Raw genomic sequence first — 144,179 nt, forward strand, 5'->3', positions numbered from 1 at the left:
TCCAAGAAACACCATCTACAAATCGAAGAAACGTGGCCTTTTGACTACATGCAATATGTTTTTAAGTACCTTCCCTTTACGGTGCATACGCGTCACTGCCACGAAGATCCTATTTTTCATGTTAAAACGTGCTACGAAACCATTATTCGACAAAACCAGCTCACGTGTTGCCAGTTGATCGAGCAAGAACTGGATGGAAAATTAAGTCAACACGCGAACGCCTACACGCTCCTGTATCGATATCTCGTATGTCTTTTTTCAGAGGAGGATCGACGCGTTCCCGAAATTTATCAAGGTCATGTCGTTCTCAATCCTTTCCATTTACTGTTGAAAACCCTCCCAAACCTTCTTCGATCGAACGGTATTCAGATGAAACCGAATGAGGAAGGCATGTGGCATGTCACGTTTGCTCGAGCTCCTTATGTAGAAACATATGCGGCGACGTTAGATCCAGCCGTCTTTCCCGATATTAAAGGAGAACCCACGAAAGCGTTGGAAAAAGGTCATTTCTTTTAAAGAGAAAGAGAGAGAAAATCAAAATAAAAGAAAGGGAGACATATAATCAAAATAGAAATGAAACGCGCTCATGAAGAATCCGAAAAGGAAATGGACCATGGAGAGGGGGATAAGGAGGAAGAAGAACCTACCCATAAACGAATTAAACAGTCGGACGTGTCTCTATTATTAGAGCTTCAAAATAAACACACAGATCCCGGTCAGCAAATGAATCAAGAATTGGAAACGGCTCGCGAAAAATATCTCGTTTCTTATCTACGGAAAGTCATTGAAAAACTGCCCATGAGTAAACATGTTCTAGATTCAACGACCGAAATTCCAGAAGGCTACGAAGGATTTTTAAAAATGTACAGTATCGCTAAAACATGCGTCCATTCGGAAATTCAGTTAAAAAAATTGATGGCGTTTAATTCCATCTTTGACATGTTGAATGGCGTGATCGGGAAAGTCATTCACGATAAATATATCGCTCCATATTTAACGAAACTAGTCACCGATCATGATTTGAATCGGGCTTTTGCCGTATTCCAAGAAACTCTGCAAGCAGACGATACGAACGTATCCACGGAACTCCATTGCGTTTCGTTTTTGATTCAAGACGAATTGTCAAAGAAGGAACCTCTCAAAGTCCCCAATCCTTTGTATAATCGTTTCACACAGCAAATGTATGCCGTCAGTAAATACGTGACAAGTATATTAATGGCGATCGCAGCGAATCATGCAACTGCATCTACGCCTGACTTTGAAATGATCGGAACACCTAGAAAAGGAGAAAAATAACCAATGAAAAAAAAAAGCTTAGGAATACGAAAGTCCATTAGTAACAAAACATGACAATGTCAGTTGGAAAAATTTTCTAAAAGTTTAAAAAAAAAAAAAAAAAAAAAAAAAAAAAAAAAAACTTTTTGTTAATTTTTATCATGTCTTTAGACATAATAAAAATTAACTCTACCCCCTTTTTTCTTTTTGTTGTGAATGATGTCTCACCCTTTCTAAAACTAGATTTCTAAACAAAAGAATGAGTAATATCGTTCTTGGAAATTTATTTTAGAAACATGTTGACACCTGATTCAATCCAAAATAGGGGTGAGGGGTGGTAAAGTTAATTTTTATCATGTCTAAAGACATGATAAAAATTAACAAAAAGTTTTTTTTTTTTTTTTTTTTTTTCAGCCAGTTCAATGTGGACAAGAAGTTACCCTTTTTTAACCAGAATAAACTTTCACTTAACTATTTAAATTGTCAGTCAGTGCTGTGGCCTGGATCCAAGCTTATACTCTATCATAGGAAAAACCTTCTTATTTGGGTCCATATTCTTAAAAGAATTTCTTTTTTGGAATGTCTATTCTCCATTCGATAAACCACGCAACCAACACCAGAAACACGATCCATCGAAACTGAAATATATAGAAGAGTTTAGGAAAGAAATGAAATCCATGGAATATAGTTTCGGCCGCTTCATGGTATCGTAAACGCCGATCAAGGTTGACGAGCTGTTTAACCGGTTCAGGAGCGATTAATAATTGTCTGTCTTGATTCACCTGAATCACGGAATGAGCCCAATCCACCTCATTTAAAGAATCCACGTTGAATTTTTCTGCCGAGGGGTAATTGGGTTAAACATGTTCCGTTACATATCGTAAATGCGCGTCTAAGAGTTGAGCTGTAAAAATAATATTTTTGGGATACGTCAATAACAATTGACTTCTTAGAAATTCTTCCTGATAAGGAATCCAAGCTGATGAACGATCAAGAATCGTTTCCATCATGATATTATTTCATCTACTCTGTTTTTTTCTTCTTTACCTATTCCAATGTTTCATGTACCGAAATTTACTCGTCTATTATTCGGGACAATCGATCCCTTTTCATTTCAATCTTCTTCAATGGTATCGACAAGTCCATCAATGGTCGGTTTATTACTTTACGTGTAACCGAAAAGAGAATAAAGACTAGATTCAAAAATACATCACGATGGATACAAAGGCTATCATGGTAATTATCTTATTAGGAATTGTATTTGTCTCGTTACTCAATTTCGGCTACCTGGCAACAGCTATTTACAGTGATGCGACACCCAAAACAGGAGCCGAACATTTTAATCAACGCAACTGGATGTTTTACGGAAATATAATGCTACATATTATTGCTCTGATGCTAGGTGGAGGCATTTTTATGAAAAAGTAATGATTTAATTAAAAAAAATATGACAAGACCTACCCAAGATGAATCCAAAATCTTTCAGAGAAATACTTTCATAGATAACGATGAGTCACTCGTATTCATAAACACGTTCAAGGTGATGGACGGGCGTAACTTCAATCCAAGAAGAAATATACCAACAACTGCTTTTATTGACATCTTGCCCACTCAAGAAGGAAGAACAAGAATGATCAGAGTCAGCTAGAAAAATTTCTCAAGAGCTAAAAAAAAAAAAAAAAAAAAACTTTTTGTTAATTTTTATCATGTCTTCTAGACATGATAAAAATTCACTCTACCCTCCTTTTCGTTTTGAATGATGTCAACATGTTTCTAAAAATAGATCTCTAAGAATGAATCATACTTTTCTTGGAAATCTATTTTTAGACACATATTGACATCATTCAAAACGAAAAGGAGGGTAAAGTTAATTTTTATCATGTCTAGAAGACATGATAAAAAGTAACAAAAAGTTTTTTTTTTTTTTTTTTTTTTTTTACTACTAGAGAATATTTTTCTCAGCTCTCAGAAATTTTCCCAGCCAACTCAATTGACCAGACATCACGATTTTCTTACAATAATGAACTTTCACTTATTTATTTAAACCATCCCAGTTTCACTTCAAATCAGTCTGTGCTATGACCTGAATACAAGCTTCTGTTCAGGTATGTTAATAATATATTTTTTGTTTCTTTGGCTTTTCGCGTTTAGTTTATGTGATTCGTCTTTCGCTATAGAGATCCAATATTTTATAATGGCAATTTTGATTTAAGATGGTCACCATTTTCGCCATTTTCCGTAGCGCTTGATCTGCTCGAGTGTCCATGTTGCGTCTATCTTCATAAGACATATCTAAATACAGCTCATTGGCGTTCGGTTCAATATTTAGGTGATACACTTCATGATTGCGTTCTTTGTCCATGAGAAACTTGAACACATCAAATTCATTTGGCCGGCGATCGGATTTGAACGGTTTCAGGACTCTCGGACTGTAAAGTCGTTTCCCCTTCGGATCAAAGACGAAACCCGGACAAGGTCCACCTTTTTGAGAACGAACTTCCACCTCGTCCGGTTCGACATCTTCTTCGACCTGTCGGCCATTGTCGGAACGATACTGTAATTTAAACCGTCGCCAATTGTGAATAAACGCGTCGAGAGTATCCTCCGATTCTGGAAAATATTGTCGGTAAAGCGTTTCGGCTTGAGTTTGTTCTTCGGGTAATAAATTGGCATACTCCACATATTCAGTGAACAATTTCCGGAAAATAGGATCTTTCTCACTTAAATAAGTGGCCATTTCATCCAACGTCATTTCGTATAACTGTTCGACAAAATTCATGATGGAAGTGCTTTTTTCTTCTTATTATTATTATTGAATTTTCAAAGCGGATATTATATCTTCCATTCTCTCACATTGATAGCGGTATTTTAAATATTTGAAAGATGTGATGGCCATGAGCGCTAGAAAAATGACGAGCGTTAAGACCGTGAAATGAAATTTAAAGTGAGTTTCTTCCTCATGCACAATCAACACGCAAATGGAATAGAGTAATCCGCCCGCTAAAGCAAAGATACCGAACGGTTCTAGCTTCGAAATATTCATGGGGATCCTAAAAGCGACTGGGCAACTCTCAAGTTAGTAAATACTTTATTCCAAAATTCTTCGTGAATAGCGAGCGAATTTTCTAAAGAGGCCTGGAACGTTTCGTACTGAGGCAAAGTTTGAGCAAACGATAAAATACAGTCTTTGGGGTTATTTATCAGCGTATGAACTAACCATTCGCGTAACCGGTTCCACGTCTCGGGCCAACATTGAATTTCTTGGTTGAACCGATCGGCAATTGAGGGACCGAACGTTTCATTCAAAAACCAAGAAATGCAAGCTACAGTTTGTTTCATAATCGTTTCTGAATTCATGGTTCCTTATTTTTAAATATTTTTTTTTTCATTTATTTCAGAAAAAGAAAAAGAAGAGCAAAGAATGAATCATTTAGACGAATTGTTTCAGTACCTTCTCCAACACAAGAAAACAATTGTGTTTGGGAACCTGAGTCGATTACCCTATGTGATCAACGATTACATTTCCAAACATTTATCCTACCTCACCATTTTTGTCATTTGTCCCTTTTATACGTATTCGTCTTCCCCTCATGTGCGTGTGATTAAACCGGAAGAATTGAGCACGAACACGTGCGATTTATTATTCTACATTGAACCTTTTCCGCATGCCGTTTTACACCACGACATTAAAACGGCTCAACACCTCGTCATTTTAACGAGCCACATGATTTTTATCGATCGATACCATACGTGTTCCTATTTATCCTATTTTCATTTCCCGGGAAGTTTAGAAAGGTATATGGAAAAAACCAAACAGCTGATGGATTTGGAACAGACGTTCCTTTACAAAACGGATCTACCCGAAGTTAGAGTCCAAGAAAGCTCTTTCGATCGGTCCTAGTCCTACCCTGGATCGATGGATCAGTCCCGAGAATCCCGATCCGACTCCCTTAGAAAACATGTCATGGATTTTAATCGATCTCACGTCCTTCCGGAATACGTCGTCACTGTTATTTCATTTTTGGACAGCTTTTGATTACATGCTGAATCATATCGATCGCATTGAAGGCTGGCAATTGTGTTTTAAAACGTCCGCGGAAGCTCGTGCTTATAAGAAACTCGTTCAGAAATGGATCGATTATCTCTGTTGTAGGGAATTCTAGCACGGGAACGTGTTACAATTGAATGAAATTCTCTCCCTCACGCCTTTTTATCGAGCAGGGACGGTCGATCTTCCCATTATTTTAGAAAAGAAACGATTCGGACCTTTGGAATATATTCTTTGCACATCGGTTCAAGATGCGTATCGAGCTTCTATGCGATATAACTTAGATCCTGTCGTCGGATCCGTGTTTCGATTGAAATAAAGTCAGAATGAATGATCCTAACGAGGATGATGTTTCGAAGGAAATTCCACCTCTTGGAACACCCGAAGTTATTGATTATGACGATATTCTACCTTCACAAATTCAAAACCAAGTCGACCTTCCCGACGATTTCGAACTTCAATTTCCTCTCCACACGTATGCCAAATCCGATGTAACCACTAGCCCTTACATTATTCGACCGTCCGTTTCTCCTTCTTCTCGAAGTTCGAGTCCAAGTTCAAGAAGAAGTCCAAGAAAACGCAGTCCGAGTCCAAGAAGGAGCAGAAGTCCAAGTCTAAGCAGGAGCAGAAGTCCAAGTCCAAGAAGAAGAAAAAGTCAGAGAAATCGTAGTCGTAGTTTAGAAATACGTCATTCTAGAAGAAAAAGTCCTGTAAGAAGAAGTCGTTCGGCTTCCTTTTCATCGTATGCATCTTCTTCTCCCTCTCCTTCCAATATCAATCGTAGAGGAACACAAAGACCCATTCGTAGAAGACCTATGAGAAAACGTCGAGGATACGTTCTTGGATCTCGAACCGTTCGTGTGGGTCCTAATCGATTGCTTCATAAATATGGTAACCATTCCATTACGTTTGTGACCGAAGGTGGGGCCCACATACGAAATAAGAAAATTCCCAATAAAGCTTGTCGATATCTATTAAGTCATTGCTCACGACGGCATCCAACAGCTCGAGATCGATTGCCACGACAAGCTCGTATTGTTTTGAGAAAGAAAAGAGCTTAAACACAACGAGTTGAAAAAGAAACAATATCCAAGCAATTCAACAAAATAATAAAGTTCACTTACCAAAATGTGTATATAATAGACTTTAACTGAAGCTCTTTCGAGGCTAGTATCCAAAGCACAAACTGATCTGAAACCGAAACTCGAGTAATTTAAATAGTTAAGTGGAAATCCTTTTTCTGGTTTTATCGATCGAACCAACTGGGAAAAATTTCCAGAGCTGTATTAAAAAAAAAAAAAAACTTTTTGTTAATTTTAATCATGTCTTCAGACATGATTAAATTGATTGATTTTTATCATGTCTAAAGACATGATAAAAATTAACAAAAAGTTTTTTTTTTTTTTTTTTTAAAGTTAAATTTTAATTTTTTCTTACTACCCAACTTTTGCTTCTCCTTTCTACCTCCCCCCTTTCGTTTCACAGTATATAAACAGCTGGAGCTGAGACGATTTTCTCATTTCATACTGAAGACAAGATGGATCAGGAAAACACTGTAACCTTGGAGCCTTTGACATTACCCTTGAAGGATCGTCTCAAGTACGTGTTGGATGAAGTCGTGCTGGAAGAATTTAGTCAATCTAATTTGTTTACAACTAAAACCACCGTTCAGTTGAGAGTTTTAAAAAGAATAGCTAATATGATGATGTTTCCGTGGACCTTGATTCAAGATTTGAAACCTCTTGTACCCGTCCATCGATACTGTTTAAATACCATTTGGCGTTTATGGATGGATGTGCAACAGCAGTTGGTACAAAATAAAACCATCTCCACGCCAGATGAATGGAATATGATCGAGAAAGTTTTATCTAAAGACTATTCTAGATCGACCGATCTAATAAGACTTTCCAACATCTTATTCAAACGACAGGAAATACCTAAGATAGAAGTGTATAAATTATTTGCCGTAGACGGATTGCTGGGCGAGGATCTGCAAAAGTATGTTTTTAATCTACAGTACGGAGGAGATGAAAAAACACCTTTAAACTCTAGATTTTAAAGCAATTCATGCTCGAATCGTCCGTTGTTTATATCACGAAGTTTCCAAACGATCGGAATCTCTTCTCTACGTGGATGTGGTTCGACGTACTATAGAAGAAATAATAAACACTACACCTTCTACCAGTGATGAAGTAAGCGAATGGGGTGCATTGTATTTAAAGTATCTTGGAGAGGATCTATTTTTAAATATATTTTACGAAATTAAAGTCTGGAAAACGAAAGAATTGGAACAATACCAGGCGAAAAAGAATCAACAAGAAAATAATTCTCAAAAGAGAAAGAATGTGAGAGAGGATCCTAGAATCAAGAAGAAAAACAGAAATAATATGTCGGACCTTACTTTAGCTTCGAGTGATTATTTCGACCCTTCGATTGTCGATTTGCAACCTGTTCGTTATCCTTCTCCCAAGAGTCCACCTCCATCGGAAAAGGGGGAAGAAGATCCTATTTCTCCCGAGAGTCCACCTCCATCGGAAAGGGGAGGAGAAGATCCTGTAGAAGCTTCCTTCGAAAGACTAGAGTGTGAAGACGAAAATGTAGAAACTACAAGTAGTGAACAAGGCAAAATGAACCCCTAGAAACTCGGAACATTTTTTCCATGGCTCTTTAATGGAATATAAAGAGTGGACACTCCAAGAATACATTGAAGGCATGTGGGAGACTATATATATATTTTTTGGAATAGATTTAAATACTTTAGATGCACAAATATTAGACGAAATGAACTTGTTTTTGTCCTTTACAAGAAGAACTACTAACCATGATAAAATGTTTTTCGAATAGCATCCTTTCCAAAATATTTTTTCATCAGGTTCCATCCTCAACTGTAAAAACTGATTTTGACAAGATTTTATAGATAAGATAGTTCATTAAAAAAAATTTTTGAGAACTGGTTTTTATCGCTATTCCATACGCAACTGTAAAAACTAAAATTTATAGGATTTTATAGTTGAGACAATTTATTTTTTAATTAAAAAAATTTTTTTTTCGAACTGGTTTTTGTATATGTTCCATACGCAACTGTAAATACTGAATTGAATCTCATTTTATACTTGTTACTATATAAAAAAAGAATACTTTTATTTTTGTTGTTAAAAAAGCAACAACATCGAACTTTTTTTCGATATATAGGAACAAAGCCCTCCTTCAAGATGAAATGGGATTCGTTTCAAAATAGAAATGAATATACTGTCACTTCTTACGATCTCGATCACGCTATTCGGTATGCTCAAGAAGCGACTCAACTCTATATTTACGAACAAGCTCTTCAAAGTCGGTACGCTTTTATTTTTAAACATACCACCTTCCAAATAAGAAAAGCCGACTACAAACGGGATTACTACATACCTAAAACCCTCGATCCGGAACAATGTCACGTCGTCGAAAAATTTGTTTTTACGCAAACGGGATGTGACATGATTGCCTGCTTCCCTTTTCAAGAAAATTTAGAATCGTGTTCCCCGGAAGATGAACCGCGATGGATTCGACTCGGAACGGGTTTCAGTTTAGCTTGCCAACCCGCCTGCGATCGTTTATATTCCAACACGCAGCAGAGTATGGACACGGAATATCGAAATGGAAAATGTGTAGCCGTAAATCTTGCCAAGAAATTATTAGCTCTCTTGCCCGAACAAGTTTTCTTTCAATCAAATCATCCTTCTCTTCCTCGTCATCATGCCGGCCTCAATCTCGTCGAGGGTCATTTACGACTCAACCAGCCTTATTGTGAAGCCTACGGTCTTGTTTTCAACGGGTCTGATTGTGTGACGACGACGGGGCAAGATATTGGCGAATTGTTCTTGGGAAGCAGTATCTATCGATCTATTTCCACTCTGCAAAAAAATCATACGTTACCACCATATCCTCCTCATCTTCCCGACTTTGTACAAAACTGGCCCAAGAAACATGTGAAACGGTCCTTGGTTCATGAATTGGCGATTGATGTAGGGATCGATATCGGATTAGAAGCCGCGCAAAAAATCCTTAAAAAACGGATGCCTAAGCTCTTAACCAAATTGAGTATGCAGTCTCTTCCCATTCAATCGGCCATCCTTCAAGCCGTCGTTCGGACCCAATTAAGTACGCTCGCAACACTTTCCAGAATCGCCGCGACAGGATTCTCGGTTACTTCCAATGTGCTGACGGGTATAAGTATTCTGTCCGCCGTACTCGATATATTGGATCCATTTCATTTCAATAAAGTGCTGACCGCTCAAACTCTTTACGATATTGACTGGCGATTAGACGTTCAGTTTTATCAATCGGAAACGGACCATGTTCTAGAAATCACACCCGATCTTCTATGGGACGTGTTAGAAGAAGATGCGAGCGATCGATACCTCTTCTTTGCCGAGAAAGTGCAAGAATATTTAGATGCTATCCATAAAGTGCCCATGACCGATCGACCCCAAACGCGAATGTCATTTCTCCAAAAATCACGAACAGACGAAAGAACCCCGAAAAATTGGATTTATTTCACGATAATTGTTTATTTGTTAACAGGATTCACCTTCCTATTTCAACCCTACATGCATTACTTATGCGTGACCATCTTTTTCCTATTTGTGTTTTATTTTTATCGTCATTCTAAATGAAAGCTGAAGATTTTTGGAGGGGAAAAAAACGAATGACTTGAAGGGGGAGTAACTAACCAGTGAATAAACTAAAAAATCAGTTAGTACTTACAAATTATAAGAAGATGTTTCTTCTTTCACAGCACAGAGTGATCCGAAGTGAAACTTGGAGTTTAAATAGATAAGCAAGAATCCCTTCCAGAAACAATTTTGACATGTCTGGTTTTGTGGATCAAGTCGGCTGGGGAAAAACTTTAAGAGCTGAAAAAAATTTCTAGATGAAAAAAAAAAACTTTTGGTTTATTTTTATCATGTCTTTAGACATGATAAAAATTAACTACCTCCCCCTTTTGTCTGGGAATGTTGTCTCACACTTTCTAAAAATAGACCATCACTCCTTTCTAAAGAATAGAATTCCAAGAATGAGTCCTGGTTTGTTTTTTCGAATGGGTGAGACATCCTTCCCAGACAAACAGAGGGGACAGTTAATTTTTACCATGTCTATAAGACATAATAAAAATTAACAAAAAGGTTTTTTTTTTTTTTTTTTTTTTTTTCTTTAGCTGTGAGAAATTTTTTCCCAGCCGACTCGATGGACAAGATACCATTTTTTAAGAATGGACTCTCGTTTACCTATTTAAGCTTTCCAAGTTTCGTTTCAGATGACTCCGTGCTGCGGATACTGTTCTCCTGAAGATCTTTCAATAATACCACTTTCTCGGATAAAATTCATCACCATTCGCTTTTTTAGCATAACTTAGATAGATATAGAGAAATTCCTCGTTTTTATGATCTTTCGGGTAATACTCATTTCCATTTTCGTCTCGTGCATATCGGATGTAATTCGTCTCTGGCTTTTCCCGAATTCTATCCTGTATATAATATTCTTTTCCAATGCTGGATTTAGGATAAATCTCTCCTCCCCTCGCATTGACAGCATACGTTTTCACATTTACATCCAATGAATTTAACGGGTATTCTCCTCCATTGTTTAATTTAGGATAAAACTCGTCTCCGGAATTGGATTTGGCGTACCGACGAGGAAGCGCTATATATTCATGACCCCGATATTCCACAGCGTAATATTCATTTCCATGCTCGTCTTTGGCAAAAATAGGTCGATTGTCATTATCGAAATAATACAGCTCCTGTTTAGGTTTTTTAGGATCTTTCGGATATCGTTCTTTTCCAAATTCATCTATGGTGTAAACCGAAACCATGTTTTTTTCCTTTACCGATCTTGATATTTACATGAGTCACCTCCGATTATCCAGTTATCTTTTGATACATCTTTCGAATCCAGTCTTCAATCGATTGGCCCGTCGTTTTGAGATGTTCGGAATTATGAACGGTCAAATAAGCCATGTAAGCGGCTAGACCAAACGTGAGGACTAATAAAAATAAAAAGATGAGCCGGTTTGTTAAGAGGGTGACTGCGACTAGGATGATGCTGATATAAACCGTAGAGTAAAACAATATGCCTTGACCTAAATAACGATCCATTTTTTTCTACTTTATTCCATTTGAATCAACGAGTCGGCCGAGACCGGATAGTCATCGGTCGTGACGGGCTTTTCGGTCATTTCACCCGTGTACAACAACGTCATGTCAGGATTGGGGAGGGCTTTTAATTTTCGGTCTTCCCAGTAAGCTGAACGAGGATGCGTGACGAGAATTCTAAAAAACAATTTCATGTCGCGCTCGGTCCAAATTTCATAGACTGAGGTAAAGAGGGGGATACCTTCGGGATGCTGCGTCGCATCAAAAACAGCTTCTCATCCATCTATTTTATATCGCGCTCCATTTTCCGGTATAATACGACTCAGCTCTTGAACTTCAAGTCGAAGGGTTAATCCAGCCGGTAAAATCCCTTCATAGGCTTCTTCTTTGGGTACGCATACGTGATACCCGTACGGAGTGGCTCGAATTCCTTCTGTGGAGGAAGAAGGACAAAAGACAAAAGGTTGACGCCAATTACAAGTGGCGTATAATACGGAATCGGGAATAAATCGTCCCGATCGTATGCGATGGCCTTCACGACACGTTTCGGGAACGCTATAAGTCGAAGCCTGTTTCACGAATCGCTGCGACCAAAATTTCAAACCTTGCCGTCGAACGCGTTTCTTTCGAATTTTTCCCTTTTCGAAAAGACACATGTGAGGAGAAGTGGGTAAATAAATAGCCGTTTTCAATTGTTTGAGGAATGGGTACGACGTGCAGTCGGGATGAGAACAAATATTATAGCCGGGAATATAAACTTCTTCGTTGGTTTCGTCACAAGAGGCACGAGGTTCATGATTAAGAGTCGTCCAGGGCCGAATCCAATTCGCAACGATCGATAAATGATCGAATTTAAACACATCGAGATGCCGATACTGAAACGCGCCGGGGATGCGCGGTCGACATTCATTTCCGTCAAAAAATGTTTGAGGAGGACACGTTTGAATTTCCCTCCGAGCGCAATCAAAATATCGATCGCTCGTATCACCTATCGCGAGTTTTGACGATGACGACTTATCCTCACAAGCCCATTCAACCGTATATTGATCCGACACTCGATAGCCTGATTCTAGAACCGTACGTTTTCGGGTTGGATCACACGTGTAAGCTACAGCTCGATCCAAGGATGTTGAAAATTGATAGGACGGAAGATGTTTCGTATACTCGTGAGCGGGAACGCAAGTTTCTTTCGAGCTCGGTTGAACATTTTCACAGAAAAGAGGCGGTTGACATGTTTGGGACGTTTCGTCGTACACCATCGGTAAATGGAATAAGGCATCGCCGATCCATGTATCCCAGGAAAGAGGACAGGATATAGTGTCTCGAACCATTCCGTTTTCACAAATCGCGTAACCCGGAGAGTACAGAAAAGATCCTTTTTGGACGATGGGGAGAGGTCGTTGCGTATTATCCGGAAATCCGTCGCAGAGATCAGACACGCATCGCCGATAATGTGTCGAATATTTTTCTCCGGGCGAACATCGAATCATTTTCGGTCGATGGCCACGACACTCGATATACGTCACCTCGTCAATCGGAACCGTCTTCACAGTAAGATACGAAATGTTTTCGCGAAGTGCAAGCGTCGTAGTAGAAAAATGTTTTGGGCGGACAGGCGATTCGAATCGGTTGTTCGTTCTGGCATTCGTAATAAAAACGTCGATTGGTTGGATCAGGTAAAACCGATCCGTCATGCTGATCGATGCAGGGATTGACAGGAATGCAGGTAGGAGAATGTTCTTCTTGACACATGAGCACGTCTAGAACACGACCGTGCCGACATCGATAATACTCGTAATAATACATCATGGACTTTTCGCGGGGTACAAAACTCTGCGATCGTAATAAAAACAGGTAGAGGTTTTTCCCCGTTGCGGGGAGCTGAGTATCATCGGGCTGTCCAAAACATTCATCTTTTTTCCAAATCTGTCCTTCCGCGAAATAATATTCGAGTGGGAGAGGAAACGTCCATGTTTTTCCCGTGGAGGTGTGAAACGAAACCTCGTTGTCGTTTGAGGTCTCGATCTGATATTGGAAACGCGTCGTTGTCGTCCGAGGAGAAGAAGGAACTTTCGGGGACGGGACCGAAAAATTATAGAAATACAAGTAGCAGTAGTATAAACCCAAAACGAATAAAAGTATGGCGAGCATCCAGCCTTTATTCATAAACGAGATGTGCCAATTATGGAAAGAGCAAAAAATTCCGAAAAAGGACGCAGCAGCGTGTTGTTCCCAACCGAATTATCGACATTTTTTAAAACAAGATCGCGCGTTGGATGAAATGCCGGCTCTGTATCGTGAATGTTTATCCTGTCAACAAAAAAGAAAGATCTTGGCGCGATAAAAAAGTAAGTCAGAATGGATTCGTATCGTCTAACCCGACGTTATTTTCGTCAATTGCAACGGCTTCACTTCCTCTCGCAAATGCGGCAACGCGATTGGTATCATCATATCGTCATCCAATACGTGATGGATCCCCGAAAAGGACGCCATTTCACACTTTTTCATCCGGCTATGGATACCCATACAGAAGAGTCGCTGGTTTTCTTTGGAAAACGTCGCTTGTTTCTTACGTTTATGTTGAAACGGATCGTTCACCAAGGTTTGAATGCCGAACAACGGTTACAACCGAACGCGTTATTACCTCTCAAATCGCTCGACGATCCCGTCTATGAAACACAACGCAAGGCTATTCAAAATATTTGGGAGGTCGATGCTCATTGGTATACTACGGAGAATAAAAACGATATTGCCGTGAAGAATACGGCTCCTTTCATCAAAACCGAACCTTAAGCTCTGTAATTTAAAATATCCATCGGATGGGTGAGATGATTCGGATACGACACGATATGAGGCCATTTTAGCATGTATTTATAATGTAAAAGATCGTGCCGCTTCAGCGTATCGAGCCGGATAGCTGAAATATAGGTTTTTTCTTCTTTGGTTTTCTCGTACAAATAACAAATACCTTGATCGACGAACACGTAAACGTCTTGAGGAAACAGTTGCAGAAGCGACTTGTCCTTGGAAAAGTGTCGAATCACAGTATAATGAGAACTCGTAGGGATTGGAACCGGTTCTAATTTATAAAGGAGGAAAGAAAGAAAATTGATACACCCGAGCGCGATCATTCTATGCATTGTATTTCTAGTGACTCTCTTGAATCTTTTTTATAAACCCGATCTCCGGATGCCTTCTATTCCTCCCTCATCATCATTAGCCTTACCAGAAATTTCAACCGAGACGTATTGCCCTTTCCAAATCTTTCAGTGTCCCGATAGCCATTGCAATTGTTCTCAGCTCTGTGAAACAAATCCCACGTTTTACGAAAAACTCACTCTTTCTGATAAAACATGGAATCATCTCGAACCGGGTACTTATTGTATTCCCCAAGGAATCCGGACCGCTTGTCTTTCTTCCTCAGAAATTCCCATTTTTTCGGCCTCGGGATGGCTCTGTGCTCCTCATTCCGCTTTCACCCATCCCTGTCAACATCCAGAAGCCCGTGATCCTTCTCTCAATGTTTTAATAGATCGTCGAACCCAACAGCCCGCTCAAGAAGTAGCCGATTATTACGAAACGTTAGAAGATGGATCGTTCCGATACCAGTGTCAATGCTATTCTTTAGATCGACGAGGTAATCGAATGATTCAAACATCTCCGTGGGTCTGTTCTGTCGATTACTGCGTTCGAGATTTGTGGAACGTGCCCGGACTAGGATGGGACGCCGAACGACACGTCTGTGAATGTGGACCCTACGTGCATCGAGTTATGGGCGATCTATCTTCCCCCTGTGTTTTGGAATATACACACATAGACGAAAAGCATAGGTTAACGGGAAAACGAGAATGTATGACCGACCAATCTGTTGAATTCCGACCGATTTATTGTCCAGAGAATCAGTCGGTTTTACGGTTCACAAAACGGGTCTTGCGAGGCAACACAGCGTACGATTATGTCATTGTACATGGAACAAGTGTTCCTAAAATTTCGAGAGGTCAAGAATGACATCTCATTTCAAACGAATCGAGAAAAATTTTCAAATGGACCAAGAATTGAGTGGGTTTGAAAAGGAAGACGAAAGCCCCAAAGAGGAAGGATGGTCGAAGAGACAAACGTTCGCCATTCATTTACTACTGGTAACGGCGGGTCCTACGATTCTTTTCGCTTTACTGGGCAACGTATTGAAGATTCATTATTATGTCGTCTGTTTAATTCTATTATTTTACTTTGGAGCTCTGGCCTACTTGATACGATACCGATTTCAGTGGCTATTGCAAGCTTTTAAAGAAAGTCAGAAATATATTCGTTGAATATGGGACTTGAAGAGTGGATTATATAAAAAAACTTTGAAAAAAAAATGAAGAGGGAGAAGAGGAATAAAAAGGAAGAAGCAATAATTTAACCATGGCGATGGATCCTGTACTTATTCATCTATCTCCCAAAAATTCTGAAGGTAAAGAGTTAGATTTGGAAATATGGATAAACCCCGATGATACGGATGACAAGATTATAGAAATACATCGTCATGATCGCAAAGACAAAACGAAAGAATTTGAACCCTGTTGTCAAAATCCTTTTTTAATTCCCGCTATCCTCCAACGTAGAGAAAATGAAAAGAATAAAACGATAGATAAAACATTAGAATTGACCAAAGAAGCCATCCACATGTTGAAAGAAGTCTTTTCGGGAAATGGAGAATTCAGTACAATGGAATTTGATGCATCGTCCACTGAGGTAAGAGCTGATTTTAGACAGCCGACCAAAAAACCTGAAGTTGAGAAAGCAACAAGTTGTCAAGGTCGTAAACATAAGAAAAGAGTTAATAAAAAGAAATAGTACATTTAAAAAGACCTCCCCATCCTTCTATGAATTTCTTGAACAATGAACTGTTTTCACGAGACTCAATCCACATCTTTGCTGGATCTAAAGAGAATCTTGAGAGAAGACATGGCTTAAACTGTTTCCAGGAGAGTTGAAGTGCAGGCTTTTTCAACAGCACAGAGGGATCTGAAGCAACAGTTGAAATGCTGAAATATATAGAACAGAAATTCCATTCTCAAAAAAAAACTGGGATGTCTTGTCAATCGAATCGGGTAAAAAAAATTCTTGGCTGAAAAAAAAAAAAAAAAAAAAAAAAAAAAACTTTTTGTTAATTTTTATCATGTCTTTAGACATGATAAAAATTAACTCTACCCTCCTTTTTGTTTTGAATGATGTATCACCTTTCCTAAAAATAGATTTCTAAGAATGATCATGTTTTTCTTGGAAGTCTATTGTTTACAAACATGTCTAGACAACATGTTGACATCATTCAAAACGAAAAGGAGGCTAGAGTTAATTTTTATCATGTCTAAAAGACATGATAAAAATTAACAAAATTTTTTTTTTTTTTTTTACTGAAGAATTTTTTCTCCTAGTTCTTAAAAATATTTTTCAACGATATCTCGATACCTCTACCTATTTTATTCCCCCTCTCTTAGTATATAAATGGTTGAAAAAGAAATCGGAGTTCATTCTGTTTCGTAAAAAGATAGCGAACACATGGCAACGGATAACTTAGTCATTTTATGTGAAGAAGATCCCTTTGAGGATATTCCAGATACGGAACCTACTTTTTATGGACCATTTTCACCCGTTTTTAGAGTACCGAAAAAGTCTTCTCCTTCTCCAACTCATTCTTTGGAAATACTGTCTTCTCCTCCCTCGTTATCCACTCATCAGTGCTCTAGAAAGAAGAAGTCCTCACAGACCAAGCTCCACCAAAAAATTGTTGGTGTGTTGGCTGTCACCTCTGATGGATATACTCTTACGAACTGCGTCCGGTTTATAGCCAGAGACCTGAAAACACATACGAAGGAATTTATTCAGCGATTGAATGCGGATCTGGAACGACTTCATATTGAAAACCTTTACGTGGCGAATGAACCCACTCGAGAAAAAATTCATCAAAAGGTACATCTCAAGTTTTTATGGACTGTTATTTACAAACCTCAACATCGTCAGTCACAGCAATGTCCATCTTGTCGATCGAAATCTTGTCATCGATTTATGGCCATGCTAGCGCTCCAACAATTAGTGAAATTTGCTGTTCATAAATGTATTCATTGAGTGGATAGGTAATCAAGGAATTTTTCTATCTTTTTCCTTTTTTCAGATGATCCAGAGAAACAAATACTCTACTTCATATGGTTTAGTGGTAAAGATCTCATCAGGACAGGTGGTGATGATTCATCGAAAAATGCCATACTGTTTTCAAAATTATTTAATTCAGCTTTTAAAAAATAAACGTATCGAACCACCCTTCGATTTGGAAAAAATATCGGTGCTTCAAGATGAATTTGAAAACCATATTTATCCGACTCTCCATCCCAATTTACAAGACGATTATGATCGGTACAAGGCTAAATTAGCTTATGAAGATGAATGGGATTTCCCGCATGGACAAATGGATAAAAGACGCTTCAAGAAAGACGACGAACCTCGATTCAAATGGTTCAGAGTCGCGTATCAGGAATTTGAAGAAGAGTCCGGCTACCGATTCGCCTACCAACCCTCGGACGTGGCTCAGTATCCCTTAATCAAACTAGAATTTACGGGATTAGATCAATGCATTTATACACAATATTTTTTTATAGTCGAACATCCTAAACATTTACGCCGTAATACCTACTTTGATAATTATTCTCCTTTCCAATCTCAAGCTGCTTATAGAATGGCTCTCGAACGCAATATCGGGAGTATTGATGATCGGATGGTCTATCGGGGTTACTTAATTAAAATCGAAGAGGCTCTAAAGTATCTAACACGTCAACAGGAAATGAAAAAGGACGGGAAGGATCAAGTGTTGCTATATTTTTTAGAAGGAGATAAATGGAATCCACCCGATTCTATTTGTTATTTAGAAAAGTAAAAAAATGGAATAAGATCCCTTAACCACCCCGCATTTCCCATTTGAAGAATCCATCCTATCTATTCTTTTTTTAAATGTCTACGGATGTCATCCGACGCATTCTCTCCACCAAAAAAAAAAACGAATTCCTCCCACCTATCCTAAAAAGAAGAAGAAGAAGAAGAGGAAATTTCCCATGAGTCTTTTCGAGAACACTCCTTCCCCTCTTTCTTCCTATATATAAAAGAAACCGAGAGAAAAGTTGTCTTTTCTTTTTTTTTCCATCTCGTCCTCAGGAGAGAGAGAGAGAGAGAGAGAGAAAACCAAATGCCATGGAGTGGTTACGGCGAGAGTCTTTTTCCCTCGCGATTCGTTTCCGTTTCGCCAAGACAATTCCCCTCACGTTTTACTTGGGGTTGGACACGCTCTATTTTCGAGGATCGGAACTCGTGACTTGCCTTTCCCAGCAAGGGACTTGGATGAGTCCGAAAGGTCAACGCACTATTCAGCAATGGATCTATCGAGCCCCTTTTCGCCCTTACCGATCCTTAACGACGGATCTCTGGATCGATACGTCGGACCGCCCCAGCCGGATTCTCCGCTATACCCCTTTTATCACCTTCGATTCCCTGGAAAGACTGCTCAACGATTTGGGTCCAGACGCTCTCCTCTTTTCGACCTGGCTTCAGAGTGTGATGAGAGAACCTCTTCAAATCCAAGAAGATTCTCAGACCGGGGAAACTTATTTTAGTCCCGTGGAGAACAAGGTGATGGACTTTCAGTTTCAAAATTTATCGGAACTGTTTCAATGTGCTTTATGTTTTTATTCTTCTTAAAGAGTGGGGGGGGGGGAAGATAAACTAAAAATTGTAGAATAATCATAAAAAATAATTTTGTTTTTCTTTAAAAAAATATTGAGATAGTCCAATCTTGGGGAGGAGGTGGAAAATTCAAAACTATTATCTAAAACAGATATGGCGGTCAGTCCATTTCGATCCACGGAGGAGGATATGTGTGAGATTCTCTGATCCATAGAGAGTTTCAGAAAAAAAACTGCGAAAGTTTCCCCCCTATCTCCAAAAAATGGGTATCCAGGTTGAATGCACAGTACAGACTGATGGGAAGCCGAAACTCGAGTTTCGTAAATAGAAAAAAATAAGATCTCCTTCTAGAAACAATTTTAGATGTCTTGTTTGGATGAGTGAGTCGACTGGGAAAAATTTCTCAGCGCTGTGGAAAAAAATTTTGAGTTAAAAAAAAAAAAAAAACTTTTGGTTAATTTTTATCATGTCTTATAGACATGATAAAGATTAACTCTCTCTTCTTTTTGTCTGGGAATGATGTCTCACCGTTTCGAAAAATAGAACATATCCCATTCTTGAAATTCTATTATTTTAGAAAAGATGATGAGTGATGGTTTATTTTTCGAAACGGTGAGACATCATTCCCAGACAAAAAGAAGAGAGAGTTAATTTTTATCATGTCTATAAGACATGATAAAAATTAACAAAAAGTTTTTTTTTTTTTTTTTTCAATTCAGAAATTTTTCTCTGAGCTTTGCCAATTTTTTTCCCAGCCAGCTCCATCCATAAAACAACACCTCTCAAAATCTTTTCTCACTTATCTATTTAAACCAATCGAATTTTTGTTTCCAATGAGTCCACGCATCTTGGCCTTTCTTCCACTCTGCTCTGAGAAAGATAAGGTAATTGTTTTGGGTGGACCGTCCTGTTGACGCTTCCGATTTATATAGAGAGCTATATATAGATAGGGTCCCTCCTAACTCCCTCTATTATGACTATTAGTCTTTTTCTTTTTTTTTCCAAGAAATATACAAAGAATGATCCACTGTTTTTTTCCGTTAATGAAAAAAAATATGCTTCTACCTTCCGACTTCTTTTTAGTACCTCTTTAGGTGTCTCCTCCTTCTGGATCTTTTCCTTCTCCTCTCTTCCTCGCGAGCAGAGAATTGGAAATGCTGTTCAGGATGCAACGCTCGTAAAGGCTCCATTTTCTTCCTGGAGAGGGCGTCTACGGCAAACACCGTCTTGTCATGAAATTGGAGTTGGTAGTAAAGAGGTCCGTGAATAATGTACACGGAGCGAGCTCGCAGTCGATAGGAAATCATACGATACCCGTCGGCTTCTGATTCCATTTTCCATCCATAAAGACGGATGGAAGTTTCTCCGGTTTGAAGAATATGAACCCACTCGGGTGAAACGTAAAACAGTTTTAAAAAGGTTCCAGCATCGACGGCGATCACATTTTCCCATCGCAGATAAGCGTGTAAGCGAAAGGTTCCTGCCTCCATCATCGATTGGAAAGCAAAGTGCTTGAAAACTTCGATGGACGAAAAATAATGCAGGATTTTTCCATCGTAACAGGATAAATAGCACATGGTTTCTTGGACGATTTGTTCCATACGCTCCGGGTCCCGAAACCATTCTTCGAAACGGGAGAGAGGTTCCCATTGATGAGCTCGTTCGAGATGACAGACGGGCGTGATTTCCACCAGGGTAGGTAGAACTGCAACAGCATCGGTCGACATTTTAGTTTTGCTCGGTTGAGAAAGAAGAACGAGAATGAACCCTGTAGGTAGAAAAACTCGGATCTATATAAATACTAGTGGAAAAAAGGCGGGGGGAAGGGAAGTTCTTCCTTCCTCCCAAAGAAAGAAAATTGGGTGGAAAGAAAAAAATCATTTCACTCTCAGGAAAAGAAAAAGAATTTTTTTCTTGTCAACATGTTGTCTAGACATGTTTCTAAAAATAGATTTCCAACAAAGGTTCATTCTTTTCTTAGAAATCTATTTTTAGAAAAGAATTGACATATCCTTCAAAACAAATTTCTTTTTTTTTCCTCCCTCCAGCCAACTGGATGGGCAAGCGTTTCGGGTCAGATCAGTCCGTGCTGACATTATGTTTTTTAAATACAATGGAATTAGTATAGGAATGTACTAGAAACTGACCCAAGGTTGAAAAGAAAATATCAAAATCAATACTCACTTCTTGACGATTTCTTTTTCCAAAAACCTGTCGAAGAATTCTTGATGGGTTATTCACTTTCTAGACCTGTCTGAAGGGAATCCAATCTAAGGTGAGCGCGCATTTACCTGACGCGAAACTCGGAATATCTGCATAAATAACAAAACGTCCATTCTTAAAAACTTATCGTCTAGTCCATTGAGAGTTGGTTGGGGGGGAGAAAAAAATTTCTAAGTTAAAAAAAAAACTTTTTGTTAATTTTTATCATGTCTTATAGACATGATAAAAATTAACTGTCCCCTCTTTTTGTCAAGGAAGGATGTCTCACCGTTTCGAAAACGAAACCAAAACTCATCCTTCTCATGGCAATTATTCCAAGAATGAGTCACGGTTTGTTTTTCGAAATGGTGAGACATCCTTCCCAGACAAAAAGAAGAGAGAGTTAATTGTTATCATGTCTAGAAGACATGATAAAAATTAACAAGAATTTTTTTTTTTTTATCACTCAGAAATTTTTTCCAAAGCTCTGAGAATTTTTTCCCAGCCGACTCGATGATCCAAACAAGACAGATCCAAATTGTTTCTAGAAGGAACTCTCCCTTCTCTATTTAAACCACTCGTGTTTCCAACTTCAGTTTAGTCTGTGCTGTGAATTCGACCTGGATACACACTTCTCACCTCCTGGAAAGAATTTCTGTGAAGGTATGCGAACATTTTTCTCAACTCTTAGAAAATTTTACCAGCTGACTTGATCGACGACAGACATCTCGAACATTCTGTTATCTGCGGAAGTCGTTTCATTTTCGTGCAGTCCATGCTGTGGACTCACCTGAATATCCATTGCTCCCTCCCCTTCTGGAAAGGGTCGTAGCTTTTTTAGATCCTCGTCGCTCTTTTTACGTTTCGTTGGATATCTAGGACGAACTTTTTTACCTTATTCCTTTCAAACTCTAATATTGAGGTTGGAGAGCCGTCATGGAAAATCAGCCATGATCCTGACGAATCTAAATCGACTCCTTGAAAGCAGAGCTATGTCATGTTTTTTTGATGACAGATTTCCAAGCTCCGAGTGATGAGAAATTTAGAAATTTTGAAGTGTTAACGGAAAGGAGGAGACAGAAACCTGGACAATGGAAATGAAGCTGAGAGCAAATGCTAAGAGCTCAGAAAAAAAAAGGCTTTTTCCAGGAGGGAGGAGAAGCGCGTAACTAGGTTGAGTGCACAGCACACACGGATCTGAAGTTGGAAACGCTAGGGGTTTAAATAGAGAAGCGAGAGTTTCTTCTAGAAACAATTTTGGATGTCTTGTTGTTTGGATCATCGAGTCGACAGGGAAAAAAAATTCTCAGAGCTCTGGAAAATATTTTCTGAGTGATGGAAAAAAAAACTTTTGGTTAATTTTTATCATGTCTTCTAGACATGATAAAAATTAACTGTCCCTCCTTTTTGTCAAGGAAGGTTGTCTCACCATTTCTAAAAATAGATCATGACTCATTCTTGGAATAATTGCCTTGAGAAATGGTGAGTGATGGTCTATTTTTAAAAAGGGTGAGATATCCTTCCCAGACAAAAAAGAAAAGAGAGTTAATTACCAAAAGTTTTTTTTTTTTTTTTTAAATCTCATCTAGAGAATTTTTTCTAGCCGACTCGATCGACAAGACATGACATGACCATTGTTTTTTTTAATAATGGACTTTCACCTATCCCTTTCAACCCTCCGAGTTTGGCTTTGGATCCGTGTCCTTGCTTCCACATTCAGAGCTCTTTTCTTCAACATTTCGATGCAGGGGAAGAATCAATTCTTTCACGACGTTTAGATATTCTTTCAGAATGCTAGAAAACTCATTCAAAGAAGAAGTATCTAAGGGTGGAGTTGCCGGTTGAGGAAAATTCACGAGTCTTGGAACCGGATTATGCGAATCCGTCTGTATACCAAACTGTAAAGGAGAACCACCCGCTTTAGGAGAGCAGATAATAGTAAGATCCATCTTTTTCCAATTTTTGATTTGAATATACTTGTTTCTTCTTACTCGGAACATTTTCCTTTTTCTTCCTCCTCATCCAGGAACTGAATTCCAGGTGGAACGGAAGCATTTGTAATAAACTGTTGTTTCTTGGTTCCACACGCCTGATATTTTCCCGTGACCATCGGCCGTCGATTTTTCGAGATGCGATAGTGGACGTCGACCGTATCGGTCTTGGCTCGGCATTTCACACACCAAATGGAATACGAAACAGGTTCCGCGTCAGAATGCTCCATTGCAGTAACACACTCTTTATTATTTTCTTCTCTTTCGATAGAGAGAGATCTTAACCAGAAGTGTAGATATAAAATTTAGGATACGTTTCGGATCCGTCGGCTCTTTTCGCATACCCCACTTCTTCACAGAGGTATTCCGTTTGCTGATCCGCTCTTCGAGGATAAAATTCATTTCCCCAAGCATCGCGAGCATAACGAATTCGATCGCCAGCCGTTAAACAATATTCGACTCCATCCGCCTTTTTAGGATACATTTCATGCCCCGATTCGTCTTTGGGATAAGGGAATAAAACAGACGTATAAAGCGAATACTCGTCCCCATTTTGAAATTTCGGGTAGTATTCTCGTCCAAAAGACGTTCGGGCATACTGTCGAGGAGCTAAAATGTATTGGTTTCCGTTTAAATCTACCGCGTAATACTCATGACCGTTTTCGTCTCGAGCCAAGATAGGATTTCCCTCAGGATCCGTAACGTATAATTCGTAATGAGGATGTTGGGGGTCGGTCGGGTATCGTTCTTTCCCCGATGCGTCTACTCGATAAACAGACATGCTTAGTTCTCGTTGCCTGCTCCTTCCTTCCTCCCACTCGAGACCCGTTGAGATGAGGGTATGAGGTTGATATCTATAAAATGGGTTGACCCTTTCACACTATTCCATTGTTTAAAGACGGGTGGGTTAGGAAAAAAAATAATAATAAAAGCAAATATCTGAACGGTTCAACACAACGGATGAATGGAAAAAGGAATAGTTCTCTCTCTCCACTCACAGGATGGTTTCTTCTTCTTGAACGGCTCACACTCAACTGAAGCGAAACTCGGAACTCGAAATGTTTAAATATATCATAGAGTCCATTCCAGAAAGAATCCGGAGATGTCTTGTCCATCCAAGTCGGCTAGAAAAAAAATTCTCAGAGCTCTGAAAAAAATTTCTGAGTTTAAAAAAAAAAAAAAAAAAAAAAAAAAAAAACTTTTGGTTAATTTTTATCATGTCTTAAGGATGTCTTACCCATTCGAAAATTCGAAAAAACAAACCATGACTCATTCTTGGAACGGTTCCCATTAGAAAGGGTGAGTGATGGTCTATTTTTAGAAAGGGTGAGACATCCTTCCCAGACAAAAAGGGGGTTCATTAATTTTTATCATGTCTAGAAGACATGATAAAAATTAACCAGTTTTTTTTTTCAGAGTAACAGAAATTTTTTCCAGCCGACTCGATCGACAAGACGTCCCCATTTTTTTATTTAAGAATGGATTCTTGTTTATTTGTGTAAGCATTCCGAGTTTCGTTTTAGATGAGTCTATGTTGTTGAAGAGGAAACATGGGTACATTCATTTTTTTTTCCTATCTGATTTCTAAGATGAATTCAGTGAGTTCACCTTGACCTTTTCAAATTTTGTTTGTTTACTTTTAGCCCAGAGGTCGACGGATAAATCATTCTGATTTTTTATATATTTTTTTGTGTCCCTCTCTCTCTCTAAGAAACCTATCTCGTTCCAAGTCTTCTCAAAGTGCTATTGGTTCGTTTCGAGACGAGGTCATTTCACACACACCCCCCTCCTCCTCAAAAGGTATATATATATAAAAATTAAAGGAAGTGATTTTCATACACACACTTCACCTTTTTGAGTGGTGTCACGATGAGCCTATCCAGTAGAGAACGTCTTAGGGAAAGAATGCGTGAACAGAAACGACGCTGGCGAAGCAATTCAGCTAATCGAGAGCGAGAACGAATACTTCAAAGGGAACGTTATGCTGTTCTTAAAAAGAACTCCCGACCGCGAAAGAAACATCTTCCTCCCAAGCAGTGGGAAAGCTATACGAATTTGCAGTATAAGGATATGTGGTCCGAAGAAGCCTATAAAAAATGTATTCGACAATGTAATAAAGAGCAATACAATTTCCTGATCTACGTTCTCGTCCGTTTGTACACCTATTACGCGTTACCTGAATCGAAACGTCCCCCTCCTCTGGATATTATTGTGCAAGGATCTGCCGGAACGGGTAAATCTTTCCTGATCCAAGCTTTATACCAAACTCTGATTCGAACGCCTCTTTTTAGCGAAGCGTGCTCGGTTCTCAAACTCGCACTCAGTGCTCAAGGAGCGGTCTACATTACGGGAGATACTTTGCATCATGCCCTGCGTCTTCAAATGAACGGGACTTTTGTTCGACCTCTGACCCAAGAGGCTTTAGACTATTACAGACCCCTGTATGCTCCTTTACGGATGGTGATTTTGGATGACGTTTCCACGATCGGATCCAATTTATTTTCGCGCCTCGACCAGCAACTTCGACAATTGTGTCATGTGCCGGATAAACCGTTTGGGAATGTGCATATGATTAAATTCGGATATTTGCAGCAGCTCCAACCGATTCGCGACACGCCCATTTTTTATTCTGAAGGGTGGTGGACGCCTCAATCCACGCTCTACTATGAACTAGTCGAATGTATGCGATTCTCTCTGGATTACGAGGAGAGACTCGATCGTTTAACGAGAAATCACTTTTTAGAACCGGACGATGTGGCATTTTTCCAGTCCCGCGTTCGCAGTTTCGACGAAATTCCTCGCGAAGCTATTATTCTCTGTTTTTCGAGCAAGGATGCAGAGAAATATAATATGAAACGTCTCCAATCCCGAGGGACGTACTGTTCGTGTCTGGCTCGAGACGTGATTTATTCCGAGAGCGAAAAATTGCGGAAGAGGATGATGAAACGGAGTCGACATTTACATCGATCTCAGATGGCGAATCTCGAATCCGTCCTCCATTTACAAAGAGGAGCGCGATATCAATTGACTAAAACGCTCGACAGATCCAAAGGATGGATGAATGGAGCGATTGGAACACTACACCAAATAGACCAGGACGAAGACAGAGTTGTGACACGTGTCTGGCTGCAATTTTCGAATAGTCTAGCTCCTATCGATCGCGTCTCCATTCGTATTGACACCTGTTCGACGAAAAGACTCGCATTTTATCGCGAACAGTTTCCTTTGATGTTAGCCGAAGCGATCACGGCTCATAAAGCCCAAGGAGCCACCTTTCCGTCGATCGCAATTTACATGCACGGACCTTTTAATCGATTTAAGCAATATGTCGCTTTTTCTCGAGTGACTCAACCCCAGGGATTGTATATTCTGGACCAGTTTCGTCCCCGCATGAAATTGGCGAGCAAGCAAAAATACGAGGAGGAACTGGAGCGATTGCAAAACATGTCCCGGATTCCGTATGATATATCGGCTCGAAAAGAGAACCGAGATCCGTACGAGTTTCTCATGAACCTTCTTCAATGTGGGAATCGTCTTTCCTTCCATCTTTCCAATAGAAACATCTCCCAAGAAAAAGAAGTCGTCAAACTAGAAGAAAAACCTTCTTTCCATGTAAAACCTGTTATAAAATGTCACTCTTAAATCTTTTTTTAAAAATTCAATTAAAAAAAATATTCTCCATCAAAACCCCCTCCATTCTTTCAAGCTTCACAAAACGCTCAACAATGTCCACACAATGGGAAGAGAAAAATCTATCTCAACGGTCCACACAACATGTTGACTCCTCAAAATATGTCTCTCCCAAGTGACAGGATGCTTCTTCTTCAACGGCTGACACTCATCTAAAGCCAAACTGGGAATGCTTAAATAGATAAGCGAGAGTTTATTCTTAAAAAAATGGCGCTGTCTTGTCAATGGAGAATCGAGTCGGCTGGGAAAAAATTTTGAGAGCCTGGAAAAATTTTTCTAACTCTAAAAAAAAAAAAAAAAAAAAAAAAAAAAACTTTTGGTTAATATTTTTATCATGTCTTAAGACATGATAAAAATTAACTCTACCCTCCTTTTGTATGGGAATGTTGTCTCTCCGTTTCTAAAAATAGACCAGAACCCATTCTTGGATTTTTATTCTTTTTAGAAAGGATGAGTGATGGTCTATTTTTAGAAACGGTGAGACAACATTTCCAGACAAAAGGGGAAGGTAGTTAATTTTTATCTAAAAATTAACCAAAAGTTTTTTTTTTTTTTTTATAGAGTTAGAAAATTTTTTTCCTGGCTCTCAAAATATTTTCCCAGCCGACTCGATTCTCCAATTGACGACACAGCGCCATTTTTTTAAGAATGGACTCTCGTTTATCTATTTAAGCATTTCGAGTGTCACTTCAGATGAATGTCAGCCGTTTAGGAAGAAAAACGCAGATTCCCATTTTCTCATTTCCTTCAGAGAGAGAGAGAGACCTAGATTTTCGAGACTCGATGACTTTTCAAGCATTTTTTGTTTAAGCTATTCGACTTCATATTTGTCTGACGTTCAAGAGTATGATCTCTCGTGGATGGATCTCTTCCACCTCATTCTCTTTCCAGTCGATTTAGAAGGGGAAGGGGAGATTTTTTTTTCCTCATGGAGGATGTCTCCTGAATACTGTTCAAAAAGTCTATGGAGAAATTATATGGTCAGAGTCACGGATTTCCAGGGCAATCTGCTTCTCAGCTAAAAAAAAGGATCTCTCTTTCCCAGTCTGTCTTCGATTGCCTCGTTAACTGTGAAACCCATCGCTTTTCCGATTTTATGGTTCTCCCAGTATAATCAGACAGTCGGTCACAAATGTATTCGAACACCGGTACCCTATCAGAAAATGACAAGATGGCGTTTTTTTCTCTTTCTCTCTGTGTGTCGTGTTATTTCATCCTAGGGTTTTCTTCTCCCCCCCATCTTGGAAAAAACTGGAAAAAATTGGTTACGATCTCTTTTTGAATGGGGAGATGCCATTTTGAGCAAAAGATGACGACCCTATCTTGGAGAATGAACATGACCGCTCTACACATCCTTTCTCTCTCTCTCTCTCTCTTTGAATTGGGAAGCCATTTTGGGAAAAAGCAGACGATCCTATCTTGGAGAATGGAAATGAACGCCTCTCCCTCTCTCTTTGAAATGGAAAGCCATTTTGGGACCCTCTATTCTTGGGGAGGGAGAAAACTGAAGTCTGCACTTCGCTGTCTCTGAATGCGGAAAGCCATTTTGGGAAAAGCAGACCCTCTTCTTCTGATCTTGGAGAACTGGAAATGAACGCTCTACACGATCTTTCTTTGAATTCAGACGGTATTTTGGGACCTTCTAACGTTGGAAAACTGAAATGGACGCTCTACGCTTTTTCTCTCTCTCTCTTTGAGATGAGTAGCCATTTTGGAGGATTCTCCACCACCATCCTAACCTTGGAAAACTGAAATGAACGCTCTACACCTTCTCTCTCTCTCTCTTTCTCTCTTTCTCTGAAATGGGTAGTCATTTGAAAACTCCCTAACTTTAGAAAAAAACTGAAATGAACGCTCTACACTTTCTCTCTTTGGACATGGGTAGTTCTTTGGGGACCCTCTCCTCTTGGTAGGAAAAAAAAGAACTGAAGTGAAGGCTCTACACAATCTCTCTTGGAATGGGATCCATAATTCGGCAAACGTGGATCACCTCATGCTGGAAAACTGAAGTGAACCACCAAGATTGGACTCTATATAATATTTTTTTTTAATTGACATCATGACCCTCCTCCAATTTGTTATTAAAAAAAATTTTTTTTTGTTTTGGTTTTTATCCCATTTCCGATGTGATTTCAGAAATGCAATTCCATAACAGTTCAATTTCATTCGAGGTTAAATGATCTAAACAGTCTTTGACCCACCCATCCGTATGATTATTTTCTTCTCCTTCCTGTTGCACCAAATTTTGTAAGTCCATATAATTATTCCATACGGGAAGGGCTGGATCCTCACAAGGCTGTCTTGAAACACTTGGAGTCTCTTTGGGATGAGTGGAGGGATCTAGGATCTCTGGACCCGGCTGCGATTCTACCTCCATGATTTCTGGACCCGTTTGAACTTGTTTACCCGGCTGAAATTCTGCCTCTACGATTTCTGGACCTGTTGGAACTTGTGAACCCGGCTGTGATTCTGCCTCCATGATTTCTGGACCCGTTGGAACTTGTGGACCCGGCTGACATTCTACCTCTACGATGTCGGGACTTTTTGAAGCTTGTGAACCCGTCTGACATTCTACCTCTACGATGTTGGGACAGGTTGGAGGAGAAGAAGAAGAAGAAGAAGAAGAGGATACTGGAAGAGGTTCTGTCTGTGAGGAGTCCAAAAGAGGTTGCCTGTTTGAACAAGTCGGGGAAGAAGAAGAAGAAGAAGCTTCTGGATTCTGAAGCGGATCTTGCACGCCAGGTAGGTTCCGGTAAGTCGACCGTTTTTTAAGAGGTAATTTTTTTTCTTCCTCCTCATCTTCAATTGTGATGACTTCAATTTCATTCCGTTGCCGGGTCGATTTTGTTTCGGGCCATGACGGTTTGGTCCAGCTCCTCTTATCATCTAAGGAAGGGATGGGTAAAGGTGGCGGAGGGTTTTCTTCTTTTTCTTGAAACATCATCGGCGATTGGAAAGAAATCTCCTCTTTCAATTGTTTCCAAAGCGAGTACGAGCACCGATCGACGAGAAAGAGACTCTTCTGGGTTGTGACGATGAGATATTGCGTTTTCGGGGGAACGACATAGTTTTGAAAAGGTCTTAGAATATATTTCTTATATTTTATCCTGTCGCTGACTTTAAAACTTCTTTCCTTCAGATTGGGGGACAATGATTCGTAATAGGCGAGAGGAGCGGCTGTGGTTTGAACAATATTAACTTCGTCCTCAGCCGTCGTTCTCACTCCAAACGTAAAATATCGTTTCTTGAGAAAAATATTCTTCCACCGAAAACTCGTGCGCGGATCCGTATATCGGCGGTCTGTTTGAATGGGCCGTCTCAAAGCTCGATCCATCCGATTCCAAGAGAAGGGAGATTCCTCTTTCGTTTGTTGCGATTCGAATAAATTTCTGTATATATTCTGAACGAGCAGGTTGGAGGATTCGACATCTTGGTTGAAAGAAACGATCGCTTGATGAGGTGGTAAATGCGGAATAAATGTCGCACAATGACACGCCAAAAAAATTTTCAAGTTGGAGATTTGCTTTAGCGTCTTGAAATCCTCCCCGTTCGAAATCCGTTGAGTTGGAAAAACGTCTAACAGCGACATGGCTCCCAATGGAAAAGAAATGATCTCGCCCAGTACTCTCGTCTTTTTATATATATATAGACACACACAGACACACATAGAGGCTCTATGACGTCCGTTTTATTTGTTTTTTTTTGTTTCTCTCTCTCTCTCTTCTTTCCAAGAAATCTTATCTCCATGACCTCTTTTTCTTTTCTTAAAAGATGAATGTGTGTGGGAATGAGGAAGTGAAAGTAATAATTTAATAAACAAAAAAATTATCCAACCATGACCTTCTTTTTTTTTTCAAAGTCACCCTTTCCAATCCAAGGACGTCCAGAGATAGAGGAAGCAGGGGGAGAGTAGGAGGGAAGGGAAGGTCACACTCTCTTTCTCTTTATAAATAAAAGGGGAGAGCCCCAAAGTCGTATTTTGTCCAAGTGGATCATGAGGAGGCATCCCCAGCTCACTACGTGTATTCCTTTCAAATATAAATATGTTGATCTTTCCTTTTATATCATCCAAGGAGTCGTTTACCTGAAAGCCTCCGATTTTTCAAAATGTGCGGGTTATCATACCGTGGGGAGTTATCAAAAGATGCGGGACGAATTTTTATCCGACGAAAACGTGTTGTTGGCTCGTGACATTCCACCTTTGGATGCACAAATTTTGTTAATGAAACGAGCCAAATATTTTTACACGTCCCACTTTCTAACCGTCTCGCAAATGAATAGGATTATGGATCGTCTTGAGAAGACAAAAGGGATTCTCGTTCATTTTAGTGAATGGTTGCACAAATGTTTGCACGAACCTCTCTCGATCGAGAAGACTGGGAAGAATACCTATTATATTCTTCTCGAGGACTCTCCTCCTTCGTCTCATCTTAAGGAGGCCACGACTTTTGAAAAAATCCTCGAGCAAGAAAAAATAGAATGGTGGAACAACTACCCCATCCCTCTCCCCGAGCATCAAGAGGAGCCTGTTCAGAAGAAAAAGAAAAAACCTTTCCAAAAGCCTATCCTCATCCTCCTCGATAATGATGGGGATGAGGAGAAGCCTGTTCAGATTCCTCTCCGTTTGTCAAAACCCGTCGAGGATGAAAAACCTCTCCCTTCCTCAAAACCCCTTGAGGAAGAGAGACCCCTCGAGAAGGAGAAATCTCTCCCATTGTCAAACCTCCTCGAAGATGAAAAACCTCTCCCTTTCTCAAGACCCCTCGAGAAGGAGGGACCTCTTCCTTTATCAAACCCCCTCGAAGATGAAAAACCTCTCCATTTATCAAGACCCTTCGAAAATGAGGGACCTCTCGATTTGTCAAAACCCCTCGAGGATAAGGGAACCAAAACTTCTCTCTCTTTCGAAGAGGAGGGACCTCTCAATTTGTCAAGACCCCTCAAGAATAAGGGAACCGAAAATCCTCTCCCTTTCTCAAGACTTCTCGAGGAGGAGGAGGAGGAGAGACCGCTTCATGTCTCAAGACAGGACCCCCCTCTATCTCTTGAGGATCCGAGGGAAACGATTCCTATTGAAAAACCATCTATCGACGATCCCCAGAAAAGGTCTTCGGAGGAGATTAGACTTCCATGTAGAAAACGAATCTGCCACAATCATCATCATCATCATCATCATAAAAATAATAATAATAATAATATACCCCCTTCTCAACAACAGAATCCTACAACATTTGCAGATAAATGCATTCAAACCAATCCCTTTATAGTAACCCTTTTGATTGGAGAACCCGTGCATTAGCCTCGAAAAAACAATGAGATTGTAGACTGTTTCTATGACCAGAATGTTAAGCCAATAGATAGGTCTAGCTCAGAATTTTTCTTTTTAAAAGAAAATAAATAAATAATCCAAAGACTATTCGTAAATATAAATGGTAAAGTCTCGAGTCGGCTGGAAAAAAATTTTCAGAGCTGAGAAAAATTCTCCAACTCAAAAAAAAAAAAAAAAAAAAAAAAAAAAAAAAAAAAAAAACTTTTTGTTAATTTTTATCATGTCTTAGATATGATAAAAATTAACAACCCCCTTCCCTTTTCGTCTGGGAATGTTGTCTCACTCTTTTGAAAAACAAATCGTGATTCATTCATGAAATGATTGCCATTAGCGAAAGGATGAGTCATGGTCTATTTTTAGAAAGGGTGAGACATCCTTCCCAGACAAAAAGGGAGGGTCATTAATTTTTATCATGTCTAAGACATGTCTAAGACATGATAAAAATTAAGCAAAAGTTTTTTTTTTTTATTATTATTAGAGAATTTTATCTCAGCTCTGAGAAATTTTTTTTTCTCCCAGCCGATTCGAGACTTTACCATTTTATTTAAGAATGATTTCTCCCTGATCTATTATTTCAAAATTCCAAGTTTCGCTTCAGAACCATCTGCGCTGTTGAAGAAATAACATGATATATGTATTTTTTTTTAATGAGTTCTGTCAAGATTGAATTGTGCAGGATCGACCTTGCGAATTTCTTCTCTGTGTCTTTAAATAATAATGATACCGAACCGCTTTTTGTAGAGCGCAATGGAAAAAAACCTTTTGTATGGTTAGGACAATTCATGTGTTCGATCCCATTGTATTTGAGAATCTCTTGCGTCGATCCCGAAATGCAATAAATGGATCTTTGCAACCATTTCTCTATAAACCGCCGTTTCATTTCTCCTCGCACCCAAATCATGGAAAAAGGTTCCGTCAACATCGTTAACACCCATGGAAAATAACTGTACGGAATTTCTCCTTCGTACCACGACAAGCCGTGATAATAATCACTCGCCCACACAGCGGTTCGTTTTTCTTTCTCGGTGAGCATTTGCCATGGAAACGGGGGTTTAAAAACAAATACCCCTCGAGAAGTACCGTCCAATGTGACGTAAGCCAATTCTTTCACAATAAAAGCTCCTTGAGAATCGTAGAAACGTTCAAAGTCGAGCACGAGTTCCATGTTTTTTATTTCTTTTTCTTTCCAAGGTGACCTTTATTATTATTATGATGGATGTGTACTGAGATACGCACGATATTATTCAAAAAACAAATATATATATACGAATGTGACCTTTCCCAGAATTCATACGACCTGTCACGTGCAACCTTCTCTCTCTATATATATATATAAAAGAGGAGACGGCGAGAGAACGCTATCCATTTTTTCCTTCAGGACACACAGCGAGAGAGAGAGAGAGAGAGAGAATTTTGTTTTCTTTTTTTCCTCAATTGAAGAAGATGGACATTTTGAGTGCCAAACCTCTCAAAGATTCCTACATTTTTCTGGACATGGAATACTTTCACTGTTATGATCCAAAGACGGGAGATATATGTTTCATCTTGAAAGAACTGGGCTACATCACTTGCGATTTAACCTTATGCGGATCCATGATTTTTCTCCCTCCTGTCCATTACGATGACTTATCGTCCCGCAATCAAGCTGTGGTCAACGAGACTACAAATAACCGACACGGCCTGCAATGGACCGAGGGTCGTCTTTCCTACGAGCATCTTCCTACGATCCTGAAAATACTGACCGAAAATGTGGAGGTGATCTACGTCAATGGATACGATAAGGCCGAATTTTTCAGCAAGCTCTGCCAGCGATCCGTTTACGAGTTTTACATCCCAGGGAAAACCGAGTGGCGGAACAAGTCGAAATGCACGCGACACCAATATTTCCAAAAGATGATTCATTGTGCCGAGAACAAGGTGAGAAATTTTCGATACCATTTGATGGAGGGTAGTTACGTTTTCCGGAAATTACATTGTTACCCCTCCGAAAGCAAAGCTGTCGAAGACGAAGAGGAGGCGGAAGAATCTCCCCAGGAGAACTCGTGCGACGATGAGGAGGAGGAGGAGGAGGATGAACTTTCTAATAATAATAATAATAAATGTCTAAGTTGGGATGCTTTAGAGACCCAAGAATATTGGTCTCAACCCTTATCTCAGCTAGACCTGAAAGAGGATCCTCAAGTGTACTCCTTGTGGTCCTCTTCTAAAATTTGGTCTTGGAGAGAACCCTTGAATCTTCATGAATGAAATGGTATGTAAATCACTAGAGAAAAAAATAGAAAAAAAAGTTCCTTTTTTTGTAATATGTTGATTTCTTTCCAATCCCATTTCTTTTCCATAACTCCACCCCAATCGACGAGAAGAAGAAGAAGAATTTTCCAAGTTACACAAGACGAATCTTCCAAGTTACACAAGACGAAACTTCCAAGTTACACAAGACGTAGAAAGATTTCACAAGGATTTATAAATCACACGCTCCCACATGATATATGTATAGAGAGAAAAAGACCCTCTGTTCTCTAGCCAATACGTCAAGACTTCCCTAAACTAAGAGAGATCATGAGTACCGAGGAAACCTTAGCAGAGCAAGTGGAAAGACTTTCAAAGAGATTAGAAGAGTTAAGACGGGATAGATTTACAGTTCCGCCGACTAAAGAGGAAACTATCATCGATTTCAACAAACCGCTGTACTTTCATCCTCTACCCCAAAGAATGAGACGAGTGGACTCGCCGTTGAACAGTTCCAATGAGAAACAAAATGTCACTTATTTGAATAGTCAATTTCAACACATGAATATTTCATAAGTATTTTTTTGTTTTTTTCTCTAAAGCGTAGGGAGATCGGATCAGTAGTTTTTCCCTTTTCATCGTCGAAAAAGATTGGGAGGAAAAATCTTTCTCAGCTCTCTCAGAAAATTTTTCAGCCTTAAAAAAAAAAAAAAAAAAAAAAAAAACTTTTTGTTAATTTTTATCATGACTTAGACATGATAAAAATTAACTCTACCCCCCTTTTGTCTGGGAATGTTGTCTCACACTTTCTAAAAATAGACCATCACTCCTCCTTTCCTAAAGAATAGAATTCCAAGAATGGGATCTGGTCTATTTTTAGAAACGGTGAGACCCTATTCCCAGACAAAAGGCGGGTAGAGTTAATTTTTATCATGTCTAAAGTTCAGGGTCCATCCATCTTCTTATGTGAAACGGTGACCCTGACGAGATCGAGATAAACAAGTCCTGTGAGTAGTTTTGTAATCTTGACGCGATCCAAGAAAGACTTTTTATTTTTTTTTTTTTTGAAATAGGCGGGGGGTGGGGAGAGAAAATGTTCTCACGACCCTGAGATATCTTTTCATAAATATATTTTTTATCAAAGTGTTTCTTTCATTCCGATCCTTTTAAGAGGTTGGAATGACCCTGACATTTAGATGGGGTCGCGATCCCGACAGATGTCGCGCGAGTATAAAAATGTGTGTCCTCCGCGAGATTTCTTCAGAGAACAGAAGAAGACGTGAACTGAGCTGGTAAGTCCCTTTGGTCCTATGAATATGGTTATCTATAAAATCGATTTGATTCTTAATTTTTTTTAATAATCATAATAATCATAACTTCATTTAAAAAGACCTTTGAAACTTTGAAACTTCTTAACCCTTTGAAAAGAAAAATGTCTCTTTCAAGACGACGACTCTAAAACGTTTTATTGTTTTTTTTTCCCCTTTCTAGATCTTCCCTGTTATACATATATACCTTTTCGACTCTTTTTTTTGCTCCTGTTTGTGGAAGACATCACCGTATTCATCGCCATGCGTGTTCAGAAAACTTTATCGTGCTCGATCTAGAGGGTTTCCAGTCCTACAACCACAAGAAGGGTGAATTTACCTACGTTTTAAAAGAATTGGGCTATGCGACAAAAGATTTTTTGACCGTGGGATCGTTGACGTTTGCTCCTCCTCACCCCTTCCACCAACTGAGTGAAAAAAACCAAAAGACGAATGCCTGGATGACGAGAAACCGGCACGGACTTCGTTGGAACGAGGGTCATATTCCCTACAACCATTTAGGACGCATTCTCCAATCGCTCACAGCTTCTCCACGATTTATGTGGTGGGATGCCAGAAAGCTAAATTCTTTGCTAAAGCCTTGGATTATCAAAAACCCGTGACGGAAATTTATGTGCCAGATGGAATCATTTGGAAGTATCGGGAAAATGTGCCCGACATCATCAAAGGAGGAAATATTTAAATTGTGCCGAAAACAAAGTGCGCAACTATCGATGGCATATTACGGAAGGAGATTTTCATATAAATCACGTCTATCCAGACGGAACGGAGAAAGAGGAGAGGATTCAGGAGGAAGCAGACAATCCTCTGCAAGCTTTTGATAAGGCCTACGATCAGTTAGAGAAGGATCCGTCCCCAAAAGCGTACGATAACCTCATCCAGAAATGGGATAATCTGTCCTGTTTCCAAGTGATGGAACATCCGGATGAGCATACGCCTTTCCACTTGATGGGCTCTTCTACTTCTTCTTTGTCGTCAACTTCCTCCAATAACTCGAGGAAGACGGAGGGTTGGGGAGACATACCTGAAAATATTCCCCATTACGATCCAGCAGCCTGTTGGGACGAACCTTCCAAATAATCTCATGAGACCCCCAAAATATCTTCAGAGGATCCAAAGACAAAATCCACTGAGTGTTGGGACGATGAACGGACGACTCATGCTCCAAAATCCACTAAGACTATGTCCACTGAGTGTTGGGACAATGAACAGACGACTCATGCTCCAAAATCTACTGAGACTATGTCCACTGAATGTTGGGACAATGAACGGACGACCCATGCTCCAAAATCGACTGAGACTATGTCCACTGAGTGTTGGGACGATGAAACCGAAAAGACGACAGAGAATTGGGATGACCGTTCTCAAAAGTATTTGAATTGATATATACATAAACTCAGGAGAAAAAAAATAAAGAAAAGATTTTTTAGAAATAAGTAGGGAAAGGTTCTCCGCTTTCCCTACATTTATGGAAATAGACAGAGAAGAGAGAGAGAGAGAGACGAATCAGGAGACCAAAAAAAATGGGTCTTGGAAGGAATGAGTGCAAATGCAGTCGATTCCTTCCGAGACCCATTTTTTTGGGTCCCTCTCTCATCCAATCTTGGAAAAGAACTTTGTCCTATTTTTCTAGGTCCATTCAAGAAGAAATGAATCTATCCATATATTTTCTTAAAAGAAAAAAAACAAAAAGCTCCTTTACCTCTTGACGGTCCAAAGTCGAGAATCTTGGAAAAAGTCATCCACTCTCCATCCAGTCAAGCTTCTCTGTAGAAAATGTAGTAGGTGCATCTGCATTCTTGAACACCCGGCAGTTATTATTGGACGCGAAACGTCGAATGCTGAAATAGTTAACAGTGAGCCCATTCTTAAAGAAACGGGGATGTTTTATTCATCCAGTCGAGTGCGGAAAAATTTCTGAGAGCCGGAGAAAAATTTCTCTGGCTAGAAAAAAAAAAAAAAAAAAAAAAAAATACCCCCCTTTTAGTCTGAAAATTGATGTCTTCAATTTTTGAAAAATTGAAGACATCAATTTTCAAATTTTCAGACTAAAAAGGGGGGTAATTTATTTTTCAGAAACTTTTCCCAGCCGACTCGATGTGAATAAAACTTTACTGTTTGTTAAGAATGTTATTTAATGGATCGATTTCAACCTATCGAGTTTCGCTTGAGTTCCGGCCGTGCTGTGGGCCCACCTGGATACAAGTTTTCCCCTTTTGGAATAGAATTTCCGTCAAGGTAGGCTACTTTTCCTCTTTTTGCATTTTCATGTCATTTCATTTGTATTACAATATACTGAATACGGGCGTTCGAACTGATTTCTAGGCTATTTCTATACAAATGAAGCTCGATCCAAGAAAGAAATGATGTCTTTTTTTTTATTTTGTGGACTGCCAATTTGTATTAGAATATACTGAAAACGGGTGTTTGAGTCGGTTTTCAGTATATTTCAATACAAATAGAGCTCGATCCAAGAAAGAAATGATGTCTTTTTTTTATTTTGTGGACTGCCAATTTGTATTGGAATATACTGAAAACGGGCGTTCACGTCGGTTTCAGTATATTACAATACAAGTGGAGCTCGATCCAAAAAAAAAAAATGATGTCTTTTTTTTATTTTGTGGACTGCCAATTTTGTATTCGAATATACTGAAAACGGGCGTCCACGTCGGTTTTCAGTATATTACAATACAAGTGGAGCTCGATCCAAGAAAAAAATGATGTCTTTTTTTATTTTGTGGACAGCCAATTTTGTATTAGAATAAACTGAAAACGGGCGTTCACGTTGGTTTTCAGTATATTTCAATACAAATGGAGCTCCATCCAAGAAAAAAATTATGTCTTTTTTTTATGTTGTGGACTGCCCTATTTGTATTGGAATATACTGAAAACGGGTGTTCACGTCGGTTTTCAGTATATTCCAATACAAGTGGAGCTCGATCCAAGAAAAAAATGATGTCTTTTTTTTATTTTGTGGACTGCCAATTTTGTATTGGAATATACTGAAAACGGGCGTTCACGTCGGTTTTCAGTATATTCCAATACAAGTGGAGCTCGATCCAAGAAAAAAATGATGTCTTTTTTTATTTTGTGGACTGCCAATTTTGTATTGGAATATACTGAAAACGGGCGTTCACATCGGTTTTCAGTACATTACAATACAAATGGAGCTCGATCCAAGAAATAAATGATGTCTTTTTTTATGTTGTGGACAGCCAATTTTGTATTGGAGTATACTGAAAACGGGCGATGACGTTGGTTTTCAGTATATTTCAATACAAATGGAGCTCCATCCAAGAAAAAAATGATGTCTTTTTTTATGTTGTGGACAGCCAATTTTGTATTGGAGTATACTGAAAACGGGCGTTCGAGTCGGTTTTCTGTATATTCTAATACAAATGGAGCTCCATCGAAGAAAAAAATGATGTCTTTTTTTTATGTTGTGGACTGCCCTATTTTGTATTGGAATATACTGAAAACGGGCGTTCGAGTCGATTTTCAGTATATTCCAATACAAATGGAGCTCTATCCAAGAAAAAAATGATGTCTTTTTTTATGTTGTGGACAATCAATTTTGTATTGGAATATACTGAAAACGGGCGTTCGAGTCCTTTTTCCGACTATTTCTACACACATTCCACTATATTAAAATGACGTTATGGTTGAGTCCAAACAGAGTCGTCCCCGGACAGAGTCGTCTCCGGACAAAGTCGTCCCCTCTTTTCTTTGAATTCTATTCTTTAAAAGGATGAGTCATGGTCTATTTTTAGAAAGTGGGAGACAACATTCCCAGACAAAAGGGGGGGTGAGTTAATTTTTATCATGTCTAGAAGACATGATAAAAATTAACAAAAAGTTTTTTTTTTTTTTTTTTTTTTTTTTTTTTTTACACATCTCAGAATGTTTTTCTGAGCTCTGAGAAATTTTTCCTAGCCGATCCCATTTCGTTTTTCGACTTTCACTTTTCCTATCCACTGTCGTTGGAATTGTGTTCACTGGAGGCTATTTCTTTTTTTGCAATCTCGCTTTTAGTTTTCTCTGAGATTCTTTAGAAATGGCTATACAAATTTCACCATCTATATAGAAATGATGTCCAAACAAAGTCGTCCCCGGACCATCTTGATGACCGAATATGTATAGAAATAGTCTGAAAATGGGCTTGAGGGCCGGTTTCTGGACGATTCGTCTACAAATTCGGCCGCATCCAGAAAAACAAAAATACATAGTTTCTTTTTGGGTGGACAGGAGATGATAAATTTCTTTTCTCTCTCTCCCAATATTGGAGGAGAGAGTGGCCCAAAAAATGGGTCTCGGAAGGAATCGAATGCATTTTGAAATGCACTCATTCCTTCCAAGACCCATTTTTTTGGTCTCCTGATTCAACTCTCCAGTCTATGGAATAGGGAAAGCGGAGAACGTTTCCCCTTCTTTAAGCGACTGGAGACCATAGCGCATCATCATCATCACCAACATCCTCTTTCTGATACTTTTCAACGAAGACTTGATGTCTCTGGATGATTTTGGGGAGATGATGGATCCCGAATTGAGTGATGAAAAAGAGAGGACTCTTTTTCCTTTCTTGTTCGTCTTGCACAGTCTCTCGGAGGGTGATATACGTTTCCCCGTCCTCCTCAATTTTCGTCAGAGGTCTCATGAATATTTTACACATCCAAGGGAAGAGCGACTTGTTATGCAGGGATTTCGAAGCGACGAAGGCCGCTTCATTCGAAGTGAGGACAATCTGGTTCGGTTGACCCCATTCTTTGGAGTAGTTGTCCAAATCGCCTTGTCGAAGAAAATGGTGTCGATTAGGAAAAAAGACTTGCAGAACACTCGTCGTATGCGAGACGTTCGTAGGCAAGAGAGTCAAGATATCTTTGGCATTCCAGTACAGGAATCCTAGATCCACATACGCACGTAATAGTCATCGTTATATTCCAGTTTGAGCAGCATGGCTTTTGTATTTTTTTTCCGTTCTCAAGGCGAAACACTCGTCTGATATGAACAAGAGCTCGCTGGCGATCCGTTTATATAGACTCCTCAGAGAGAGAGAGGGAGAGGGGAGGAGGAACAAGGTTGATGAATTCTAAAATATAAAAAAATGATAAAACATGAGTGTTTGTGAAGGTCATAGAGAGATTATTATAAAGTTGTTTTATTTTTTATTTCCTCAAAAGAAAAAACCAAAAGGGTCCCATTCCATACGAGATAACCTTTGAGAAGGTGACGGGGTCATGTGTCTACAAAGTTTATAAACTCTAGAATAAAAAAAAAAGCTTTCATCACGTAGCTCTCGAGAAGAAAATGACAGGGGTCTCTAGGAGAAGGTCATAGGTAGTATACAAAGGATGGTTGTTTTTTTTCTTTCGTTCCTCTCAATCCCATGACCTTTGAAAAGGTGACGGGTGTCCTTTAGGAAAAAAAATAGAAGGTCATAGAGAGAGAGAGGTAGACAAAGTTGATTTTTTTTTTCTAGAAGTCAACCGTCACGTCGCCCATCACGTGGTCTTCTCGTATATATAGAGAGGCGAGTGGAAGACAGACTCTATTTCCCAGAGAGAGAGAGACTGCTGTGCGTATCCGTATTTCTACTCAAGATGATGATCCGCGTCTTATATAATGAGTTTGTGAGCATTCGCTGTTATGTGGATGACGGAAGATTGTTTTGGAACGCTACGGACATTTTGCCTCTGATTCATACTTCCAGCAAAAGAACCTGGGACATTCTCTCCGTGTTTTTCGACGAAAACCACGTCTTCAGGAAAATAAAAGATCTTGAGAGTCTCGGCAGTTCTCAAGAGGGATATGTCCTCTCCAGCGAAGAAATGTTAGATCTGGCCGAAAAGAATCCTAAAAATAATCAGCTTCTGGCCTGGGTGTATAGCATTTTAACTCAGCCGCTGGTTCGAGTTGTACCCAATCAACCCGTTTACCGACTGCTCTATCCGGGGGAGAGATTTCCCTTCATCACCCTCTTTAATCTGGGAGTGCGCTACATACCGCCTCATCCAGGCATGACGGACTCTTCTACTTACCCTAAACAATATGCCAGCGCTTATTGCCAGACAGACCCCCGTCAAGAAAAGGTCGCTGAGATTCAAACGGATCCTCTGGTGGTCTATTTAAATGTGACTAAAGTTATCACCTTCTAAAAAAAAACCACCACCACCACCCCAAAAAAAATTTGCTCCTCCTCCAAATTTTTTTTTATCTTCTCGAAAGAAAAAAAAAGAAACTTTTCCATCTAGCCTCTTTCTTTCAATCCCTCTTAAGAGAGAGAGAGTTCTGAGGAGGTAAAAGAAAGAGAGTTCTGAGGAGGCAAAAGAAATGGGTCTGGAAGGAAACGGGTGCATTGCGAGAAAAAGAGGGTCCTCTTTTCTTTTCTCGAAATGCACTCTTTTCCTTCCAGACCCATTTTTTTTATCACTTCTTCAAACCAATCTTGGAAAGGGGGGGGACACAATAAATTGTGCGTAAAGTCCATTTCGATCAAGACTGGATTTTTTTGAAAAGAAAACATAATGTTATATATAGATAGCTAAATCTTTATCATTATATTCTTTGAGAATTTCTTAGCCATTTGTCAAAGAAGGGGACTATAATTGAAGAATTTATGAATTTGGGAACATGTCACCCATGGCAAATCTAAAATCTTGGAAGTGGATACTGGAAAGCCCCGCTCTGATTATAATTCTGAGTTCTAGCATGGGACATTTTTTAGATCAATAAGCTAAACTATTTTTCTAGTCTCATATTCTCTTGTGACTAGGGTTCCATATTTGGGTAGAGAGAGACACTGTTCTGAACAGAAACGTGGAATGCTTTTATAGAAAAGTGAAGAGTTGAAAGTGAAAGTCGAAAAACGAAATGGGATCGGCAAGGAAAAATTTCTCAGAGCTCAGAAAAAAATTCTGAAATGTAAAAAAAAAAAAAAAAAAAAAAAAAAAAAAAAACTTTTTAATTTTTATCATGTCTTCTAGACATGATAAAAATTAACTCACCCCCCTTTTGTCTGGGAATGGTGTCTCCCACTTTCTAAAAATAGACCATGACTCATCCTTTTAAAGAATAGAATTCCAAGAAAAGACTGGGTTCTGGTCTATTTTTAGAAACGGTGAGACAACATACCCAGACAAAAGAGGGGTGAGTTAATTTTTATCATGTCTAGAAGACATGACAAAATTAACAAAAAGGTTTTTTTTTTTTTTTTTTTTTGTCTGTGTTTCAGAATTTTTTTCTGGGCTCTCAGAAATTTTTCCCAGCCGATCACAAACACTCATGTTTTATCATTTTTTTATATTTTAGAATTCATCAACCTTGTTCCTCCTCCCCTCTCCCTCTCTCTCTCTCTGTGGAGTCTACATAAACGGATCGCCAGCGAGCTCTTGTTCATATCAGACGAGTGTTTCGCCTTGAGAACGGAAAAAAGAAACACAAAAGCCATGCTGCTCAAACTGGAATATAACGATGACTATTACGTGCACGCGTATGTGGATCTAGGATTCCTGTACTGGAATGCCAAAAATATCTTGACTCTCTTGCCTACGAACGTCTCGCATACGACGAGTGTTCCCCAAGTCTTTTTTCCTAATCGACACCATTTTCTTCGACTAGGCGATTTGGACAACTACTCCAAAGAATGGGGTCAACCGAACCAGATTGTCCTCACTTCGAATGAAGCGGCCTTCGTCGCTTCGAAATCCCTGCATAACAAGTCGCTCTTCCCTTGGATGTGTAAAATATTCATGAGACCTCTGACGAAAATTGAGGAGGACGGGGAAACGTATATCACCCTCCGAGAGACTGTGCAAGACGAACAAGAAAGGAAAAAGAGTCCTCTCTTTTTCATCACTCAATTCGGGATCCATCATCTCCCCAAAATCATCCAGAGACATCAAGCCTTCGTTGAAAAGTATCAGAAAGAGGATGATGGTGATAATGATGATGATGATGATGATGCGCTATGGTCTCCAGTCGCTTAAAGAAGGGGAAACGTTCTCCGCTTTCCCTATTCCATAGACTGGAGAGTTGAATCAGGAGACCAAAAAATGGGTCTTGGAAGGAATGAGTGCATTTCAAAATGCATTCGATTCCTTCCGAGACCCATTTTTTGGGCCACTCTCTCCTCCAATATTGGGAGAGAGAAAAGAAATTTATCATCTCCTGTGCACCCAAAAAGAAACTATGTATTTTTGGTTTTCTGGATGCGGCCGAATTTGTAGAGGAATCGTCCAGAAACCGGCCCTCGAGCCCATTTTCAGACTATTTCTATACATATTCGGTCATCAAGATGGTCCGGGTACGACTTTGTTTAGACATCATTTCTATATAGCTGGTGAAATTTGTATAGTTATTTCTAAAGAATCTCAGAGAAAACTAAAAGCGAGATTGCAAAAAAAGAAATAGCCTCCAGTGAACACAATTCCAACGACAGTGGATAGGAAAAGTGAAGAGTTGAAAGTGAAAGTCGAAAAACGAAATGGGATCGGCTAGGAAAAATTTCTCAGAGCTCAGAAAAACATTCTGAGATGTGTAAAAAAAAAAAAAAAAAAAAAAAAAACTTTTTGTTAATTTTTATCATGTCTTCTAGACATGATAAAAATTAACTCACCCCCCCTTTTGTCTGGGAATGTTGTCTCCCACTTTCTAAAAATAGACCATGACTCATCCTTTTAAAGAATAGAATTCAAAGAAAAGAGGGGACGACTTTGTCCGGAGACGACTCTGTCCGGGGACGACTCTGTTTGGACTCAATCATAACGTCATTTTAATATAGTGGAATGTGTGTAGATATAGTCGGAAAAAGGACTCGAACGCCCGTTTTCAGTATATTCCAATATAAAATTGATTGTCCACAACATAAAAAAAGACATAATTTTTTTCTTGGATAGAGCTCCATTTGTATTGGAATATACTGAAAACCGACTCGAACGCCCGTTTTCAGTATATTCCAATACAAAATAGGGCAGTCCACAACATAAAAAAAAGACATCATTTTTTTCTTGGATGGAGCTCCATTTGTATTAGAATATACTGAAAACCGACTCGAACGCCCGTTTTCAGTATACTCCAATACAAAATTGGCTGTCCACAACATAAAAAAAGACATAATTTTTTTCTTGGATGGAGCTCCATTTGTATTGAAATATACTAAAAACCACCGTGAACACCCGTTTTCAGTATATTCCAATACAAAATTGGCAGTCCACAAAATAAAAAAAAGACATCATTTTTTTCTTGGATCGAGCTCCACTTGTATTGTAATATACTGAAAACCGACGTGAACGCCCGTTTTCAGTATATTCCAATACAAATTTGGCAGTCCACAAAATAAAAAAAAGACATCACATTTTTTCCTGGATCGAGCTCCACTTGTATTGGAACATACTGAAAACCGACGTGAACGTCCGTTTTCAGTATATTCGAATACAAAATTGGCAGTCCACAAAATAAAAAAAAGACATCATTTTTTTTCTTGGATCGAGCTCCATTTGTATTGAAATATACTGAAAACCGACTCAAACACCCGTTTTCAGTATATTCCAATACAAATTGGCAGTCCACAAAATAAAAAAAAAAGACATCATTTCTTTCTTGGATCGAGCTCCATTTGTATAGAAATAGCCTAGAAATCAGTTCGAACGCCCGTATTCAGTATATTGTAATACAAATGAAATGACATGAAAAATGCAAAAAGAGGAAAAGTAGCCTACCTTGACGGAAATTCTATTCCAAAAGAGGAAAACTTGTATCCAGGTGGGCCGACACCACGGCCGGAACTCAAGCGAAACTCGATAGGTTGAAATCGATCCGTTAAATAACATTCTTAAAAAACAGTAAAGTTTTATTCTATTCCAAAAGGGGAAAACTTGTATCCAGGTGGGCCCACAGCACGGCCGGAACTCAAGCGAAACTCGATAGGTTGAAATCGATCCATTAAATAACATTCTTAACAAACAGTAAAGTTTTATTCACATCGAGTCGGCTGGGAAAAGTTTCTGAAAAATAAATTACCCCCCTTTTTAGTCTGAAAATTTGAAAATTGATGTCTTCAATTTTTCAAAAATTGAAGACATCAATTTTCAGACTAAAAGGGGGGTTTTTTTTTTTTTTTTTTTTTTTTTTTTTTTTCCAGCCAGAGAAATTTTTCTCCGGCTCTCAGAAATTTTTCCGCACTCGACTGGATGAATAAAACATCCCCGTTTCTTTAAGAATGGGCTCACTGTTAACTATTTCAGCATTCGACGTTTCGCGTTCAATAATAACTGCCGGGTGTTCAAGAATGCAGATGCACCTACTAGATTTTCTACAGAGAAGCTTGACTGGATGGAGAGTGGATGACTTTTTCCAAGATTCTCGACTTTGGACTGTCAAGAGGTAAAGGATCTTTTTGTTTTTTTTCTTTTAAGAAAATTTATGGCTAGATTCATTTCTTTTTGAATGGACCTAGAAAAATAGGACAAAGTTCTTTTCCAAGATTGGATGAGAGAGGGACCCAAAAAAAATGGGTCTCGGAAGGAATCGAATGCATTTGCAATCATTCCTTCCAAGAGCCATTTTTTTTGGTCTCTTGATTCGTCTCTCTCTCTCTCTCTCTTCTCAGTCCATTTCCATAAATATAGGGAAAGCGGAGAACCTTTCCCTACTTATTTCTAAAAAATCTTTTCTTTATTTTTTTTCTCCTGAGTTTATGTATATATCAATTCAAATACTTTTGAGAACGGTCATCCCAATTCTCTGTCGTCTTTTCGGTTTCATCGTCCCAACACTCAGTGGACATAGTCTCAGTCGATTTTGGAGCATGTGTCGTCCGTTCATTGTCCCAGCATTCAGTGGACATAGTCTCAGTAGATTTTGGAGCATGAGTCGTCCGTTCATCGTCCCAACACTCAGTGGATTTTGTCTTTGGATCCTCTGAAGATATTTTGGGGGTCTCATGAGATTGTTTGGAAGGTTCGTCCCAACAGGCTGCTGGATCGTAATGGGGAATATTTTCAGGTATGTCTCCCCAACCCTCCGTCTTCCTCGAGTTATTGGAGGAAGTTGACGGCAAAGAAGAAGTAGAAGAGCCCATCAAGTGGAAAGGCGTATGCTCATCCGGATGTTCCATCACTTGGAAACAGGACAGATTATCCCATTTCTGGATGAGGTTATCGTACGCTTTTGGGGACGGATCCTTCTCTAACTGATCGTAGGCCTTATCAAAAGCTTGCAGAGGATTGTCTGCTTCCTCCTGAATCCTCTCCTATTTCTCCGTTCCGTCTGGATAGACGTGATTGATATGAAAATCTCCTTCCGTAATATGCCATCGATAGTTGCGCACTTTGTTTTGGGCACAATGGAAATATTTCCTCCTTTGATGACGTCGGGCACATTTTTCCCGATACTTCCAAATGATTCCATCTGGCACATAAATTTCCGTCACGGGGTTTTGATAATCCAAGGCTTTAGCAAAGAATTTAGCTTTCTGGCATCCCACCACATAAATCGTGGAGAAGCTGTGAGTGAGCGATTGGAGAATGCGTCCTAAATGGTTGTAGGGAATATGACCCTCGTTCCAACGAAGTCCGTGTCGGTTTCTCGTCAGCCAGGCATTCGTTTTTTGGTTTTTTTCACTCAGTTGGTGGAAGGGGTGAGGAGGAGGAAACGTCAACGATCCCACGGTCAAAAAATCTTTTGTCGCATAGCCCAATTCTTTTAAAACGTAGGTAAATTCACCCTTCTTGTGGTTGTAGGACTGGAAACCCTCTAGATCGAGCACGATAAAGTTTTCTGAACACGCCATGGCGATGAATACGGTGATGTCTTCCACAAACAGGAGCAAAAAAAAGAGTCGAAAAGGTATATATGTATAACAGGGAAGATCTAGAAAGGGGAAAAAAAAACAATAAAATGTTTTAGAGTCGTCGTCTTGAAAGAGACATTTTTCTTTTCAAAGGGTTAAGAAGTTTCAAAGTTTCAAAGGTGTTTTTAAATGAAGTTATGATTATTATGATTATTAAAAAAAATTAAGAATCAAATCGATTTTATAGATAACCATATTCATAGGACCAAAGGGACTTACCAGCTCAGTTCACGTCTTCTTCTGTTCTCTGAAGAAATCTCGCGGCGGACACACATTTTTATACTCGCGCGACATCTGTCGGGATCGCGACCCCATCTAAATGTCAGGGTCATTCCAACCTCTTAAAAGGATCGGAATGAAAGAAACACTTTGATAAAAAATATATTTATGAAAAGATATCTGAGGGTCGTGAGAACATTTTCTCTCCCCACCCCCCGCCTATTTCAAAAAAAAAATAAAAAGTCTTTCTTGGATCGCGTCAAGATTACAAAACAACTCACAGGACTTGTTTATCTCGATCTCGTCAGGGTCACCGTTTCACATAAGAAGTTGGATGGACCCTGAACTTTAGACATGATAAAAATTAACTCTACCCGCTTTTTGTCTGGGAATAGGGTCTCACCGTTTCTAAAAATAGACCAGATCCCATTCTTGGAATTCTATTCTTTAGGAAAGGAGGAGTGATGGTTTATTTTTAGAAAGTGTGAGACAACATTCCCAGACAAAAGGGGGGTAGAGTTAATTTTTATCATGTCTAAGACATGATAAAAATTAACAAAAAGTTTTTTTTTTTTTTTTTTATTTTTAAGGCTGAAAAATTTTTCTGAGAGAGCTGAGAAAGATTTTTCCTCGCAATCTTTTTCGACGATGAAAAGGGAAAAACTACTGATCCGATCTCCCTACGCTTTAGGGAAAAAACAAAAAAATACTTATGAAATATTCATGTGTTGAAATTGACTATTCAAATAAGTGACATTTTGTTTCTCATTGGAACTGTTCAACGGCGAGTCCACTCGTCTCATTCTTTGGGGTAGAGGATGAAAGTACAGCGGTTTGTTGAAATCGATGATAGTTTCCTCTTTAGTCGGCGGAACTGTAAATCTATCCCGTCTTAACTCTTCTAATCTCTTTGAAAGTCTTTCCACTTGCTCTGCTAAGGTTTCCTCGGTACTCATGATCTCTCTTAGTTTAGGGAAGTCTTGACGTATTGGCTAGAGAACAGAGGGTCTTTTTCTCTCTATACATATATCATGTAGGAGCGTGTGATTTATAAATCCTTGTGAAATCTTTCTACGTCTTGTGTAACTTGGAAGATTCGTCTTGTGTAACTTGGAAGATTCGTCTTGTGTAACTTGGAAAATTCTTCTTCTTCTCGTCGATTGGGGTGGAGTTATGGAAAAGAAATGGGATTGGAAAGAAATCAACATATTACAAAAAAAAGGAACTTTTTTTTCTATTTTTTTCTCTAGGGATTTACATACCATTTCATTCATGAACATTCAAGGGTTCTCTCCAAGACCAAATTTTAGAAGAGGACCACAAGGAGTACACTTGAGGATCCTCTTTCAGGTCTAGGTGAGATAAGGGTTGAGACCAATATTCTTGGGTCTCTAAAGCATCCCAACTTAGACATTTATTATTATTATTATTAGAAAGTTCATCCTCCTCCTCCTCCTCCTCATCGTCGCACGAGTTCTCCTGGGGAGATTCTTCCGCCTCCTCTTCGTCTTCGACAGCTTTGCTTTCGGAGGGGTAACAATGTAATTTCCGGAAAACGTAACTACCCTCCATCAAATGGTATCGAAAATTTCTCACCTTGTTCTCGGCACAATGAATCATCTTTTGGAAATATTGGTGTCGCGTGCATTTCGACTTGTTCCGCCACTCGGTTTTCCCTGGGATGTAAAACTCGTAAACGGATCGCTGGCAGAGCTTGCTGAAAAATTCGGCTTTATCGTATCCATTGACGTAGATCACCTCCACATTTTCGGTCAGTATTTTCAGGATCGTAGGAAGATGCTCGTAGGAAAGACGACCCTCGGTCCATTGCAGGCCGTGTCGGTTATTTGTAGTCTGGTTGACCACAGCTTGATTGCGGGACGATAAGTCATCGTAATGGACAGGAGGGAGAAAAATCATGGATCCGCATAAGGTTAAATCGCAAGTGATGTAGCCCAGTTCTTTCAAGATGAAACATATATCTCCCGTCTTTGGATCATAACAGTGAAAGTATTCCATGTCCAGAACAATGTAGGAATCTTTGAGAGGTTTGGCACTCAAAATGTCCATCTTCTTCAATTGAGGAAAAAAAGAAAACAAAATTCTCTCTCTCTCTCGCTGTGTGTCCTGAAGGAAAAAATGGATAGCGTTCTCTCGCCGTCTCCTCTTTTATATATATATGGAGAGAGAGAAGGTTGCACGTGACAGGTCGTATGAATTCTGGGAAAGGTCACATTCGTATATATATATTTGTTTTTTGAATAATATCGTGCGTATCTCAATACACATCCATCATAATAATAATAAAGGTCACCTTGGAAAGAAAAAGAAATAAAAAACATGGAACTCGTGCTCGACTTTGAAGGTTTCTACGATTCTCAAGGAGCCTTTATTGTGAAAGAATTGGCTTACGTCACATTGGACGGTACTTCTCGAGGGGTATTTGTTTTTAAACCCCCGTTTCCATGGCAAATGCTCACCGAGAAAGGAAAACGAACCGCTGTGTGGGCGAGTGATTATTATCACGGCTTGTCGTGGTACGAAGGAGAAATTCCGTACAGTTATTTTCCATGGGTGTTAACGATGTTGACGGAATCTTTTTCCATGATTTGGGTGCGAGGAGAAATGAAACGGCGGTTTTTAGAGAAATGGTTGCAAAGATCCATTTATTGCATTTCGGGATCGACGCAAGAGTTTCTCAAATACAATGGGATCGAACACATGAATTGTCCTAACCATACAAAAGGTTTTTTCCATTGCGCTCTACAAAAAGCGGTTCGGTATCATTATTATTTAAAGACACAGAGAAGAAATTCGCAAGGTCGATCCTGCACAATTCAATCTTGACAGAACTCATTAAAAAAAATACATATATCATGTTATTTCTTCAACAGCGCAGATGGTTCTGAAGCGAAACTTGGAATTTTGAAATAATAGATCAGGGAGAAATCATTCTTAAATAAAATGGTAAAGTCTCGAATCGGCTGGGAGAAAAAAAAATTTCTCAGAGCTGAGATAAAATTCTCTAATAATAATAATAATAAAAAAAAAACTTTTGGTTAATTTTTATCATGTCTTAGACATGATAAAAATTAATGACCCTCCCTTTTTGTCTGGGAAGGATGTCTCACCCTTTCTAAAAATAGACCATGACTCATCCTGTCGCTAATGGCAATCATTCCATGAATGAATCACGATTTGTTTTTCAAAAGAGTGAGACAACATTCCCAGACGAAAAGGGAAGGGTTTTTTTTTTTTTTTTTGAGTTGGAGAATTTTTCTCAGCTCTGAAAATTTTTTTCCAGCCGACTCGAGACTTTACCATTTATATTTACGAATAGTCTTTGGATTATTTATTTATTTTCTTTTAAAAAGAAAAATTCTGAGCTAGACCTATCTATTGGCTTAACATTCTGGTCATAGAAACAGTCTACAATCTCATTTTTTTTCGAGGCTAATGCACGGGTTCTCCAATCAAAAGGGTTACTATAAAGGGATTGGTTTGAATGCATTTATCTGCAAATGTTGTAGGATTCTGTTGTTGAGAAGGGGGTATATTATTATTATTATTATTATTATTATTATTATTATCATGATGATGATGATGATGATTGTGGCAGATTCGTTTTCAACATGGAAGTCTAATCTCCTCCGAAGACCTTTTCTGGGGATCGTCGATAGATGGTTTTTCAATAGGAATCGTTTCCCTCGGATCCTCAAGAGATAGAGGGGGGTCCTGTCTTGAGACATGAAGCGGTCTCTCCTCCTCCTCCTCCTCGAGAAGTCTTGAGAAAGGGAGAGGATTTTCGGTTCCCTTATTCTTGAGGGGTCTTGACAAATTGAGAGGTCCCTCCTCTTCGAAAGAGAGAGAAGTTTTGGTTCCCTTATCCTCGAGGGGTTTTGACAAATCGAGAGGTCCCTCATTTTCGAAGGGTCTTGATAAATGGAGAGGTTTTTCATCTTCGAGGGGGTTTGATAAAGGAAGAGGTCCCTCCTTCTCGAGGGGTCTTGAGAAAGGGAGAGGTTTTTCATCTTCGAGGAGGTTTGACAATGGGAGAGATTTCTCCTTCTCGAGGGGTCTCTCTTCCTCAAGGGGTTTTGAGGAAGGGAGAGGTTTTTCATCCTCGACGGGTTTTGACAAACGGAGAGGAATCTGAACAGGCTTCTCCTCATCCCCATCATTATCGAGGAGGATGAGGATAGGCTTTTGGAAAGGTTTTTTCTTTTTCTTCTGAACAGGCTCCTCTTGATGCTCGGGGAGAGGGATGGGGTAGTTGTTCCACCATTCTATTTTTTCTTGCTCGAGGATTTTTTCAAAAGTCGTGGCCTCCTTAAGATGAGACGAAGGAGGAGAGTCCTCGAGAAGAATATAATAGGTATTCTTCCCAGTCTTCTCGATCGAGAGAGGTTCGTGCAAACATTTGTGCAACCATTCACTAAAATGAACGAGAATCCCTTTTGTCTTCTCAAGACGATCCATAATCCTATTCATTTGCGAGACGGTTTGAAAGTGGGACGTGTAAAAATATTTGGCTCGTTTCATTAACAAAATTTGTGCATCCAAAGGTGGAATGTCACGAGCCATCAACACGTTTTCGTCGGATAAAAATTCGTCCCGCATCTTTTGATAACTCCCCACGGTATGATAACCCGCACATTTTGAAAAATCGGAGGCTTTCAGGTAAACGACTCCTTGGATGATATAAAAGGAAAGATCAACATATTTATATTTGAAAGGAATACACGTAGTGAGCTGGGGATGCCTCCTCATGATCCACTTGGACAAAAATACGATTTTGGGGCTCTCCCCTTTTATTTATAAAGAGAAAGAGAGTGTGACCTTCCCTTCCCTCCTCCTCTCCCCCTGCTTCCTCTATCTCTGGACGTCCTTGGATTGGAAAGGGTGACTTTGAAAAAAAAAAGAAGGTCATGGTTGGAGAATTTTTTTGTTTATTAAATTATTACTTTCACTTCCTCATTCCCACACACATTCATCTTTTAAGAAAAGAAAAAGAGGTCATGGAGATAAGATTTCTTGGAAAGAAGAGAGAGAGAGAGAAACAAAAAAAACACAAATAAAACGGACGTCATAGAGCCTCTATGTGTGTCTGTGTGTGTCTATATATATATAAAAAGACGAGAGTACTGGGCGAGATCATTTCTTTTCCATTGGGAGCCATGTCGCTGTTAGACGTTTTTCCATCTCAACGGATTTCGAACGGGGAGGATTTGAAGACGCTAAAGCAAATCTCCAACTTGAAAATTTTTTTGGCGTGTCATTGTGCGACATTTATTCCGCATTTACCACCTCATCAAGCGATCGTTTCTTTCAACCAAGATGTCGAATCCTCCAACCTGCTCGTTCAGAATATATACAGAAATTTATTCGAATCGCAACAAACGAAAGAGGAATCTCCCTTCTCTTGGAATCGGATGGATCGAGCTTTGAGACGGCCCATTCAAACAGACCGGCGATATACGGATCCGCGCACGAGTTTTCGGTGGAAGAATATTTTTCTCACGAAACGATATTTTACGTTTGGAGTGAGAACGACGGCTGAGGACGAAGTTAATATTGTTCAAACCACAGCCGCTCTTCTCGCCTATTACGAATCATCGTCCCCCAATCTGAAGGAAAGAAGTTTTAAAGTCAGCGACAGGATGAAATATAAGAAATATATTCTAAGACCTTTTCAAAACTATGTCGTTCCCCCGAAAACGCAATATCTCATCGTCACAACCCAGAAGAGTCTCTTTCTCGTCGATCGGTGCTCGTACTCGCTTTGGAAACAATTGAAAGAGGAGATTTCTTTCCAATCGCCGATGATGTTTCAAGAAAAAGAAGAAAACCCTCCGCCACCTTTACCCATCCCTTCCTTAGATGATAAGAGGAGCTGGACCAAACCGTCATGGCCCGAAACAAAATCGACCCGGCAACGGAATGAAATTGAAGTCATCACAATTGAAGATGAGGAGGAAGAAAAAAAAATTACCTCTTAAAAAACGGTCGACTTACCGGAACCTACCTGGCGTGCAAGATCCGCTTCAGAATCCAGAAGCTTCTTCTTCTTCTTCTTCCCCGACTTGTTCAAACAGGCAACCGCTTTTGGACTCCTCACAGACAGAACCTCTTCCAGTATCCTCTTCTTCTTCTTCTTCTTCTTCTCCTCCAACCTGTCCCAACATCGTAGAGGTAGAATGTCAGACGGGTTCACAAGCTTCAAAAAGTCCCGACATCGTAGAGGTAGAATGTCAGCCGGGTCCACAAGTTCCAACGGGTCCAGAAATCATGGAGGCAGAATCACAGCCGGGTTCACAAGTTCCAACAGGTCCAGAAATCGTAGAGGCAGAATTTCAGCCGGGTAAACAAGTTCAAACGGGTCCAGAAATCATGGAGGTAGAATCGCAGCCGGGTCCAGAGATCCTAGATCCCTCCACTCATCCCAAAGAGACTCCAAGTGTTTCAAGACAGCCTTGTGAGGATCCAGCCCTTCCCGTATGGAATAATTATATGGACTTACAAAATTTGGTGCAACAGGAAGGAGAAGAAAATAATCATACGGATGGGTGGGTCAAAGACTGTTTAGATCATTTAACCTCGAATGAAATTGAACTGTTATGGAATTGCATTTCTGAAATCACATCGGAAATGGGATAAAAACCAAAACAAAAAAAAAATTTTTTAATAACAAATTGGAGGAGGGTCATGATGTCAATTAAAAAAAATATTATATAGAGTGCAATCTTGGTGGTTCACTTCAGTTTTCCAGCATGAGGTGATCCACGTTTCCCGAAATATGGATCCCATTCCAAGAGAGATTGTGTAGAGCCTTCACTTCAGTTCTTTTTTTCCTACCAAGAGTAGAGGGTCCCCAAAGAACTACCCATGTCCAAAGAGAGAAAGTGTAGAGCGTTCATTTCAGTTTTTTTTCAAGTTTAGGGGAGGGAGGTCTCAAAATGACACCCCCCATTTTCAAAGAGAGATGGTGTAGATCGTTCATTTCTGTTTTTTTCCAAAGTTAGGGAGTTTTCAAATGACTACCCATTTCAGAGAAAGAGAGAAAGAGAGAAGGTGTAGAGCGTTCATTTTAGTTTTCCAAGGTTAGGATGGTGGTGGAGAATCCTCCAAAATGGCTACTCATCTCAAAGAGAGAGAGAGAGAGAGAAAAGCGTAGAGCGTCCATTTCAGTTTTCCAACATTAGAAGGTCCCAAAATACCGTCTGAATTCAAAGAAAGATCGTGTAGAGCGTTCATTTCCAGTTCTCCAAGATCAGAAGAAGAGGGTCTGCTTTTCCCAAAATGGCTTTCCGCATTCAGAGACAGCGAAGTGCAGAATTCAGTTTTCTCCCTCCCCAAGAATAGAGGGTCCCAAAATGGCTTTCCATTTCAAAGAGAGAGGGAGAGGCGTTCATTTCCATTCTCCAAGATAGGATCGTCTGCTTTTTCCCAAAATGGCTTCCCAATTCAAAGAGAGAGAGAGAGAGAGAAAGGATGTGTAGAGCGGTCATGTTCATTCTCCAAGATAGGGTCGTCATCTTTTGCTCAAAATGGCATCTCCCCATTCAAAAAGAGATCGTAACCAATTTTTTCCAGTTTTTTCCAAGATGGGGGGGGGAGAAGAAAACCTAGGATGGAATAACACGACACACAGAGAGAAAGAGAAAAAAAACGCCATCTTGTCATTTTCTGATAGGGTACCGGTGTTCGAATACTTTTGTGACCGACTGTACATGATAGACATATTCTGCCACCTGGCATGTGAATTGATACATCATACTAGTTTTCTGCCACCTGACAGATACGATGCAATTACCTCAATAACGGTAATACGCCCGACATTTTGGCGTGTTCGCTTTCCTTACGTTCTGGCGGCCCACCAGCGGCCGAGCGGTAAAGTCGCTGAACACTGGTAGTTCGGTCGGAGGTTCGAATCCCGCGAACGGGCTGGCTGCATGGGTGTTTTCGTGGTTTTGCCCATGTGTAACGTGTATACGAGCCAGTTTCCCTTAGAAAGTCCTTCACGAAGGCATCCCTCCCCTTAGGCAGATAGCCCTAGTGTGCTTTGCCATAATTAAATACACCAACACCCTTACGTTCTGTAACGCAACTAACTTTTTGTGCGGTGCGCCCTCTGGGCACAAATCACCGCAATCACCGAGGAGGCCAAAACACTAGAGGTTAAAATATATTTAGAATCGTACGATGATTTCAAATCCTGGTGTAGGCCAGAAAGAGAATTTATTGAAATTATTATTCCTTTTTGGAAAGGCAGTAAGTTGGCTTTCCCCTGAACTCTTAATCCACCAATGACTTTCTTCATTAATTCCAAAACTTGAATTTGTTTTTCATGATGTTCATTTAATCTAAATGCTGCTTTAAGTATTTTATCTGAAGGAGGGTATGTTTTCGTACTATTCATAATATCGAAAAAATTGTCGATTAACTCAAAGAAGTCGGATGCTTTTTTATCTCCTGTGAGGTGGAGTATACCTTTTGCTGTACTTCTTGAAAATAATGTTTTCGCTGGAGCGACTTTTTGTCTCTCGTTTCCCTTGACCATTAAATAATTTGGTTTTAGTTTGTGACACAATTTAATTTCTCTTGAATCTTTATTTAAAACCTCTTTAATAATATCAACATTTAAAACAGTTCCATCTTCTGAAACAAATCCTTTATCTAAAAAGTGGTTTCTCAGTAATTTGAGGCAGTGCGCTAAATCTGCAAAAACCCATATTTTTTTCGTTTGGAATACTGGATTTGGAAACTGAGAACTATTAATCGAAATCTGTAACTCTTTCCACAAAGTAGTAGAACCTCCTAAATCAGACACTATTGCTTTCACTTCTACTCCAGATGATTGAATATGTCTTATGAGTGAAAAAAGAAGTTCTTTCTTCATTGGAGTGTTAAAATAAAAAAATATTGGTTGTTTCCACTGCGAAATGAGACCTCTGATTAAAACAAACTGCACTTTTTGAAAAGGACAGAGAATTTGGTCCAGTTTAGAGTCATACCAGAGTTTAGAATCTATGTGCATTTCGTCGAAACTGAGAACGCATATTTTTTCTACAGAATTCAAATAGTGGCATCTTTCCTTCATTACAGCAAGAACATCACTCTGAATTCCTGGACTACATGAAAATTTAGCGCACCATCTCTTTAATGTGCTAGTGCTAGGTAAAAGAATTCCCATTTTTTCTTTCCAAAAATCGTAGCTTTTAGATGACAGAGCTCTTATGACAATGCAACGTGAAATATCTTCACTAGTCCACCTGATTTTTTCCTTCTTTTCTAGCAATGCGTTAATCTGCGTCTTTGTAAAAATATGCTTTAGACGTTTTTCCAAATTCTCCGATCTGTTCTGTTTTTCCTAAATTTCGCTGTTTGGGATTTTAATTTCTGAATTTCCGATACAAATTTCTTTCTAGATGTCGTCCACCTTCTTTGTCGCTGAGCAAACATTCTAAAATTTTTCTTTTCTCTATTTTTCAATATTTTATTACAATTTTCTAAGGATATTATTTTGTTCTTCAAATTATCAATACATTCTTGTTTTTCTTTACACTTAGGGCACTCAGGGATATTGTCACATAGGGCATTGTCACTTGTGAGTTTTATTTCAAAATCATTCACATTTGATTTATTATTGTCAGCTTCAATTTCGTTCTCGGCCTCAAAATAAATTTTCTTTGGGCTTAATTTGTGTAGTCTTTCAAAAGCACTCTGCATTAGTTTTCTTTTCAAATGTCTCCGATTTCTTTGTGTTATTTCGTTTACTGCACACGATAAATTTACTTTCGGCACAGCATTGCATTTCAACAGTTTCTTTTGCGGCAATCCAAGCAAGCGATTTCTCATGTCATCTTCATAATTACTGCACAGAAAATGTTCGCTGCAAATTCTTGCGTTTTTCACATTAATAGAATCTTGTCTTCGACATTTATGTATCCATTCTTTCGTCAAAAGCAAATTATCCTTTGGGAAAGCATGAAATACAATATCTCTTACTTTCGTATTTCTATAAGTGTTACGGCACGTTGCTACAGCACAAGAAGCCATATTACATAAAGGATACTTTAAATATAGAATTTAAACAGAAAACTGACTAAAACTATATATATATATATATACACACAAATTATTTTAAATATTTGCATTATTAGAAAACAAATATGTATGATTAACATTAATTTGGGATATGCGATCTCCAGAAAATCGTCTCGCAAATGAATGAAACTACAGTTTTAAAGGCGCGAAATCAGAGCAGGTGCAACAGAGACACGTCAGATTACTTCTGGTTTCCCCCCTCCATGAGGCTCGCGTCGGCGAGGAGTCGAACAAAGGAATGACCTAGCCCTTCTATTTATCCCTGGAAAAAAAGGTAACATAAAAGGGCATCGCTTCGAACTGGTTCTACGTGCTAATCGCGGCACAAAGTGGAACATTACATGGAACATGGAACTGGTAGACACCCTCATTCGAGCTTGTGCCGTCATACGAGAAGGCTGTTTTTCATCTCGCTGCTAGTCCCGCTCGGATTTTCGTCGGCTCAGGCAAGGCGTCCTCTTGCTATGCAAGTTCCCGCGCAGAGCGCTACCCCGTGAATAACATTGTAGCCGATTTTCTAACACATGAAAGTTCGAAATTTTTTTAACACGGTCCACAAAAGTACTTGGGAATGAGCGACAATAAAAATCACGTAAGAGTTCAGTAAAGATGTGAAACAAAATCTGAAACAGTCTTTGTAGCCGAACGAATCCAATAGCTAAGCCAGTCGAGACGCTTGGAAGTGAAGAGATGTGCAAGGTAAGTGCGCAAAAGCAAGATGAGTAAAATACTTTCTTATACTGGAAAATTGAATAATTTGTCCAACGGGCGGAAGATGAAAATTCTGGTGCACCAAAAATTTTTCACACATTTTTCAGCAGCGACTCAGCGACTCAGCTTTCTCAGTCTCTGTGTAAGCGATTCCGTCAGGGCCATTTAAGGGTGGAATGTTGGTGTGGCATCCTTTAAATACAGATTTTCGTCTGCGTCGCCTTCCCCTTGTGGATGAGTCAGCGCACACCTGCCTTCCAGCATCACACCTGCCGTTCTACGCGTTTGGATTACAGCTGCTGTCCCTGCTTCCCAGCAAGTATAACTCGTTGGATCTCTTTCTTGCGTGTTCTCTCCAAGCCACGGCGTCGACTGCGGTCAGAGGTCTCTCGAGAAATTCAGTTGCAAGGCTACTAAGAAGTTTCAAGTCTTCTAGTAGAGTAGATTGCAACTTCTTTTACTCTTTTCTTCTTGCGCATGACATCTTGTGCTGATGTCAGGTCGAATTTACAGTTAGACCCAACGCTTGCGCATACAACGAACATGGAGGATTCAGCACACTCACATGAAACTTCTGATCATGACTACACGAAATCCTTAGCAGATCATCAGTTTATTCACATCCTCAGTCACAAGATAACTTTATAGAATAATGCTAACTCCACCAGGCAAGTTGTACTCGCACTGAAAATGCCTTAAGTCAAACAAATGTTGGATTTCCACCCGAAACAATGAAAGAACTACATTTGCTACTTGCAAAAGCCATCAACCAATTACGAGAACACAAAAATGCTCAAGCTACTGCAACAATCAACGAACTCAAGAGTTCTAATGAACTTTTACAGAAACAAATAAACGACTTGAAACAATACTGCGAAGCTCATCAAACTGGAGGTGAATTCCGTAAACAATTTAAACGCCAACTAAGAAAGTCTGCAGATTCTGAGAGCGAAAATGACGAACCAAATTTTGAAACTAATAATAAATTTCAATTTCTCCAAACTGATAATGACTCAATGAACTTAGATGATACTGAAGAAGACCACCAACCCACTTCTAGTCAACCATCTATCATGATGGCTTTTGCAAGTAGTAAATGTAGTTCTTTGCAATCTACTCTACTAGAAGACTTGAAACTTCTCAGTAGCCTTGCAACTGAATTTCTCGCGAGACCTCTGACCGCAGTCGACGCCGTGGCCACTATTCCAAAAACTACCAAAAGAAATTCTCTGAACATAAAATCCAAAAGAATGGAGTTCCACCCATAATAGTGTATAATATTGTTAAAGCTGGCGAATTTCTTGCAAATTTAAGTAATCAAACTGGAAAAAAGATAATGGGCACTCTTAAAGGAAATAGACTACAAATTGAACCCCCAGATGCTGATTCTCACCGCCTTATTCGCAAAATCATAGAAGAAACACATCTTAAAGCCCATACATTTCTTCTGCCTGAAGGAAAAGTGATTAAAGTCGTAATCAGAGTCCTTCCAGTGACCATGAACCCAATTATATTGTCCAAGAACTAACAAACGAGGCTTTACCATAAATCATATCACTATCATGATAAACAGAAAAGAAAATAAACCAATGCCTCTTTTCTTACTTCACCTTCCTAAGACTGAAGCATCAGGAAAGATTTATCACATAAAACACATCGGATATATGAATGTCACTGCTGAGGCCTTAAAGCGGAGGTCTGGCCCTTCACAATGTTATCGTTGCCAGCAATACTTCCACAGCTCACTTTTATGTACTTGCGACTGGGTTTGTGTGCGTTGCGGTGGAAATCATGAGCCTAAAAACTGTCCAGTTGACAAAGATAAGCCTGCCACTTGCTGCCATTATGGTGGTCCACATTCAGCTAACTTCTCCAAGTGTCTAGCCAGACCGCAAACAAAACAAAAGTTTACACCCAGCAATCCACCAACTAAAAATCCTTGGAATTTACAAGACGACAACTTTCCACCTCTTAACGAAGAAATAGATTTTCCGAAGCCTGGATAAATAAGGACTCCAACTTATCCGAAACTCGAACCACAAGCTCCATCTTTTCAGAATTATTTAATGTGGGTTCATTAAAAACAATATGGACTGTTATTATAGAAAGCCTCAAAACTATGAAGAAGCAAACTTCGCCTATAGACAAAATAAGTGCAATTGGGGACATTCTTGACAAAATTAGTAATTGCCTTTAACATGCCACGCTATATTAATCTGAGAAACATCAAAATTCTTTCATGGAATGCTAATGGCCTTTTTAACAAAAAAGATGAATTTGGCAATCTTCTTCTAGAACTGGAACCTGATGTAATTCTTACACAGGAAACGCATTTGAAACCTGCGCTAAAAGTTCTTTTTACGCAAATTATTCTATTTACCGTACGGACGCGGAGGTGGAATTATAACTTTCGTTAAAAGGAGCATTCAACATCAACTCAAACAAAATTTTTCTACCTCTTTTGAAAGTAATACTATTGAAATTCAAATTGAGCACAAAAAGATTCATTATCTATAATATCTATATACCTCCTAATAATAGTCCAATCATTTCTGAAATTGAACAGCTAGTGGATTTTAATTTTCCTGCTTTAATTGGAGGATATTTTAACGCTAAGCATCAATGCTGGAATCAAAGAGCTAGCAATAGAAAAGGACGAGAAATTTTTGGCATGATTCAAAATAAAAAATAAACCATGACTCTGATTAACCTACGCATTACGGCTATAGTAGTTCTTCTATTATTGATTTTTTTCTATCTAAAAACCTCGACTATAATTGCCAAATTTCTGTTATTTCAGCACTCTCATCTGACCATAATCCTATTCTTCTTGAAATCAGCGTTAATAGTTACTTACCTTCACTGGTCAAGAGTATTGGCGTTACTGACTGGAAAAAAATTCTCAAAAATCATTTCAGATACCATTCCAGGAAATGCCAAAATTACCAATGAAGAGGATATTGAGTCTGAAATCAAGAAATTTACCACCTTTATTCAACACGCTATCAATTTTTCAACCAATAAATTCATCAGTTCCCATCCTTTTCTTCCTCTTCCAGCCAGCATAAGACAAAAAATCAAATGCAAAAATCGTATTAGGAAAAACTGGCAAAATACAAGAGACCCAAGGCTAAAAACTCAACTGAACGCTCTTCAACGTGACATCACAAAGGACATTAGAAACTTCAAGGAGCAACGCTGGCGAAAATTCCTCAACTGTCTCGCAACTGAAGATAATTGTCTTTTTGACATTGCAAGGAAATTTAAGAAACTCTTCAAGCAAATTCCGTCACTTCATGGTACCAACGGAATGATTTATTCAGACGAAGATAAAGCTAACACCTTTGCAGACATACTAGAAGAAACGTTTACTCCCAATACTACCCCTACCTCATATTTCCAAAGTTAATGATACTGTTAATACCTTCCTAAAAATCCCAGGTCCTTTGAACTTTACATTCCTTGCCACGCGTAAGCTGGTTGCCGATTATATTAGCTCCTTAAAACCCAGAAAAGCTCCTGGTGTTGATGGTATTGCTACCAAAGCGTTGAAACATCTTCCTATCAATGCCATCACTTGTCTTACTAAGATAATCAACTCCATCATCAAATTCTCTTACTTTCCTAATATATGGAAATATGCCCTCATTGTTATGTCGCGAATTTCAATTATTAATATGTGTTTCAAGTCATTATTCTAATATTTTTGTTTGTATTCATGTGTGTTTTAATCTGGAAAAAAAAAGTATTCTTAAGCTCTTAAGGTTTTATTTAACTCATTATTCTTGAGTAGGAATTGTAACAAAGGCGAGAGACGGTTGCAAGGAAACACATCTGGTTTATTGGTTATAGCCTTTTCCTATTAACAATGGAGGCAGTAGGGTCTTTTCAGCTAATGCGTGGGAAACGGAAATCGCTTTGTTTAAAGTTTGCAGTTTTCTTACTTCAAGACAGTGGGGGTGGCTGGTAATTGGATACTCGTAAAAGCTAGTTTCGCTTGTTAGTTGGGGGGTCTATTTCTTTTCTCACGTTATGAGTGCAGATGTTTTTCGGATTGCATTGTCAGATTTTCTGGTGTTTGATTCGTCATGGGTGTGTCATTTTCTCAATTTAGATAACTTAAAATTCCGGGATTGGTAAGATTTAATTTTATGTTTTTTTTTGAAAGCCTATGAACTCACAGAGGCGGAGAAACCGAGTTTTCCTGGGTGCTTGCACCAGGCTAGAGATCATTTCTGATTCAGATTTCTGAGCGAAAAGGAAAAGAAGAAGCAGAAAGTTTTGCGGGGCTACCCCGTTGCGGGGTGAGCGACTTGTACAAGCGGGCTGCGGTGATGTGATGGTTGTAGCGGATTTTGATTTGAGTGAATTTTTGAGCAGCCGCGATGTGAAAGAGAAAGAAAGATCGTGGGGCGCTTTGCTCTGCTGCGGGCTTCCTGTGCAAGAGGGACTTAGTACCGTTTTCCTTTCTGCGGGATATTTAAAAGTTTTGTGCGAGATGCAAGGAACATTTTCCTGCGTGATGTATGGAGAACTGTGTGAGAGCTGCAAAGAGCATTTTTACTGAGAGCTGATTGAGACGTATAGAGAAAAATCTACCAAGAAAATTTAGCACAGGTTTTCTCTCTTCACCTGAATCGCCGGTTAATCTCCAAGAGCCTTTTTCCGAAACATTCAGAATAAATGTTGCCTCGACGCTTCGATGATGCACGTGATTGTGCTAAAACTGATGTCTATTTAGCTACCTGTTATTGAATTGAAAAAAGATCCTTCTAAATTGGACTATTGGTTTTCACCTAATGAACAGTAAAGAAAAATGGGCTTGGCTCATTTCCATGTGGATTGGACACTAAGGATCCGGCTAATCAGGAAAAACTGTTTTCCATCTGTGAGTGAAATTTTTTTTAAGTATATATTCTCTCTCTCTTTCTTAGTTTTCCCGAATGCAGAACAGTTAATAGTGATTTATCTACCAGTATATTGTTATTACTTTGTAACGTTGCGCGCCTCCAACTTGCACGCAACCAAGAGGTGACTGTGGAAACTGGATAAAACACCGAGTCTTGTGAAGGGTTTAAGTCCCTTTTTATTCAACGTAATAAATTACAATTGCGTGCTCTTGACGCTTACAGACGGCGCCAACTCGGCAGTCAAATAAAAATAATAACCTGAAAAGAAACTAAAGACAAGACTCTAACTACGAGGCTCTCTAAAATAACTAACTCACCGCGTTTTACAATACCGCTGCTAATTCAGCAGACTTGAAGCTCACTTGAACGATTAACACTACTTCCCGCCAAGCACATAGGCCGAAACGCGGGGTTCTTCAATTTCTCGCTAACTACCTCCGCGCTCGTGAAGTAAGAATATCACACACCGAACTTGTTTCCTTCCTATTTAAATCATAATACTTCCGCTGATAATTTGAATCCTTGCGCGTTCTACTCAAATTTACATATTCTGGCATTGGCAGTTCCAGGGGAAAGTAAGGCTTGACAGGAAAAATAGTTTAAACTTAAAATAAATGTTAGTTAAAATAAATATAAACCCTACATTTGCCGCTGCCAGAATTTGGAAAACTTGGAAGCAGGTCCTACAAACGACCTGTTGTAAGTTTCTCTAATTCTGAACTAACTGGCGAGAACCTCGTTTACACAAAAAAATCTTATGTAACAATTTGTATACTAAAATTCTGTTGCTCGTTATAAAGCTCTCTTCTTACAGCAACTTTTCCTGGACTTCATCAATCAATCTTGGTCTTTCCTTCCAGCATCTGGAAGGAATAAGTATCAGTATCTTTCTAAATACATTATAATTTACACTTTCTTGACACAATAAATTTTTGTTTTTTAACGATTCGTTTTTCTTAATTATTGCTTACTTCACATTCATTCAATTTTTCAAGCATTAATTTAACTTTACCCTGGCTCTCCACCGTGTGTGGTGTCAAACGGAAATATTCGTGTTTTAGTCTTACAACACTTCCCCTAACCACCATGATTTGTTAGAATTCAACGACCAAATAGACACACCTTACTCGACATTCTACAACTCAATGAGCTACTTTAATATTCTTAAAAATTCAAATGTAGGTGGAGAACCCTACAAAACACATTCATTCTAACTTCCCCCTCATTCATCTTTAAACATGCAGGCTTTCGCTCTAAAGCATGACTTTATCTACAATTTAATACTTAAATTTTGACTTCATTGCTTTTAAGCATTCACTTTTAGCATCTACAATTTTATGCTTCTAGACAAAATTTTACTTTTATATAACATTCAAGTATTTACGTACATTTACAAAATTTTAATACATATGATTTTTACAATTTACCATAAAATGAATAAGAGAAGATAAATTTTTACTTTACTCATTCTTCGCCAAGCTGGCGGCACTGAAACTAAAATTCTTATTAGTACAAGAATACGAAGTTATTTTTATCTCCGGCCAAATATTGGCTTTAACATAACAGAATTAGTCTTTCGACCAACAGAAAATGCTTGTTTTTAGCTTTTACACTTAAAGAAAATAATACTTTTGCCTTAGCTAAATAAAGTAAAACAAAACTCAACCGAGACATATTGACTTTCGTCAAAACATAGAACTTCGTACTTATGCATAACATTTCGGAACAACAGAGACAAAAAATTTATAGAAGGTTTTAACTTGAGTTTTCGATGCTTGAAACTCCGTCATTCGTTTTTGGCAAAATTGGTCCCAAGTTAGAGGTTTCATGGATGTCAATCTTCTCCTTATTGATCTCCGAGTGTCGTCCACATTGCTTTTTCTTTTGTGTCCTCTACATGCTTGCCTCTTGGCGGAGTAATCGTCTGGTTGTTGGCATTTCCGTTTTTCCCTAGGACGGCTGGTCTTGACGTCCTCCGGTCTGGAGTCCTTCTTGAATTTCTTCTGTTCGTCGTATTTTTGTGCCTCCTGTTGCCGTTTCAGTTTCCGGAACGGCGGCCTTGCTGGCACCTGACTCTGTGGCCGTGTGCGCGTTCTCCTTGATGTATAATTTTTCCTGCAATCCTTTGTAGGTGGTGGTTTTCTCTTTACCACGGTTTCTTTACCCGGTGCATCTGTATTTTTGTTTTTCTTAAACGCTGGAGTTTGAAAATTATTTTTTCTTTTTGATACCGACGTCCGGGTTGTAGAAGGGCTAGGTCTCTCTTCAGTTCTCTGTTTCTTGGGTGGTGGAATAGTTGTTGTTTCTGAACCTTCTATTTCGTTTAGACTTGAGTCCTGCAAGAAACTTTTAAGGATTTCAAAATCATTTGGATTATAGTATTTTTCACCTGGTCGGGACTTGCTTTACAGATTTCCCCTCTCTCGTTCTTAAGATATAAGACTACTCCTTTGATTTCCTGAATTACATAGGGGCCTTCAAACTTTGGAGCTAGCTTTTCCGTAAAATTGTCTGGGGCACTTGATAAAGAAAATTTCCGCTTCAATACTTTATCCCCAATTTTAAAATCTGCTTCACGGCGTTTTCTATCGTAATATAGTTTCTGCCTATTTCTTGCCGTATCCGAGCTTTTAAGCGCCTGATCAATCAGCTTTTGCACATCTTTTTGTTTAAACTCCTGGTGTCTTTGTTGCACAAAGAATAATTTATCTAAAGGCGTAATTAATTTTCGGCCTAAGAATAATTCTGCTGGAGTTTTTCCCGTAGTATCATGATGTGCCGTTCTTAAAGCATAAGCTAATTCATTTATGTAGCCATCCCAGCGCTTGTGATGTGTGCTCACGTAACTGCGAATTATTTTTACTATATTTTTATTAACTCTTTCTGCTATGTTAGCCTGTGGTCTATACGGAACCATTTTGATATGGCGTATGCCAAGTCCATTGCATATGTTTTCAAATATTTGACTAATGAATTGTTTTCCGTTATCGCTAATGACTTTTATAGGTGCACCGTATTTTAAAATGTATCTGTGTAAGAATGCATCTGCGACTGTTTTGGCTGACGCGCGTTTAAGTGGAACAGTTTCTGTCCATTTTGAAAAATGATCTATTATTACTAAAAGAAAACGATTTTTATTTAACTCGCTCTGGGGGAAGGGACCAAGAAGATCTATGCCTAAAATTTCATTCGGAAATGTAGCGCGAATGCTATTTAAGTACCCGGCCGGGCTGTAATTAATATCATTTATTAACTGACATTGATAGCAGGACCTGACATACGCCGTTACTATTTTGTATAATTGCGGGAAATATACCGCCTCGCGTATCCTTTTTATAGTCTTTCTGACCCCTAGGTGGCCCGCTGTTTTTGCTTCGTGCAACTCCTTCAAAATGCTTAATCGAAGCGAGGCTGGGATGACTGGCTTATATCAAGATTTTCGTTTGTTGCTTTCGTATAGAATAATAAATTATCTATTATTTCATAGTTTTTTGCTCTATTTCTTATCGCATCGATATCTGTGTGCTCGAAGCTTTCGGGGTCTCTCAAATAAGCATAGATATTTCCAAATTCAGGATCAGCTTTCAGTTCAGTAATCACCGTATCTCTAGAATCTAAAATTTTTGAAGTCAACACAGCGCATTTAAGTTCATTTCCTTCATCGTCCAGTTTTATACGAGAAAGTGCGTCAGCTACATTGTTTTCCTTACCCGGTTTATATTTTATTGTGATATTATATTCTTGGAGTTTTAAAGCCCATCTTATTAACCTGGGCGTTAGGTTTTTCCCCGAGTAAAGTCTATCAACAACCGCATGATCCGAAAAGACTGTTACAGGCGATTTGCCGAAATAAACTCGAAATTTGTGTACAGCCATTAATACGGCTGATGTTTCTCTTTCTGTAGCTGTATAATTCCTTTGTGTCTGATTCAACGTTTTACTAAAAAATGCCAGAGGATGGTTATTTTGCATAAGAACCGCGCCCACCGCATAGTCTGACGCATCTGCAGCAATTTCCAGGTTTTCGTCCCCCTCCGGGAATTTTAAAACAGGGGCATTAATGAGCGCTTCTTTTAATCTTTCAAAAGCTGTGTTAGCTTCCGCTGTCCATGTAAATTTAGCCCTTTTTCTTTTGATTACTAAGAGTGGTTCAACAATATTAGCGAAATCTTTTATGAAAGATCGATAGTAAGAACATAATCCAAGGAAAGAAGAAAGTTTCTTGGCGGTGTTGGGCGGTGGGAAATTCTTAATAGCTTTTATTTTTGAATCTTGCATTTCTATACCCTTTTGCGAGATTTTATAACCGAGATATTTAAGTTCTTTAGTTGCGAACTTGCATTTTGAGGCGTTAATTGTAAGACCGGCCTTTTTTAATAATTTAAAAACTTGTTCTAGATCATCAATGTGTTGTTCCAACGTACTACTCGTTATAATTATATCATCTAGATAAATTAAAGTAGATTTTCCTAGGACAGGCTTTAGAACAATGTCCATAGCTCTCTGGAATGTTGATGGGGCCCCACACAACCCAAAGGGCATGCGTAAAAATGCATAAGTGCCCGATTTTGTTATAAACGCGGTTTTATGTATATCTTCGGGTCTCATAGCTATTTGATAGTAGCCAGACGTTAAGTCCAAAGTAGACATATATCTCGTCGATTTGATCTGTCTAATGATCTCGTCTATAACCGGCAAAGGGTAAACTGGAAATTTTGTTATGCTATTTAGTTTTCTATAATCGATAGCAAACCTCCAAGCCCTTTTATCCGAAGGAGGAAACTCGTTCTTTTTCCTACATAGTACGACTGGACTCGCGTACTCACTATTTATGGGCGTTATTATTTTATTCTTTAACATCTCCTTAATATGTTCTTCGATGATTAAGTCTTTTTGTTTATCATAGCGATACGGTTTAGCCCTACAAGGTTTTTCGGCATTTAATTGAATCTTGTGAGTCACGATCTGACAGTTTCCCGGCTTTTCTGAAAACAAATGAGAAAAATTACTCACCACTTGCTGTATTGCTTTACTTTCCTGGTCATTCAAATGGCTAAGGTCCAATTCAGGTGTCTCCACCGGTTCCACCACCCTCTGGTCCATCTCCAGCACCACGGAACTATCTTGAATATTTAATTTGGCCCTCGCGGCCCTTAAAAAGTCCATACCTAAAATAAGAGAGTGTTGGAGGTCTTTCACCACAAAAATTAATACTTTGAGACTTTCCTCTTTTATCTGTAAGTTTAATGATACTTTCCCGATGCAGTGACATGTTTTTCCTTGCGCCGCTATAATTTCCGTATTTCTGGTTTTAAAGAGTCGTATCCTAAAAAAAATTCTTTTTGAAGAACTTTTCACTCATGAAATTTCCTTCTGCCCCTGTATCGATGAGGGCTTCTACTGGTACATCGCCAACCAGGACTTGTATAATTGGTAGCGGTGAGTTTTTTACGATGACTGTATTTAGATGTCTATTTGAGGGTTTTTCTAAAACTTCCGGGGTCTGGACCCTCCCTTTCACAGGCCCCTCTAGTCGTTTAAAGCTTTCCTTTCAATCTGTGTCTTCTGGGTACGCGGATGCTTATTTTCAAATTTTCTTTTTGGGCCTTGACCTTCGAGTTTCGATGCGTTAGCTTGATAGTTCTTTCCCCCATACGAGCGATTTCCATTTCTGGTTTCCTCCTTCCTTCTGGTACTTTGAGAATATGTTTCCCCTCTCGCTCTTTCCGCTATTCTGCGATTTTGAAATTTCACCGCCAATTCGAAAAGTTCCTGCAATGTGGTTGGGTTTCTAATTTCAAAGTAGTCTTGGACAGCGGGTAACAATCTTGGTAATATTATTTCAATAATCTCCGCATCGGGTTTCTTTCCATACAGCATATCCGTTAGCTTGATTTTTCGTAGAATAAACTCCGTCAATTCTGCTGTATCCCGTTGATAGAAACTATATAGCTCGGCTTCCAGCCGTGCGCGATCTTTCACTATGGGGAAGGCCTTTACTAACGATTTTTTGAAATTTTCAAATGTATATGTCTGGCTTCCAAATTCCCCTAATAAAAATTTGCCTATATTTTCCACCATAGCGCAGCCTGTCCTCTTAGTGCTTATGTGGCGATGGCAATCTTTTGTCTTTCAGGAACAGGGTAGAGCTGAAAGTGGTTTTCTAGACCTTCTAGAAATGCCGCCACCGAATGTTTTCCGTCGAAATGGACGTTTGGCTTGATTGACGCTCTCAAAGTCTGGACCAGGTATCCAAATCCTTCTAACTGGCTTGTCATTTCTTGGTGTTGTCCAGCGGCTTCCATCCAATTTTCGGACATTTCAGTTCGATAATTGTTCGGGCGCCAATGTAACGTTGCGCGCCTCCAACTTGCACGCAACCAAGAGGTGACTGTGGAAACTGGATAAAACACCGAGTCTTGTGAAGGGTTTAAGTCCCTTTTTATTCAACGTAATAAATTACAATTGCGTGCTCTTGACGCTTACAGACGGCGCCAACTCGGCGGTCAAATAAAAATAATAACCTGAAAAGAAACTAAAGACAAGACTCTAACTACGAGGCTCTCTAAAATAACTAACTCAGTTTTACAATACCGCTGCTAATTCAGCAGACTTGAAGCTCACTTGAACGATTAACACTACTTCCCGCCAAGCACATAGGCCGAAACGCGGGGTTCTTCAATTTCTCGCTAACTACCTCCGCGCTCGTGAAGTAAGAATATCACACACCGAACTTGTTTCCTTCCTATTTAAATCATAATACTTCCGCTGATAATTTGAATCCTTCGCGTTCTACTCAAATTTACATATTCTGGCATTGGCAGTTCCAGGGGAAAGTAAGGCTTGACAGGAAAGATAGTTTAAACTTAAAATAAATGTTAGTTAAAATAAATATAAACCCTACAACTTATATAAATTAAATATTACAGTTAAAAAAATTAAGAAGTTATTTATAATTTCAAGTGAATGCCAGTTTTAGGAGTATTAAAATTTGTTTCACCTACTGAATTTTGTGAGCTAGAAAAACGTTACTTTCTAATTAATAAGAACCTGTTATTTGGAGGATTAAATTTTGTTACACCTAATTTATTTGAAAAAAAAAACAATGTTAATCTTAATTAATGTAAGCTGTAATATGGTGTAGTATTATGTGTTATTTTGACTTCGAAAATATGTGGTAGGATACTGATCAGTTATCCATTATTTAATTATATAATATATATTCAAGAATTTAATAAATATGTGTTTAAAATTTAATGGCATTTGTGTATTTATGCTACGTATAATTTACTGTGGTCTGTCATGTCCCTCCATTTGTTTGAGCCGGGAGGCTTTTAAGAAACATGGAGTTTAATTGAATTTGGAGTTATTGATTTTCCCTTTACATAGGTTACTCACAACGCAAACCTAAAAGTAAATTGTACTATGCCACTATACGATTGATTGATTGATAGATTTACTATACGAATGTTTATAAGAATGTCGATATGATATTTGATTATTATGAAATAGATTTAGAATTGTTTTGAATTATTTTAATTTTAGTAATTTTGTCCGGCACCAAAGTTCAAAGTTAAAGTTAAAAGTATTTAAAAATAAAAATTTTCTATTTAACATCATCGTCGTCTTCCCAAAACTGCATCAAAATTCAACTTTTACCCAGAACTACCGCCCAATCAGCCTTATCAGTCAAATTTCTAAAATAGTTGAAAAAGTTATTCTTTATCATCTTAAATCAAATTATTCCACAGAGCTCCTACATTCCAGACGAACAATTTGGCTTCCGTCATTTTCACAGTATTAATCACCAACTACTTCGTGTTATCAACTATATTACTGACGGTTACAATTGTAAGTTCCCTATCGGAGCCATTTTCCTTGATATTGAGAAAGCGTTTGATAGGGTATGGCACCGGGAACTTATATGCAAACTTATCAAGTTAAACTTCCCCGATCATTGTATTAGAGAAGACACAATAACACGCCGAATAAATACTAATTCAGAAGTCAAACAACAAAAATCAGCGTTAATTTACAAAATTTTCACAGGACTAGTTTCGATGGTTTTACCGAACCATCATCTTCAGCTGCAAAACCGCAAATGAACAAGATAGGAAATAAGTTTATTTCCTATCTTGCATTGTATTAGCATTGTATTAGACTTATTGCTTCCTATATCCAAGACAGAATCTTTGCAGTGAAAACAGGCAGTTCTGTTTCTTCCACGAGAAAAATTTTCGCTGGAGTGCCTCAAGGATCTGTACTTTCTCCCCATATTTATATAACATTTACATTTACGATATTTCTAAGGACCCACAAATTACCATTGCTCTTTTCGTTAATGATATTGCAATTATGACCCAAGCTTCTACTGTTACTGATGTCCAGTTCCTTCTTCAACATTACCTCAATCATTTAAAAATTGGCTCTTTGGAGGATTGCAGTTAATACCGAAAAATCAAAAGCAATAAATTTTCGCAAAGGTGAAACAAATTTCATTCCACCTAGACCTCTTCTGTTTGATGAAGAAATTGGGTTGACGAAGTTAAATATCAAGATTCAGTCTTGGATATAGGAAGCAATAAGTCTAATACAATGATCGGGGAAGTTTAACTTGATAAGATTGTATATAAGTCCCCGGTGCCATACCCTATCAAAAGCTTTCTCAATATCAAGGAAAATGGCTCCGGTAGGGAACTTACAATTGTAACCGTCAGTAATATAGTTGATAACACGAAGCAGTTGGTGATTAATACTGTGAAAATGACGGAAGCCAAATTGTTCGTCTGGAATGTAGGAGCTCTGTGGAATAATTTGATTTAAGATGATAAAGAATAACTTTTTCAACTATTTTCATTCTTGATAAAAAATTGACTTTTTCAGAAACATCTCAGAGAAACTGTGAAAAAAATCAATATCACGCTTTCAACTATGCGCCCACTTCTTGGCAGAATAAGTCATATGTCCGTTTCTAATAAACTCCTCTTATATAAATCTATACTTCAACCATCATTACTCTATGCTAGTCCTGTCTGGGGCCACGTTGCCAAAACTCACCTTCAACACAGCCAAGTTCTTCAAAACAAAGCACTCAGAGGGATCATCAAAGCGCCATGGTTCATTCCAAATTCTTATAGCCACCGTGATCTTAAAGTAGATACAATTCAAGATTATATACAAAAACTTGACAGAAATTTCTTCTATTCAGTTCTCACTCATCCTAACAACTGCATCAACTCTCTTAGATGTTCTCTATTTCACAGAGAAAAGCACAAATATCCATCTGACATTCTCCATCCTTAACATTTTTTACTTATACTAGATTCTTTCTCACTGAAGGTACTGATTTGGACCTTCAACCAGACACTCAGCTTTTTCGTCGACTGACGGCGGCCAACTGACTTTTACTGCCGTCTTTTTATTTTACTGATGTTCTTCACGTGATACAGACTAAAAGGAGGCGCTGCTTTTTGAAACTCAAATTCACTATATGTTCTTAGTTAGTCACCCTTTTCTCCTGCGCACCGACGGTGCGAATAGCCAAGAGGCTATTCACACCACCTACGTTCGCAGGATGGGTGAACCATGCCCGCACACAGCGTCAAGAAGGAAACGGTAGGCCTAGTGAAACGACAAACGTGAAGATCGAGCAATCAGAGCGGCACTCACAGCCCCAGATACATCCTTATCATCGATTGTGCGTGCAACTAGTGCTTCAGTGACCTCAAGGACCATTAATAGACGGCTTGCAGAAAGAGAGCTGAGGTCACGGCTCCCCTTGCGCCGACTGCCCTTGACCTCTGTACAACGTCCAGCCCGTTTGCAGTGGTGTCATGCTCATTCGCATTGGAATGTCACTGACTGGAGTAGAATAGTCTTCAGTGATGAGTTCCGCTTTGAACTGAGCCGTGATGACCAGCGAAGGAAAGTCTGGAGACGCTCTGGATGGCGATGCGATACCAACCTGATTGTCTTCCGGCAGACAGGCCTACGGGCCTACTGATAGTCTACGGGACCATTTCATTTCATAGTAGGACCCCTTTGGTTGTCACCCATCGCAACCTTACAGCACAGTGGTACGTGGACGAAGTTCTAAGGCCCGTTGTGTTGCCCTTCATGTCACGCCAGCCTGGGCTTACATTTCAGCAAGATAATGCCCGCCCCCACACTGCAGATGTTTCTACTGCTTGCCTTAGTGCTTGCCGAACATTACCTTGGCCAGCAAGATCGCCGGATCTCTTTCCTATTGAGCACGTTTGGAGCATTATGGGCAAGGCCCTCCAACCAGCTGGGGATGTTGACGATGTAACCCGCCAGTTGGCCAGAATGTGGCATGATATCCCTCAGGAGGACATCCGCAACCTCTATCAATCGATGCCAAGCCGAATAACTGCTTGCATAAGGGCCAGAGGTGGACAAACGCGTTACTGATGTTTTCACTATCACTTCTATTGAAGCTCTATCCCTTCAATAAATCATCCAGTTTTTCTCATGTAATCATTTATTTTTCAGTACATGTGTATCACTTCTACCGATTTTCGTCCCATTCGGATAACTCCTTCTTGGTGCATCGTTTTTTCGTCTAAGAGTGATAATAAAGAAGAATGCCTGTGTGATTGTGGTTTATTTGTTTGCGTTATTGATTTCTGATGAATCTTTTACCACATTTTATCGACTAAAATTGAATTTAGGTGAAATATTGGATGGAACTTGAGCTTTTACGACCATTTTAGAAAACGAAAATCATTAAAAACTGCGTACCATAATTGCTGATATAATGAGAGAAAGAATTAGCTTATTTTTATATCGATATTTTTTATGTGGGTTCCATATTGCATCAGACTGAAAAAATGTATGACTATGAATCGTAGTTGTTGCATCGTTATTAGAGAAGGATTACAATAGTCGTTCTCTGTTGTTACATGCATTACTTTCAGTCTAACTTAACTGGCATCGGGTACTACCGCTAGTGAATAATAAATAAAGTTTCAATGAAATAGAGGTACTTGTTTCTTACTCTATAACAAATTAAATCTTGCAATATCTGACACTGCTGGACGTAAAATATATTCATTCTTTATCACCTCTGAACGAAATTTGATTCAATAAGCCTTAAAACTATCAAATGCTTCGCATTAAGTATGTGGTGCTGAGTGCAAAACAAAATTTAATGTTATTTCAGAAATTCTGAGAAATTCAGTACTAGCTTCGGTTCAAAATTAAGCCAGGAATGTTTTAAAAACCTTTTTGAAATTTTGAGTCACTCGATAGCTTAAAAGATTCCGTTTAGGCTTTCTATGGCAGGTAATTAATCTCATTCATGTCAACGCAAAATCTTTAAATTTATGTATCTGAATTAAATTTTGGAGATCCTGAAATTGCGCTTTGCGACACCACTTGGGGTTCCGACCCATAGTTTAAGAAACGTTAGCTCCTCCAGTTTCTTAGCTTTTAGAAGCGTTAGCTTTAAGAAACGTTAGCTCCTCCTTAACTCCTCCAGCGAAGCTAAAGGAGCAGAGATATCTACTCCTTTAGCTTCGCTGGGTCACATCGGAAGACGAAAAGATATTTTTAGCAGGGGCGCAGCTAGAGGGGGGGGCAAGGGGGCATCTGTCTCCGGGCACAGAATCCAAGGGGCGCCAAACTGATGTTACGACATTTTAGAATTAAATGTTTTCCATCCTTGGCAACCAGTAGGGGGCGCGAAATCTTCAGTTGTCCTGGACGCTGAAAACCCTAACTACGACTCTGATTTTTAGCTATAAAATTCTTTCTAACACCAGAGACAGCTCCTGACTTCCAAAACAAGTGAATCACAAGTTTCTGTAGGTTTCCTTGAAAAAATTTGTGTTTGTTTAAGTTTGATAGCTGAAAGAAGTTTTGGAATTTGATTACTAGGAGTACGGGTTTAATCGCATTAGTTCAAATTTGCTCAGTGTGCCTTATACGCAGCAAAGCGCATGTGTAGGTAAATGTTAAGTGATTCACTTGATTCAAATGGCGAGTCTCCATGTCGTAACACTAACAACAGTTGATGAGGGAAAAAAACCACATGTAGAAACCACATGACATGAAATGTAGATTTCAGATGACTTCCTTGTGCGGTTTATTAAATTTTGCGCATTTTTTGTTATACTTCATTTAAATCATTTCCTCGAATTATTCTAACTTGAGGCAAGTTAGAATAATTCGAGGCATCCCTTCACCCAAGTTGAAAATGACATAAAAAACTGAAAATTTGGAAACTAAGCACCCTGTCAGTTTTGTTTTATTGAAGTCAAATTTTTTATAATTTTTTTTTCGTAATGAGCATAAAACATAAATTCCTGTTCCCAAGTATAATTATAGGAACCGGGAGATCGCATTAAAATTTCAAAATAATTTCTTTTTAATCTGACATTGCCAAAACATCATATTTACGTTATTTAAAACACTTCTGTAACTTGAAGTATATGACTACGAACAACGATTGCTAAAATAAATGCAGGGTAAGGAGTTTTAAGCCGGGATAGTGTAAATGTATATGTATATATTAAATGTATATGTATATATTAAATGTATATGTATATATTAAATGTATATGTATATATTAAATGTATATGTATGTATTATGTACTTCTGACACTGCAATTAAGAAAAGAAGGTGCACAACTAAATGCTATAGCAGTTCCATATACAAAATTTCAACGTTCTACGACTAATCGTTTTTGAGTCACGCGAGAAAGAAAAAATCCTTTTTAAACTCTACTTTAAATCTTTTTTACTACCCGTTTCGGGAAAAAAAAAGTAATTTATTCTGTCCATACGTACAGAATTAAAAAAATCGCCTAAACCGATTCGGGATTTGTCAAAATGGATATTTCGTTTGGAATATGATGCACGAATTTTTTTCTGGTCACAATATTCTTTGTACAAGGAAGTAAAAACACGTTTAAGTAATTTAAATGTTATTATTTTATGATTTTTTGTAATATAATGGCAAAAATATAGAATTATTTTGACACCGTATTTCACATTTTATACATAATATTTCATTATAAATTTCATTAAAGGAAAAGTTATTAAGGGAAAAGGAGAAATGTCAAGACTTAGTGACTTGGGGGGGGATGAAACATGAATATTAATGACACAATATCGGAGCGCATCATTTACTAGAACACGAATCGTTTTCTGGAAAATATCTGAAAACTATACCCGATTGCGAAAAAAGAAAAAATATACATCCTTTAAGTATTTGTAGGATTTACTTAAATATGATTGATAAAAGATGCAAAACAGAGTTACTTCACTCATAAAGCGAATTCTTTTGTAAAACTTTATTCAGGCAAAGAAAATAACATTGCGGTTTATATTACAAACGAAAATATTTTTCAAGGATCTCTTCACTATATACTTGAGTAACATACAAGTCATCAGATTTCAAATTTTGAAGAGTAAAAATTGATGTTTACTTCAATTTTTAGATTGGATGCTTTTTTTTTGTATGGGTAGGTTTTTTTGTATGGGTTTTGTATGTTTTTGTAAGTATTTACATACGAACAGCCGAAAAAAACTATATTATTCTGACTATTTAGTTTTTCATTATTGAAGTACAAAAGGAGTATGATGGTGTTAGCCATTATGCGTTACTTATTTAAGTCATTCTTAGAAATATTTACATTATCTAATGCAAGCAAACTAGAATGCATAGTCTGGTTTTAGGGGTATAATGTTCCTGGTCATAAAATAAGAGGGTTCTCAAATGCTAATTGCAGGAATATATTGGATCAGATCAGCTAGTTTATGTTTTCTCAATTTATCAGACATATTATAATCTAATAATTTATCTAGAGGTAGATGAAAGGCAGATATTCTCTGCTTTCTGTCTGAAAAAGACATTTCTCATATAAATAATGTAAAATCCATTGAAAGTCCTCTTTCATTGCACTTGAACCTGAGCTATTCATTGCATTGAAATGGAGCTATTCATAACGTTAACATCATAAGTTCTAACCCTGTTCATAAATATGCTTACTTATATACAAGTAAAATTTTATGCATAATAAATGTAATGGAAAATGTCAGATTTGGTGAGTAAGATGAGTAGGACAAAAACGCTAAGCTGTTTTTCAGGGATTATCAAAAAGAGTCTTTAGTAGTAATCTACTGAAGAACCCTTCTACAGTCTTCAATAATAACTTTTCGCATTTTCTGAATGTTTTCCTCAGTTTTCGTCGTTAATGGATGCCCAAATAGTAGCAATATTCAGGACAGATCTGGCGATCGCGCTATCCAGGGAAAGCAAAAAGAAAACAGATTTAACAGGGACAGGGAAAAGTGGACGGAGCACCAGAACATCGTCAGTGACTTTTACAGGTGTTGCTCCGCCGCACTACTGTACCCCGCCGGGCTTTTAGTTGGCCCGCATCGGATGCTAGCCTACCAAGACATTTACATAGTAATTTTACATTAATATTAGACTTACGTATTGAATATACAATTACATAGTAACAATTATTGCAAAGAAATTAACCTATTAACAAAAGTTTGATTATGGCAGATTGAAATAACATAATTATTTCGAACATACATACAAACTTTCATTGTACATTGTACTTCATACAAACAATATATTTACATTAGTATATCTAGTTACATCGAATTAAAATAAACATCATTTTAAGAAGCTAACTGAAAAATTTTTTTCTTTTTTTTTTTTTTTCATTTTATCATATTTAGTTGAATTACTAAGGCGAATTCTCTTATTAATACATTTCCTTTCATTTTTTTAACTTGTGACACACAAATGCATCAGCACTGAAGTCTTACATTATTATTTTTGTAAATTAATGTATCATAAATACAGAAAATATGCATTAGAAAATCACATAATACTTACATTTACACTAATATATCTAATAGAGTCGTATATTATTTATATTATTTTTTAATTAATGATTTAATTATTATACTAATACAGTCCAAATTCTTAATGTAACTATTTTATAAAAACTATTTAAACCAGATTTAGCCTGTTTCAGACACTTGCAATATTTCTGAAATCTTGCATTATTTTTGCAAGTTGTAGAATAAGAGGTATTTATACAGATGTGATAGCATCTTGACATATGTCTTCTCTTTTATATGCAAAAAGTTTCTTCGTAATCAAGGAAACCTTTTGTTGTAATTGAGGTATCGTTAGCATGCATTTAATGTACTCAGGCGTAATTTGTGACCTTCCTTTGCAGTGTAGCTCTTTTGTGAGCTGGCACTTGAAAATATAGTGTTCTGGGTCTCCCTTTTCCCCACATACGCACTTGTCTGAATCGCTCAAATTTCGTGCAAAGTAGTACGTGGGGAAAGGACCATGTCCAGATAAGAATATGTTGATGAAGAAGTTATAAGAGATTGGATCATATGTGCGTTTCTTGTAGAAGTTGAAAAGCCTTCTACGTACTTCTGCATTTTCACATTCAGTTTGCCATTTTTTTAATGTAATTATTTTCAACATATGTTTCACATACGATTTAGGGAATGGGACATTGATTGGAGGTAGAGATGGGTCTTGAGCTGCATTTTTAGCAAGCGCATCTGCCCTTTCATTTTGGGCTTATCCAGCATGCGCTTTTACCCACTTTATTTTTATAGATGTTCTCTTGCGCTGTGATAATAAATCGTAGATATCTTGCACTATTGATGATTTGTTTCTTGCATCATCGACAGCTTTAATTGCCGCTTGGCTATCACTGTAGATGGTAACATATGTTAGATGCTTTTGATGAGACCATAGAATAGCGTGTTTTATGGCTGAAAGCTCAGCTTGGAAAACGCTGTTGTTGTTCCTTAGGTGTCCTTTCCATTCTGTTGTTTCTTGTTCTGAGAGGAGTGCAAAGAACGCGCATCCAAGGCGTCCCGGTTGCGGCCGTGTATTATGCTGTTGAAATGTAAGCCCAGAGGTACCTGAAAGAAAGAGTAACACGTAGAGGATCAGCACATATCGTCGACAACCGTGGAACGGTGTCACGTATGACATCTAAAGAGGTCCTGATAGAAATGAAATTGCACTCCAGACCATAATTCCTGATTGTCGAGCTGTGTGGTGGACAACAGTCTGGTGAGTTTTCCCCAAACCGAAAATCCTAAATATCGAAAAAGATCTACCCTGCATGTCTCCAAAGACGGTCACTGGGTTCAACCGGGATTCTGGTCATCGGAGCTCAGTTCGAAGCGGGACTCATCGCTGAAAAGAATTCCGCTACACTCCATGAGATCCCAGATCGAATGAGCCCGGCTCTTGTACAAACATTACTGGCCATGACAACGGGGTAGAATAGACGTCATAATGGCCTGTGCGGACTGAGCCCAGTTCGCTGAGACTCCTATCAATGATCACAGGCATTCCATGATCACCATTACAATACAGCAAAAGGCAACAAAAATTAAAGTAACATGACTTGTCTAAACAGCACATTCAATAATGCGATGTACCACCCAACAGATTTCGAAGAACATGAGCACAATTTAGATCTACATCCAAACCATCTGTACACAGAAAACCAAATAATGAATTCTCCAATAGATCATTTCTCAATCCGAATATATACGGACGGATGAAAAACTAAAATGGGTGTCGGAATGTTTTCTGTGCCTACAGAATTAATTTGCTCTTTAAAACATGGCAGGAAAAGCTTAAAAGCACAAATCCAGTATTTCAAGCTGAACTCTTACCCAATGGAGAAGCTGTGAAGTTTTCCAGGAAACAACAAGAAAAAATCTGATGTGTACACCACATGACTTTCCTGTATGGAATATTAAATTATAAGCATTTTTCTTGCATTTCATTTAAACTTATTGGATTGAATTAAATTTATTTCGTCGGTAGCGCATAAACCACAATAGAATCAATGCATTCTTTAAAATTCACTATATTTGTTTAACATAGCGACACTCTGGCCCTAGGTTTACTTAACAGCGTTACATTTCATTCATTTTTTAACTCGAATGCACAAAATTTATATCATCTCAAGAATTATTTAATCGTTGCCTCATGTTCTATTCAAATACCATAATAAATCTAAAACGACGTATAAAAGGAATTAAGCGAACAACAACAACAACACACACACACACACAAAAAAAAAAAAAAAAAAAAAAAAGGGAAAACGAGAAACTGTTTTTCACAGACGATTCAGTATTTCTCATTCAATTAATTCAGTTTTAATTTCGCAACAAGGAAATAATACATAAGAACTTAAAATATCTGTATTGAAAATTATGAAGTAAATCTTAAACACTTATTTCTTTGAATAAATTCCAGAATGGATTAAGCATGATTTAATTCGCAATAATAAAAGAAGGCGTTATCTTTCTTGTTGCGAAGCTTACTTTCTCTAGATTGGCAACAAATCTACTATTCTGCTGTTTCAAATGTAAACAAACGTTGCCGTCATTGCAAAAATAATTAGGTTTAGCGGCACTTGAACAACTTTTAAATTGTTAATAATTCTAAAAATATTGCATGCAGATTTACTAAAGATATAAAAACGTTAACCGGAAGATAAGAACAACATAATTCAATCATTTTTAAATCAAAAAGTGCACAATTTACAAACATATAAGAATAAACTGAGATTACTGAGCCGAGTAACAGAGTGAATATATCTATATATAGTTAATATATTCAAACTCAGAAAGCAATGACCAGGAAATTGGAGGCGAAGGCAGATTAAATCTTCAGCTTTATTTTCAGTAACATGTTACGGCTACAAACAAGTCGGCACATTAAATGTGCATGTTCCAAAAGGCTTACATTTTTTATAACTTTGTAGCAAGAAAGCAGCAGCAGCAGACAGACAGCAGTGTAGCTAGGCCAAAGCGTGGAAAGAAAGTGCGTAATGTTCAGGATGAAATCTGAAGTCAAACTGAGTTAGTTTTAGTTCTGAATACATTCTGATTGGACAGTTAATATTGCTCTAAAATTACTATTGGCTGTTGAGTTTTAGTTCTATTTACATCATCATAATTACGTAAGAATCATATGACATAGAATAGTCTTAAATGACGCAGTGCAGAGAGGGGTTACTATTTTTAGAATTGAGAAGAGAAATTTACATTGCTAATTTAATCTTTTACATATTCTTTATTTTTCTTACATAGATAGGTTAGAATATACTATATAGGTTGAATATTATATAGGTTAGTGAGTATTATATAATACAATAGAAAGAGCTGGTTAGAATTCCCGGCGAAAAATCATCTGAAATCTGTAAAGAAGTAAAAGATGGGGCAAGATTTTCATTTCGCTCACTGTTGTTAGAAATTTGATGCTTCAGAATAGTGCCGATGAGCTAAAGGTATTATGAGGAGCCAATACAGTTAAGTCAGAAATCCATATATCTATGAGTTACATTGATATCGTTGTTTATCGAATACAAATGAGTCATAAGACATAAATTATAGTCTCACTTGAAAGACTTCATGATATACTCTTTCGGCAAGAAAATTTCTTTCACTTTTCAGCTTGTACCTTTGACATAAAAGTTATGTTACGGATGAAAAATAATAGGGCTTGGAAAGTCTTTCCAATTTCCGTTATTGGTAGCTCTCAACGATTATCCTTTACGGAACTGCACTAGCATATATAAGTGACTGAAAGTACCAGACAGCTATTCCTGAGAATATTAATAATCATGTAAAAATTTTTTTATTTCATCCAGAGTAAAAAAGTTGTATTTTCAATCCCTCTAATTGTAGCCCCCTGACTATGAAGAATATACAGCCTAGAATATTTCTGTGACGTCTTTAAGAAACAATGTATACATGCCCAAGAATTTAAAGCAATAAATTTAAATCCAGACATAAAATACCTGATGCATTTTGCGATTAAAATAAGAAAATACCTCATGGCAGTTTTGGGAATATGTATTTTGGGAAGATTTAACCATCACTATAATAGTGATAGTCTTCTAATTGAGCAAGGTATTTAAATGATTTTACACTCATACGAATATTCTTTTTAAGTTAAATTTCCTATCTTTTTTTTAACGAAATGAAAGTGCCCGAGAGACGAAAGTCTTCTAACTTCTTATATCATTTGTCAGCTTATTGAAGGATTTTGATACTCTTTCATCGTACTATGAAGACGCAGGCATCATCTTTCTCGTGATATACTATCGTCCTTTCCAACTAGTTATTCTTCAAAGGAACAACGACCTAATTGCATGACTTAAATGTTGATATTGTCTGCAATCACAACATAAGGTATTTCTTCTGCCTTCGTGGGGTAATCGTCAACACTTTATGCGCGTATTCGAGAGGTCTGAGTTTCGAGTACCGGCGAGGGCATTGCTCATTTTTCTTCTCTTCTGCTTCGAAATAACCTAATGTCTCTACAGTGGTAATCGAAATTGTGGAAAGAATGAGTCGTGAATAACTCTAGCAGAAGATACCATACAATAATTAGCATTTTCTGCGCAAAGGTTACTTTGGAGTTCTTTCTGAAGCTTCTTTGACTCCTAACCACTGAGACGAGCATATATGATCCGTTTCTTATTCAAATATCCGTTTCTTATTCAAAGTTATAATTTATTGCAGGAAACCTTTATTTTTAACTTGTTTATAAGAGAGAAGGGTACACTTCCAAACACCGTGCTTTGCCAACATCAGTGAGTTTGTGACAAACACTTATTGAGCTTATTTTGCCTACTATTTGCAGAACTCGGTAAAACAGTTCATAAGTGTACATTTAGTGCCTGGGTGATCATCTTTCGTGCACTTTGTTGTAGTTCTGATCCATTAAATTCTTTAATTCATTTGAATTAATGACGGAATGCCATAAGGTTCATTCTGTAGATTAAAATTTTCTGAGCGATAATTTGCAAACTAACAGCGGGTGTGCCTTTTATTAGTTATTTTTCCATCGAATGCTTTTTTGATGGTTTTTACTGCAGTAATTGGAGAGTTTTCATATTTTGAGCTCAAATATATAGCATCTGTAATCGACTGGGTTCTGCGATTGTGTAGATGTCAGCAGTATTCAATAATTAATGTTTATTGAATGAAACATATATAATAACTGCATCACCAACGATTGCCACATGACTGAAAAATTTACATGAGCCTCAGCGTTTGTTATTTTCTGCAACCAGTGAAAACCTGACCTAATTCAACGGCCATTTCATTTACAAGAACCTAGAGTTTATACAGTCTTATCTCGTATGGCTGTCGCGTATTGCTATGACTAATTTATGATTTTTCAATAGTTTGATTGATGTGATGGGGGTATACATAATTTCAAACAGACAGAGTAGCACATGAGGAAATTGCAAAAGGACTATTTTGGGAGGAAAATGAGACTTACATGAAGTATTATCAAAGTGAGTTCAAATTATTACATTTCCGGAATGCAATAACAGCAACAAAAAATAAAGATTTAACAAGACAGAAAGCTCTTAGATTTTGCTTGAATATGGAAAAGTGAATGATGGTTACCTGTTTAAGAGTGGGGATATCTTCGTGGGCGATACTCCAAGAGAAAATGGCTAGTATTCCCTTTATACAAGGGAAAAATTATGAAAACCAACTGTGCAATCAACCTATTTGTTTAGCTTCGGACTACTAGTATTCAGTGGTCTTTACAGAAGTTCAGACATAAGCAAATTTTGTTGAAGACCTGAAGATGTTAAGAGCCATACGAGATAACAAGTAATAATTTACAAGAAGATATCCGCTCAGTCTGATGAAGTATAAATATTTTTAGTTAAATTATTCCTTTAAAATATTATTTAATCGCACTTGTTAGAACTCAGAACCTCGGTTTCTTGTCTCTTCGATAGCTAAGCAATTGGTATTTGGTATTCCCAAATGAACATTATAGTGTGACGGACTGTGGGCAGTGCTTGAAAATAATCCATGGAATCAAGAAAAAATAGCAAAGGTAATAAGTTTGATAAACTTGCTTTCAAGCTCTACTTCTCTTATTTTTATAATATGCATATTTCTGGATTGAATGAATTTTTTGAAGGGAAAAATATGCCGCTATAAGTAGCACAAACTTGCACATATATTATGCAGGAAGCGTTTTAGATATCAAGATTAAAATACGCTTGAAACTATTAAACAAACACAACATGAAAAAAAAAAATAAACATAAGATCATGTAAAAAGTGCAAAATAACTTTTAAGAGCATTTGGGCGAAATTAATGAAGTACCATTTAAAAAATCAATAATTTGAAGTGATATTATTTTCACTTCCTAAATTGAAAGAATAATTGCATACGACATACATTTAATATTTCTGTAACTTTTTTCTTCTTAATTTCAATAGTAACGCTTCGACAAAAACTATTTTTTTAAAATTAAGTGGTATATATAGGAATCTACAAAAAATGCATTTATTTGGACTGATTTCAAATTATCCTGCATTAGCTTGAAAAAGAAATAGTTTCAATTAAAGAAGGGCATCCGGTATAATATATTACCGAAGGCAACTGATGAATGATTTTTCTTAAAACTGAGAATTTGACACAAAAAATATGTGATTTTTTCCTTAGCAGTTTAGTAGCAAATTTCATTTTGTTAATTGCATAAAGCTTAACATTTAAAGTTGACTTGAGAAGAAAATTATTCGTTCTGGGTGGATTTTGAAATGTTCTAAGTGAGATTTAAAAGAATTTTCTTTGAAAGTGATAATTAAAAATAATTCCTACGTATTGAATTGCTTAAAATAACTCGCATCTATTGGAACGAATTCTGATAAATAGAGCAATATATAATAGCATGTAATTAAATTTTAAATAATTAAATTTTTAGGATCAACTTTTAAATGTTAGCATTTTAAAGAAGTCAATATAGATGAAAGTTTCAGAAGTTTCGAAGTGTTTTTTCTACTTTATTTGGAAATGAAAAATTTACAATAAATTGCTAAAAGGTAAAAAGTTATTTTTAAAAATATAAAAGTCTAGAAACTGATCCTAAGCATGAACAAAATATATTTTTTAATAACGAGCAGAGTTAAAGTTTTAAATTAGAAAAGCAGGAGACTTAAGAAAGTAGTCAGGAATATTACAACAAAAGCACTTCCATGTAAATAAATAAATTTTACAAATACATAAAACTACTTAAAATGTAGAAATATATTGTAGATATATATATCACAAATAATAATCTTAAAAAAATAAAAATAAAGTGTTTTATAAAAACTGAAATTATATGACCCAAAATCAAGTATAATAGGAACAGAAAAAATATGAATTTATTTTTAAAAATATCTTTTCTCCGATGATATTCAAGTCTTCTGACACAGCCTACGTATTTTGGGAAAGCTACTGACACCTTACGCAGTTTAAAGGAAGTTACCATTTGAAATGAAATTTTTGGAGCTTCTATTTCAATGCAGGAAACAACTAAAAGTTGCAAGGTGCGAAGTGTAGGCAAGCTGTGGCACAATGTTAACACTGAGTTTCGTATGGAAGACACGCGTGCAGAGACACGCGTGCAGGCAGTATCGTGCTGCAGGCTCCTCATTCTTACGAAGTCACACTGTTTTCCTTTCTTGATATGCATTGCTACAGACTCTTCAAGATTATGCAGTATAAACAGCAGTTTTTAGAGCAGTGGTGTGCTGATAAGACACACTTTTGTAACAGAGAAAAATTATTCTTTTTAACTGCTTTGGTTTGACTGAGTTTATTTTTGGTTAAGAAAAATAACTAGGTTTCCGAATGCACATTTCATAAAAGGAAACGTTTGAGGCTCATGTTTTGAAATCACGAATCGAACACCAACATGAATCAACATGAATCAAACAGGTTTCTCTGAGTAAACTAGATAAAGTAAAATAGATTACTTAGCAACCGAATTTATATGTTAAAGCATTGGATTTCCGATATGCAAAAGTTCATATAAAATTAAATGAAATTTACAGAAAACTTATTATTGCCTGGCAAACTATTAAAAAAAACTATGTAAAATTAAAAAAAAAGGACTGACCTGACGTTAAAATAAAAAATAAACCTGTGTAAAAATTTTATATTATCAATACATGTGCACCTATAAAACTTAAAATAAATACCAAATAAGTAAAATAAATGCTAAATAAAAATAACTATAGTACTTTAAATTATTGAACAATACATGTACAACATGCGTATGCATAACAAATAGTATTTATACAATTGTTAAGTGTTGATATATCTTCTTCTTATGATAAAAATTATGAATTGTGCTTTTAAACTGTAATCTGATCCTACAAAGTATATTATATTACCTAATATTATTTTTAAAGAAAGGCATTCTTGTCCTTTCAAGAAGATATATGCGCAAAAAATTTTTATAAACTGAAACATTTATTTATATACATATATATACATACATACAAAGCTGATAGTAATGGTAGTCCTTAAAATATTGTTATGAAGAGTGTCGATTGTATATGAAATGTAAATCAAATAATAATTGTAAGAATTTTGAATTCTGAGTACTTTGTTTTTCTGAAAAGCAAGCCAAGTCGAAATTACTCAAACATTTTTCCATATTTCGTTTAAAACCAATAGCACCAGCTGCCGCTCTGTATTAAAGTCAAGTCAAATGTCTGTTAGTTAAATAAAGTAACTAAAGAAACGTATTGATCAGTGTGGTGGTTCTCAGGCAATTTTTATTAAGTCGCTCAACGTTTTTCAAGCGAAACATGGGAGTATTAGGAAGCTTACAACGACGCTCATATAATATGTAGCCATAGAAGACGTCTTTTGCTTTATTACTATAAAGCTCTGCTAAAAGTTCATAAAGATTTTTAAAATCTAATTTTACAAAAGACTGACATACTAACATTTCGTTTTACAAGTAACAATGAAATTAATGTATGCAATGGCCTTTCAGATAACAAATATAATGTTAATAAGCTTCAGCTAAGACATTGTAATAGGACTAAATGCAGTGCTTTAAATGACTTCTTTTGTTGCGCCGATATATGCATTTCGTTAATTTGAGAGATAAGTAAAAGGCCTAAAGCCGCATGAGTCGGTAATCACGTCCATGACGCAAATTCTCTCCAGGCAATAAATCAACATATACAGAAATTTATTCAAGAGAATTTAATAGTTCTCATTAAAAAAGAAATAAGATATTATTTTAATGTTTATCACTTCCATTGCCGGCTTTTAAATAGGGAAAAGTTATTAATTTGCATGCTTCTAGAAAAAGGACATTTTGTATTGCTGTTTGCACAAATATTTCAATTCTTATTTAATCTTTCTTGTGAGATTTACATAATTTGGAAAGGACCCTCGAAGCTACTCTCTAGTCATGAACTATGCCGAAATTGCCAGTATGAAAACATTGCCTTTGTAAGTCTCAAAATCAAAATTATTAGATAAAGTAAAGTAAGATAAAATTCAGAAGGAAGAAAAAAGATGGAAATTAGTTTTAGAGAATTTACTGTCCGTCATTGTATCTTAGTAGAAAAGAAATCTTTCTTTTAGGGATACTCATGAGAAGTTTGGAAATCCGATAAATAGGAACTTTCTTTGTCAAAGAGAGGGAGGTATGATGGTTGAATGATGGTAAAATACGATGCTGAATAAATGGACATGCTCAATGAGCAGCGAAACGAAGAAAACTGGTTACGTACCTTAGCAAACACATCCAAAATAAAAAAATGCATAATTTTATGAAAAGAATACTTCAGTTATTCTATATTTCACACCAGACATAAGTCACAAATAAAAGCTGAATGTGTTTTTAAATGTGGTGATGTTTGTTCTAGATCAATTATCATTCAGGAATATTTATTTCGATGTTTTGAAGCTGAAGACAGCATATACGTTGGAAAAAGTCTCACTGAATTATCGTTTTTTTTTAGCATCGTCTCTCCCGCCGTCGAGCGACTTATTAAGTGGTACGCTCTCAGCCAACAGAGATCCTGGCCGAGAAGCGTACCACTTAAGAGGTCGCTCGAGAGCGGGACAGACGGTGCTTAAAAAAAAGGAAAAAAAATAAAAGGAGAGGATGGTAAAGAGGGCTGTAACCTCAGAAATTAAATATATATATATATATATACGTGATATATATTATCTGAATTTGGGATATCTTGCAGATCGAAGTGGGAAGTCATACGATAATGGAAATACGATAAGTGGAAAAAGCGGGATTAGTGCACGTAATTTTCCAAGAAATGCCAACAGATTGTTACATATCATATTCTGCTGATAACATGAATTCGATAGTTTGCAGTGTCTCACTCTTTTAGGCACATACAATACAAGACTCTCGAATAGACGTAAGCGACTTATCCTTATGTCTGATTAATCACACAGAAACGCAAGAAGGTTGTAAAAGACCGTTTCACCAAAACTTAAAAATTGAACAGAAGGCATTTCTTGTGCTTACAAAACCAGCCAGCATTTATGGAGTAATTCAAAAGATAGAATTTCAAATTAAAGTTAAATCTTAGGTTAGCTAAAAGCAGCATTTATGGAGTAATTCAAAAGATAGAATTTCAAATTAAAGTTAAATCTTAGGTTAGCTAAAGGCTACACAGAAATAATTAACGCACAATTTGGCTCAAGCGCACACTGGCGTAACAAACACCATTGGCAGGAATAAAACAACGAAAAAGACAGAATGCTATCGTAGAAATTGAATTAGTAACTTGGCCTTCAGCAGGCGGAACACGCTCTGTCTTAGAGATCTAAAAACCTCCTTTTAATTACTATATATTTCTGCCTCATTTGAATACGCGCTAACTAAAATTTGAGGAATATTTAGAGGAAAGAAATGTCGCACTAGAGCTTTTTTACTGCGCTTGTATTCTCTTTGGCTATGGAAAACTACAGAATTTTGAGAATTTTTAATATACGCAATATACATGTATTTAATAAAGGTTTACAATTTTTAATTTCGAAATAAAATAAATAAAATAATTAGTGATAATAAATTATGTAATAAATTAGGCATTATTTAGAAAATGCAATTCTAAATTAGATCCTGTTATGGGGCCCACATGTTCCAGCTTGCGGGAGGCCCCCGAAATTACACTTAACCCGGCCTTGTAATTGGAAATAATAAGTCAACATCCAAAGTTGAAAAGGAAACAAGTGAATATAGGAACGCTTAAATAATAATTTAATTTTTATCAATGAATTTTAAAATTTTGAAAGTAACGTGATAAAATATTATGTTTACTAATAATAATCTTTTAAAGGGTTGCTTTACTATTCTTATTGATTGTTTAATATGCAAATCTTTTTCAGAATTATGTAAATGAGCTGTTGATAGCTAGTTATTACCTGACTGATGATTCGCGCGACGACTCATGCAAATTTCTAAGTGCAAGCTTTGATCGACTGTCTCCCTCCTCTAATCACATTACATTTGAAGTGATCGGTTACGGTTTGAACACGCTAAACTTAACTTAAAATCTGACATTCACAAAAGACAGAACATCAGCCAGAACTTTAGCTGATGCAGGTAGAGTTCCTCTAATTAAATTATATTATGATGAGAAATTTAACTGTTTTACTTAAAAACAATGCAAGATCTGAAACCTTTCAATTTGTAATTTTTTAGCTTTATATAGTTTTAGATACGAAATTAACATGATAACGTTTTTTCTTGTTCATTGAATTGTACACACATTAAATATGTTACGATTTAAAAAAGGCTAAAATATATCCTTAACTTATTCCCTTTTACAATCACTGGAATATTTAAATCTGATGTTATTCATTTTTAGGGCTTAGAAAGTAATGATGAAAGGAACTAAATATTTTTTAAGAGCATTAGTATTAGATAATTACTTAAGTCTCGATTTTGGCTATTACTTATTTTAGATTTTATCAATGCTAATTCGTACATTAAAAATAAAAGTAATTAGTATAAACTATTTAACATCAAAATATTGTTTTAAGAATTTAATAAGCATATTATTTCAGTCATCTGTTCCGAAGAAAAGGAGTGCTGATGAAGATGTTTAAAGCTTTTCAACTTTGTCTAAAATTTGTTAAACTGGAAAGTAGCGCCCGAATTCCAACCTGAAATTTTAATTTGTACGTGAAACACTACAACTTCCGATATGTTATTTGCAACAACAGAGCTTTCACTATATTGGACTAGTTCTAATGAAACTGCAGTCAACGATACTGTCATCTGTACCTGAGTTAATTTTTATGCTGAACCGCTTTTTGTTTAAATTACGTGAAGTTGTTTCTCTCAAGCATTCGTTGGATATTTCTGGGAACAGTCGGTATTAGATGAATATTCTAGTATGGGAATGGAAGACAGTGAAATAATCCAGGAATATTCTCATATATTCCAAATGAAATATCTCAGACATATTCATGTTTTGCGTAGGACATTAGTGCATCGAAAGTTCGAAGGCTTTACTTGAAGCCAATGCGAACAGTAACGAATACAAAAGAAAACATCACACGCGCATCCATCTCGATATTCGACTCACAACTACTCTTCTTGATAACGAGCCCATTCGAATTCCTGTTTGAGAGGAACGACTGACATGTTATAAAATTGTCACTAGATGAATGTCTAGCAGAGCCAGATGGAGTCAGACTACCAACATTTAGGCAATAAATCAACATTCTGGTAGAAGGGTAGACAAATACACAAAGAAAGCTTTTCCAATAAAAGTAAAATCTGCGAAAAAAATAGTTTTTACAGCTAAAATTCATTAAGGAAGAATACATCTCCTATCCTAATCCACCTAATCCACCGTTTCCTAAGTCACATCGCAAATGTTTTTCTGAGAAACGAAACCCGGGATAATCTGAAACCCCGAAAGCATTATTTCGAGACAGTGTTCAAATACGGGACGTTTGGAGAGCCTTAGACATAATAAATGAAGATGTTTTTATGGGAGATCAACAAAAGAAATGAGGGATTCAATTAGCTGCCAAATCCAAAAAAGAAGTATTAGTAATGACAGAAATAAAAATGATATTTGAAGTTATACGAAATAATGGGATGTAACGATGTTTTTACCTCTAGATTTCTTTCACATTAACCTTGGAGCAGTAAGGAAGATAAGATTTCTCACTACCAAGATTTCGTTAAAAAATGTTTGGCAGTGAGAATTTATACTAAGTTTCTAGGACTCCAAAAATGCTTTTTGACATCCGTTGTAACCAGTGCCGAAGCCCCGCGGCGGGAAAAAAAAGTGGAAATGCGAGTTAGTAGTTTTCTTTACGTAATCCACCATCTTTCGATTTAGGCAAGTTGTCTTCGCATGTTGAAGTCAATGGAAAGGAAATTACTCCATCATATATAAAAAATATATTTTTCGTTAATTTGCTGCTGCAAATTTAGAATTACTTTAGATGTAATTGTAAACGCAGTTTCATGCTCCATATATACCGCCGCCCCACCAGTGAGCTATCCTCATCGTGTAGTTAATATCGTGTGGTTAGTTTATCCATTCTAATTTCGAAACCTCCTACCTGTACTGTCACAATTTTCTGAGTAATAAATACACTTGGAAACTATTCTGCAAACTATTTTTGCATATATGCATGAGATGAAATTTAGTGAACAGTGTTTTCTTCAATCATCCTTGCTATTATTTTTAATCTCTTTAATGAATCACTTCAGATAGCATCTCGGAAATTCCATGTTAAAGTAGTTTTGCAACAGGAAGTACATTTAAGCAGTTTTAGTAAAGTAGGCTATTGCAATTTTTTTAAATGTACGTTTGAATGTTTTCCCAACTGATGAAATTATGGTGTCAGTAATTGTTTAAATTCTTTTATATTATTTGTGCATGAATCTTTGTTAAATCTGTTACGCACATGTTTATAATATTCGGACAATATTTATTTCATACTAAACAATATTTTGCGAGAGCTTGAAAGATAAAAAAATAATGATATGACGTTTCTTTATTTATGAATAAAATGAGAATCCTTAGACAAAACCGTAAAATGGCTTAAAGGTTGCTGAGCTGTTAAGAGACATATTACTTGGGACAAGTAAAGAAATGGCGTGTATGTCCATCTTTTCGATGATTTTCTTTCTGGAGAGTTATATAAAATCAAGCTTGCTCTATAAGATTTTTCTCCCGCCTTTTTATTATACTTTCGTGGTGCAGTGGTCAGTACGCTCGTCTGGCATTCGAGAGGTCCGTGGTTCGAGTCCCGACGAGGGCATGGCTCATTTTTCATCTTTCTTGCTTCAAAATAACCTAATGTCTCTACAGCTCATAAAAACGTTAAATGACCAACGAAAGAGCCCTTGTACGATCGAAATACTTCAGTTACATAAATATATTCAGAATCAGAAATTCTGTCGGATTCATTATTTCAATTTGTGTGTGAAAGAGAAGCAAAAGTTTTCAAATTTCTCTCTATTCTCAGCTAACTCTTATAGTCTGGATAGGCAATGATAGAGAAAACTTAGTTTGAATTCATTTGCTGCTAGCAGCTTTTAAATCGGAGTTATAAGGATTTTAATGCCTTTTCTCTGAAAATAAAATTTATTTTTGAAAAGTAACGTAAAAAATTATGGGTTACAATAACTCCCTGAACGTTTTATTTATCTTTCCCAGTTTTTTATTAAATTTTAACAAATGTTCCTACAAATGAATAGTAGTAAAATATTCAAACATAAAATATTGATATCAAGTATATTTGATAAATGTTGGTTTATTAAAATATAAATTTTTAATTGAGTATACGGTTGTTGAACATAAAAATGCGAAAGAAAAAATAACCGCTCATATAAAGCTGAGGCTTGTATTGGGAAAAATTTTATTATGGTTATAATGAAAAGACGATTTTCCTTGAAATATTTTAAGCAATATTGAAAAGAAAATTTAAATTATGATAATCATCATTATTTAATATGCTTGGTTTGCATCTAAAATATTCTCTCGTCGAGTGTACAAAATATTGTTCTGAAGAGCAATATGTAAAAATGTGTGTGTTTTTTTATCAAATTTGCACCGTATTTTTTATCAAATTTTTGCGTTGCGTAATTCTTTTGCATTAAATCTAAAAAAATTGTTCATAAATGAGTTTATTTTCATATAAAGTAAAATTAGAAGCATTTACAAAGCGGTCAAAAAAGCTTTAATAGGAGTTCGAAATGTGAAGTTTTCGTTTTTAGTTTTGTAAGCTCTTGCTCTACCAATTGCTGTTGTAGAAAAGATAAAAATTTAAATATTGTTAATGTTACTCGAATTTCTTCGCTACTTTTGTGAGATGTATGCTCTTCTTTTACACACATATTCACTTCAGGTCTTTTATAATAATGTAGAATTTGGGTAAAGTAGGTGAGTCAAAGCCATCTCCTCTTTTTGTAAGGGAAATTGTACACGAAAATAATTTTTTTAATTGTAATTTTATTAGCACTGCACCTTCTTGCGCTTTAGAGAAGATTTAGAACAGAAACGCACAGTATTCCATTATCATCAGATGAATGGAAAAAGATAGTGTTACTTTTGAGTGAAGAAAGATGCTATTAGAAATATAATGAATTTTGAAGCTATGAATTGAGTGGATGGTCTGTAAATGTCAGGGTTATCTTCAGCTTCTTAGAATTTCACAGCAACGTTTCTCCTTGGTGCGATGTGGAACGTTTGACTTTTATATAACATAGGAATTAATAGGTATTTTTAAATTGTAGACTTGCATGGTTCAGGCCTAGTAGACTCTTCAACTTAATGAACCTTAAGTAATTTCATAATTCTTCATAACCATGCCTTCGATTAAGAAGGAAAGAAAACGTTTGATGAGGAATTCTGAAAGAACTCAGTTTAGGACATTAGAATCCTTTAATCGGGACATGAGAATTACGGCGCATTACGCACCTCTGTGACAGTCTGAAATCTAAAATGGTTACAGCCGAAAACATCGCGGCAAAAACATCGCGCACGAAAACGCCGCGGAGAAAACAACGCAAGGCGAAAACGTCGTGATACAAAACATCGTGGGAGAAAACATTGCAAAGAGAAAACACCGCAGTTCTTGTGATAGAAAATATCGTCGTTCAAAATAAAGCGGTTCAAAAATTTCGCAGTTTAAAAACATCGTGGTAAAAAATAAAGTATCTACAAATCATCGCATGATGATAACATCGCAGACATGCTTTTTTCAGGCTTTAATAATTGTAAATGGATATTTCCATAATGATTTGTGAGCGCAAGATGAAAAGAAGAATAATCTTTACTTTCATATTTTTTATTAACTAATAAATTTTTGATGAAAAAGTTAGAAGGAAATTTAAGCATAGAAAATTAAGGCAACTTATAGCACTTAATAGAATTTTAAATTGACATAGTTAACTAATGAAGGTCATTAATAAATTATTTTGTATAAAGTTTTTACTGGTAATTTTTCATTAAAAGTATAATCTAAGAAAGTTTAGAAAAAGGAAGCTACGTAACTGCATGGCCTTATCTATAAAAAATTGCTAATTATGAAATTATTTTCTTCACTTTTGTCAATCTAATACTCTTATAATGAAAATTATTTCTTGTTCTGCTTCAGTTCCTTCTTACTTTTTCAGCAACAATGAGATACATTCCGCTGACCTCATAGGTCACGTGACTTATATATACATTTTGTAAACAAACAATGCAGATGACCTCCGAGATCACGTGACTTATGTCCAGCTAATGCAAACAAGCAAGATCATTCTTCCTCTTCTTCTCTTGCGGAATGTATCTCATTTATTAGTTAATAAAAAATATGAAAGTAAAAACTATCTTTCTTTCCATCTCGCGCTCACATATCATTAAGGGAATATCCATTTACAATTATTAAAGCCTGAAAAAAGCAGGTCTACGATGATTTGTCGACGATTTATTTTTTACCGCGATATTTTCGATGACGATGTTTTTAAACTGCGAAGTTTTTGAACCGCTTTATTTTCTACAACGATATTTTGTACCACGATGTTTTAGAACTGCGATGTTTCCTTCCTCGATGTTTTGTATTACGATATTTTCGCCTTGCGTTGTTTTCTCCACGATGTTTTTGGTGGACACCCAAAATACATAATACGCATACTCAGACGCCCGTTAGTTTGATTACTGCAAAACCCGAGATGCTATCTGCCTAAGAAGGGGAATGGCTTCTTGGAGATTTCATTAAGAGAATTTTCGCCTTGCGTTGTTTCCTCAGCGACGTTTTCACCCGCGATGATTTTGAAGCGATGTTATCGGGGGACAACATCTAAAATATGTGGCATAGGTCTTAATTATAGTTGATTAGTCCATTTGCTCTTATCTTATGTGTCTGGTCAGTTTGAATTTAGAAGTTAACTAGTACTGATATTTCTGATGATAAAATGCTTTATTTATTGATTTACTACTAGGAATTCATCTCCAGTTAGTTGAAAAATCCTATGCTTTTGTGATTTCATTACCTAGACGGTTAAGGTGGATTCCAGTGTCTTTGTCTCGTTGTATTTCTTATACACACAATGGGCTGTCCGATTTTGACATTTTGAGATTGAATCCAAAGCAATGAAATGAAAGCTAAAACATTTATTTATTTTGCAAAATGTAGCTTTCTAATGTCACTTATTAAAATACTTTCACTCTTTTCTTCAGTCTTTAAATTTTTGAACAATGCAATTTTGAAAGGATCTTAAATATTTCTGCAACCTCCACTAATCTATCAGGCATGTTTTGCATCGCTTATTGGATGAAGTTAATTGATATAGCTGCAATTGTTTATTATAGCGTTACCTTAAATTAGATGCTCGTAGACATATTAATGTGCACTTGAGACTCGAGGCAGCCCCAGAGAAAATAGGCATACCGATAAGATTGGAGAAGCAGTGGTTCGTTAAATATCTTTTCCTTTAAAAACTACACTGCCAAAAATTATTTGTTGAGAAACAATCACGGATTATCTGACAATATACCATGTTTTTAAAAATATCCGTATTTTTAGAAATATGAATGTGAAATCCACCTCTTTCTATAACCGAAGCCTCTAAAGTTCCATCCCTTGTTGCCGCAGTTCTTAAACATCTTTATATTTTTAAACACACTTTGAAAACTGCATTTAAGAACCCAAATTGAAGGAATGAACTGCAATATTATAATAAATGTGACTTTATATATCTTAATGTAATATCACAATTTATTATAACATTGCCACTTCTACGTTCTTAATGCTTTCACATGCCTTCTTTCCCTATATGTATCTATTTTACAAACCTGGCTTTGTAAATATCTTGCATAACCTGGCTTTGTATTTCATCTTGTTAGTTTCTATCTCAGAATCGTCCGATTCTCATGGTCCAATGTACGTAATTTCACAAACAATAAAATATGTTAACGCCATATTGGTTAGTTACAAAACACTATAAAGTTTGTAATCTTCTTTAGCTTGATCGATATAGCGGTTAGCGATCCTGGGTGCTCTGTGTTTGGACCTGGTTCCGGATGTTTGTTCGAAAGCTCCGGATGTTTGTAAATAGTGTTTGTACAATATGAAGATGCTTAAAATACTGATTAACCGAAAGTCTTACCAAGTGATTTGGGATGAAGGTGTTATGTCGAGAATTTCAATTATTAATATGTGTTTCAAGTTATTATTATTCTAATAGGAATATGTTATGTCGCGAATTTCAATTTTTAATATGTGTTTTAAGTTATTATTATTCTAATATTTTTGTTTGTATTCATGTGTATTTTAATCTGGAAAAAAAGTATTCTTAGGCTCTTAAGGTGTTGTTTAACTTGTTGTTCTTGAATAGGAATTGTAACAAAGGCGAGAGACGGTTGCGAGGACACAATCTGGTTTATGGCCTTTTCACTAACAATGTCGCCCTTTTAGCTCATGCGTGTGAAACGGAAGTTGTTTTCCTGTCTCTTTGTTTAAAGTTTGCAGTTTTCTTACTTCAAGACAGTGGGGGTGGCTGGTAATTGGATTCTCGTAAAAGCTTAGTTTCACTTGTTAGTTGGGGGGTCTATTTTTTTTCTCACGTTGTGAGTACAGATGTTTTTCGGATTGCATTGTCAGATTTTCTGGTGTTTGATTCGTCATGGGTGTGTCATTTTCTCAATTTAGATAACATAAAATTCCGGGATTGGTAAGATTTAATTTTATGATTTTTTTGAAAGCCTATGAACTCACAGAGGCGGAGAAACCGAGATTTCCTGGGTGCTTGCACCAGGCTAGAGTTCATTCTGTTTCCTGATTCTTTCAAGCTAAGAGTAAGAAGAAAACGAGTGGCGGGGGCTTGACCCCTTTGCGGGTCTTGCTCTCGCGAATGCCGTGTACCAGCGGGCGGCGGTCTTGAATTTCTGTCGGCTTTCAGCTGATGAGAATTTTGCTCGAGTTGAGATTAAGTGCTTATGCAAAATATAGCTCTTAAATATTTCTGCAACCTCCACTAATCTATCAGGCATGTTTTGCATCGCTTATTGGATGAAGTTAATTGATATAGCTACAATTGTTTATTATAGCTGCTTCGTTATATTTTCCCAAGAACTTTAATTTGACATTCTCGAGGTTACCTTAATACAGATTTTGTTGTAGCGTTAGCGTTCCTGATTTAAAAGCAGTTGGACTAGCTGTTGAACTATCTAAAATTCCGTATTAATCCGTCGATGATGGCATTCTCGATCTCTTCGAATGGTCAACGCAATGAGTAGGACGATCTGTTGAACTATCAGCACTCCATATTAATCAGTCGATGATGGCATAGGAGTTGAATGTATGAACTTCACCCTATGAGTGAATTTTTTTCCTGTCTTTTGTATTTAAATTGTAACCGAGTAATGATACTATATTAATATACGGTACAACCGCCTAAATTGTGAGTTATGTAATGTTAAAAAAATTTAGTACACCTAACATGAGTATAAGATTTAAAATGATATATATGTTAATTTACCTCTTAAGGTTAATTTGTAGGGGACTGATCAGTTTACCTAGTTATCATATGTTTGAATATTCTAGAAATTAATAAATGTGTTTGATATGTATTTTATGTTTCATTTGTTTAATTTAGTGTAGTTTCTGTGGTCTGTCATGTCCCTCCATTTGTTTGAGCCGGGAGGCTTTTAAGAAACATGGAGCTATTGATTTTCTCTTTACATAGGTTGCTCACAACGCAAACCTTAAACGTTAAATTGTACTACCACTATACGATTGATTAATAGATATGATATACGATTGATTGATAGATATGATATACGATTGATTGATAGATTTACTATACGAATGTTTATAAGAATGTCGATATGATATTTGATTATTATGAAATAGATTTTGAATTATTTGATATTTGATTTTTTTTTGTTAATTTTGTCCGGCACCTTGCAGCAAAGTTTAAAGTTTAAAGGTATTTAAACACCAAATAAAAATTTTCTATATAACAAAGGAAAGAGGAGCAGAAGACCTTAGTATCTGTTCCTTCCAGAGTATTCTGCATGAAAACGAGACACAGCGGTGTAGTTAGAACTGTACGTGTACAACCAATGGTGAAATTGGTGTCCCAACCCATTTCTTCCTGCCCTGTCTTGCATCTCTTAATACTTTTTTTCCCTTCTAAAAGGTATTTCTTCTAAAAGGCTTTTCTTCTAAAAGGCCTTTCTTCTAAAAAAACACCATTTCAAAATTTCCAGGGCAAGAAGCGAAAAGTCAAAAGCAAATTAAAACCAAAATTATTCTATTTCTGTACATTTCTCAACGAAACACGAATTTCCACGAAACACGTTCTAAAAATAATAAACTTTTGTTTCCTAAGTGAATTTGAAAACTTTGCGAAATATATTTTCTAATAATTTGCAAAAAACGTTTTAGAAACATAGAAGGAAGTAAGGACAGAATGCGTTCGGCAGAAAACTTCAGAATGCAAAGCAAATAAAAAGCCTTATTTATGTTTACTTAAGAAAAAGTAAAAGCTTCTTTGAGAACTGCTTGTATCCTTTTAAAATAGATAATTTAAATTACTTAACATAATATCAAGTACATTGAAATACAGAAATAATTTATACTTTTGCTAAATCAAATTCTTTAAAATATTTTTTAAATACTAATGTTTAATATATGCTATACATACATTAGAAGCCTTTTCTCTTAATTTATTCTCTCGGAGTTCTCACAAAGCAGTTTACGTAATTCGAATGGAATTGAAGTTGAGGTATAAGAAAATAGAATAAAGAATTATTTTACGAAACTTTTAATCCTCTGGTTATTTTAGTTGGCATATGTTTTTGTTGAAATAGATTTAAATGACTAACCCGAAATTAAGCAAGAATTTTGTTCAAAGAAGGTTTAGAGAAAAGATTGTTCATTTAATCTTCAGCTTCGTATTTCGTTTCTTTCTTCAAAACTTTCGAAATCGTTTGGCGTCGTATTTCTTTTTCAGAGGTAAATTAAGTTTCACTATTTAAATTTTCGAGGTTCGTTTTTACATTTAAATTGCTCAAGAAGTAAAAGAATTCTTCATTTGTTATAAAAGTTTTTGCTTGCTCTGAGAAATGTGAACTCCAATTCTGTATTTTTTTTTTACTGTGTTCTTTTAAAGTTCTGCTTAGAATTTACAATGCAGCCTTAAAATATTTCAATGAAGAATGAGAAACATAATTCCGTACAAACATCGCAGCAGAATATTCGCTATCAAAAGTACCTTGGAAAAAAATATTATTATCCAAGCGCGCTTGCATTCAATTTCAACTGATTAAATAAACTAATTTTTATTCAGTTTATGTTCTTATGTTAAGCAGTTATTATGATTCTGAGCTTTACTTTAACTTCTCGTTTTCTTCACCAGAATGGAAATTAGCTTGTTGCGTATTTAAGCTGAGGGTTTTGGATCTTGAGAAAGAGAGAAAGTTTATGGCAATTGAGCGATTGTGTTTAGATTTCTGTCAGCTGTAGCTAAATATAATTATCTTGCATCTGCATGGTATAGCAGCTGATATTTTAAACTTACGCTCCACTCGAGTATTTGACCCAGCTTAGTCTTTAACTGTGCAGTCTTAGACTACTGATCAACGTTTAACTTTATTTGACTGTTCGTATTTAATTTGTATTGTCACAAGCAGTGGTTATCTATATCACGAGCAGTGCCCTGTTTTTGTTAAAATTTCAGTTTAACAAAATGTTTTGAAAAATCTTTGTATGTCCTGTCTTGTTATTTTTAGACACAGCATTAACTCGCTATCCGTCTAGTAAGGTTACAGGATTAACGTTCCAGTAATAGATAAAGTATAAACTTGTAAGGGGATAAGATGTTTTAGCTCAATCAAATCTATTCATAAATACTGTGTTATCTACCTACTTTAATTTTGAGCTTAAAATTCAAACCATGAGGTCAACCAACTAAAACTGAAATACTAACCCTAGATGAAATGAGACAACATTGTAACAGTAATAAGAAGATATCAACTTCACAAAATACTCTCAATTCTCATTTCAGTTTATAAAGGCGGAATATGTGTCACCTTAAAGCGTTGTTAACATTTACTTGCAATATCCAGGTACTTGTTTTAAATTCTAATGATTAGTTGATTAAAATTTTGATTTTTTTCAAAATGCTCCAACGTAATTTATTTCAACATTGGAGTTTTAGGACGATCAGTATTGACCAAGATTTTTTAGTTTGAGGCTGTTGCATAAAAATGACTGTGGAATGACAGGTCATACGTTAGATGCCATGTTATATTCCCCAAAAATGAGATAATAGCATTCTTAAAATGAGACAGTGGTGAATATATAAATGAGACTATTAAAAATGTATTAAAATACTTTATAAAATATGATGCAATTAAATTTAATAGTAATTTTTGAGAGGATGAGTTTGATTTGTGAGGGGAAGGTAGGTTGCGAGTACAGAGATAATTTTCATGTGCATGTCAATGGTAAAAACTGTGAAGTCCAGGATCATAAAATGAATTTTACTTCAGCTCAGCAAAACAATTTGTTATTAAATTGAAGCTAATACCAACGTTGAGATGCATGCTATGAAAGAAAAGAGTAATAGATGTTGTTGGCTAATTTCGATGTCAAATAAAGTGTAAGAGTAATATGTGGGGTTGCCATTTGTTCAAGAATTTTGCCCATGTTATTGCATTAGTTTGAAAAAGCCTGAACTTCTAGGTTCAAAGCAGAGGGATTCAGATAAAGGTTGTTCCTAATTTATGACTTGAACATAGATGCGCGTAATATCTTTAAATTTCTATGATAAACAGCTATGTTAAGAATGAGGCATACCTTTTCCTTTGGTATATTTAGGTTAAAAGTGCAGCAACTGGGCAAAAAGGTTTTGTTTGTAACATTTGTAACATCTGACGAGATGTCTTGAAACCTGAAAATGTAATTTCAGGTTTTCAAAGCAATGGAATGTTTTTTAGGCTAAACGTAGATACTTAATAGATACATTAGACTCAATAAGTTACATAAAATCAAAAGAATAAAAAGACCTGTTTAGTTAAAGCAAAAAAAAAGGAGTCTAAACCGTAACAAGGTAATTTTATTGAAATAATATTTCCGCTTAATTTAAAAAAAAGTAATTCAAACTGTTTTAAGCCATAGCCGAAGAAACTTAGAACACTGTCAAGAAGTAAGAAAAGAAAAGGCGTTTAATAAAAAATAAACTGAAAGTTGTTGGTAGAGACTGAAGGATTGATTCGTAAGCTAGAATGAAATTTCGTAATATGCCATTTCTGTACTGTAAAATATCTGTAATGATAATGTCTAATTTTTAAGAATAAGTGTCTCAAATTTATGAAGCTGAGATTTAAATAAGAGACTCTGTTTTTTTCTTTTTTTGTCACGAGGTAGTATTCTGAATAAATTTCATTATATTGATTGATGCAAATCTCCGAAGGCCTTTTGCTTTGCAACAGTCCTTCATGCACCTACAATTTAACAGAAGCGTTGAAAAATGTCTCATTTTTAGGTTGTTTGATCCTAAACTTATTAATACTCGACACTAAGTTTTCTTTTGTACTAAATGAAAGTTAAAAATTCTTGTTATGGTAAAATAAGAAGTTGCTGCTAATCGACGAAACATACAAGCTTTCATCTAATTTTCATACTATAAATACGCATTGCACGTGGAAGTAAGAAGCAAAAATCATTTAAAGGAAACCTGAATACTTTTTAGTAACATTTTAATAGCATCGATGAATATTTGCTATTATAAGAATTAAATACATAATAACATTTTCATTACAAGATTTTAATAAAATACAAAACGATTATAAATTCTTCCTCATTTAGCCTAAAACAGCATTCTTGACCATGAATAAAACCAGAATCAAGCAGTTGCCACCAGTGATGGACTTTGAAAGCAAAATAATCAAGAAGAAATTTAAATGAGTTCAGTGTAATCATTCTTATTCCTTTTCATGCCACCACTTCTATTGTTTCTTAAATTTCTATTATTGTTCAAATGCAATGCTTTCATTGATGTTCATGATTTTAGTTTCAGATACATATAAACTAAATGTGGCATTTGCTAAAAAAATTACTTTTACTCTTTAGCCTATCACTTTAAATCGTGTATCATAGAATTTTATATAGTATATTAAAAGAGCTGATTGAAAAGTCTTAAGACTGTATCTATTATGTTTTCACAATATAAGGTATAACAGGCTTGTAGTGGGTTTTGTGAAGGCCGTGCAACAGTAGGTCTTAACTTGTAATTAGATAACCATTCGGCATGCATTTGGTACTGAAATATTTCCCCTATCTTTAGTGTAACTTAGCGGCACAGGCAGTTCAAAGAAGGTAAGATTCATCTGACACATAAAGTATGTCCTAGCAAACCATCCATTGCGGTTGTGGATGGCAATACTTCCAATTCATCGAGAAGACACAGAATGGTAACTACTAAGTAAACTTTCTGAAAAATATATTTGCATAGTACTATGAGACAGAAATATGAGATCTGCTCAACAGCAGTGGTTATTGATCCAGGATAATGCTCAGCCGAAAGTTGTTGTTTGGGCATAAGTTGAAATATCGGAATTTGGCAGGACAACACTAAAATAGCTTTCATATCCGTATTAAGTTCCAGAAAATTTCTGCGCATACTTAACACTGAAAACGTACTGCTGTCGATGAATTAATGCAAGGTGATGAAGTGATGAAATGAAAACATGCCGCAGTAGCAGTGTTAAAACATTGACAGAAAAACAGTGTACTTTACGTTTTTGAATCGCACATAATATGCTGTAAAAAGTATAATTCAATTTGAGAGACTCTACTCTGAAAAGGAAAAATAATATCAGACCCGCATAATCATCTAATTCTGAGTAAAAGAAAGATCTTAAAACTTTCATCTAAGCCTGTAAATGTATAAATAAATATATATAATAAAATGAAAAACATTGATTGTAATAAAATGAAAAACATTGATTGCGCGGATGTATAATAAGAATAAACTTGGCAGCAGAAGCAGTTTTAATCTGAAGCAGTCGCGACAGATTTAGATATTTATTCTTATTTTAATTGACATTTTGCAACAACAAATAACTGGCAACTCTAATCGTGCCGGTTATAGAACATAACATTTACATTTTTGACATTGCTGCGGGGAAGAAGAGAATAGCAGAGCAGCAGCCTAGAGAGACAGAGAAACAGAAGCAAAGTGTGACGCGTTCAGGACGAAATCGTAATGGGTCTATTTTTTTCGATTTCTTTCGATTTTCTTCGATTTCTTTCAGTAAAGCATAAGATACTTTCAATTTTAATTCGGAAGGTTACTGAATAAATAACGCAAAAGCAATAAACACAGGACTTAGAAATATTTGTGTCTACATTTTAATGTGACTGATTTAAATAAACATATATTAAAACCATGAGATGTCTGATTAGAAACATTCAATATTTTTATGAAATTGCGCTAGCCAGACTCATTAAAATCATTACATACTTTTTCTTCTTTATGATAACTGTTTTTGGCGCCTGGCCACTCGAATGGATAGTTTTTACAGAAATAACATAGCCAATATAAAAGTATGTGCCGCGCAGACGGTATAATGGTTAGCGGAGTCTAACTGGGATTCCGAAGGGCTCGTTTCGAATCCCAGAGAACGCATGGATGTAAAATTGTCTGTCTCTTAATAGGAAGGTAGCGCTGACCGCCTATTAGGTGCCTATATAATTAAATGCCCAGCACTTCTGGCCTTAGTAGTGGCCAATATGCCGTTATAGGCAAGTGCCCACCATACACATATATATATATATAAATGTATGTAGGGCAATCTCAAGCACTCTATGCCGTTTATATATTACAGATATGCCGTTTTTAAATATTTTGAGATTATGCTGTTGAATTGAATTTTATGTGGTGTAAGTACGATGAACGTGATAGTTAATAAATAAAGTTACAGGTCGACCATCTCAAACGCAACCTTGACTGGCATTCTGCCAAAACACATAGACGCGTCCAAAAGGGGCGTTATTACTTTTTGCAATGTGAAAGGTCACGTGAAAGTCTTCTCTTCTCTGGAACAAAAGAATTTATATGCTCGAGGGAAAGGAAGTTACTACCTTTCCACCCTATTTTAGAATAATTCGGTCCGAATAGCGGACACAGGTTTGCGCTCATGGGCGTGGATGAGGAACTACAACACATACAAAGTAAAGAATAGAAAGAGAAAAAAATGTTAGCTGTTTTACTAAGAATAAAAAAAGAATGGAGTGATTCTGTTCCGTACATTATTATATTTCGAATTTATAATAAGGTAGTTTTTTTTTTCATTGTAGGTTTTGAGAAAATTAACTTTGCGAAAGCAGCTTTTAATGATGTAACGTCTAAATGTTTTATGCGTGACAGGTATATAAAGCTTACCCGTCTTTCGATGGCAATTTATTTAAAAACTAATTTTTTCTTCGAAGAATATTTTAACAGAAACTGTGTACTTTTTGTGAAGTTTGTGAAGAAGATTTATATCAAGAAAGATGCTGTGTTCATTAAAGCAAATTTTCTCTTGTATATTAAAGAATCCTCATTTTCTTAGTATTTGTAGTAGCCAAAGAATGGAATGTGTACATGAATTTATTTGAATAGGTAAGGTATAATCATTTACAGGATATCACATCGGAAAAATGCAGTAGCCCACCAACAGTCTTGGAATCAATTAAGTCTTTGAATTCGATTAGCAAGGCTAATCGAAGATAATTTATGATAACGGTAAATATGATCAAGAGGAGGAAATTGAGATGCTTTAAAGTGTTTCAACAATTTCCAAGTTTTCAACATGTTTCAGAAAGGTACGTGGCATTCCGTATTGATTATCGCAGGGTAGAAATGAGTGTAAAAGAGCAATGGGAAATTAATTAATTTAAACGAGGTTTTGTAAAACGAGCTAATGAAAGCGAATTCTTTGGGTCTGTTTTAAGTAGCTAAAAGTTTAGTACATGTAAATTTCGTACGAGGAATTTTAATTTAACATTAAAAATATTGTTAAATGCGGCCTTCAGATCAGCCTTATTAAAAGTAAAAAAAAAATTCAAAATCTAATTAGTAAATGTTCATATTTTTAAGTTGTGTATGGAATTACAGCATTCTACGACCTTGTTCTTGTCGTGTAAGTGGTTAACCTATCCATCTGGCTATTAGAAGATCTGTGATTAAAATCCAGGCGAGGGCACAATTATGTTTCATTCTTCTTGCAATAGAAATGACTAATAGTCTGTATAATGGTGTTCGACATAATATGAGATGGACAATAACTCATCACGACCTGAACTTGGTAAAATAAGTCTCTTAAATGGGTGATGATGTAAGGAGTTTTAATGTATCCTCTGCATGTTTTCATAGTGTAAGGGATCAACATGTTCAGGTAATCTTAGAAGATCCATAGCTCAAATTCCAATGAGATTAAAATTGTAGATTTTTCACGTTTCTTTCTCAGAAAAACCAAATCGTCTTTACAACTGCGTTGCATTCATTGATTATTAAGCAGCGAAAGCAACTTATCTTAAAATTTCTGTACTTAAGCAAATATAAAACTGCATAGTTTTTAATAATATTGAATATTTTTCTCTGAATTAATTTAAGTTCAATTAAAACATTTGCAATACGAGTACTGATTTTTAATAAGAATTGAGAACTCAACATTTGGCCAACTGAAGTTGTTTTTCCTCCTTCCTAAATGTGAAATTGCTAAAGTTCTCCTTAAAGTTCCAAATAAATGCTCAAATATTCTTTTATAAATTTTTATGTTTATTTGAAGCCCAATATAGTTTTCAAAAGAATATTTATGGGAAAATAATTTTTAAATTCTGACTAGCATTGTATATCTTTTATCGATGACGTACAAGTTCATTTTATGATCTTCAAATAAATTAAAATGGTTAAACGGAATAAAGTGGTTCACCATATTTCATTTTACTCACTGCGAAAACAAAATTCTACTGGTATTCCTCTTTAATAAAATAATTTGAAAGATGAAAATTACTACTTTAATTAGGAAACATGAAATGGTTTTAATAACTGATAGTATTTAAAATAATAAGTGTTAATAGATCAAAAGGAATCTCGGAAATAAATTCTAGAGAGTGTTAACATTAAAATATTAGTCAAGATGTTAAACAGTGGTTGATTATATCATTAAATAAAAATTTTGCTTGTTTCAATTCCCGGGAAAGAAAAAAAAAATAATTAAAAAAAGAGTGAAAAACTCGTTAAAATGTGCTGGATATCCTCGAATCTTAACACATCTTCCTACATTAGCACTAAAAAAAATTTCGGAAAGAAAATGCTTTATCAAACTCAGATTACTTTACATGCTCAGTTTCTTTGTTACGGAGAAAAAACGGTATATGATAGTTAACATAGGTTACGAAGTTTTCATATTACAAAGTTAGAAACAGATTTTGGTTAAACAATGTCAGTGATTGATGTAAAAGCTGTCATGGGAATTCATGGGTGCTGCTAGACTTACCAAAATCATCAAGTGATTTCATTCGGTGATAGCTTGCCTTTCCGTTTGAGATAAAAAAATGAATTAAAAAGAAAAGATAGAGAGAAGATGAAATTATTTTCAATCCCCATGATTTTTTAAAGTTCGAGAGCAAATTTCTTAAGGAATCTGGATCTCGTTGTATTCTACAAAAAGTGGATAAAACATACACTGGGGAACAAAGTAGAGAAAAAGAAATGCAGATCAGAAGATGTTTCCCATTTCTAACCTTCATGAGATATAACAGTTTTCTACTGGCGGATGGTATTCGAGCATTTTATTTCTAATTTTATCAAATATTAAGTTACAAAAATGTTCTAGACTAATTGTGCGCTGAATATGATGCCGTTTCAAGATCAGATATTGATTTCTGGAAATAGTTTAAAAGTAATCCAAAACCGATCTTCTGCAAACGCGCAGAGCTCGTCGATCTTAAAAAATCGAATATAACTTTTTCCCCAGTATTTCTAACCATGTAAATATTTCCAGTAAGTCACTGAATTCTAGACCTCCTGTCTGGTCATAACTTTTCCAAATATAAAGTTGCAAAAAAGTATTATTATCAGAAGTAAGTAAAGAAATGAAACACACATCAAATGCATCATTTGGAACATAAAATGCAGAGTTCCCGAGAAAAATCTACAGCCACATATTTCATGGGCTCATTTTTATCTCGAAGTATCTTAGAATAGGTTGAGCAAAACTAATTTTTATTTTTAGTTTACATTCCATACTATTTTAGCACTCAATTGGCACATGTTTGAAAGAAAATTTATTTTAATACTTGAAATAATAATAAAAATAGAGAAAAACACTTGTTTATTGCAAAATAACTTAATGATTTCAATTCTTATCTTAACTAAATATATCCGCTTCCTTATTTCACGTTTTTTTATCCCCGTTTTACTTCTATGTTCCTTTAAGAAATAGCATTAAACTGCTCTTTCTTAGAGAACTTTGTTCCATAAGGAGGAATATGGGCTTTGTTTCCCTGAAGTTCGATTGAGCTATGTTTTAAATTTCAAATTTAATTTTAAAATCAGATCAAACAAAATAGAAAAACAATAAACAAAATAGAAAAACACTTGAATTTTTAAAATCCATGAAAGCTGTTTAAAAATATAAGAAATATAGTTAATATTTTATCCTAATACTCTTTTAATATATATTAAAATTTCTGTCTAAAACGGATTTTACGAACTTGGAATTTTACAGCTTTGCACAAAACAGCAAATTTTGAAACTAGTTTGAACATAAAGATAAAACCTTGTCAATATAAGTAGCTAGGGAATGAATATGAAATTCGTCTAAAATTCTCTGAATAGTTTACTTTGTTTGTAGAACATGGGCAAAGACTACGCATCATCTTCCTCAAAAAATGTTACTTCGTTTCCAGAAAAACATTTCACTATGCGTTTCTTCACAAAAGCAGATTTCTTTCCAATTCAGTTAAGTTTTAGTGTGAAGTAAAAAAAAAAAAAAGTAATAGTTTTTGGGTGGATCGGAGAGAGAGAGAGAAAAGAAATGTGAGTTTCAACTATTTAAACTTATACTACTGACAGATAAAATAAAAGATAGATATTGACATGAGAATATCTTTCCTCAGTTCGAACGAAAGCAACATTCTAATTAGAATCCCAGTTAAACTACCAATTAATGACAGCAACTTAATTACATAAGCAGGATTTAAAGAAATATTGAAACTGACACCAAGTTAGGGCAACTGTTTCTAAATCCATAAATCCTCTCTTTGCTGAAGCTTTGGTTGTCAAACCTTTTGACTTTTTGACTTTTGACTTTTTTTGTCAAACCTTTTGACTTTTTGACTTTTGACTTTTTTTGTCAAACCTTTTGACTTTAGACACTGATTTTGTGAAATTAATCTCTTACAAGTTTCGAGAAAAATGTTTTAAGCCAATGAAAATTTTTTAAAAGCTTATACCAGTTGTTTCAAATTTATTTTTATCCGTTACTTGTACAGAGTAGTGATAAAAGTAGTTATAACCAACTGTTGTACATATTATTCTTTGTCTTTCTACAGATATCGAGTTTATGAAAATAAGGTTCAAAATTTTATGAAAGTAGTCTTTGAGCTGTCAGGATTATGCTATAAAAATGATCTTAATGTGTACTATATAGATATACATAAATTCTATTTTATATGTAAAGAATAATTTCTAGTTAGTATATTATTCATTCTGCTGTAATTAACTAAACACAGGAAAGATGTTCTCTCTATGCGATAGTATTTCAGATGTTCATTGGGTAGTTGCTACTACAGTTATTTTACCATGCTTTAATGTAACTCAAGACTTCTCAGAATTTAGGAAGCAGCCATAAAAAAAAAAAAAAAAAAAAAAAAACCGTGTAGACATTAGGTTAATTGAAAAGCCGGAGAGATGAAAAATTAGTAACCGCTTTCGCTGGGAATCGAACCACAGACCTCTGGAATACCGGCCCAGGGTGCACCACGAAGGCACACTAGGAAAGCGGGAGAAATCCCGTATAAACGTTACTCTATTTGGCGATTAACATTTCTGTCGGAATGAAAAACATGATTCATTACCGAATTTAAAATGATGCTTTGAAAATGCTTATTAAACGTATATCAGGAAATTTTATATATAAATTATTCAAAGTTTTGTTTTTAATGAACTAAAGTATGATGAAAATTCGCCTAATAGTAATTTTTTGTTCTGCAGAAAACCTATAAAAATGAGAACTCTTTTCCTGGACTTTACCATTTGCAGAGTTTAGATTACTCGTAGACACTGACGGGAAAAATTCAAGGAAAAATTCTAAAAACTCATGCAATTCGAAAGGTTTTGCAGCTAAGATCTTTATTTCGTTCTGCGTGACATAGTTGAAAATCCAGGATCATCTCTGCAAAAAACAAACTTTAATAAAAACATAGCAAATATGATACAGGGCAGGTAAGAAAATAAATTGTGTTATAACTTTAAAAAATACATAGAAAATATTAATAAGGTGAGGGGTTATATCTGACAAAAATGCAAGCTTTGAAACTAGATTGCATGTTGTGTACAGAGTCCAGGAGTTTCTGATGTAATAAAACGTATTCTCGAAGAACGTCTCCTTGAAAATCTTCAACAGAGCTAAGTAGTGGCTTCACAGATGCAATTCAGAATCTTAGTGCAACCCAATATGCTCTATTAGATTTAAGTCCGAAGAATGTACAGTCCAGTCCATCCGCTGGATTCCTTTGCCTTCAAGATAACCGGCTGCTATTGCAGTACGATGGTGACTGGAAATGTTACGAATTTTGTATACACGTAAATAATGTTAGCAAAATTATATGTAAATTGTAGTATCTCTTGTTTAAGTAATATGAAGATGTCAGAATGCGAAGCACTGCCGAAAACATACGGTTACAAAGGTATGTCAATTTAACATTGAGGTAAATAGCTATGTCGACAAATTAGCGAAAACGCACCAAGCTGGCCATGGGTTTAGCGACTAATTTTTGTAACCAATGGAGTGAGAAATCCTCCAGAGTTGTCAAGCGTCGCGAATATTTTGGATCGATCCCTGTATAAATATAACTGTTCCAATTCTTACGTAACTGCAACTGTACCCAGGCCGCTGTTAACTGAAACTGTGTACGCCTTCCAGCAATTTCGAGAAATCGAAAGTATACTGGAAATTTCTCAGAGGATGAGTGAAAACTACATAAGACAGGAGAGAGCATCAGTTTTCATTTGAGTTCAGAGTACTGATGCTCTCTCCGTTATTTCATCTTTTCCTAAAAAGTTACGTACCCTTTGCATTGCATTCTGTTCAACATTCTTAGTAGTTCGAAGTGGTTAACTATTGACTGTGCTTTGCCATACTGAGAAGAGCTATTTTGTGTACAGAACGGTAAAGAGTTTTTATTTATGTTTTTTTAAAATAAATTTCATCAAGCTGTCTTTGGTTATGTGAGCATTCAGTCCATTACAAACCCGTATGCACTTAACGGTATTATTGTTTATTAGAGAGAAGTTATTATCTATTACACCCTTAAAGAATTTGACATAAATATCAAGAACTTCATCTTTGAATCTTTCAATATTCATAGTTGAGCTGGTAAAAATATGTAGGTCAGTGCGAGCATTCAGAGTGATGCCCTTACCATGATTCTCTCAATTTTGTATCAATGCCTTTCACGGATTTTCAGGCGTATAACGTGTGCTATGCTTTCAAACGTCTGGAACTGCAAACAAAAGCAAGATTCATCAGTTAAAAGAATTCGACTGTGGCCCGTGGTACTCCAATCATTATGATCTCTGCTCCATTGCAAGTAGGAGCAAAGTTACAGGCCATTTCTCCTAATCCATCAAATGCCTTTTCAACGACATGTTCCAACTTTCCTCACGCACATATTTGATAGAATTACACAGCCAGTTTTTAAAATTATTATATGAAGCCTTTTTTGCATTCCAATCTATATATGCCAAAAGAATGGGCCCAAAACGTAGCATATTTCTGTGCAGCGAAAATAAATCCCATTGGATTACTTGATAACATTGAGCAACCAACAAACTGCTTTCTAATGGACTTCATTTAATGGAGTATTAACATGAAATATCCTTTTATAGTTATTCCTTTAATTTTTCTCGCACGTATAAATTTCAGAAACTCAATAAAAGAGATTTTATAAATCTAAATATGCGCCTACAGTCAGTTATCAAACATTAAGCTCCCATCTATTCTCTATTGTGAAGTCACTCCATAGCGCTCTGATTCGCAACTCAGGCAAATTTATTGCTCTTGTCAATTTGCTCAGAATTTGTACGCACAGTAATCTTAATAGTCTTTCTTATACTACTTCGTGTAATAGGTTTTGATTATTTACAATGTAACATTTGTCTAAGTCATATTGTTGCCGTTTTACGACTTTTTGATTAATTTGCTATTTTAAATTTTGGGGTTATATTTAATTTTAAATTATTTTTCCTCATATACCATGCTTGGCAAAGCCGTTTAGTAGAAAATTACAAAGTACTGCCTTAACAATGAAAGAACAATAGTTCTTGCGCAGCTATTGGAAAGTACTTGTTTCGAAAACGTTGCATTCTGTCTCTAATCCTGAGCAAAGAATGATATCGAGAAGGTACACAATCTAGATTTTCTCTGAACTAGAACAAATCGAATTCGAGAGGCGAAACACGGAAAGATTTAAGTCTTCTATCAAAAACAGATAAAAATACAGCTGAATAAGTCCAACTTTTGTCTGTCTTCTTTCTTTGCAATAATATAGCAGTCTAGCGAATATAGGATTCCTTTATTACTTCTCGCGCAAAGTAACAGACTCTTCGCCTAAAATAAAAGTATAGATATTTGGTAAAGACAGTAGCTTTATCCGATTTATATATGGGATAAAGTTGCTCGGAGTATTTTTCATTAATACTTTATATTTGAGGTTCGTAAACTTTGTCTAGAGTTATTTGAATAATATTTTGCTTGTGTTTTTTTGCCCTAACAAACTGTTATTTATTAATGAATGAATAACAGAATAACTAAAGAATAATTTTTCAAATGCTGTGTTATTTTTAATAAAAATAATTAATCATAAAGTATATAATATTACTACTTGGATTAGTATGTACATCGAAATAAAAATTCGGAAAGTTGGTTGTTATTTCAGCCATCTATGAAATATCGGTCAAAAGTCTGACGACTGCTATTTTTAGATTTGAACGTTTCCTCGATATGTCTCTTTGTTGCTTCATACCTGGAACACTATTTCCGAGAAACAAGTGATATTTAAAACATACATTCTCGTCTTCCAAAGTTAGGCATGAGATCGTTTTACTTGGTTTAGCTTTTGTGAAATTGGAGCAATAAAAATAGAAAAGCAATAAAAATTTACTAGCTCTAGAAATTAGAATTTATTAGCTCTAGAAAAGCAATAAAAATTCACTCGTGAAAAAAACAAAGTAAATTATATTCAAGTTTTCTAGCTGGTGCAATAGTTAGAGGAGTCTGTTAACATATTAAGTGGAAGGGATTCGAATTCTGCCTAAATTATGAAGTTTGTACCTGAAATGTCTATGAGAAGGAATACTTGAAATCTCTCGAACTAAAGTCATCTTCTGCATCTTACCTTAGATTACCTGTGAAACCTTAGGTTCCATCTTCTTGTATTCTTGTTTTAAATGGAATGGAGCTGATCCAAAGTCGTAGTATCAACACTGGGGCCTGAAATTTATAAATAACAACAAATGCACAATATGCCCTTCCAATAATATTTCAAAGGTAAGTGAGCCCAAGGATTTGAAAGAGAAAAGTTGACTAATATACAAAAATTCTAAATATTTATAACAACTAAAAAGAAGCACAAAGATTAAGATACAAGTCGGTAGAACCATGAACAAATATAATATTATGTGCAATTCCTAATCTTATTTTTGTAGGCATTAAATACGGTCATTTTATAATTAGAAAGAAAAAAAAAGGTCTAAAAATTGCAGATACATAGGTAATGAATATAAACGTCTTTCATCAGCTCATTTAATGCACATTTTCTTTTAAAATGGTTAATTTCTCTCAGATATGTAAAACTGAAAAAGAATACACTAAAACTAATTAAAAAATCTGTGATATTTAAAGAAAGAAATCATTGCATTAGTGTCTAGAAGCAAAACGTTTTGAAATCAGGTGTTATCATAAGAATTTTAAGCTAAATATTTGCCTTTCAAAAAACGGTTTCTTATAAAGGCATAAATAAAAAAAGTTTACTTAACGGCGAATAGTTCCAAGCAGCATCATATGCATTTTCACTTAATATTTAATTATTCTTGTTTAATATACAATTGTTTGAAAGCTTTTAAATACATACAATCGATAGATACTATGTATAAAGATAACATGAAGACAATGGTAAATATGCTGGAGGGTTAGCGTTTTTATTATTTGAATGATGAATGGAAGACACTATTTTCCTAACGCAAAGAAAGATTTGCAGTAGAATAAAAACTATATAAAGTGGAAGGGATTCGAATTCTGCCTAAATTATGAAGTTTGTACCTGAAATGTCTATGAGAAGGAATACTTGAAATCTCTCGAACTAAAGTCATCTTCTGCATCTTACCTTAGATTACCTGTGAAACCTTAGGTTCCATCTTCTTGTATTCTTGTTTTAAATGGAATGGAGCTGATCCAAAGTCGTAGTATCAACACTGGGGCCTGAAATTTATAAATAACAACAAATGCACAATATGCCCTTCCAATAATATTTCAAAGGTAAGTGAGCCCAAGGATTTGAAAGAGAAAAGTTGACTAATATACAAAAATTCTAAATATTTATAACAACTAAAAAGAAGCACAAAGATTAAGATACAAGTCGGTAGAACCATGAACAAATATAATATTATGTGCAATTCCTAATCTTATTTTTGTAGGCATTAAATACGGTCATTTTATAATTAGAAAGAAAAAAAAAAGGTCTAAAAATTGCAGATACATAGGTAATGAATATAAACGTCTTTCATCAGCTCATTTAATGCACATTTTCTTTTAAAATGGTTAATTTCTCTCAGATATGTAAAACTGAAAAAGAATACACTAAAACTAATTAAAAAATCTGTGATATTTAAAGAAAGAAATCATTGCATTAGTGTCTAGAAGCAAAAAGTTTTGAAATCAGGTGTTATCATAAGAATTTTAAGCTAAATATTTGCCTTTCAAAAAACGGTTTCTTATAAAGGCATAAATAAAAAAAGTTTACTTAACGGCGAATAGTTCCAAGCAGCATCATATGCATTTTCACTTAATATTTAATTATTCTTGTTTAATATACAATTGTTTGAAAGCTTTTAAATACATACAATCGATAGATACTATGTATAAAGATAACATGAAGACAATGGTAAATATGCTGGAGGGTTAGCGTTTTTATTATTTGAATGATGAATGGAAGACACTATTTTCCTAACGCAAAGAAAGATTTGCAGTAGAATAAAAACTATATAAAGTGGAAGGGATTCGAATTCTGCCTAAATTATGAAGTTTGTACCTGAAATGTCTATGAGAAGGAATACTTGAAATCTCTCGAACTAAAGTCATCTTCTGCATCTTACCTTAGATTACCTGTGAAACCTTAGGTTCCATCTTCTTGTATTCTTGTTTTAAATGGAATGGAGCTGATCCAAAGTCGTAGTATCAACACTGGGGCCTGAAATTTATAAATAACAACAAATGCACAATATGCCCTTCCAATAATATTTCAAAGGTAAGTGAGCCCAAGGATTTGAAAGAGAAAAGTTGACTAATATACAAAAATTCTAAATATTTATAACAACTAAAAAGAAGCACAAAGATTAAGATACAAGTCGGTAGAACCATGAACAAATATAATATTATGTGCAATTCCTAATCTTATTTTTGTAGGCATTAAATACGGTCATTTTATAATTAGAAAGAAAAAAGATGGTCTCGTAAACAAAATAAAATAGAAAGAAAATATGACTTGAAAAATAATTTTATTTTAATATTTCGCAAACAATAAACAGTAAATATTTGTGTTTATTTGATTTTATTTTGCTTTTATATATTTTGTTTTGTTATTCCTTTTTGTTTATTTATGTAGGATATCTCAATTTATAATTTTACTGTATAATCGGTTTAATCGGATTTATGCACATTTATTATGCTTGTAAATGTGTTTTTTGGCGTGTTTTGTTGAAGATCTTGTAATTCTGATTCGATCGACTTCTAAATTGCTAAACAGAACCACGGATATAGAAAAAAAACTTTCCTGACGGGTCTTAATAGCTGCATAATGTGGAAAATCATTAGACATTTGGCGATTTTCACCAGCTTGGTGATATCTTGAGAAAAGCTTTTTCGACGCCCTGGTTGTTTTTCTCGATGCTCCTGCAAGTGCTTGAGCAATTCCATAAATACCAGCTGCGTGGCAGCTGAGGATCAGTAAATTAAATTATCCAATTCAAAGTCGTTATCAGGAGTATTCCTTCCATGTTAGAAGAGTTTGTCTTATCTTCTGATATTGTCTTAGACTGTTTATAGCAGTGTCCTCTTTCCATAAAAAAATCAGAATTTTACTGTCAGATTTAGAGAATTTTATAGAAAGTTTAACTATTCTGGCTAGAGTCACTACTTGGGTGTGTGACTTTCAATGTGACCCACGTGACCAGCAATCTTATATATTGCAAGCTCGTAGATTACTACTGGACTCTGTGCTGTAAACAGGTATATTCAAGAAATTTTTAATATTTCTTTCACTATGGCATAATATATAATTAATATGGCATATCAGGAGGTGATATGCCATATTAATTATTTAAAAATTACTAAGACTGTATATGCTTTTCATTCTTATTGCTAAGAAGAGATTTCCCAAATGAATCACTTGACTTCTTAATATTTGTCACTTGTCACACTGTTTTCACTGGACATTGATTACTGAATTCTCATTTTTACTCATGATGACGTAAATATGTACTATATTTACACTGGTGTGCAAAACTTAAGCAACAACGTAAATTTTAATCAGATAGCCATGAAATTGTAGAAAAGGGGTTCTTGCGTTCAGTACAATGAACACACAATTCAGTAGAAAGTCGTGCGTATGCAAATGTCAAGAAAAAAAGGTCACAGGCTACGTGAGCGTACTCAAAACGTGTACGGTGTGCGCTCAAATCGAGATTACCATAAAAGGAAAGATGGAGATGCAATTAAAGACATTCGCTGCAAGTACAGGGAGTTCTTTCGTGAAATATGGCTAGAAGAAATGATCTGGATGACTTCACATGTGGAAGAATGATCGAAAATCTGGAGTAGGGGCGAAGTGTGATTAGTATAGCTGAAGAGTTCGGAATCAACAAAGTGGCGTTTCGCGCGTATAGAAAGCCTTCCATACCATAGGTATAGCTGTTAGAAAGGTTGGTGGTGGCCGTCCCAGGAAAATAACTGCAGCAGATAACCGACAGACGAAAAGAGTCCGAAACCAGTCAGCAAGCGCCACAGCTCAACAACTGTGAACAGCCAAGGGCGACAATTGTCGTGGTTTACTGTGTCTAAACACCTTCACAAAGGTGGCCTATGCGCCTGACGTTCTGAACGCTGCATCCCTTTGAAAGTTGGCCATCGGCATCACCTTTTACAGTGGTGCAAGGAGTGCAAAAACTGGGCATCTCGTCAATGGAGCAGTATCCTCCTTACGGATGAGAATCGTTTTAGTGCCACAAGCGATTCTCAACACAAATTGATTTGGAGAAAGGTCGGGACACGGTTTAATCTCAGTAACATTACGGAAAGAGACCGTTACGGTGTCCTGAAGATCTCGTCTGGAGAGGCATTATGCTGAACGGGCACACGGTGCTCCACGTTTTCGACAGAAGTTCTGTAACCGGAGATCGCTATCGTCAGGAGGTGATTCTTCCCCATGTGCGTCTGGTCCGAGGTGCCATTGGAGCAGACTTCATTTTTATGGATGGCAATGCACGGCCACACGGTACTCTTGCTGTTCAGAAGCTACTAAAAAGTGAAGATATCACTCGAATGGATTGGCCAGCGTGCTCCCTTGATTTAAACCCCATAGAACATGTGTGGGATGCTTTGGGGAGACGCTTGTAACACAATTACATCCTCCGGGGAACACCCAACAACTGAAACAGATGCTGATTGAAGAATGGGCACTCTTACCTCAAGATCTGTTGGAAAATCTGGTGCTGAGTATGGAGAGACCGTTCGAAGCCACCATTGCAGTAAGGGGAGGGTATATCCCATACTAAGGAACACCTGCTTTTTGTTCTTCCTCTTGTACAGACAATCATGTGTAACGATACTATGAGTTCAATAAAGCCTGTTTTTGTTTGATTCCATACTGTATGCATTGTATTCATTTTTAGAGCAATTATGCTTTCGCAATCGTTTAAATACAAAATGCTGTCTCTTAATTCTGAATTTCATGTCTCTCAGATGATTTCTCGTGGAGTTATGCCAAAAAGAACACCTGTTGCTTAAGTTTTGCACACCAGTGTAATTATTGATTTTGCTTTATTTTATCTTTTATTTGTACCAATTTGTAACTTTCAGCACAACTATCTGAAATGCTACTCAACCAGTTGCGATGTCGAAATCTGCACTCGTGACAAAGTGGTCACGCCCCTCTACCATCCTTCATTCTGTCCTTCTGGACCTATTGTTCGGTAATCATTTTACTTGCAGCTCTATTTTAAGGCTCCAGCAGTTCATACAGCCGGAACGGCGTTTATCAAAAACCTAAAGAAGAAGCCAAGCAGTACAAGACCTATTTTCACAGAAAATAACATTACAATCACAAACAAGGATAAATCTGCGGCGCTTGCCAATTATCTGGAAGATCAATTCACACCAAATCGAATACCGCGTGATTTAGAATTCACCTAAGAAGTCTGCCATTATGTCAAGGATTGGTTAAACGCACCGACGGACAGAAGAAAGATGAAATATGCATCTCCTCTAGAAATAACGGGCATCGGACATTTACGAGCCTTTAACATTAAAATGTTAAAGGCTCGTAAAGCGACAGGGGACGATTCCATTAGTAACATTGCAATTAAATCAATGTTTATCAAAGTATTACAAAGTACACAAGCATAATTATCGCTTGTCTCAACATGAGCTATTACCCTAATATATGGAAGGTTCTAGGACAAAAACCCACAGGAAAAAAGTCCACAGGAAAAGTGCTCACAGAATAATGCTCACATGTATAAATGCTCACAGGAAAAAAAGCCCACACAGAAATATGCCCACATAGAAAAAAATGGAAAAATGTTCACTTAGAAATATGCTCACGCGGAAGAAAGCTCATATAGATATATGCTCACACGGAAAAAAACCTCACATGGAAATAAGCCCACTTATAAATGAAATACGTAGAAATATCCTTACATTAATCAATCAATAATTAATCGATCTGAACATCATACATATACTTAATTTTTAAAGGAAAAATTATTTCATCATTTGAAAAAATTATTGGACAAATGGTCACATAAACCTTTTCGAAAGCGGTATATAAAAGAAAGAAAACTATAGTAAAAGTTTACATGTACTATAATATTTTATACTACTGGCCCTGTACGACATTTTTATTCCTGTAACTACCAATAGCTAATTTTTGTTTTTTTACTCTATTTTTGCATACTCTTGATATATGTCTATAGAAATTTGTGTTTGAATGTAGTTATTTAAGTTTGGAGCCAAAAAAGTTCTAGAAGACTACAATTTTCAATTGAAGTGTGGAATCATTATGATGCAGCCTTCGAAAAATTTCCTAAAACCAAAAATTGTTACGAAAGCTTTCATAAGGTACTAAAGTCATTATTTAATTGTAGCCATCTCAATATGTGGTTTTTATTTGACAGACTCAAAAAAGATTTAGCCTGTCAACGTTTATTATTAGCTATTGTAAATACATGGCATACTAAAGTAAAAACAAAAATGAAAATTTATATTTGGTAATCTCCAATCATGTAAAAAATTATGATAAAATCGATGATAAAATTAAATATTTACATATGTTAGCTAACATACAGCACGTTTATGTATTTATAACTTTTTGAAATATATATTTATGATTTATATATAATAAGGTATTTTACGTAATTTAAATAAAATAATTATTTATGTTTGCTTTATTCTTCTAAATTTTATATTATAAAATGTGTAACTTATATTTATTATTATTTTATTTTTTAAAAATTAAAATTATAATAATTTTTCACTGTATATTCTGCTTCATTTTTCTTCCTCCTTTCTCTCCTTTTCCTAATTCAAAACGTCCCATTTATTAATCTTGTATAGCAACTGAATCTACACACACATAAGTTATACAGTTATACAGTATAACTTATATATATACCACAAATGTTTTAGTAATTTAAATAATTTTTCCTTGAACAATTAAAGCAGGTGTACGATGTTCAAATCGATTAATTATTGATTAATTAATCCCAGGATATTTCTACGTATTTTATTTATCAATGGGCTTATTTCCATGCCAGCATATATCTATGGGAGCTCTTTTCCGTGTGAGCATATTTCTAAGTGAGCAATTTTCCATGTGAGCTTTTCTCTTTGTGGGCATATTTCTGTGTGAGCTTTTTCCTGTGAGCATTTATACCTGTGAGGATTATTCTGTGAGCAATTATATCTGTGAGGATTATTCTGTGAGCATTTTGTTCTGTGGGCATTTTTCCGGTTACCATACGGAAACATGCTAAAGATTATTCTACTGCCTAAGCCAGGTAACGATGCCACTATACCTGAGTGATACAGACCCATTAGTCTGCTCTCGGGTCTGGGGAAGATACATGAATGAGTAATTTTAAGCAGGCTCAGGCCGTTTCTTGAAGTTTTGCCTCCCGAACAGTTCGGGTTTCGTCGAAGCAACTGGTTAGGCTGGTAGAATTCTATGGAAGTGCTTTTCATCATCGACAAAATGTTGCCATCCTAATGCTGGACGTGGCGAAAGCCTTCGACCGCATCTGGCATGAGGGTCTAATTTATAAGCTTATTAAGTACAACATTGATAGAGAAATAATTGAGCTTCTGTTCTCCTTTATCACAAATAAAAAATTCTCCGTTTTCATTGGAAGGGATATTTCGAATACAAGGATAACAAATGCCGGTGTACTACAAGGGAGTATTTTAGGCCCGATTTTGTATCTACTGTATGTTGCTGACTTTCTGCATACACATTTGGATCGGAGCAACTTTCTTGGACGTTGCGCAGACGACACAGATTTGGCTGTGAAGTCTGCTAACGCGAATCATGCGGTGGAAAAAGCTACAGCATATTATGCCCAGGGTGAAAATGGTGTACTCTGGAGGATTTCAATTAAGGCACAAAAGTCACATTTGATAGTAATTCGTAGAAAGCACACCACAGACACCATTTAAAAGAAAATTATACTTGTTTAAGGAAGTTGTCCCTCAGGTCACCTAGGCCAAATATCTTGGAGTAGTCCTAAACGAAACACTCATTTGGAAGAATCATATAATTAATGTACGGAAAAAATATTTGTGTAATCAGCGGTTTAAAGCCCGTATTGAATAAATTTTCCAACTTAGATCTCAGGAGGAAAAGACTTGTCTACATAATGAACATTAAACCAGTTATCAACCATGCCTCACCAGCATGGTGTACTGTTAAAAAGAACGACTTACACAAGCTGCAGCTCATACAGAATAGGATCCTAAGGATTATAAATAATGTACATTTGTACGTTAGTAACGCCACGATCACCACTTTAGAGGAGCACCTGCACAATGTAAATAAAACCTTCTTTGACAAAGCAGTTAAATGCTCGCACCTCTCAAATCTCAATACTTTAAATTATATTATTTTGGATGAAGATAGGGACAAAAGACCTCTAGCGGCTCACCTCACAAATGACTCAAATTTACCTACTTGATTCCCATGATGTGCAATATCTTGTATATATTATATATATTGCATCTAACTTGTATTTTTATCTGTTTATGCATTTGTATAATATTTATTTTGCTGTTATCTTGTACTGAATATTTATAAAAGTTATTACACTTGTTGCTGTACTTTCACTTGTTAAGGCGATACTTACCTCGACTTTTCTGTCCATGATTGCTCTTGATTGTTGACCGCGCAATGTCTCGGCCTCTCTTCTACCTAACCTCCTCCGTTACCTCTGGGATGTCATGTGTAGACTGAATCATGTTATGCGCTATTAAGGCAAACATTCATTGAGCCGGAGAAACCGCACTTAGTAAGGTATTCCGGCCATACCATATCAGTCAGTCAGTCAGACAGCCGGAACACAGCACGAAATCTTAGTGCTAATCACGGCTTACAACGAGAGTTGAGTTAGTCCTGGAGAGTTGATTTTAGAGTATGTTCTGTCTACTCGAGGCTACGTTGTTAACGTGACGTAATTAGTGATTTGATTCCGTAGCGTTGAGTGCTTGTCTAGATCATTAGACTTGTCTTACCGGTTTTCTACAAACCAGAGCCTCCTGACGTTATGGTATCCTGTGAGCCGTTTGGCTAATCTAACTACATTTAATTTCAGTTCAACAATACTTATTTAAGTTCAGCCAAAAGTGATGGCTCATGTAAACCCAAGTGGGACCGTCTATGAGGATCTTTGTGTTTGAATAAAAAAAATCTTATGCATCCTTCTTCTGACTTTTGTTTGTATCATAAGACTTGAAGATAATTCTTCTATAGTCTTTTTGGAGTTTATTAGCGTATGCTTCCTAAGCATACTAGCCGCTGTAATTTAATTTTTTTAAAGATATCTCAAAAGGAACTAAAATCCTTAATAGAGGAACGGATAACATGAAAATAAAAGCGTCTTTCATTAACTACATCAATTACATAAAAAGATGTGTACTAATAATATTTAATCCTGAAGCCTTATAGTTAACCTTGACGTAGTTTTAAGAAGCAGGTACTATTTTTAACTGACTGTACTGTTATTACTTATTATTTTCATAAGTAGCATATTGTTATAATTTTGAAAATAAATGAAAAGTGCTATGCTGCTTGAATGATACTTCAAATTGCCAATATGAATGGATAATTAATGCGGTAAGATAAAGATGAGTAGACTGCCATATGGCGGCATAAATACAACGTCATGCCTCATGATGCAAAAGTAGCAATATTAAGAGTATACTCCTTTATAAAGTCGCAGAGTAGGAATTAATTTTATATTTGTGGTTATATAATTAGCTGTAACATCTTTTGTTAGATGACATGTATCTTTTGTTAGCATTTGTGGGAATATACGATTGTTTTCTGCATCGTAATTTTTGTTCTGTTAAGTAATAGCCTGGCATTTCAATTAAATTTAGTAATGAAATATATGGGTATTTCCAGAAATTCATTGCTTTTAGAACAGTACTTATCGTATGAAGAAAATTTAGAACGCGCATTTTTTAGAAAACCTTTTCTCTTTCTTTTTTCTTTCTTTAAAAGCAAATATAATTTCCCATTTAATTATATAAACGAATCTACAGTATTTAATAATCTACAGTTTTCTTTATATAAAAATGAAAAATACAGATGGAAATTAAATAGCAGCTATCTTGTGTCAAAAGCAATATATCGAGACCATGTTTTATAGAATGACAAAAAGAAGAAGAATGCAACATTAAAGGTATTTATGAGATTTCGTTATTACTAGTAATAAAGACTCATACTTGTGACTCTAGACGAAGCCTATGGAAAATCATTCGTTCTCTGTGTTGCCATAGTCCAAATGTTTGTTTACATGATGCAGAGAAATGACCAGTTTGACGAATATCTGGAATGACTTTGAATGCCAAAACGTTTTGATTGAAATGTGAAAATTATATTTATTTTCTGGGAAAAAAAAAAAAAAGCTAGAATTCTAATTTCTAATATCTGTTTAGTCAGTGCAGAGGAGTTTTGTCTTAAAAGAATCCAACCAGATAGCTTGATGCATTTCTTGAATAGAATTTCGACTTTCATCACACTTTCATGTTGTGATCTAATATAATCGTACTGTGTACAAATGTATTTTAAAACGGCGGATGTAATTTAAAAGTAAAATAAATTTTACTTGCATATGCATGGAATTAAGTGAAATAAATCGTCCCATATGCAATAAATTGCTGATTTATGGAGAAATATTTCCAATGTCGTAATTATACTTATAAATATTTACTTGAGCACATTTACTAATTCAGAAGTCAAACAACAAAAATCAGCGTTATATTTACAAAATTTTCACAGTAACGCTGATTTCACAATAACGCTGATTTTTGTTGTTTGACTTCTGAATTAGTATTTATTCGGCGTGTTATTGTGTCTTAATTATTGAGCACATTTGTTACATAGTATATCGTATACAAGTTTCTTAAAAAACGTTTATTTAGATTGCATTATTGATTATAGCGAAGCAATCTAAGGTTACTTGCTTAAGAAAGGAATGACTTTCGAAAGTCTGAGGACTTTCGAAAAGGAATTGCCTCATATTCATGTTACATCGGGTGAAAAACCACGAATATATACATACAACCGGAAAAAACACAAATATATACAGACAAACGGATACAATCTTTGACTAGTATTAGAACTCGGATCAATTTATTAGTAATTAGCGGTCGTATCCAATCAGCTAATTATGGGTGAACACTGTAAAAGGTAAAACAAAATCTTAACAAGGCTCCTTACATTAACTTTCGGATAAAATCCACATATGAATATATAAGGCACAATAATTATGTGATTCAGAAATCAAAGCGAATAATCGATTTCTACAAGGTGTAGAAATTTTGTTTTAAAAAGCGATTGTTGAAAACAGGTCTCCAACGCAAGGGCAGGTGTGACAGCGATTTATGGTTGCGTTTGGAGTAGTATTTTAATTTCGTGCATATTGCAACTTGTTCATTTATAGTATGAAAGACAATATGGATTTTAGCAATATGTTTTTCATCGACATATTTAATATTAAAGTAAAGAAAGTAAGCGCATACATGTTTAATAGCTTTTTCTTTTGTTCTAAATTAAAATGTCTCTAGCTTGTAATAATTTGTTGTCCAAGAATGCGGTTGAAGTGAAAGCTATTGAGAACAGATAGTATGGGTACTAAAATTTACAAGATAAGTCAAGAGCAGAGGAAACTTCTTTAACGATTCTTGCTTTTATGCTGTGAATTTTTTTAATACTGTTATTATGTTACTCTTCTAGAGAGAAAGCGATTTTAAATTCATTAACACTACCATGAGAGCTTCTTTCACCGCTCGCGATAACTTAGATTTATTCTTAGCGAGTTAGATCACTGGGTCAATTAACAGTCATCATTACATCAGATCCGTGGACCACTAAACACTTAAGAATGTACATATAAATTGAACAATTGCATGTTATTAGTTTGGTTTATATCAAGTTAATCCAACACACGTCCTTTGTTTCTGTTTAAAAATAACGAGTAATATTCAAAATAACTAACTGCCTTCAGCTTGGCAGCCACTACTACCGCCGAAAGTGCACTTCCTGTTATTACCCTAGCCAACATTTAATGTGATTCCTGGAACTATTTACGAAATGGAAAGGATACTGAAAGAGGAAATAGGTTTATACCAATGTATATATTCTGACTTAAATTTTTCTCATTGAACGCATCTGAGTTTCTTTCCAAACCAATATATTAAATCCCATTATATTAAACATACTAAAATGTTATCAATATAACCAATGAAACTAATATATTGGTTTATTACAATTATTAACCATAATTTTGGTTATTAATATTCACGTTAGGTCTCTTAGAGCCCATTTAGACTTAATAAATATAAAGTTTAAAATAAATCTATTTTTTGCTATTCAAAAAAGAAGGTCTGAAAATGATTTTATTAGGATTGACTATAAACAGAAACTTAACGATAAATCTGATATTCTCCGTGTCAGTAGTTAAGAGTTAAATCATCCTAATTTACTAATAGCAGCAGAAAATATTAATTAATATTCAAATGACAGATTATAGCAATAATTACATGACAACACATTTTAACTAAATAATCTAAAAAATATAACTTTAAATCTTTATCTACCTAACATTACTATCGCATGGCTCTACATGTTTTGGTAAAGTGTTATTGATGGTATGTTACCTTCGTATAAGAGTTCAGTTTATGAGTTTCAGGATCTATTTTTAAAATATTTTCTTCAAATTTCTCTTCATGAAATCTGTACGTGCCTAAAATCTGTAAGAATAAAGAACTCTTTTTTTCCCAAAACTGTTTGAAAAATGGATTTAAAATATATTCAGAATACATTTTTTCGTGACATTTGTAAGTTACCTTTACGTACGTACGTATGTATCTATCTCTCATAACTCAAAAACGAGTTGAAATTTTTTATATGGGACATGTAGTGCCTCCCTTTTGTAACATGTAGTGCCTCCTTTTTGTAACATGTAACTTTGTAGTACCTCCACTTGTGCCCCTCCCTCCCTTTTTGGTTGGAATTGACCACATAAAAGTATTTATATATAAATATACATATATATATATATATACCCACTCTGTTACCCGCCTAGGTAAGCTCAGTTTTTCATTCTTATATGTTGATAAATTGATCATTTTTAGATTTAAAAGTGATCCAATTATGTTGTTTTTATGTTCTGGTTAAGGGTTTTATGCCTTTAGTTAATCTACATGCAATAGTTGTAGAATTATCAACAGTATAAAAGATGTTTAGTCTTGCTAAGCCTAATGCGTCCGCTATTTGTTTACATTTGAAAACTCTTAGTAGAATAGTGAATTCAATTTGTGTACTTTCAGTGCAATTTGCCGAACGTAAACTTTCAGTTTTGTGTACCGAAAAATCTGTCTTCTTTTCTCTGGCCCTATTTGCTTGTTTTTGCGTCGAAACTCTAAATTTTTAATGTAAATAATTTTTTTAACTATTTTAACTGTATTTGGTGTTTTATGTTTTTCTGTATTTTACAATTTTGAATGAAGATGTTTTGAGTTTTATGTATTTTTCCTCGTCGCGAAGTGAGACCTGAATTAATTGAGAAATATATCTTTAATGAAATTCGAGAAATTCGTTTATACGAAATTCTGCAAAAATCTTTATAATTTAGGAGAAGGAAGTCATGTGGTGTTTGCATCAGATGTTTTTCTTTAACACGGAGGAAATCAGCTTGGAAAGAAGCAGTAATATTTCAGAGAGTTTTTTTTAGTCAGTTCATTTAACTTGGGAAAAACATACATGGGCTATATGATAAGAAAGAGATGTTTTCGTAGAGGGCTTTTTAAGAGAAATTAACTCGCATTACGTTACATATTGGGAAAGACACGGAAATAAAACTCTTACAGTTTGTTTTTTTGTTGGTATCTGAATCTGGCCCAAACTTCAAATATTTTATTTACTCGGGCATATACAGACCAGATTTTTAAAACACTGAAGAACAAACGAAAATCTCTTCAGAAAATCCTTTCATACAGAACGTCTAGTGAATATTACAAATATTCTCAAAATCAATCAAAATGATTAGGATAGGATTACGTATTTGAGCGAAACATATTAAAATTAAGAAGACTAAAAGACAAAAATTATACACCTGGCATCACGTACGTGGAATGTTTTGATAATTATATGAAAGGATCCAATTAAATTGCATTTAGAAAGACTCGGTTAATAGCACTAACCTTTACGATAGTGCTATGAATGCTAGCTCCACGCGTCTCCAAACATAACATTCCTAATGAAGGAAGTCGCGCCATTTCCTGCTTCAAAGCTTTCCTGCTTCTTCTTAAACGGTAATACGTCATTGTACCTACGCACATTATAATGGCATGACATTCTCAAGCGTTTTACAAGCTCACAGAGTATTCTAGCACTCAAAGCAATGATACTCACATCGTTCGAGAGCTGCGTTCTCGCAATTACCGTATATCGTACTAGCACGCTGAGGCAAGGCATGATTTATAACAATTCAATTTCGGCGGGAAGTATATTACCTACTTCTTCTTTAACCTATTGCCTACTTCTTCTTTAAAAACATTTTAGGTCCCTGACAGGTTAAAAAGAAGATTACTAGCAGTCTATGGGTCGATCTCAAACAATCCATCCGGTTCTCAGTCGACTAACGATACTTGTCGTGAAGAAGCCCGTTGCCTTCATGCATCTTCCTCTATCTGCATGCATTCTTCATTTTCGTATCATTTTAATAAAGTAAACTAAAAATATATCATTAACAGAACTACTTTTTCAATAGAAAACAGCGTCTGACTGAATAGAAATTAAAAGCAATTTCAATGAAATTTCTGAAAGAATTCTGAAAAAAAAAAAAAAAAATCTGAAAAAAGGAACATTAATGAAATTCAACAAAAGTTCTTCTTTGTACATTTGACTATGCTCGTATTTAGATGCCTTAAGTATGGATTTATAACTGCATGGATTAAAATGTGATGATTAAAAATACCTTAAATGTTGTATTTGTTACCATTTAGTTTTTATGTGTTTATGCAATTGTTTCCGGTTGTTAGAGTGTAAAATCCTGAGTGTCTATTATTAGTTTCATGATGTAAAATGATGGCAGTAGAATAGGAAATATAGCTTTTTACTTCATTGTACGAAGTAAAGGAAATATTGTAATTGCGAAAAGTATTCATTATTTATATTTCAACAGTTCACGAATGAATTTTGACTATTTTTTCGTGACATCTATACGGTACACCCACACTTAAGAACTCTTTTTTTCAAAATGGGTTGTAAAATGGATTTGTTATGATGTACTTACAGCCGTCACAAAAAGTCCATATATCTTGCAAAACTCAAAAACGACTAGCAGTAGAACGTTGAAATTTTGTATATAGTATTAGTTGTGCACTTCAATTTATTTTCGCAATCGGAAGTACCAAAAGCATATATATATATATATATATATATATATATATATACATATATATCGATTATAGCCCTCTCCTTTATCCGGTCTTAATTTTTCTCAGCCGTTGGTCGTAATTATATACTTTCATTTACAGAAGTGTTTTAAGTGACGAAAATATTTATGTTTTGGCAATGTCAAATTGAAAAAAATCATTTTTTGCTGATAATAAAATCTAACTTCTAAAGAGATCTCTCGGTACATATACTAATATTTGGGAAAGTGTTATGTTATGAAAAAGTTACGAAGAAATGGTAATCTATGAGAAAGCTATGAACAACTAAAACTGTAAGAAGCTGGAATGTCAAATGACAAAAATGTCAGGGATATTTAATTTGAAATTTTTGATATTATTTTCAACTTTCCTTAAAGAATCGGTTATGGCAGTTAAAATAATTCGAGGAAATATGTTTAAATGAAGCAAAAAATGTGTATAATTTTATAGGCCGTACAAGGAAGTCATGCGGTGTGCACATGAGATTTTTTCAGTTAAGATATAGCTTTAAAACGTTATATACCCTATATTTTCATAATACTAGACGCTTATAAAATATAAGTATTCACAGTTGTAGAAAGGCTATCTAGAATTATCTTTTATGATTTTTGATCAAATTGTAAGTTAATGCTCTGCTACTCTTACCGACTAGTTATTGACATAGTTATTACTCGTGAAACAATAACTCACATGACAAGTTACTGACACAGTTATTGTTCCTACGACAATAGCTTACATAACGATTTAGCCAATTATAATTTTTGACTCTTAAAATTAACCGATAGAAATTAAATGGAAGCTGAAAACAATTCATTCTGAGTGAGGATTTCTTTTGAACACTTACTTTCTGCTTCTCAGTTTAGCTTGACTGTTGCTCCTTTTCTTACCGCAGCGTAAAAAATATAGAACAATTCTAGAACAGGCGCTAGTTTAATGAAATGTATGCCAGCGAGAATAAAATGAAGCTTTAAATCAGCCATGACTGCAACTACGCGTCCCGTGAAATTTCTAAATCATATATATATATATATATATTTATATATATATACACCCATATATATATATGTATGTATATGTAGAAAAACAGATAGGTATATCATTTCAGTTTTCACAAAATCAAGTGACATCTTTTAATAAAAATACAGGAAATCCAAAATTTTTTAACACCCAGCAGAAGGCGAACTGCAAAGAGAAAGATGCTTACTGTAGCCGAATTAATCAATTGAATAAAGAAAAGCGTTTCAAAAGAAACTTTTACTAGAAAATTGCTTTTTTCTTGAAATTCTGAAGCATAACATGAAGGACTCTTAATTGGAACTTTCTTCATCCATGTAACGACACATATAGGTTGTTCATAAAGGCAAAATATTCTGATAGATACAGATCTTTATTTAGAAAGGAAACTTATGTTTTTCGGTTTCCTGTGGCCAAAGAAAACCAAGAAACTTACTCATCCAGCCAAAAAAATTCGACGTTGAGATGAGTTACTAGTGTTCAGTGAGTGATATTATCCATTTATTCATAAATAGACAAAAATAAAAGGGAGGAGGACATAGATGCTGAAGACATAAATAGCTACAAGCCGTGCAAAAGTTCTACATTTTGGATTTATTTCTACCTGCATGTTTATTAGAAAATTCATGTGCTTAAATTAAATTTTTTGCAAAATTTTAATTTTGTTCTGAATACATGATATGCCCTCAATACTGCATGTTAAGCATAATTAAATGCATGGTAAACTATTATGACATATTCTTAGTAAACATTATTACATTATGTTGCTATTGAACAGCAAAGGAAGAGAACATATTTTAAAACGAAACGATTTATCTTTAAATAGCGCATTTGATAGTTTTTGCTGCCTGATTTGTGCGAGTAATATTTGGCATCGTTATTAAATATTAAACTGTCATTTTACTATTTTAAGCATATAGTGCATATGTGCCATCATTTCATATTAAGGTTAGATTATCATTGGCCAAAAACGCGTAAAATGCGTCTACAGTTAAAAAGCAATGCATTTCGTTCTCTTCCACATAATTCCTTTTCCAGAGAACGTATAATGTTAAAGCAAAACCTTAGTCCATTTCTTAATATTAGTTTCAATTCTTTGCGTGATTACTGTGCAAATAGCTCATATTTATTTTTAAGCCCCTTCAGTCTAAAAATAAGTTGGAAAAATGTTTCGGTTGTATGCTCCCTTAATCCTTCTTTGCATATCTGATTATCAATGCAAAGTTTAAAAGCAATCTAGGTATTAAAATTGTTTCTAAAGGTGATGGCACTTTAACATTTACTCGAAGCTATTGAAGGTTTTTTTCCTGTGATCGTTCACGTGCCGCTATCTGTAAAATCAGTGATCGATACTACATATTATTTTAAGAAGCAGATGGTATACGTGCTTCTTTTTATTTTTGACCGAAGTAGATCCTTTATCTACTTTCTTATCGTCACGTCGCAACTTGGATGGCCATGGAGCAACGTATTCTTTAGAATGGATATATGTTTGAAACAGGAAAATAGAACGTATCCCAAAAATGACAAAGTATTCTAAAATTAAATTTGGTATTCAATGAAAAAAATCTATGAAATAAAAATAAATTCTCAAAAGATTTAACGTTTCATATAAGAATTCGACTCATTACGTAGCACCAAAAATGATTTTTATTAGTATTAGTTTTTTGACTGAAAGATGGTCCTGAAATGAAAAAAACATTTGGATGAAATGCTTCCTTCATGTGATGTCATTTCCATGCATCACACAGAAATAAATATAGCTTATGAAGGAAGTATGGTTCTTATTATGTTTTCTTTTAAATATAGTGAATACCTCGTGGCTACTGCTTCCGTAAAATGATAATCAATGAAAGCAACTAGTGCTTCTGAGAATGTGAACCAACGTTGATATTAATAATTAAATATTATTCTTCGAGATGATTCATTGCTAAGCCGACTAAAATTTTTAGATACGTATCAAGACGATAATGAAGGTGTGCAATTTTGCTATCAGTCTAATATATTTTACGTACGAAGCGAGCCGATATATTCCCAATTTTAGCCAAGCAAAAACTATTTTAATAAAAAACAAAAATTAGTTACTTTTGAATTATTAACTTATCATTTCTTGGCATACTGTACTTTATCACACAAGTTTTATTCACTGGTTAAATGATTCATCTTGTTCTTAAAACTGTTTGCATTTTAAAAACGATTTCATACATTTTAAAACTGTTTACACTAAAGTTTCATTCCGTATTTGCTTATATAACAAATGGATGTTCAAATAACGCCAAGGCAGCCTATTTGTATTTATATGTTATAGAAATTTATGCTATGATGTTATTACAAACAATGTTATTTCGAAGTTCACATTTAAGCCATGCATAACTGTAGTTTTTATTTTACATCTTTAAAATTCGAAGTAAACGTTTTCATCTAATATGATTAAATAACCTTGTAGAGACATTAGGTATTTTTTGGAAGCAGGAGAGATGAAAAATGAGCAACTCTTTCGCCGGGAACCGAACCGCGGACCTCTGGAATACGCGCTCAGTATGCAGACCACCTCACTACGAAGGCATACTAAGAAAGCAGCAGAAATACCTTATAACCTCGGATTAAGATATCTTCAAATGCCCACTAGTGGCCGAGTGGATAAAATGGCTGAACTCTGGTACATCGATTAGGGTTTAAGTTCCAGCGGGCAGGCTGGCTGCATGGGAGTTCTCATGATTTTTCCCATGTGTTACGTTGTTATGAGTCAGCTCTTTAGAAGACGTTCATAAAGAAATTTCCTTCTTCAGGCAGATAACCCTTACCTTCTTTATATAAACGAATAAAAATGTCTGCTAGACAAAAAAGCAGAAAATTTAGAAATGAGAGTGAAAAATACTGAAAATGTTGCTGGCGTTTCTATGTCAAAAGAAGTTGGAAGTATGACAAATACTTAAACAAAAGACAAGTATTAAATCAAAAGACTATGTCAATAAGAGAGGTTTCATTGAATGCATAAGTTGTCTGTAATAGTGAGTTATCGTCTTTATATGTTAAAGTTAAAGGTTTGTGCGGCACACAAGAAATGTATTAGATATCTTTCGGTTGTGACTTTATTATAGTTAAAACGATTTCCCGTAGGATAAATAATTCAATTGCAAGTATCAGGCATTATTTCCAGACAAAAAAATCTCCAAATTTACGGCGAAGTTAAAAATATTCTCCAACAGAAAACGAAATGTCACCTTGGTCATCCTCAACATCATATGACAAAAGCATTTTATTTGGCGAAATGTCGCGTGACACAGCCTAATAGTGGGATCATGCTTGTAGTGACAAAATAGCTACATAGTCTTCAGTCGAATTACGCGACTTCAAAAAAGAAGATTTGCCATGATGTTTGGTCACAGAATCTGATGTTGACACTGAAAGTTCTATTGCACACAAACAGAACTACAATTACTTAAACATCGAACATTAATAATGAACTTATAGTTTTACCAAAAAGGAAATGCTGTTAAAGCCGAAGACAGAACAATTGCAGCTTATTTCATATGACAATTAAGTATTTATAGTTGAGCTTCGAATATCAAGAATAATGTGGACTGAGCCACTTCGCATTTTCAGAAACTGTGGATAATTTTATTTTACTAACCAAATACGTTAACTACTCTAACGCAAATGAAACGTCTTTTATTGTATTTATTTCAGCAAATAAAAACGGGGCATGCATGAAATGACTAGCAAAAATTACACAGGTTGGTAAGAAACGAGTAGCGGCGTAAATTCGAACATGCAAAAAATAATGAGAAGAGAATAATTAACAGAATATTTTAGAAGTCTGAATTATCTTACATACAGTGCATCCTTCAAATAATGTTAAAGTAACGCATATCTCATTATTTCAAAGCAAATATGCTTGAAAACGTTATATGTAGTACTGCAAAACGTGCTTCGATTTCAAAATGTATGAAATTACTATTTTTCTAAGCCAAGCAGCTAAGTACAAGAAGATAGCTGATTTAGCTCGACAAGTCTGCCCTTAATCTGCATTTGTGTGGGCTGGACAAGTTACTAGAACTATACTGCTGTACCATATAGTAGTAGCTCTTCTGTGTGATCTAAACGTACGTAAAACTTAAAATATTGAAGTAAAAGAATAACACCACTGTTAACGTTACTTCGTCTCTAAAGAAGATACGGATGTTTGAAATTTTAACATGCTTTAAAAGTGTTTTTAAAAAACACTTTTAATTTTGAATTAAACGCAAAGTATTCATAATGTTCATCTAAGTAATTTTCTAATTTTACTTGTACTTGTTTATGTACTTTTGTTGTTTCACTTGTTGTAAAAATCCTACAAAACAACTTAAAATAATATCGTGAATAAATGACATATGAATTGAAACGTTGGATTCTGTTCAAGTTGCACCATTTCAAATAGTTAATATGCCTGGAAAACAGACTATTAACCCGAATTGCTCTATTTAATCAAGAGCTCCTTAAATGAAATTTGATTTATCTCTATTAATACTCTCTTTTCTCTCCTAAAATCTGAATTATAGCAATTTATTACTTGAAGAGTTTGATAGTCGTAAAATGATTAAGCACAAAAGAACCCAACTGTATGATGTTAACCTTTATGAGTGAAACAGATGTTTGAAGTCTTTAACTAAGAAAGAAAACTTTTGCCAATTTCGACTTCACTGTTGCGTTCCTGATCAAGAAATGCTACACTAAACCCTGAACATGTTAAGTAACTGGCTTATAAATGATTGTAGTTATCTTCCATCTCTAACACTTTACCTCTTTATTATTTCTGGGATCACGTGCATTGCCATTGTCAGTAATGAGGAAAAAAATAGCAAGAGCACTCATCGGCGACTAATCAGATTGTCTTCCTCGACTGAAAGAGAAGTTTTGTGTTTCCATCTTCTGGTAAAGACTCTAATTGGACAGGAGTGATGCAGAGCTACGATAAAGGAATGGGCTCAAATTTAGGAATGAAAATATTTACTCTTCAGAAAAGGGCCATCCACGGTGTGAAGGATAAACACTATTTATATTGTTTAATTTAATACTTTCTATTACAAGATTAATTTAAAAACTTGGAATATGTATGAAGTGTAACCAATATTTTCCATCATATATAGGCGCACGCTAAGCAGTTAGAAGCTGAAAGATGCTTATCGTTTCTCCACTCAAGTCTTTTTTTTTACAATTCAGAAACATAAAACGATAGCACGCATATAAAAACTATGGGTTTTTGCATCGCATTTGCTGCAGTAATTCGTTTTGCATTAATTTTGTTTTTGTGTTTGAATTTTTTTATTTTGTCTGCGTGTGCTGCCCGACTGTGAGATGACTCTGATTCTCAATTCATGATTTTATATTCGGTGTGGTCCAGACGATTCTGGAAAAATCATTCATGGTGGTCCTCGAAATTGTCAGTCAGAGGCAAATGCTCGTTGAAAGAAATTTATCATCCATGTTGTCACATGACATAAAAATATGCGCAAACCTTAACAAACATTAGTGTTTGCTTTCTTTAGCAGCCAGTATGGCACTTAACATCATTCAATGACCAGTTCATTTCAGCTACCTAAAAAATGTATGGAAACTTCTCAAAAGCATTTTGACAAACTTTTGCGATTCAATTTTTATGATAAATTAAAAAATATCTTTTTAAACAAATCGGAAACAAGTTTCTGTGTAAAATTCTTGAACGCTAAACATGCGCTTAATATTTCTGACTTTTGCAAGTTTTATCTTCAGTAGTGTTATGTGCATCTTATTCGCGTTTTTGGAAGGCTATTATAATTTTCTTTGGATGTTTTAAATAGTATTGATGTCGGTTCTTCGTTTATGCATTATCTTAAATTCTCTTTTTTAAAACCAGAAAAGATTTCTAAAGCTTCTAATTTTCATAAAAACGTTTTATACATATAAGAAACTTACACTGCTTAACAATTATTAAAAAGCAAAGAAATATTATCACGTAACTAAATTTGGAAATGATTATAAAATGAAATATACCGAGTATAAAGCATGCAAGCATCTTTATAAAATTAAATCGTCAAGATTTTGGTCAAGGAAAAAAGCAGGATTCCAAAGAGAAGACATGAGAGAGCAGAGCATCATGGAGTTTCTACAAAAAAAAATTCAACTTTCACGTAAGAGGAGATAGATCTCTCAGGACTAGTAAGTAGCATGGGCTCTCTGATCTTCAGTACAACTTGTATGTAGATTTAGCGAAAATTCGTGTGACGGGTTTTATTGGCTCCTAGTAGAACATATATACAGTTAGTTGTAAGGTTAGAGCCTAATACATCAAATCTGAAATATAGGAGTCGTAAGTTCTGTTGGTTTTTTAAGATGAAGAAACGCGTGCATAGTATTTATTTCAAAACTGTACCAGAGATTCTTCAAGAAGCAGAATCAAACTGTCATACTGAGAAGCCACTGGTAGTTGCATCCTATCATTTCCATACTGGTGGGAATGGGTCATAGCACTGATGGTTACGTCATAGAATAATAAGAAGTTAAAAGATGAGCCTCTTCTGGATCTGTACGAAAGAAATGCATGCTTACTAATTATGTACAAAGTGAAGGTAAATTATCGATGAACATATGCACTTTTGTTATATTATAGAAATATTTATTTTCGTTTCTTTCCTGTCTTCAGATGCTACCTTCTTCTGTCTAATGTTGAACGACATTGGTTTAACTGTAATTATACTTCTCGGCGGTTATAATGAAGGAGCACTGTATGCATAAAATGTATCGAGAATTCTTTCATCCTTTCTCCTTACTGCAAAAATAATAATAAAAGTTATATCGAACAATTTACAAACATTTTGCGATGTAAAAATTCTCATAAATGTTAGACAATTATTTGCTGAAAATTCAGCTTAACCAAAACTTATTGATCTCCTCTTTGTATCTGCGTTAATTGAAGCCCGCTTCATTTATCTACTCTAATTAAAGCCTTCCTTGCATTTCAGTCTATGGTACTCTTCGCCCAAATTAACCAATAACAAATCTCTATTATACTTCTAGTATGTTTATAATAAGACAAAACATTTTCATACTTTTTAGTAATAGTGAATAGGAAAACTGTCAAAACAATTCCAAATTCCTGTTGGGGATGTGATTTAAATAATATACTATAATGTGAAAACGCTGAAGGACTTAACAGTGTAAATATTTCAGAAGCTTTCGATAAATTTCTTGAAAACTTAAATTAAGCGAAAAAGTAACTCTCTTTGAAATTTAGAATTAATGCATGATTAGACAGATAATGAATATGAAACTGAAAGGTGTGTAACATAGAGTGTGATGTATTTTATTAATAGTGTATACTAATGTAGAGATAATATTTCTTTTGCTTCCTTCGAGTTTTAAATCTTTATGATTTCAGTCAAAATTATTTATATCTTAATGCAGATCATAAGACAGTCACTAAAACCTTAATTATAATATTAATAATAGATCTCATTAAAAATAAAAAGATGACTTGCAAAAGGTACGTTTATAAGGTATTTCTCTCGCCTTCCAAACAGTGCCTTCGTTTGTAGTGGTTCTGCACGCTGGGCCGGTATTCCAGCGGTCGGTGGTTCGATTTCCAGCGAAGGCGTTTGCTCATTTTCTATCTTGCCTGCTTTCAGAAATATCCTAATGCCTCCAGAAGATATCCAAAAAATAAATGCAAACATTAGAATGTAAAGTAAATCACTAAAATCAGTAAATAAAAATTATTATTTAAAAAAGTAAAGATAAAATATTGATGACAGAACAAATTAAACAAGTAATTGAAAAGGAAACTGACACACGAAATATAAGAACAGGAAAGAAGGCATTTTGAAATTAAAATTTAGGCACAATTCAATCTTAGACTGATGTTATTTGCACAGGAAAGTATTGTGCATTTCGAGATAAGTACCTTTTCTTTAGAAGAAAATATGAAAGAAAAATGTCTGAAACCTTTTAGATTTTAACGGTCTCCCAAAAGAGTTTGTAAACAAAACCTACCTTACATCCCCCACTATAATATTGGTGATATCTCGCCAACTTAAATAATTCGAAAACCAAGGCCTTAAAGATTTTGAATAAGATTTCAAAATTATAATATCTAAACGTATCAGCCAGCTTTTGTAATTATTTAATTAAATTCTGGATCTTAAATTTATATTTTACAAAATTTCACCTCAAATTTACATTCTTTTCAGATTCATCACTGCCTCGCGTTTCATATCTCCTTCCAGCAGAAATATAATTAAGTTACAACAACATCAGGCATAAGAGTAATTTTTCAGCATTTACGTTTTCTCCCTAAAATGTTTTTTCTCTTCCTTTTTCCACTTTTGTTTGGGGTGAAACAGTGCGTAAAAATGCAGTATTTCAAATGTTCGTTGAAAAGCCTATGTTTAAATTAATTCATTACCATATTTCAGCTTTTACATTTAATTTACAATATACCAGGAACGCAGTTAACTTTTACAATAAATTAGTTCTTAGCATATATATTCATGCATTCAAGATATTAAACTACATTCACATATTGCAATTCAATTACTTAGCTTCAAATTTTCAAGCAAAGTCTTAGGAGAGATCATATTCGTAGAGGAGTTTTTAAGAAAATTCGTTTCGTATTCCCATAGCACAGTGGAGAAATGCAAAAAAAACCATATATATAGCCAGATCGCATTAAATTAAAATTTAATACGGAAGCTTGGTATGTCAGAGTAAATTATTGAGAAATTAATGAATAAAAATAATAATAATTAATTATTGAAATTATTAATCAGAGTAAATTTGGTTAATAAATTTCAGTTATATCTGTAATAAGAAATGTGCTACAAACTTAATGTTTTCAGTGGTGGCATGAATTTTCAAAAAATATTATCTTCAAATATTTTCATGACCACATTGGCAAAACAACTTACAGTTGTACTGATAAATTCTAAATTTTTGTTGGAAAATTTCTTGAATATATAACGGCAACTAACTTTCGACAAAATACGATTGGTTCTAATATTTATATAACAGGGAAAGCTAAAATAAATATGAGCAAACGAATGTAGAGCAATTTATATATCATGAAATGGAAGGATAATTGGAAGGAATTGAACTGTATTATGCTTTCTAGTCGTTATAAAATTTATCTCAAGTTTTCTTAAAACGAGGGTTGAAGGATTTGTTGTGCTTTAAAAGTCAAATTTTCTACCTCTCTTGAAATATTTTGTGCATTTGAAATGCGTGTGTTACCTAAACATATTTTACTCAATCTGCCTCTTAAAATATACTACTGTAGAGGCACAAAATAGGTCATTTTTTATTTCTTGCGATAGATTTTATTGTCCTCCCTCAAACCTCGTAAATGTTTTTACTTATTTTGAAGGGGAATTCCAAGGAAATTCTTCTTGAAAAATTTTCAACAACTTAAAGTTTAAAGTGTCCATTTACTTCTAAGAAATGCATCGCAAACGGTTGTTAAGGTCCACCACATTTTTACTAAACGTAGAATGTCTGACAAGCTTTCCTAAAACTTTTTGGGAAAACATTTTACTTCACAAAAACAAATACTATAAGATTTTTTCTGTAACTGTAGTAAATATTAAGTAAATATTTTTCTATTTTCTGTCTTAGCTTAATGTGACAGTTATACAAACAAGAGCAGAGAAGAGAAAATCCTCAAATGGCCTTGAAATGCATTTCTAGACACAGGAATTTGATAATGTATAGTGTTTTAGATTTCTTCTTTCAGGTGAAAAATTTAAAAAAAAAAGGTTCTCAGAGAAATTATTTGGCACGTTCGTTTTTGGATATTTTCCTTTAATTAGAATTGGTTTTGAAATTTTATATTTTAAGATTAAAACGGTAAAAGGGGACAAAGGTCTTTCAAAGATTTCAACAATGTATGAATGAATTTTAATGCCTGCATGATTTGGCGTTTAGCATATTTAGACTTAATAAAGAAATCAGTTATGAGATTTCTTATATGCAGCATATTGCGTTTATATTTTTCTAATGAGCCAATGCGAGGTGCCATTTCAGAGTTGTAAATATACCATTTAAATTAGTGAGTTAGGTGAATTAGGAAAATATATCTTATTTCAATCAAAATTAGGGAAGGGCATTTATTTATGAAAACTAATGCCGTGAGAAAAATATCCTAATTTTAGTAGTATTCTATTTATATTACAGTCATAAACACTTATGGCTTATACAATATGACTACCATATCAATCGGGCATCAAAATAATGTCCACAGTTTAAATTAATGCTTGCTTTCTTTTTTTTCCTACGTTAAAGGCACAGCTGTATCAACAACGCACCTTCATGCAACACAATAAAGATCAGTTTTAGAGTAAAATCTGTCATTGTTGCAGTTATAAAAGTTAATCTGAACTTTATATCGTACTTTATATTGAATTTTTTACCAAAAGGTTAATATATATTGATTCCACAGAAAAACATAAAAGATAGTCAGTAAACTAAGCCCCATCGGTGACCGGCAGTTGATTTTGTGAAATGGCATATACATCAGAGGCTCTAAACTTAAAAATAAAAACAGTACGAGAGAGGAACATTGGTATGAGAGAAGGAAGCGAAATGTTCCAAATATTTTCTGGAGAGTCCTAAACATGCTGGACTTTGATAAATTTCTCTATCGGTTTTGTTACCAATAGCAAGTTTGGTTGAAAGGAAAAAAAAGGAAGCTGTTTCATTTTGCTGCTATTTGTGGCTATGAAAGTAATTTTCTCTTTTCATAGAACATTACCAAGGAACTGTAAAGTAAGCCATCTCCTAATTTGAAGAGATTATTTGACTTTGAAGAGTTTTTAGTTAAGTTCAATCAAAAGGAATAATTAACTACGTTATCGAAATCTACAGTCTGATGACCGACAAAATGGATAGTTTGTTTATAGGTAATTCTGAATTTTCATAGTTTTTTTTTTTTTTTTTCAGAAAGGTGTTTAATGGCCTCCGTTGCTGCATCAGTATTTATTGTGTCTAACTCTCAGCGCAAGATTCCTCAAAGTGTCTCTTGCCAGAAAATCCAGCAGTAGATCATTCATCTGCAAACCAGCCATCAGTATAGATGAAAAGTCTATACTGCCAGATGATGCTAGTCTTGGGGAAACGCCTAAAACTTCCGAAAAGTATTTATATTTCTTTTCGTAAGAAAATGTTGTAAAGTTATAAATTCAGAAATTTATGATCAGGAGAGTAGGAAGTAGTAAGAATAAATGACTTCTGAGTAACATGAAGCATTTTACGAAAGGTACTACGTTTTCAGTTTTAGATGATAGAAGCCTTATAAACTTTCAATCTTAAAATCACGCAGAATAGTTCTGCAGATATCGCTCGAGGAGTCTTTTGCACTTTTTACAGACTTTAAGAAATTATGGCACTTTTATGAAAAGTCTAACAATTACAGAAAATTGCTTGCTATCGCAAATATTTTTCCTTTTGTAATCAAGCTATGGATAAACCTTACAGAAAGTCAACACCTTATAGAAAGGTGAATTATTTTGATTAACGTCGCGAATTTAAGTGAATTTTCTAAGATTTCGTTAATATCGTTTTGCACACTAAACCATCAGATTTTTTTACTACTAGTTTCTAAGCTGCATTATAAACTTTATGCTATTTCTAAACTGAAGTTTTATGAAATTGTATTATGAGTTTTATGTTATTTTTTATTAGAATTTCTTTAAAATTATGCTACAAAGCTATTATTTTCCAAATTCCACAAATTATAGGATTTTATTACCTTAAGGTTTTCCACACTTCTAGAAATGAGAAAATGTTGTTTCCCGAAGTTACATACTTCATTTGCAAATGTCTACAAGCAATTGCTATGCCTAACAACTTACACATTCCTTTTTTTCTTTCTGCTTTAAAAAGAAAACGTGCTACATAATGAAGAAAATTTGCCTATATACACCCAACTAGCACCAAAACTTTCAGAGAATGTTCAATGCAAGTGTTTCACGAGCATGTTAGGAGCATTCAGGCGAAACATTCTTAATCATGCTTACATGTTGCAGTTCTAAAACAGGTAACGCATGTCGAATACCGGTGTTAGTGGCATTCTCGTGGGACGTGTAAAGAACATTTTACAAAAAATGTTCATATGACATTTTACCAAAACGTTCTGAATCATGTCTACATGTTGCGGTTCTAAAATGGATAACAGCACTTTCAGTGGCGGTGTTTGCAGCCTTCCTATGGGACGTATAATGAGCGTTATACATAAAACATTCATACATTGTTATAGCAGGAAAGAACGTCTTGAATTTCATCTACATGTTACAGTTCTATAACTTATGTTAAATATTATAAGGCACGTTAAATACGGATACTGGTTGCACTTTCACTATTGCATGTGTACTCGTTCATAATAGATTGAACGCACGTATAACCCATGACAGCTTGATAAAATTTATTTTTACCAAAAAAATCATTTTACTGTTCTGAAATTTTTCTTAAAAATACTGATGCTCTCCCCGATCTTATATAGTTTTTCCTCGGCCGTTGAGAAATTCTCAGAATTACTGGAAGGCATATGAGGACGGATACGGTTACAATTATATTATAGGATTATTTTAATTTCCTAACGGTTATTTTTAATTTTAAAACCCATTCCTTTACTTTCTTGTTTCCCACCTATACTTCCCTGACAGAAGAGTTTTCAGGGTCGCGTTTTATATAAATGAATTAGCACCACTATTTAATGGGAAGTTTCAGTCACTTCCGCGGAGGAGCTCAGAAGTTCTCAGTAGAGCCGATCTTATACGTTCGGCCGTATTCTTACGTGCCTGGTAGTAATCGCCGGTGAGTTTTAAGTAATTGCTAACTGGTTAGTTAGTTCTGTACAGCTTCCGCTAAATTTTAATTATTTAGAATTAGTTTAGTCACTTATTTTCTGTTTTAAGCCTAAGTGGAGGCTTTCCTCTAAACCCGAGAAGAGGCCGACTGTGATTATTCTTGAGTTAAATAAAAAGATATTTTAACACCTGCTTTGAACTTTTTGTAAGAAGAACAAGGATTAGTCAGTTGCCAAGGGCACTCAATTTAACTAGAATACCATAAAATATGGAATGAATTACAATTATTCAATAATAGTACCCATGATGGGTATACAGGGACCGAACCACTGAAAATATATCATTTCAGACAAGTAAAGATTTTTTAAACTTTGCTACTGTAAAATGAGCAGATTGCTTAAGACAGCAAATGGTTTAAATATTTTACGGCTAGTAAATAGTTTTTGTTTTATATTTATTAAAAATAAATGGCACTAAATCACATCCAAAGATTAAAAATATATGAATAGTCGCGAAAACCGTCGCCAGCTTGGCGATATATCGCCAATTTAGAGAGGCTGCCATTTACTGAATGTTAAAAAGATTATACTTGCTTTTCCGCCAAAGCTTCACTTATATATATATATATATATATATATATATATGTACATAATTCGTAACAATATAAAGAAAGTACTAAAAAGTGCATCTAAAACTGTCACGGAAATGAATATTTTCATGAAAATGCGTTTGCCATTTTCTATATATTGTGCGTTTTTCGTTAAAACCTTAGAAATCTTTTTGATCAAAATGAGATTTTTTTTAAATATAACAAAACAAACGTAACAGAAGTATTTATAAATACGTAACAAGAGTATTCATAAGTCATCTGAAATTATTCAATTTTGTTTTGTATAGCATTTGGGGATAACATATAAAGATGTGAAGAAAGAAACTAAGCAGATTTAAGATTTTTTTTTAATATTTTCATGCACAAGAGATGGTTAGTACTTTCCATTCATTACTTTCTACAATTTAATTCCTACTCCATATACTCAAAATAATTACATTTTCCTTTAATTCCCTTTTTAGCAGCTTTTGTTTATAAGTCAATAAACTATTTGATTACTGCGTATTATGGTATACTAAGGAAAAACGTTTTTATAAAAGAAAATCATAACTGATAATACCATAAAATTGAGTAACGAAATATATTTTACGTGATTAGTAAACAAAAGTTGCTGTCAAAAGAATTAGATTTAAAAAATTTGGAGCATAAGAAAGAATTGATTTCTTAGTAATCATCCCCTCTGCGCATGTGCATGAGTGAACGAGAAAATTTTTAAAACCATTTA

Source organism: Stegodyphus dumicola, chromosome 8 (genome assembly GCF_044657685.1).
Source record: "Stegodyphus dumicola isolate Sdum_Otavi_A_Nest chromosome 8, ASM4465768v1".
NCBI lineage: Eukaryota > Metazoa > Arthropoda > Arachnida > Araneae > Eresidae > Stegodyphus > Stegodyphus dumicola.